This window comes from Sycon ciliatum, chromosome 13 (genome assembly GCF_964019385.1).
Source record: "Sycon ciliatum chromosome 13, ocSycCili1.1, whole genome shotgun sequence".
In the NCBI taxonomy this organism is placed as follows: Eukaryota; Metazoa; Porifera; class Calcarea; order Leucosolenida; family Sycettidae; genus Sycon; species Sycon ciliatum.
This window is the reverse complement of record NC_088655.1, coordinates 15,022,108-15,165,262: the sequence shown is the minus strand read 5'-3', so window position 1 is coordinate 15,165,262 and position 143,155 is coordinate 15,022,108. Positions and strand designations below refer to the sequence as shown.

General features: G+C 47.8%; 6 protein-coding genes and 4 non-coding genes across 18 annotated transcripts; 6 read left to right on the top strand and 4 right to left on the bottom strand.

The window, feature by feature from the left end:
* Positions 1–5,182: 5,182 nt before the first annotated feature.
* LOC135829981 (uncharacterized) lies at positions 5,183–14,299 on the top strand. Of its 3 annotated transcripts, none has more exons than XM_065342371.1 (8): positions 5,183–5,622; positions 8,476–8,787; positions 9,526–9,837; positions 10,174–10,476; positions 10,872–11,636; positions 11,965–12,105; positions 12,731–12,957; positions 13,411–13,550. In XM_065342371.1, exons 1-8 carry the CDS (start codon positions 5,541–5,543, stop codon positions 13,444–13,446), a joined length of 2,178 nt encoding a protein of 725 aa, XP_065198443.1. In that variant the 5' UTR covers positions 5,183–5,540; the 3' UTR covers positions 13,447–13,550. The 3 variants fall into 3 exon arrangements, with proteins under 3 accessions (XP_065198443.1, XP_065198444.1, XP_065198442.1); XM_065342372.1 differs by lacking the exon at positions 13,411–13,550 and adding an exon at positions 13,562–13,700 and having other exon boundaries at positions 5,184–5,622; XM_065342370.1 differs by lacking the exon at positions 13,411–13,550 and adding an exon at positions 13,557–14,299 and having other exon boundaries at positions 5,185–5,622.
* Positions 14,300–40,430: 26,131 nt separating this feature from the next.
* On the top strand, positions 40,431–79,896 carry LOC135829387 (neuron navigator 3-like). Of its 6 annotated transcripts, none has more exons than XM_065341790.1 (24): positions 40,431–41,198; positions 44,115–44,232; positions 63,145–63,197; positions 63,608–63,680; positions 63,991–66,761; positions 67,010–67,078; positions 67,432–67,515; positions 67,836–68,084; positions 68,787–68,972; positions 69,256–69,342; positions 69,614–69,853; positions 70,088–70,271; positions 70,668–70,732; positions 71,188–71,291; positions 71,546–71,612; positions 71,845–71,891; positions 72,263–72,376; positions 72,731–72,852; positions 73,876–74,041; positions 74,650–74,759; positions 76,543–76,661; positions 77,638–77,932; positions 78,370–78,407; positions 78,896–79,896. In XM_065341790.1, the coding sequence occupies exons 1-24, from the start codon at positions 40,953–40,955 to the stop codon at positions 78,950–78,952; spliced, it is 5,664 nt and encodes a 1,887-aa protein (XP_065197862.1). In that variant the 5' UTR covers positions 40,431–40,952; the 3' UTR covers positions 78,953–79,896. The 6 variants fall into 6 exon arrangements, with proteins under 6 accessions (XP_065197862.1, XP_065197861.1, XP_065197864.1 ...); XM_065341789.1 differs by having other exon boundaries at positions 40,436–41,198; positions 67,007–67,078; XM_065341792.1 differs by lacking the exons at positions 40,431–41,198; positions 44,115–44,232 and adding an exon at positions 48,337–49,170 and having other exon boundaries at positions 67,007–67,078.
* On the bottom strand, positions 68,310–68,380 carry Trnag-gcc (transfer RNA glycine (anticodon GCC)). The gene has a single exon. It is a non-coding gene; the product is annotated as a tRNA-Gly (tRNA).
* On the bottom strand, positions 72,101–72,170 carry Trnag-gcc (transfer RNA glycine (anticodon GCC)). The gene has a single exon. It is a non-coding gene; the product is annotated as a tRNA-Gly (tRNA).
* On the bottom strand, positions 73,468–73,538 carry Trnag-gcc (transfer RNA glycine (anticodon GCC)). The gene has a single exon. It is a non-coding gene; the product is annotated as a tRNA-Gly (tRNA).
* Positions 77,298–77,368, bottom strand: Trnag-gcc (transfer RNA glycine (anticodon GCC)). Its single transcript has one exon. It is a non-coding gene; the product is annotated as a tRNA-Gly (tRNA).
* A 4,237-nt stretch (positions 79,897–84,133) lies between the features above and the next one.
* LOC135830139 (GTPase HRas) lies at positions 84,134–96,351 on the top strand. Of its 2 annotated transcripts, XM_065342533.1 has the most exons (10): positions 84,134–84,557; positions 84,976–85,024; positions 85,809–85,837; positions 86,113–86,162; positions 91,571–91,605; positions 92,014–92,116; positions 92,697–92,745; positions 93,180–93,298; positions 93,583–93,624; positions 95,546–96,351. In XM_065342533.1, the coding sequence occupies exons 1-10, from the start codon at positions 84,527–84,529 to the stop codon at positions 95,603–95,605; spliced, it is 567 nt and encodes a 188-aa protein (XP_065198605.1). In that variant the 5' UTR covers positions 84,134–84,526; the 3' UTR covers positions 95,606–96,351. The 2 variants fall into 2 exon arrangements, with proteins under 2 accessions (XP_065198605.1, XP_065198606.1); XM_065342534.1 differs by lacking the exons at positions 84,134–84,557; positions 84,976–85,024 and adding an exon at positions 85,079–85,085.
* A 6,885-nt stretch (positions 96,352–103,236) lies between these two features.
* On the top strand, positions 103,237–110,740 carry LOC135829461 (uncharacterized). Its single transcript, XM_065341862.1, has 5 exons — positions 103,237–103,794; positions 106,590–106,697; positions 107,742–107,811; positions 108,324–108,390; positions 109,438–110,740. Exons 1-5 carry the CDS (start codon positions 103,736–103,738, stop codon positions 110,040–110,042), a joined length of 909 nt encoding a protein of 302 aa, XP_065197934.1. The 5' UTR covers positions 103,237–103,735; the 3' UTR covers positions 110,043–110,740.
* Positions 110,741–112,302: 1,562 nt separating this feature from the next.
* LOC135830107 (SH2 domain-containing protein 3C-like) lies at positions 112,303–120,866 on the top strand. Its single transcript, XM_065342497.1, has 5 exons — positions 112,303–113,043; positions 115,099–115,212; positions 115,706–115,775; positions 117,348–117,588; positions 120,193–120,866. The coding sequence occupies exons 1-5, from the start codon at positions 113,003–113,005 to the stop codon at positions 120,816–120,818; spliced, it is 1,092 nt and encodes a 363-aa protein (XP_065198569.1). The 5' UTR covers positions 112,303–113,002; the 3' UTR covers positions 120,819–120,866.
* A 5,382-nt stretch (positions 120,867–126,248) lies between these two features.
* LOC135830106 (SH2 domain-containing protein 3C-like) lies at positions 126,249–136,051 on the top strand. Its single transcript, XM_065342496.1, has 5 exons — positions 126,249–126,825; positions 129,361–129,474; positions 130,262–130,331; positions 131,591–131,831; positions 134,729–136,051. The coding sequence occupies exons 1-5, from the start codon at positions 126,785–126,787 to the stop codon at positions 135,355–135,357; spliced, it is 1,095 nt and encodes a 364-aa protein (XP_065198568.1). The 5' UTR covers positions 126,249–126,784; the 3' UTR covers positions 135,358–136,051.
* Positions 136,052–143,155: the final 7,104 nt, after the last annotated feature.

The window sequence follows — 143,155 nt, the reverse complement described above, 5'->3', positions numbered from 1 at the left end:
TAGACAATTGACGTTTCTTTTCGTTCGTCTAAACCTTGACCATGATTCCCCTATACATCTAGTGTGTGTGGGGGGGGGGGGGGGAGGGTTCAGATCTGCAGGTCTCAATCAGTCCAAGAGCACATTACAGTGTACTAAGTATAGCCACAAAGGCACACACTGTTCGCTAGCCACGTCGCTGTGTTGCTATGCCGCTAGGTGTGTCCTTGCTGACCGGTAGTGGAGTGAGGACCTGTCCACTGTCCCCGCCAAGGCCTTTAAGGAGACGTTGCCACAAGCCATCCAACGTGGTAAACCTGACACAGTCACTGAGTGTATTATGCATTCACTACACTAGCTATACGAGTCCTCATGATCAGTCCTATACACATTGTACAGAGGGGGGGGGGGGGGGGGGGGGGGGCTCCGATTCTGATGTCCCCTGAGTGCGTCCGCCAGTCAAAGGCAAACGCCATTACATGAGTGTATCATCGGTGCTAAAGACACCGAAGGTCGGATCCCTGCATGGCTTGTCATCTGCCAACGTCTGTCCGTCCTTTTCCATGGAAGATCAGTGTCGGAGGGAGTCATCGGGAGAGACAGCATCGTTCATGTATTCGGCAGGAGAGAGATGCAGGCGGTGCTAGGTGCCGAGAAGGGTACTTGTGCATTTGGTGGAGGTCGTATGCCGGGGCATGAATAATTAATTTATTGTAGATGTAATTAAACACAGTACAACATCACAGTGGATCAAGCGTCTCATTATGACATTGTGGCAACGGCTCTGAGGTTCATGCTAAAAACAAATAGACCAATCGCTGTGTGCCCCTACATCACTGGAGCGCTTTCTGCACACTGGCTCCATCCTATGATCTATAGTAGACATACAATCATGTACTGGAGGGTTACATTGTACATGTACTTCGAAGAATATGATAATTGCATCGTTGCATCATTGCATCATCTTGATATTGCATCATTGCGTTCTCGGAATCCGACGTACACATCTGTACCAGTGGCAGTGGTCCTGTATGAACTTAAGTTGTGATGTCTCTCCGTCTCACTCAACATGATTTCATAAAGATATCTATACAAGAAATGTCATCCAATTGCAAGTCTCTCCCTCACCTTTCTATCGTGAGTAGTTCTAGCAATGAAGCCGAGACGGTCTGTTGGCTGAGCTTCGTCTGCCCCACTGGCCCAGACAACTTGTGTGACTCCTACCATTAATGTTCCCGCTTTTCCTGCTTCCTTTCATTTCATTGTCCTTGTTCCCGTTTGCTCTTGCCTGTATAACTTGAAGAGAAGGCAGGGAAATTGACTCGTGAAATGGTTCAGTATGGTGCTGAAGAACCTGAGGTTTGGGCTCTTACTAAGTGTTAGAGCTTCTTTTTTTGTCTCCGAGGAAATTTTTAATTCATAGCCAGGGTTGGGTTTGACGGAAAAACAAATCATCATGTCACTTCTGACCAGCGGGAAAGAAAGTGCACAGGAACAACACGCTATTGGCAAATTTAAAAGCTTTAAAAACAGTGAATGCTGCTGTCAGAATGGCTTCCGTCGCTTTAGTCCATGATTGTAGTGACGCGAGAAGGCCTCTTCCACGGGCAACGCGCAGCCCAATCATTACCATGTATCAGTACAGTGAATAGTTAAACCCAACACGAATGAAAAACAAGAAATAGAATAACAGCAGTGACGTGTGATGTTTATCACGATGGTCATCGCTCCAACAGTTATCACGTCATCAGCGCTAGCTGTGCTGGGTATACTGCGCCGCATGTCGGGCTAGCAAAGCCTAGGTTTAGCGCCAGACTGTGATTACTAGTATCTCGGTTGTGCAATACCGTTCAGCATCATCAGCTTTCGCACTTGTACGAATGATGGACTCTACATGATCTCACGCAATGGAATGGAATGCGACAGGTAGATCTACCCCCAACACTGCAACAGCACTATCCTTGCACACCATTCGTCTTAGACAGGGGTATCTTCACCAGTGCTAGCCGTGGCCGTATGCCATTAGGCATTACTGTTGGTATTGGTATTCTGATCTAATCACCATCACCTTGGTAGGACTTCGCTATATTTTCAAACAGCTCTCTGTCTGTCGCCCAGGACAATCCTGCGTTTGTAGACCTGGACACGCACATTGCACTGTGCCTCGCTGCCCTCAGTGGATTCAGGTCTTCAGAGTCAGTCTCAGCACTATCGAGTATCGACTGTGGCTGATACTGTAGGGCATCTCAAGTGACCCATGGAGTGAGCGCGGCTCGATAAAGCCCGTAAGAATCTTATCCCCAGCCACCAATTCCAAATTCGGCTACGTCCCGATCGGAAGTGTATTTGTCTCTGGCGGACTCTCTGTGAATATTAGTCAACCGTGCAAAAGCCCAGGGTTTGTAAACAATAGTGCCGTTGATAAAAAAAACGATGCAATCGAAGAAGAGGCGCTTACAAAGTTACATTCTTCGTTCTGCTCAAGTGCATGGTTGTGTTCGTGAGAATGCTCCCGCTAAGGACGGATACCACAGCTAACCTGTTATGTGAGCAGGAAAACGATATTGTGGCTAGATAAACTAAACCTTCCTGTCCAGGAACAGTCCACCTTTGCCACTAACTACCCTAGATCGTGCATGGGAAACGTGTCGGTCATCGGGTTGCTGCTATTCGCGACTCCCAGGCTGAAACTATGCAGTAAAACTCGACGTGTTTGCTTCTGCCAGATCCCGTGCCTTGGACTTTAACGTCATGATCCTCATGAAACACTTTCTCACCTGCGTTATTGCAAACTGCCTCTCCCATCCATCCTCTCCACAGTCTGTCCACCTCTCTATTTGAGAGAGGGTCGTCGTACATGTACATTATGTTGTGAGGGATTAGCATCCGCACGAACCTTAGTTATGTCATTGAATTTATCATGACTTGTAGTTGCGCAACTCTGAGTTTGCGAGTTCAGAAACGCCCGTGCATCATACAGCAGTACGCCTCCCTTCTTTTTTTGGAATTTTATTATGATTACCCAGAGGCTCTACTCTAGGCCTGTCCAGGGTATCTCCTATTCACATGAATAATTATCACGTACATGTACTCATCGTATCATCATGTATTCGGAAAGAGTGCAAGAGTACAAAAAGGAAAACAAAGAAAAGAAGCAAACTAACTACAGTAGGGCATAGAGCAGTAGGCGTTGGCGGATTCTGCTCGAAAACGTGGCGGATTCTGCTCGAAAAGCAGTAAAATTGGCAGAACCATACAAACCTTATGGCGGGCAATTCCTCGAATTCTGCTCCATTTCTTTATCCACATACTAAACATGCATGAAACTTACCAGAAAAAGTACTGAATTCTGGCAATTTTTCTGCCGGCAGAATCCGCTGGACCCTATAGAGCAGTATTTGCAGCAAGGACCTGGCCTACAGGCACTTTGGCGTTGAATGATAATATTATACAATAGTATGGTGTTGCCCAATGAAATCCGACCGCGTGGCTCAGGTTGGCACCCTGCACCAGTTCACATTGCAGTGTTCGCAGTGTAGGGCTGCACAGCACCCGGTCACGTGGTGTGACATAGGCTAGCTTGATCGGATTTCATGGAGCAGCACTGTAGAAATCATGTTTGTTTGTTTTCGAAGCAGAAAAACAATTGAGTGTACGTTCAGACTGAATGGCTTTAGCAATGCAGAAGTGTATTGTTCAGTGCAATCATAGTCAGTACTGAGGAATACTCTCTCTCGCTGTGGGTCGAATATAGACAGCTTGTTTATGAGTGTGTGTAGCTTCTTCTATTGCCAATCACAATTCAACGCGGCTACGACCAATATGGTTATGGGTGATACATACATACATACATACATACATACATACATACATGTACATACATACTGTACATACTGAGGTATACAAATTTATATGGGATGCTGTAGGTATCCGGCCGCAGAAAGCGAAGTCTATGTTTAGCTAAGTATGACGCTATAACCTCCTGTTTCTGTACCCTATCTCATTACGCCAGCAATAGCCTTTAGTATAAACAAGCACTTACGGGCAAGGACACACCGCACCGTCGACCCGAGGGTAGCCATCGCTAGTCACACACTACACAGGCCACATCCTGCATAATATGCTAAAAGAGACTACACGCCATCGTGCGGCCGACAGTGGTGATTCCGCTATCCGTGCGTGCATGCGTGCGTGCATACTGAGATCACAGGTCGAGTGTAGATACTAGATAGTCTAAAGCACAGCTATGTACGTCCATAGCACGCATGGTGCTTTGCGGTAGATACAGAAAGCCATCTAGCGACCCGATGCCTCGGAACTGATTGTAATTACATCTACGTAACTAACTAATATTAATGACTGTACTGAGTCTATGCGGCCACGATAAGTGGCCGAGCTTGAGAGGATGTACCGACCAAAGGTCTCGCTCGGTCTTGGTTGGGGAATGCGATGATGTATTGGGGGCTCGCTTATGGATCCTGTGCTGTGGCAGATCTCCATCTTCGCTGTGCTAAGCACAGGCATATTGTTAGTATGTTGGATAGCTATTTGCCTGGAGCAAGCGCCTGCAGTCTATCGAAACTATGCGTGTGGACGGTGGATGTCGGCGGTGGTAATCGCGACAACTCGAGAACTAGCATACCCTTAACTGATCGTGAATTTTTAATGACTGCGTGAGCGTGTCGATCGCCGGCCGCTGGTCTTTAGAAGAGCGGAGCCAATTCCTCCACTGATCTCACACACACTGGCGTGTTTTCCGACCTTGGTCAGTCACAAAACACAAGCAAGCATTGAATTTCCTACGCACAATTATACGTTCGAACAGCATAGCGACTGTCGGGACTATGCTCAGCAGCGCCTCCCCCATTGGCTGACTTGTAGGGAGATAAAGTTATCGGCGAACTGTCAGCAACGTAAAGAATGAGAGACGTGTTTTCCACTGATACGAGCAGCAGCTCACTAGTAGAGCAGGTTAAATTTGACCACCAGCTTCTTTATCGTGGCCCTCAGCACACTTTCGCACCCGCGCGCATTGGTTTGTTTTGCAGCCCGCCTGGCAGCCAGCGAGAGGATCAGCCATCCTTTACCGTACTCCACCAGCCAAACAGCCAGCACCAATATGCTGATCCGATGGCGCAGGGAAATGGAGATAAGAATCGCGAGGACGTTCCAGAAACAGATAAAGAGCAGCAACAAAAGCTGAGAGGCAACACACAGCAGCTCAGAACAGCAAAGAGTCTCCAAAGAGGAAGTCCACTGAGAAGAGAGCTTCTTCTTTTCTGTGCTTTAGCAGATAACCTGTAGTGAGAAAGGCTGTGCCTGAGATCGAGATCGACGCGAGCCAAGCTCACACCTGCAGCCCACAGCTAGCTGGAGAGTAAATGAGACGAGTCCTGTGATAAGAAGCTTCACGCCCCGTTCGTCTCTCAGTTAGCAATTGCTGAGGTCGAGGTCAGAAGAGCAAGCGTCGCAGGAAGAATTCGAGTTTGTTAGGACAGTAGGCAAAGCCCTCTGTCCACTCAAGTCTCAAGAGCAGCGAAGCAGCATTCGCATCGAGCGTCATGCTGCACAAGATGTTGAGCGCCACATTGGTGCTATTGGCCGTTTTGGCAACGGTGTCCATCACTCCAGCCACAGCGCAAAGTAAGTGATCCCATATACGGTTGAAGCTGTTGTGCCTATAACGTTACTGCTAAGTAGTCTATTATGATGATGATGATGATGTGCTTGAATCCATTGTGGCAGTAATTAGTAAACTGTAAGTACGTTTCTATGTCACATGACAAGAAGAGAATTGCCGAGGGGGAATGATGAGGTCATGCTCTGTCCTTTGAAAGTTCCATTGGTTTCGAACTGCTTACCGAGATGTGATACACTGTGCAGATGGTCAAAATAGAAGATCAATTTCCGGCGAGTCTCCCACTTAGCCTCCCTGTTGACAGCTCGCAAAAATGCTCTCCTAAACCACTTGCGAACCAGGTGTACTCTTCAGCCTTTCAAGGGATGGTAGAGTGCCGCAATGTTCTCTCTGCTGTGGAAGGGAAAACCCCCGATAGTTCCACAGGTACAATGTACATAGTGTAGTGGGGGCATGCAGCGGTGGGCCACTTCCGTTTTTATTATGCCTGAGAGCGTAGCCCATCAACACCTTTCTCCTGCAAGCATTTGACTGACATTGAGACTGGACTGTTGTCAATTCGGAAGAATGACAAGAGAAAAGCGTTCAGTTGAGGGACCCGGAACCACAGACCTTTCATTGGCGTTTCACCGCACCCGAATTTGGCACTGTCGGCAGAGACAAGCCCACGCCGATTATTGTGTATTCTATAGCTCTGCGAATTGCAGCTCATGTTTCTATATCTGGCACTCGGTACTTTACTGGCTTGCGATTCGGCCAAAAGGGTAGAGCTATTTGGGACCAGTAATCGGCAATTGATGCACACCGTCCTGCGAGCCGTGCCATATCTATGTTGACCTGTGCGCCTGCCCTTTTGAAGAATCCCCCCTCCGCATACACAAGCAGCGAGTACACACACAGATACACAAGCACACACACACACACGCACAGATACACCAGAAGTTGTTTGCGTCCCCTGCGTACACAAGCAGAGAGCCGAAATACCCCTCACCGCGTATACTGCAATACCACAGGTGTGAACAGACGCAAAGCAGTTTATGCTTACCACCGTGCATTCCAATCTACTCAGAAATAGGTTCTCCTGTGTAATCAGAAATAGGAAAAGTTTGCTAAGAAAACGGTAGTTTGTCGCTTGCTGCTGAGCAGAAATGCCATGTACAACTCGATATGCGATCGCCAATGGGGGGGGGGGGGGGGGGGGAAGCCGACTCTACTTCTCCGGGTATTGTAATGTAGCTACATGTACATGTACACGTCGCTACACTGCCAACTAACTTGTTCTGGCTAGTACTAGCTAGTAGTAGTGTAGTGAGTGATACACTAACAAGTAACAGCAAAGTGCTGCTGTACTAGTACTGGCAATACACAGCAGCGTGTGTCTGCCTCCTCCCTATCTCAGTATCTGTCCTTGGATTATACCTCCTAACTAACTTGTAACACCAGAGCAAAGGTCTTATCCACTGGGTGTGGGCGCACCGCCGATGACCTTTTGCCTTAGCAGCTTCCGCGCCGCCGACGTCTGTCATCGGTTATTCAGTCGCACAGTTGTTCAAGCCATGCAATCAGTCAATAATTACATGATGAAACTGATATGGAGGATGTTCAGTGACGTGCATGGTCATTAGGTCAATGTATGTGTAGTTATTTGAATCTGGTAGCTTACCAGTAACTTGCAACTGTAGTAAAGCCTCTTGGATGGGCAAAATAATTTCTAGTTGCTTACATGGAGGCGGAACCCAGTGATGTGCGCATTATATATTGCCACAATGCGAGCAACTCGATCCCTGAATACACAGGGTTATACTGAACTACGCGAGACCATGCACTAGAGAGTGATGTCGAATCTAGCATGGGGCAGACTGAGATCTGAATGAGCTTGTGTGATATATTCACCATCACGGTGTCGCATTAGACACCATACTGATTGAGAGAGCCCACATGTCTTGGGGACTTGTTTGTGCAAAACACTGTTTCTCCAGTAGATATTCCCCAAACTGCGGGAGCATAGAAATACATCTTGAGCAATTATTGAAATTCGATTTGCGCACCAGTTAGGCACGATTGCCCGGAGAGCACTCAAATCACGAATTTGAGAATCTGTTCACGCATAGCCTGATCAAGACTCCACCGGCTAGCTACAAGTATGTACTGAGTGCGCTAGTGAGCTTGTGACACCGGGAACAGGCGCGATGTCTGTGCATGTCCCGCAGCGGAAACCACGATGTCTGGTGTTGCTTGTCGCTTTGACGGGGCCGGGGCTATATATAATATAGCGCAATCAGCTTGCCAGACCGGTTGGGAAGCGGGTGCAGCAGAGGGGCCTGACAAGTGACATTCAGTGTTATCTTATGCCTCGTCCCCAGTCCCCACCATTATAGAACCAATCATGCCGATGCTTGTTACTTGTTACTGTTAGATAATATTGGACAACAGCGAGGGACTGCTGGTGGTGTATTCAATGCACATACATCTAGACTATAGCATTACCGCCTTTTAGGCATGCATGAGAGAATGGGCATCACTTGTTTACCATGTTTACACCCCAAACACAGCTCATCTAAGAGTTAGTAGCTATCCTCGAACCCAGGCCAGGTAAAAAGAACGAGCACTGGTATCGTGCTCGTCTGGTACTCGTACTTGCACGGAACTTCGAAATAATTGTGAAACTGAAATGTCTCCGAGTCATGTGTGTGGATGCGTGCTGCCCAGGCTGCAGTGAAGAGCCAGGCTAGCTAGCGGCTGGGTGTACTGCACTGCCACTGTACTGGGATCATGGGAGGGTTCCACGAGTAGCAGAAAAAACCCGACTAAACATCTCTCGTGTTTGCTGCACATGTTTGTTTGTGTTCTGGCTGCAGCTCGTCCCAGGTCTCTGATGTGGGACTGCTTCAAGGACTCTGGTTTCCTATCGTCCGTCCTCCAGTATGAAGACATCGCCACGTCGCTGCTCATGCAGCGCAACAAGACTGCTCGCCAGGCACCGCCCTGCATCCAGGCCTGCTCGGCCAAGGGCTTCGAGTTCGCCGGAATCCGCAACAACACCCAGTGCTGGTGCGGTATGAACGTCACTGCCGACACCAGGCAGGCCGTCAAGTGCCTGTACTGCCCCGGGGACAGTCGCTACAGATGCGGAAGCACCAACCAGATCGCCGTCTACCAGACTCCACGAGGTAAGTGCAGATCAACGGCCGGGAACACAAGTCGTGCACGCACGCACGCTTCTTTTCGTAACGCCAGCCACGAAACGACACAATGAAGGAAGAGAAATTGGGACGGAAATCCTCAATGTGATGGGATCTCAGCTCATCATCTTGCATTATTATTGAAGGGTTGAGGGGCAGTGTTGTGCTAAGTTCTGACGATGAACATACACGTAGAATTACATGACCGTTGTACACTGACTCTGTATTGGAAGTCCTGCGTGTACGTGTGACTATCCTTCTTCATACATTTTGACCTGCATCACGAGAGTGCAAGCCAGGAAGTCACTCAGCTAGTAGTATTTCACCTCGAGCCACACAAACTGTGCCCCTCTGCTAGACCAAGCTGATATCAGCTGAACAGTCACCTTGGTGGGGGGTGATGTGAACCCCCACACTGTACATTAGTGTTTTCACACACATGTGCTTGACTATGAGGCCACACACATCAATGCTGTACATACTTGTCAAGCAGCCCAGCGCTATACAGACATGTGGTTGTCAAGTAACTAACCCAATGCCTGGCATGTACACGTATTCTCGAGCAGCAGGGGTTTACGTTTTCAAGCACGTCTGAACGCTAACGTATCACGCAGCCGCGCTTAGCATTGGCTAGGCGCACGCGTCCGGATTAACGTCATCCAGTACGCGCCGTACTCTCATTGACTTGGATGTATTGTTTGTGTGATGTTGTTGCTGTACATACAGTGCCACCTCCCCCCTTCAAATACGTGCGTTGTCTGCTATACAAGACCAAGGCGGAGCGCAGCATGATGAAGGGCGTGATGAGAGAGTATAGCTACATGAGCTACCGCGCCACCAACTACCGACAGATGACCAGCTGCGTGCAGGCGTGCTCGGCGCGCGGCTACCGGTACGCGGGAATCACCTACAAGTTCTGGTGCCACTGCGGCAACACGCTGCGCAAGAACCGCAACGGCGCCTGCCCCAAGTGCCAGGGAGACCGTCGCCAGTACTGCGGTTCCGAGTCCACCATGTCCATCTACGAAATCAGGAACGGTAAGAACCACTTTTGTTTGTTTTGTTTGTTGTTGTTGATCTATTGTAGTTCGTTGCCTCAACAGTGCAATGTACAGCTTCAAAGAGGGTCGAACAGAAAACAGAATGACTGAGGGTCATCAGACAGGCAGTGAGAATATATTGGTCGCTACTCACTATGCCGGGTAGTATACACACTATGAGTATGTCTTGCACTTTGCATTCATCAAGCCCGTGGGCCATGCATATACATGTGGGGCAGAATTCTGTTGTTGCTATGGCCATAGTCTCACCCAAACGGCTCTTTGTGTTGTCCTTCTCTCTCTCTCTGTCACGACGTGTGTTCGACCTGTCCAGTGTTCCCGCGTGCCAGCGTGTGCGGCGGCAACAACAAGTCTGTGGCCGTCAACGGATCCATCTCGCTGCACTGTGACTCGCCCGGCAGCAACATCGAGTTCTCCTGGGAGAAGGTCGACCGCTTTGGACGCACCGTGCCACTCGATCGCTTCCGCATGCACCTATCGCCGTCCGGCAGGACCCTGGTCATCCAGAACGCTTCGTACTCGGATGCCGGCAAGTTCCAGTGCAGGGCTCGCAACGATCACATCGTGGATGCCCGCCAGAGATCCAGCATTGCCATCGCCAACCTTCAAGTGATCAGTGAGTGCACCGCCGCCGCTTAAGCATGCTGCATTCAGACAAGCTAGAGAGAGTGCATGCACATGACATCATTCCACTATGCAATGACATCATGCTGCTCACCTGTCACATGACCACGGGTCAAGTAATACATGATCACATGACATACAATCCAGGGTCACATGGTGCACGGTCACATGATCGACGGCGGGGCGTGTGACCACTGTGCACAGAACCTTGGGCTAGACGTATTCACGCCGCCTTAGAATATACCATGAGAGGAAATTTCAATGTGATGTTGCTGCTGCTGCTAGTGCGGCTACTGTTGTTGTCGGTGTAGCTGTTGCTAATGCGGCTACTGTTGTTCTTGTTGTTGTTGTTGTTGTGTTCCCTTACTGCACCACCACGCTGTACAGAACCAGTGATGATTTCCATGCGCCAAGACCGCGCGGCCATCGACAACCAGCAGGCCAAGCTGACGTGCGAGGTGATTGGCGCCGGCCCGCTGTCGCCCTTCTCCGTCCAGTGGCTGTTCAACGGGCGACCGCTGGGGCCATTCTCGTCGCAGCTGCCCGCCTCTCACCAGATCCACGTCAACCCTGCCGTGCACAACAACAACCAGCAGTTCAACAACCAGCAGTTCACCAACCAGCGGGGTGTGCCGCAGCCAGGCAGCAGAGTCAACACCAAGAGCAGGACCAACACCAACCTCAGGAACATACAGGCGAGAAACCGGGCCATCCTCAACAGCAGGAAAACGCAGCAGGCAAAACTCCTCCAGGCCAGGAAAGCGCAGCAAGCAAAACTCCGCAATGCGCAGCAGGCAAGGCTCCGTAATACGCAGCAGGCAAGACTCCGTAATGCGCAGCAGGCAAGACTCCGCAATGCGCAGCAGGCAAGATACAACACTAACAACAGGAACGTACAGCAGCCCGCCTACCAGAACAACATGAATGTCCAGCAGCCGTACGGAAACACGCAGAACAACAGGAATATGCAGCAGCCGTACGGAAACACGCAGAACAGGAATATGCAGCAGCCGTACGGAAACATGCAAAACAACAGGAATATGCGTCCCAACACTGGCAGGACCGGATACACAAACGCTCGCAACAACGCCATGATGCCGAGGGGAGCGCAGATGCTGGGTCAGACCAACGACTATACATTCATGCAACAAGGTACGTACCCGATCTGTGTTCCTGTGTTCTCGACGAGAACACCCTTTGCCTTTCTCCCTCTGCCCTTTGCAAAACAACACTGCTTTGCCCCCGTGCTCCCACCCTGTAGTATTCTCGCCAGGAGAAGCACCATTGTTGTCACCACCTCCACTGTTTGTTCTTCTTGAATGCAATAACAGTACCCTGTGTGAAGTGAACATGAGTACTAGCATGAACACTAGCATGAACACTAGCATGAACACTGGTGACTGCTGATTCTGAGCATATCAAGAGTGTGTGAAAGTTAGACGACGTTTTGCACATGCCCTTGCTCTTCTCGTGTTGGCAGGCAACGCTCACGTGCTGGTCCTGCGCCGCATCCAGTTCCGTCACTTTGGCAACTACACGTGCCGCGTCTTCAACCCGGCGGCAACCACCGACGACCTGCGCGTCCTGCAACATGAGTTCAGTCTGCGTCGCCGCGGACAACGTAAGTCATTTTTCATTTACTTCAATAACACCGCCCCACCTGGAAACTGGGAAAACGGGAGAGCATGAAAAGGACAATAGGGGGACGATGGGAAGGTGGGTGCTAGAGAGTAGCCGTGATGCCGAGTCTGGAGGCACTCCAATTGACCATTGGTCTCAGCATCAGCATGCCGCGAGACGTGATGCGCAAAGAACTCAGTCGTGGTCTGGGGCCTTCTGGCGGCGTTATGTGACCGCCATCTGAAACTGCCAGGAATTCTGTGATTGTAGTGGAAGGCGTGGAAACAATGGAGCACAATGTATGTGTTAGGCCATTCAACAACTGGACCAGATCTTGAACAGGGAGACATGCACAGTTGAGCACAAAGCCAATAGGGAGTACAGCAGTGAGGCAGCCCACGCCAAAGTAGTGAGATTGAGCACCGCTCTATAGAGCTGAATGCTATGATTATAATAATGAATCAGTGGACGGACCTTCACCTTGAATGATCACTGCCACCATGTACGGCAAATCTCCTGCACTGGCCTCGGAGCCAAGAATATCACTCGCGGCGCCATGGTCCAAACTAATCGTTTCTGCACGTGTGTATGTGTGTGTGTGTGGTGTTTTTCTTCCCTGCTCTCAGCCCTTCACTCGATCCCAACGCAGTTCCCGTACACGTCCTACTCACGGGGTCAGACCTGTCAGCTCAAGAACGGTCCAGGCATCTTCAAGGACGGTGCCCTCGTCGTGGCCGTCCTCATGTCGGTGATCAACGCCTTCCTGCTGCTCGTGCTCGTCTTCGTGGGATACCGCTGGATGAAGTCCAACAGCGACAGTGGCGACAAGCAGCCGAAAAACTTGAACACTCAGGTACGCACGTCAAATTCAGTTCTGAGCTCACCTTGTGAGATTGATATGTGGACACCAATACTTAGTTTGATAGGCCAAGAGAGGAGAATGAGCCGAAGTCCCAAAGCACATACTCGAAGTACGCACACACTTTTGGGAGATTTCTGAGAGTTTTCAGGCTAGAAGGCTCGATTTCAATAGAAGTGCCTGCTGTCTTTATCTTGAATCGTTGAGTTGAGTTATTGCATTTCGGTATCCAAAAGTCTCGTTCTCCACGGCATAAAATGCTGCCCTTCACAGCCGAGAAAGTACTGTTGAATCTATAATTATTTCTCAGCAATCATCTCAGGTAGTGTTTAGCTATACACCCTGGGTGTTCTGTGCTTTCTCTCACGACCACACCAATACTGCTGCTCATGCTGCTGCTGCCTATGATGATGATGATGATGTCGCCCCGGCGATGTACATGATCAGGCGCCGGCTTATCGTTACAGAGACATTGCTGGCTAGGTGCACTACCCACACACAGCACACAGCATCGCACAGCACACCGTACAACATCACATCACTGTAGGAATTGGCAACGATCTCGCTAAGACGTGTTCTTGGTTTTCTGTTAGGATAGTGATTGGACGATGCCTGGTAGTCCCAAGGGCGGCGGTAAATCATCCAAGTCGTATCGACTCTACTTCGGCGGGGCCAACCCAGGCGCAGAGCAGACACCACCAAATGAAGATTCGCTAGACCCGGCAGCGCGCACTGGAAGTGATGCACCAAGTACTGGATTTTAGTCGCCTACCCTTGTCTCCATATCTCACAACTCTTCCTCTCATTTGTCCTCTTCTTGCTGCTGCTGCGCTGTCTATCTGTGAACACTTTACACGTATGCCCTGTGCAATGATCATGCATTCTGATAACTGATGAGTATTATTGTTATGTCCTCGCCATATTCCTGGCCACATTCATTATGATGTTTGTGCATAGAACTCACGCTATTTCTGAGATTGTCACTATTTTCAAGGCTAAAAAACAAAGTATACAACAAGGAATGATTTTGGTCCGAAGTGCGAGACCTTACCTTATCCTGCTGTGCGATCTAGCCTCTGCCAGCCTGTAACAGAGATAGGTGATTTACACTCTGGACTTTAACATTTCCCTACGCTCTATTCCGTAATATATCAGCGAATGCCGTACTAGTATTCCGTTATTAATCTCTATGAATATTTCTACACTATGGCCTGCACCTGGAGATAGAAGGTCAGGTTACATAATTTTAAAATATGCCTTTATCATGTTGATCTGCAGTGCTGAGTTTTATGACGAGCAGGTTGCTAGAAAGATGACAGTCTTTACATCGATACAAGCTGGTGTTTTGGGATTCTGAGTGATCAGTGCTGTGTACGCGAGCGCATCTGTACATGTAGGTGGGTGTTTGTGAGAGAGAGAGAGAGAGAGAGAGAGAGAGAGAGAGAGAGAGAGAGAGAGAGAGAGAGAGAGAGAGAGAGAGAGAGAGAGAGAGAGAGAGAGAGACAGACAGACAGACAGACAGACAGAGCAAGAGAGACAGACAGACAGACAGAGCAAGAGAGACAGACAGACAGACAGACAGACAGAGCAAGAGAGACAGACAGACAGACAGACAGACAGACAGAGCAAGAGAGACAGACAGACAGACAGACAGACAGAGCAAGAGAGACAGACAGACAGACAGACAGACAGACAAACAGACAGACAGAGCAAGAGAGATAGACAGACAGAGCAAGAGAGACAGACAGACAGACAGACAGAGCAAGAGAGACAGACAGACAGACAGAGCAAGAGAGAGAGACAGAGAGACAGACAGACAGAGCAAGAGTTACAGACAGACAGACAGACAGAGCAAGAGAGAGAGACAGAGGGACAGACAGATAGATAGAGAGACAGACAGGCAGACAGACATACAGACAGACAGAGGGAAAGAGAGGGACACACACAGATAAAGAGACAGACAGATGGATAGAAACAGACAGACGGACACAGAGAGAGACGAGAGAAGAAAGAGAGAGAGAGAAGAGAGAGTGTGTGTGTGTGTGAGAGAGAGAGAGAGAGAGAGAGAGAGAGAGAGAGAGAGAGAGAGAGAGAGAGAGAGAGAGAGAGAGAGAGAGAGAGAGAGAGAGAGAGAGAGAGAGAGAGAGAGAGAGAGAGAGAGACAGACAGACAGAGACAGAGAGAGAGAGAGAGAGAGAGAGAGAGAGAGAGAGAGAGAGAGAGAGAGAGAGAGAGAGAGAGAGAGAGAGAGAGAGAGAGAGAGAGAGAGAGAGAGAGAGAGAGAGAGAGAGAGAGACAGACAGAGACAGACAGGCAGAGACAGAGACGGAAAGAGAGACAGAAAGAAAGAGCCGGAGGGAGGGAGAGAGAGGGGAAGAGTGAGACATGCACACCGAGGGGGAGAGAGGGGAAGAGTGAGACATGCACACCAAGGGAGAGAGAGGGGGGGGGCGGGTGTTGTGCAAGAGAAATTTAATAGGAAAAATTAGAATCCGGTCTCAATGCTTACTTGCTCAGCAAAGTCATGTCAACCAGGCAGTGGTTTACGAATTGCTCACTGATTGTAACAAGCTGTGTGTGGTGAAATACCAGGCTTAAACTTGTTGGATCAATTCATCAACTTGTATTTCAGGTGGTTTGTTGAATACTTATGTGTAAACTGCAGCTTAAATTACGTTAAATTGCGTTGTACGAGTTTATCCCAAATTCGGCGAAGAATAATAGTTATTGTCATACTTGGAAACAATGCTGTGCAGTTCGCAGCCATTTCTCTTTAGACTTTCATCCACTGTAAACAGTAAATTGGTTTCAATGTTTAGTCGTCAATGCTTCACAATATTTCAGGCCGCCAGCAGCAGGGAGCGCAGCCGACAAAGAGGTCAGGTTGATCTAAGACATTCTTCGGTCAATTCCTGAAAAGTCCCTTAGCTACAACCCTGAGGAAAGACAATTGGGGAGAAAACGAATGCATGCATGCCATGCATGCCACATGTGCCTGACAGTGCTGCATGTATATCAGATTCTACTCCTTGAAGTGAAGTGTCTTGTGCCTGTAGGCATGGCCAACCAGTGAAGGGTTCTTGGACAGTACGCCAAAAACCCATTTCGGAGAGCGACATTTCAGTGCCCTCGACTGGTTGAAAACCGTGTCGACACTTCGACGGCACTTTGGGGGAGGGGATTTGCTATTTCCTGTCTACACGGTAGCTGATGCCGACATGAATCCTTGACATAAAGTGTTATACATAATACCAAGAGTAGATAAACAAGAGTGTGCAACTCCGGATGGATTGGCCCACGGCGGAATTTTTTGTTGACGTAATCTTTTCGACGACGCACGCGCTGCGAGCCTTTTGGAGAGTTTTCCCTCGTGCACTTGGCTGGGCTTTACACTACAAGGTCGGTGCCCAGCACGTGCTCTCACACTGCTCTGCGGCAAAGCCGCGTTTCTCTGAAAAAAGGTGACGTAAACAAAAAATTCCGCCGTGGGCGCGGGGTATCTGCAGATTGTGCAGGAGAGATCCGGAGTTGCACACTCTTGTTTATCTACTCTTGATAATACATCTACAGTAATTGCCGATTAGTGATAGTTGGGGGCTCGAACTCTGAAGTTGTGGACTGGTGGTAATATTGTCGTTTTGAAAGAGCGGCCCAAATTCAGACCTGCATGCATTACTGATTTCCCAGCATCCCCATACCCGCAGAACTGCTGAAATAAGAGAAAACGACGTAGTCCATCCACATGCCATGTCATGGACGAGGACCACCTGAGCCCGCCTCTCTGCCGTTTTCGTGCACCGGTGTGGGTGCCACGCGTGCCACCTAGTACTACCACCAGGTTTGCTGGTGCGGGCGGAACATTGTGGACTGCATTTCAGGCTCCGCGCACCGTTCACTTGTCGACTGTGTTCAGTGCCGAGAAAATCAAGTGGTGGAACCGCACATGAGTTGACCACCTCGACCTGGCTAGCGACGAAAATGTCACTCGTCTCTTTGACCGTTCACCCAGTACTGCAGTCTTGTCGTAGGCATGAAATCGGAGTAGTAGCCTGGTGCAGATTGGGTGAATTCTATCTTCCAAGCTGTCTCGGCGGCTTAATGGGAGCGATGAGGCATGCTCGCGAACTAATGAGAAGAAAGCAGAATCCTGTTCAGCTGAGTCCGAGCCAAGTACATTGTGCATGTACAGTCATGTACATGTTTTTTGAAGCTACAGGTAAGCCTACGGTAACGAGCCATGCTTCGCTGAGCCATTATTGAAGAGAATCTGATGATGAACCCATGTTATGTTGAGTAGGAGGAGAAAATGATTAGTATGGCCAAGAGTACACTCCCCCTCATGGTATGGGTAAAAAAAATTAAGAACCCAAATAGGCGATTCGGACTGTAACCAAAATCACGTCTGAACTTGAATTTCCATGGTGACGCAGTCGTGCGTTTCAAATGATTATGCACAATAGGGCTTGAAAGTGCTACGTCACAGCATAGCAACAATTTCAAAAATTCAAAAACTGGATCCACCTGGATCCAGTTTTTGTATGGATCCAAGCACATTTCAAGCGGTCTTACCCACAGCATGGTGATGTAGCCAGTGAAACTGACTGATTTGGCTACTGGGGGTGGGGTTACAACTGGTGGCGAAATAAAAGTCACACCTGCATGCGACATGAGTGGGTTGTTATGCACCCACATACTTAGGCAATAGCAAAGTCACACCTTAGTGGATCCAAAAATAGAAATCTGATGTCAACTTACTACTCCCTGGCCGTTTTGACGTCATCACTTTCAAGCCCTATTGCTGATCAAACACGTCTGAGTCGTAGAAACGTTACGTGGTCACAGTTGGCCGTAGCCTACTACAGTAAAACCTGGTTTAATTAAGCGACCACCCCACGGTGCAAGCAAAAGCGGTCGTTAAAGCCAGGTAGTCTTTAGAACCAGGTCCAACAGTGTCTGTGTAGAACTGTCGGTGCATGGAAAAACGGTCGTTAAGAGCAGGTGGTCGCTAAACCCAGAGGTCGCTTACACCAGGTTTTACTGTATGTAACTTGTTACTCTTGGTATGGCCACGTCAATGCTGACCGCAATACTGGACGCAGAGCACTTGCTGGGCTGGCCAAACTCAAAGCCTTCTTAGTTCAATGAGGTCGGCACCGTGTCGGTGAGGAGCGGTGCAGTCTAGAACAGTGCTCCTGTGTCCTCCGCCCTGTTACACCCGGCATGGTGCCTAGATCTTCTGACCGTTCAGACATGACTTGTACTAACGTAACTAGTACTCCGTTGAACAGGTAGCACTCTGCTCCAGCACCTACCATGATTCAGGATGATGCAGGAGTCTGCACAGATTCCTTGTGTTGTGACCTGCCCAAGCCTGTGCCCGAAGCGACTTTCTTGTAAGCTGAAGCTTGACAACGAAACAAAACCCAAGCCACCCTGCCTAACATCGTGATTGCACTGATAAAGCAGCACACAGAGCAGCGAATTTGCGAAGGACTTCAACAATGACGATCATGTCGTCGTGATGACATAACATTGCCATTGTGTCATTTTGCAGTGTATGACTCAAGCGCCCAGTCAGCTGCCTAAAAAATAACAATAGAATATTGTAACATGGAAAAATGTGGGCACAAGTTACGCGATCGAGTCCACCAACTAAACCAGATTTTGAACAGTCAGACGTGCACAATCTAGCACAAAACTGACTAGGAGTGCTGAGACATCGTATCCCACGGCATGAAAGACAGCTTGTGCCCACATTTTTCCATGTTACAATGTTTTGTTGAACCACGCATTTTCGCCCTTGCAATGAAGTCTTACTCTTTTTTTAGTCTTAGTTGCCTGTAGTGTAGACCTACAATGCATGACTTGTAATACTAGTATGGGGCATGCTCCGGCGATCATGTATTACATTGTACATGGATGTGATGTCAGGGCCTAGCCTGGCTTGGGACACCAAACCAGGGAATTGTGAAAACCCGACACCCTGAGCTGCCGCAAACAATAATGACTGTAACCGTACATTTATCATAATCGCCGGAGCATGCGCCATGCAGGCTACTACTACTAGTAGAATCTACTCCATTGCAAAGGCGAAATCCATGATTCAAGTCGCACATCGCGATATCGGCTCACGGACACGGGAACTGTAGTCAGTGTAGAGCACAATGGCCACTGCAGCCGTTCCGCGGCGTGGAGCAAAGTGCTGCGTATTCTGTTATATCGAAAATCCAAGGGAAGGCAGATATCTGAATTGTCTTCACGTTATTTGCGTGAGCTGCGTGCGGGAGCACATCACACCTGAAGGCAGTATCGAGTGTGCAGTTTGCAAGGTAGAAACACCACCAAGGTACCCGTCTGTGGATCTCAGTAAACAGTTGATACCTAGCCAGCGTGTTGGTAACGTGCAAGGCGCGCGGAGCAGCGAATCTACTCCTGGAAATGCTGCTGTTGCGGAATTCTGCGACTTCTGCGAGGATGGTGGCGTGAAACGGGTCGCTTCACATTTGTGCAGTGACTGCGATGGAGCCCGCCTCTGTGACGAGCACGTTGAGGAGCACAGCACCATTCGAGTATTCCGTCAGCATGACGTGAAGCCATTGTCCACCCTGGCCATCGCCCAAGACAGTGCAGGAATTGGCCAGACCAGAGAAAGACCATGTCCATTGCATGGAAGGCATGGATTGTCCAGTGGATGCAAGACTTGTCACAAGCCAGTTTGTGAACAATGTCTTGTGAAAGGACACCAACAGCACAGCATTGTTCCCTTGGCAGAAATGGCCAGTGAGCAAAGAGCAGCTCTGCAGAAAGAGGTGGAAACCAGTGCAGCTGACTCTACAGCCAGCGCCTCATTTTCAGGAAGGTATTCACCACTATGGGTGTCAGCTGAGCCAAGTCTTGGCATAGCTGGCACCCTGGAATGCATGATGACTGGACTGTCTGAGGAGATTTCAACTGTGAATGATGAGGCTACAACTGCATCTCAGCAGATTACAGACGCATTTGAAAACATACGGAAACTGGTGAAAAAAAGGGAGACAGACCTACTGGATGAAGTGGATAAGCTAAGATGGAAACAGCAGCGGCCACTGGAAGAGAAGGTGCAACGCCTCACCCAGATGGAAGAGATGCAGAGCATGGCTACAGATCTTGCAACGTATCTATGCCAGTCTGAATGCTGCGGTGGTGATGTCATACAGCTGGGAGCACTGGTGCAGAGCAAACTAGAGTCATTCAAATCTGACCTGGAGAAGGAGAAGCAGTCCACAGAACTACGGCCGACACTCAAGGCCGTCACCATGAAAACAGTAATGGAAGAGGTCAACACCAGTGTCCAGTCAGCTGTACGGGTTATTGAAGACCCTGGCATGTATTTAGATCAAATATCCAACAAATATCCACTTCAATTCACCCAGGACAAGTTTTTTGATGTCACACTGACCATCCCGTGTAGCAGAGACTCTGCTGTAATCAGCCGTAGTATCCAACAACAGTTTAGTGCCTCGCTGATATCGGCATCTGGTTCACAATGTCCTGTTCCCCTGGCTATGGACAACAGAACATCTTCTTCTGACATTGTACTGTGCGCTACAGTGTTGCCAGAGCAAGCAGGAGATCACACCCTACAGGTGAAAGTGGCAAATCTGTGCCGATCCATTCCTGTCCAGGTGTGTTTACACATTTGAGGTTGGACCGTCAGCGCGGTGCTCAAGCGAAACGACTGTGCCCGAAACTATCGACGCCATAGCCGGATTCAATGGATCCGTACAGGGAAGTTATGCCAATGCACATGTGTATGGCACTCTAGCTCTACAGTCCATTCATCGGAAACTGGCCCGCTGGCTTTTGAAAGTCGGATTTGGGCCGAATTGAGGATCAAAAACCCACTTTAAATCTCAAAAATCTGGGTTTTGGATCTGCTTCTCCATACATTTTGCCATGGCATACCTGTCCTAATTTTGTAAAACCTGGCTGAATTTCTATTTCCCTGTTCTTGGACTTTTCTGGCCTCAAATGTGGCAAGGAGTAATTGCATGGGTCACACAATGCAGGATGTACTGTTGTTTTCACGATATCTACAACTATGTGAGAGAGACACCAAAAAGTTAGGGTGCCAGTTTCCAATGAATGGACTGTAGGGCGTTCACAAGTGGTACACACGCTTGGCATGTGATTGTGATAGTACACGGACATCAACTGGACTCTAGCATGATGCTCATCATCTGGGCGTAGCTACATGTACATGCGTGCTACCTGAGAGTGGCATTCCCAATGATGGTGGCCTGTGCCACGCTGAGTATGGCGCTGGTTGGAAAAGTACCGGGAATCACGCGGCTTTCGGCAGGCACGGTGTCGCGAACCATGGACATACCCTTTACATAAACCACTCGAAGCAGACCATATTTTCCTTAGTGCCCAATTTTCTTGTGAATCAAGACTGAAGAATATTTACAAGGGGAGAGCGATAATATAGGTGAGTCGGAGTGTATGCCTGTAGCAGTAGTGTGCCGTGAAAGTGTCTTGCGTACAGCGTCAGCAGAAATATACAAGCGATAAATATACAAACGCATCGAAATAAGCTCCCAAGGAGTAGCGAAGAATCAAAGAGAAGCAAGAAGAGCACCAAGTTGTGGAACTAAAACAGCTCCACGTGCATGTAGCTGAAAAGGTGACACATAAAGATACGCACAGTGCAACGAGTCCAACTGTGAGCATGAAAATGGATAGTGAAGGCCATCAAAGATGCCGATAGTCGTACACACAGTCCGTGTTGGATGTCGGTGCGTGTGCAAGCCAAGGTGCATGGGTTCAAACTGAATCAAAGGGTGCCCGGAACGGAAACATTAGAAATGCAACGAATTGCAAGGTGAGAAAAGGGTGCCCAGAATTGAACCTTAGAAATGCAACGAAGTGTTACGAAGTGCAAAGTGAAGAAGAGGTGTCGACAAGGGATGCGAGTGATTGAACGTACAAATCATGCACTGAACAAGGATACATGTATACGTAGCTGTGAATTCTTGGTTATATACATGCATTGTGCTCGTGACTACGAATAAATCCGATCGCATTCGCGACACTCCCGCCCGCTGAAAGTGACTACCATAGTTATGAAATAGCATACGCGTGAGTGAACAAATACAAACCGTGAATGAAGTGTCGACAGGGAAATTTGAGTGTAAGCAGTTATTTGTAATCAGACTGAATTCGTAATTATCATGGTTTGCATTTCATCGAGCCTTCGTTTGATTTAAAACTCAATAGGTCCAACGTAATCTATGCCTGTGAACTCATACAGTAGCAACTCCATTATTCTTTCCTTGGGCAAAAGCCGGAGGGGGTTTCGGAAGTTGAAACGGGCCACCATCGTGCTGTTTACATGACAAACAGTGTTGTGGTTGTGTAAATTGCATCCATTTCGATTCCGCTCGTTGGTATTCGTCACGTGAGATGGTATTACCAACCGATTTTTTTTTGATTTTATCAATAAATTTCTGTACGTACGCTGTGACTCTGACTAGTTTCCCGAAAGACGTGAATTGTTCCGGGTCCATGCCTGCTGGTGATCCGTCAGGACCCTCCCCCTGCACGAGAATAGCAGTGACAGGAGTATCCTCCATTGGATCGTGGCTTGTCGTTGGCAACGTAGTGAGTACATGTACTGCATCATCCGTAATTCCATGATACTCCGTACTTCCTGATGGTAAATACCCGAACGTTGATTTTACCATGTACATGCCATTCTGCAGTGCAATACTGCTGTCCATTATGAATCTGTGATAGTAGTCTACACCAATCAGTATGTCCACGTCACACTTCTCTGGTTCCTGTACAGGTGGTTCCGCAAGAGGCATGTCATGCAACTTCATATCATTTGGAAGCGGGAATCGTTGAATTGGGTGACACAGGATTGATGTGACATTTGCGCAGACCTCCGTGCAAGATTTGTCTGGTTGTTCAATTCGTAGATTGACTCTTGGCATGGTTTCGATTTTCCGTTTTTCGTTACCAAAGCTTGACACTGAGATTGTGTCCTCGCCAATCTTGTTACATTGCAGTTTGTGGCATAGGGATTCAGTGATAAAGGATCTAGTTGCTCCGGTGTCGAATAAAATCCGAGCATGGCATTCCTTGGTCCCACTTTCATTTGATACTTCTGTAGCTGCAGTTTGTAAAACCGTTTTCTTGTGATCTGAGATTGCCACTCCCATTGTTGTTTGAATTGGGGATGACACATTCCCTGTGCCAAATTTCTCTGGACAGATACTGCAATGGTGCGTTGTGCGTTTGCAGTAGTAGCATGGTTTAGTGCGCTCACATGCCCTTGCACTGTGTCCAGATTTCAGGCAAATGAAGCACCGTCCATTCAATTGATCTTTTCTGGTTTCTGCATCTGTGTACCTGGTACACTCATCAGCGAAATGCGATTGTCCGCAGTAGATGCATTTACGTTCCATTTTTATCGTGTTTGCTGCCATTGAGTGAGCTACGTGTGTCGTTGGGTTGTATGTTCGATCCCTTTGTCGTTCGTTTCCGCCGGTAGTTGCAGCTTCCGCTGCTTCCATTGCATCTACGTAGTGGTTCATTGCCTCACGTAGACTTCGCACTGTCCATTTCGTGGTAGTGCCTTTCTTTAACTCTAATTGGGACATAACCGATTTCGGTAATTTGGAGGTAATCAGTGGAATGAATAGTGCCTGTGACATGTCCTCATGTAGCGCACCTAGACTTCTGATGTTTGCCTCGACGTCATTCAAGAATTTCCGCAATGATTCAGGTCGGCTAGACGGTTTCTCCAAATCGACTAATGCCAAGTACCGAGCATTGATTACAACATGGTCTTTCCCAAACCGATCCATTAGCAAATCCCATGCAACCTTGTAATTTGAATTTGACAGGGCCAAACCAGAGATACATTCCAGCGCTTTTCCTTTCACGTGTGTTTTCAGGTAAGATAGCTTCTCCACATCAGACAAAGATTTATTTGCGTGAACAGTGGCAGTAAACATATCTTGAAATTCCTTAAATTTCATTACATCACCATCAAAAGTGAACAATTCCAGTTTAGGCAATTTGACCGTGTTACCAGTTTTATTGCTAGCATTACTCTGAGAATTCGTCAAATTTGTCATGATGCTCTGATTGCTTTGATTCATTGATACCATTTCCGACAGCAGTCTGTCGAGTTTGTCGTCATCCATTATAGTTGCTGTAGTTCCTGCCGCCATTGCCGTGGCTGCAGGTTGCGGATCCTTTTTTTGACATTCCATTTGTAAGAATTTTAGTGACACCAAATTAATGTTAGTTACACGTATAAATTCATCCATTTGTTCGATCCATTCCGTTTGATTTTCCTTGAATTCCTGGTCGTCAGACCCTTTTATTTCGTACCCGTTAATTAAATCAGTATACTTTTCCAGCGAAATTTCGAGCGCCTCGAGATGCGAGTCCAATTGGAAATTGTGTTGACATAGCTCTCTGACTGCTGCTGGGTCCGATTCAATGTCCGTTGAGATTGCCGAGAGGAAACTACCCGTTGTCGTTTCCATATCTTTGATCGTCTTGTGGTGACGAGCAGCCTTTTGGCGCTTGCCCCTCACCGCCGCTTGGTTTTCCATGGTTCGTCGGTCGTTCAAATTCCTATACTAGGAGAGTCGCCGCTCGACTCTCCCGGGTTTCGGCACCAAAATGTCGCGAACCATGGACATACCCTTTACATAAACCACTCGAAGCAGACCATATTTTCCTTAGTGCCCAATTTTCTTGTGAATCAAGACTGAAGAATATTTACAAGGGGAGAGCGATAATATAGGTGAGTCGGAGTGTATGCCTGTAGCAGTAGTGTGCCGTGAAAGTGTCTTGCGTACAGCGTCAGCAGAAATATACAAGCGATAAATATACAAACGCATCGAAATAAGCTCCCAAGGAGTAGCGAAGAATCAAAGAGAAGCAAGAAGAGCACCAAGTTGTGGAACTAAAACAGCTCCACGTGCATGTAGCTGAAAAGGTGACACATAAAGATACGCACAGTGCAACGAGTCCAACTGTGAGCATGAAAATGGATAGTGAAGGCCATCAAAGATGCCGATAGTCGTACACACAGTCCGTGTTGGATGTCGGTGCGTGTGCAAGCCAAGGTGCATGGGTTCAAACTGAATCAAAGGGTGCCCGGAACGGAAACATTAGAAATGCAACGAATTGCAAGGTGAGAAAAGGGTGCCCAGAATTGAACCTTAGAAATGCAACGAAGTGTTACGAAGTGCAAAGTGAAGAAGAGGTGTCGACAAGGGATGCGAGTGATTGAACGTACAAATCATGCACTGAACAAGGATACATGTATACGTAGCTGTGAATTCTTGGTTATATACATGCATTGTGCTCGTGACTACGAATAAATCCGATCGCATTCGCGACACACGGTGGTCATCCTGGAAGTTCAGAAGGTACAGCAGCATGGCAGAACAGTGACGATATCCTGCTCACGTTAAACGACGATGCCGGAGTCCTTGAGTTTCATGGCCAGCGCACTGCAGGAGAACGCAGGATGATCACTAGAATGGATGTATGGGGCCACAAAGGGCTCTATTTCTTCGTGACCATGGACACTCGGAGATTTCGGCAAATAGAATTAATCCGTAGGTGTTTGCAACACCCACCTCCCACCACTTTTTTATTATATATTTTTTATTTTTTTATGAAAGTGCACATGCCTACATAGAATGGAAGAGGACAACAACAACAACATCAAGACATAGGGGATTACAAAGGGCGTGTAGGTGCTATTGAGCTGTGCCGGTGAGGTGAGGTGTGCTCTCCCGACCAATGGTCTTGGGATCAAGGCCCACATCACGCACCATGGGGGAAAGGGAGAGAAGAAAGACTGTGTGTGAAGAGTGAGAACCTGAGAGTCAGACAATGATGGAGAGAGAGAGAGAGAGAGAGAGAGAGAGAGAGAGAGAGAGAGAGAGAGAAAGAAAGAGAGAGAGAGAGAGAGAGAGAGAGAGAGAGAGAGAGAGAGAGAGAGAGAGAGAGAGAGAGAGAGAGAGAGAGAGAGAGAGAGAGAGAGAGAGAGAGAGAGAGAGAGAGAGAGAGGAAGAGATGGGGGGGGGGGGGTGAGTGAGGGTGAGTGAGTAAGTGCCAGATTAGTGCAGGAAACGTTGGCAATGGACCAACAGCTGCGTTGCTTTCAGGGGGGGGGGGCAATACGGAGAAGTTAGATCGGAGCTGCTGCCAGGCAGAGTAGTGTGCAGGCACTGGATCAGCGAGAAAGGGGCCACGAAAGCAGCAAAAAGGAAAGAAGAGAAGAAAGAAACATTAACGCAAAACATTCTGCACTGAGGTGCTTCAAGAGCTCTAGGGAGCAAGGTACAGTTCAGTGGGGTTAAGACAAGGTGATCGTTGTGGGACTGGAGAATGGACATCGTCAAATTTAGCCATGGAATGCTGTCGCCCACAACCAATCCTGGCGCATCAGGTGCTGACAAATGCGAGACTTGAAGGCCTGCATTCCCTTCGATGCAGGAGGTTCGGGATGACTTGCTCAGGAATGTCGTTCCATGCCGCAATGAGGGTGTAGGGGAATGACCTCAGTAGGTAGTTCGGTGCTGTCCGAGCAAGTGGCCATTGCAACTGGAAAGGGTGGCGAGAAGCTAGTTGTCGGCGGGTTCTAGGAGTAGGTGCAGGCACCGACGGTGGCGGGAGGAGGGCTGTCAGCTGGGGTGGACCCTTAATGTAGTGCAACTTGTACACATACGCATGCCCTGAGACTGCCCTCCTGAGCTGCAGGCTCTGAAGGATCGTGCCAGGTCCGATGATTCGCATTGCCTTCTCCTGCACCCTGTCATAGCGTGCTAGGTGGGATTGGGCTGCACACATGGTGGCTAGGGGAGCGTACTTCAGGATGGGCCGAATGAACCCCTTATACACGGCAAGGCGGCCCTCATGACCCAGAAGCCAAGCAGCACGGCGCAAGAATCCCAGGCGCTGGCTGGCCTTGACAGCGACAGCATGGACATGGCGCTGGAACCCAAGCTTAGAGTCGAATGTGACTCCAAGCAGCTTTAGGTGGTCCGAGTCTGGAATAATCTCGCCGGCAAAGGTGGTTGGTGGAAAGTCAGATCGCTTACGAGCATTGCATAAAACCAGGCGCTGGCTCTTGGTGGGCTCGAACTGGATCCGCCATTGCTGGCCCCATGCGGCAAGATTGCTGAGGGTTGTCTGTAAGGATGCTGCCTTCTCCTGGAGGTTGTCGTTTGGTGTGATCAGACTGTACACGGTAGTGTCATCGGCGAAAGAGCTGAGCTTTACTCCATGCGAGAGGCATTGGTCGATATCGGCAGCAAACAATATGAAGAGTGTGGGGCCCAGGACGCTGCCTTGGGGCACTCCGGCAGTGATGGGGTACTTCTTGGAAGCGTGGCCTCCAGTTACCACCTTTAGGCAGCGGTTACTCAGGTAGTCGCGTAGCCAAGAGAGAAGAGGTCCGCCGATGCCTACTCGCTCTGCTTTGTTGAAGAGGCCGACGTGTGAGACGCGGTCAAACGCACCGGCAATATGCTGCTACTGGGACACAGCCCCCCCCCCCCCTCAGCTACAAGCTGCACCCATTCGCTCTGGAGTGCTGTGAGGAGGTCAGCTGTGCCACGGCCACGTCTAAAACCAAACTGGCTGTCAGGCAGCAGGTCGTTGCGCTCCAGGAAATTGGTGACTTGTTGGTTTATAATACACTCCATGACCTTGGATAAAACGGAGAGCAAGGACACAGGCCGGTAGTTGGATGGCCTAGATCGAGGTGGCTTCTTGTATACCGGGACAACGTGAGCGAGCTTCCATTGGGACGGTACAACACCGGCACGAAAGCTAACACGGAACAGTTTCGTGATGGGAGCAGCAAGTTCCTTAGAGCACTCTTTCAATACCCGAGATGGAATGCTGTCAGGTCCAGATGCCTTGGATGCGACTAGCCTTGCAAGATGCCGCCGGACTGAAGCTTCTCGGAAATGAACGTGCTCTAATGGCTCGTGGGTCGGAGTGGTCACCGCAGGAAGGTCATTGATAGTCAGTTCTCGGTCACCCAAGCTGCATTTCGAGGAGAACGGCTTTGCCAGGCACTCAGCCTTCTCTGCTGAGGTGTGGAACTCCTTGCCATGGCTATCGACTAGCAAAGGAACATCAGCGGAGTTGCGTGTAGCGCAGTGGCTTTCTTCATGTTTGTCCACCACTGTTTATCACTAAGTGACTGGCAGCTGAGTGTGTGGCGCAGTCGATTGACGCTAGACATATGGGCGCTCTGCTGTGTATGAACAGCTCGGCTGACAGAAGCAATGAAGGAGGTCTTGAGGTCATCCCGGTGCGGGTTCTGCCTCCACTTCTTCCACTGCTTCTCCTTTGCCTCCACTATTGATCCTTTATAGTAATCTGTGTTGCAATTTGTTAATCAGTACAACGATGCTTCCTGATGAACGTTGTGCGAAAGCTAGTTCGATGCATGTTTATATATTTTTCATCGTTCCTATTATTATTGTTTTTCACATTACATTTCCATCACAGTTATTTCTGTGTCCATCACCACTTTACATTTCAATAAAACCTTCGTAACATATCGCTTCAGCTGATTCTGTTCATTGCCATCTTTTAAAAAATTGTTGTCACCTCGCCGCCTGTTCATAATGATAATAATAATTGTTTGAAGAAGGGCTGAGGCTTCCTGCAGCTTCATCTGCGAAAAGAATTCGGGTGGACACACCCATTCCCATAGCGCTGCATATCACAAAAATAACGGAACTGGTTCGGATGTGATATGCAGCGCTATGGGAATGGGTGTGTCCATCCGAATTCTTTTCGAATAATAATTGTGGAAAGGAAAAGGACATATGGATACGAGTTAAGAGTAACTCTCCATCACTGTAACTGGATACTATAACATACAGTCAGAAAGTGCAATACCTAGGCACAAAACTGACAGAGTACTGAGACATTCGACGTCCTGACACCTAGCTTCAACACATCTCCGTAGCGCTAACCGACAGCCTTCCAGCTTGGAAGGTTCAAGGTTATGGAAATACCAAAGAGGGGAAAGCAAGCGCAACGAAAACGAGCAAAAGCAAGTTGGAAGGCTGTCGGTTAGCGCTACGGAGATGTGTTGAAGCTAGGTGTCAGGACGTCGAATGTCTCAGTACTCTGTCAGTTTTGTGCCTAGGTATTGCGCTTTCTGTCTGTTTGTTATAGTATCCAGTTACAGTGATGGAGAGTTACTCTTAACTCGTATCCATATATCCTTTTCCTTTCGACATTTATTTATGGCTCAACATCCGAGTTTCAACAGGCAGGCATAGTGGGATGGTCTAAGACCATGATTGAGAAACAGAGGGTACCAGGTTCAAGTCCTGCTTGGAAGCGGAAGGAATTTTTCCAGCCGTGCTGCGACCCACAGTTAATTGGGAACTCGTGGCCTGGCACGAGGGTAACATGGATGCAGCTAATGGGATTTCGGTCTTTGACCACTTGGTGGTGGGTCTAATCTACTCACCTCCCACCGTTTAGGCGCTGCATCTGCGCCTTTGATCCTAGAGGGTGGTGGCGTTCCCACGGCGGATGCGGAAAACTCGGCTTTCAGCCGAGTCTCACGCGAACCGTGAAATTTATTTTTATTTTTTTTGTTTTATCCGAGTTTCAAATAATAATAATAATAATAATAATGCGCATCTCTGTGCGTTTTGCCGGCGTTTGCATCATGATGGTTTACGGTTATCTTGTAAAAGATCTGCTCTTTCAAGCGTCAGTTCTCTCAAATTCTGCTCTCTCGTCTGTGATGCGGTTTTCTGCCGAATTTTCTGCCAGCATTAGAGAGGTTTTGCATTCCGAATTTCGGAATGATTTTCGACTGTGCTTTTCCGAAAAAAGCGCGTTCCGAAAAACGGTATTTTCAGTGTTTTGCATTCCGAAAATCTGATTCGACTTCGTTTCTAAGGGTTGCCATGCAAAACAAAATGGAGAGAGTCGAAGGGGTTGAGCAGGATCAAATCCATGTGCGCAGGTCAAACTGAATTTGGGTGCGGTTCGAAGACGAGGACCGTCACGGGACTGATGGTGGACCAAGTGTTCCAACAGCTGAAGACGAGGTTGTCGAACTACTGTCTTGTACTGTCAGTAGGCTCCATGTCAAAGGAAGATAGAGTGTGATGGTTAAAGATTAGTCAACATGGCGAGATCAGCGAGAGCAGCAAAAACCAGCAAAAATCAAAACTACATACGTGGAAAAATTTTCAAATAATCGAGAGCAGCAGAAAGCAAAAATACAAACATGAAAAATACACTTTTTGTATTCAAATATGCACTCCCAAACATGAAAGAGCCGAAAATCCATTTTCGGAAAACCATGCACTTTCGCCACCACACTTCCGAAAGTTCGACTACTTTTTCGACTGCTGCAGCCACATTCCGAAAATAATTCCGAAATTCGGAATGCAAAACCTCTCTTAGCATTATCCGCCAGTCCCTGCTACGCAACGCCAAGCGCACATGAGTGCCATCGATTGGATTTCATTGAGCAGCACTGTACGTACACTGTACATGTATACATGTACATGTACATGTACATGTATACATGTACATGTACATGTACATGTATACATGTACATGAATTTCTTGGAGTTTCCCAATGTATTGTACTTGAATAAAATTCTATTTTACCTTTCATGGTATCTCAAATTTTTTCACGTCTACATGACTTTCTTTTGCCCGTAAAAGAGGCCGTTACCCTAAAAAAATGTACATGAACAGTACATTGTATACATGTACATGTAGTATACAATGTAATAAAAAAAATAATAATAATAAATTTCACGGTTCGCGTGAGACTCGGCTGGAAGCCGAGTTTTCCGCATCCGCCGTGGGAACGCCACCACCCTCTAGGATCAAAGGCGCAGATGCAGCGCCTAAACGGTGGGAGGTGAGTAGATCAGACCCACCACCAAGTGGTCAAAGACCGAAATCCCATTAGCTGCATCCATGTTACCCTCGTGCCAGGCCACGAGTTCCCAATTAACTGTGGGTCGCAGCACGGCTGGAAAAATTCCTTCCGCTTCCAAGCAGGACTTGAACCTGGTACCCTCTGTTTCTCAATCAAGGTCTTAGACCATCCCACTATGCCTGCCTGTCCATGTACATTTTTTTTAATGTACATGTACATTACATTGTATACATGTACATGTACATGTATACAATGTAATGTTCATGTACATTTTTTTTAATGTACACAATGTAATGTTCACTAATGTAATGTTATAATAGCAATAAAAGAACAAACTCTGCAGTCATCGCCACACTACAACGAAGTCATGAAAGTTTACCAGAATTAATTTTCTTGTCACATTCATCAGTGGAAAGTCGTGACTGAAGAGTAACCATGCTGAACAATGATTAAATATACATTCAATGATGTGTTACGAGAACAAAATACAGTGCCAAAATAGAAAGAGACAATAGCAGTGAAGTGAGAGCTAAGTGCAACGGTGGGTGAAAAACTAATAATTATAACGCTAAAACTGTGTAGTGAGACAAAGTCCCACTGCATATGCTTACTGGCTCGGCACGGGCACTGCGACCAAAACGCGGCAGGCCACTGAAGAACCCTCGGCCACAGCCATCGTTAGCACAATTTCCGTCATCGGCAATAGTGCCTCCATTACCCGTATCGAGAGCCTTGGAGTCGGGTAATGGGCAGATTGTCACCACAACACAATGCACCATAACAACACAAGATAACACACCACAACAACATTCAGCTCAAGACCAAAGTGGACGCTGTGATGAGGTAATGCCCTCATCGCCGTCTTTGCCGTTGCCTCCCCCAGAACCGCCACCTACATCTATCATCGGCGGTGCTGGGGCTGAGTCTGTGGTGTCGGTGGCACGTGCATATATGGATGAGGCAAGCACTGATTGTGAACAACGAGAAAGAAGGCTGAAGGGAACGGAATTCAACAAAGAAAGTAACACAATCAACTTTCAAAGACCTAGACGATCAACGGCTAATTATTCAATGAATTATTACAGTATTGGAGATCAAGCACCGGCGAGGACACTGGGAACACAAGATTTAACAACAACAACAACAACAACAACAACAACAACAACAACAACAACAACAACAACAACAACAACAACAACAACAACAACAACAACAACAACAACAACAACAACAACAACAACAACAACAACAACAACAACAACAACAACAACAACAACAACAACAACAACAACAACAACAACAACAACAACAACAACAACAACAACAACAACAACAACAACAACAACAACAACAACAACAACAACAACAACAACAACAACAACAACAACAACAACAACAACAACAACAACAACAACAACAACAACAACAACAACAACAACAACAACAACAACAACAACAACAACAACAACAACAACAACAACAACAACAACAACAACAACAACAACAACAACAACAACAACAACAACAACAACAACAACAACAACAACAACAACAACAACAACAACAACAACAACAACAACAACAACAACAACAACAACAACAACAACAACAACAACAACAACAACAACAACAACAACAACAACAACAACAACAACAACAACAACAACAACAACAACAACAACAACAACAACAACAACAACAACAACAACAACAACAACAACAACAACAACAACAACAACAACAACAACAACAACAACAACAACAACAACAACAACAACAACAACAACAACAACAACAACAACAACAACAACAACAACAACAACAACAACAACAACAACAACAACAACAACAACAACAACAACAACAACAACAACAACAATGGTAACAAGTTGCCATCAAGATCAAAGGAGGAGTCAACGAACAGAGGTTAAACAACGTCAAACGAGCCTGGGACCGATCAGTGTTGATGAGGAGAATGACACGGAGGACGACACTGAGGACGAGTTGGGAGATGAAACGGAGGACGAGGTTGCGGTTGTTGGAGACGAGGAATCAGATGGTGATTGTGATCGTAAGAAGTCTGCCGTTTTTCTTCACTTGTTGTCTCACCCTAAGTGTCTGCAGGTGTATGATGATTTTAGTTTTTCTGTTCTTTGTCGTGCACGGTATGCTAGTCAGTTGAAAGTACTTGAGGCTGTTTGTATTCGTTTGCATAAGCCTGATCTTTGTAAGCAGAAGAAACATGTAGTTGCGTTAAAATTGTTTTCGTAGGTGCACAGCATGATTGTTTGTCTCACTACACAGTTTTAGCGTTATAATTATTAGTTTTTCACCCACCGTTGCACTTAGCTCTCACTTCACTGCTATTGTCTCACCTTCCCTCTTTCTATTTTGGCACTGTATTTTGTTCTCGTAACACATCATTGAATGTATATTTAATCATTGTTCAGCATGGTTACTCTTCAGTCACGACTTTCCACTGATGAATGTGACAAAAAAATTAATTCTGGTAAACTTTCATGACTTCGTTGTAGTGTGGCGATGACTGCAGAGTTTGTTCTTTTTATTGCTATTATAAAATTGTTGTCTCCACGTCGATTATTTAATGTAATGTTCATGTACATTTTTTAAAATGTACATGTACATGTACATTACATTGCGTACATGTACATGTATACAATGTAATGTTCATGTGCATTGTGTACTGTATGTGTGATCTCTGGGCTTGGGAAGGACGACTGAAGAATGAATTCTCCAAAATGTAGAGCGACGTTGCCCAACAGGAATGCGATGGTCGTCTGGCAAAGAGGTGTGAGCGGTCAAAGGCCCAGGCCCTGGACCATGCATGGGATTGGGTTACCTATCTGCTCACAGAGACACTGAGTCTGTACACACAATGCACACAACCAGAAAAATGGAGACTGGAGGTGAAAAAATGGAAAACAAAATGGAGCAGGGAGTGCCTGTCACAAGGTTTGTATGGTTCTGCCAATTTCACTGCTTTTCCAGCAGAATCTGCCAATGTTTCGAGCATTTAGGAGAGTGACTGAGATTCACATGGTTGTGGGTTCAAATCCCATCTTGTGAATTTCTGCTTTCCTCAAAAATTTCTTTTTCTAAGTTGGAGAGAACATTTCTAAGTCCAATAAATTCTAAGGAGTCAAAATTAATATAAGTAGTCAAATATATTGTGTATTTGACTATTAAAGCAGTCAAATACGCGATATATTTGACCGCTTAGATATCAGGGAAATTAGTGGGGTCAAATACTAAGAAGGTGATAATGTATTATATAACCTAATACTAGTTTTGAACTAGTATTAGGCCTTGACAGATTATGCTAATATTTTCGTGAAATTATGCTTTTCGCATTGCTGAAAAAATTGCAGAATTATGCTATTTTTATGCTAAAAGTTATCATAATATGCCGCATTATGCTCACATATGCTGCTAATATACATGTATATGATGGTTCTGTGCAAAATAACAGGTGATTTTTTTGTAGAGGGCGTTGCCGTTGTACTGTAGTAGCAAAAGTTCAACGGGGTCAACGCACCGTCCGACCTACATGTACATGTAGCTACGACCGTCACCCTGGTCACTGATTGTAGTGGACTGGACATGTTATCAAGGGAGTCGTAAACCTATGCCTTCCTGGTGCATCTACTTGTACTTGTACTTGTAGAACATATACAACTGTATGGAATTTGATGCGAACAGGTGGATTATTCCAATTTTATGCGATTCGTATGCAATTTGCCTCGAAATATGCGATTATTCGATTTTGGTAAGAATTATGCGAAAAATTATGCTAGCATAATCTTTCAAGGCCTAACTAGTATTAGGTAAACATTGTTATAGTTCACGCAATTGTTAGATTGACAGCATGAAACAAGGTGGAGGACACTGTGTTCGGAAACAGTGACCTTACTACAACCTTCCGCGGTTGGCAGAGCCCTGGTCCCTTCGGACCATTTGAACCACATGGGTGCTGAACCCGGTTCTGACCCTCATTATGCCAGGGAGTTGTAAACTTCTCCTTACACGACTGTACATTGTACATGCACTGATGCAGGCAGACACAAGTCACAGAGTCACTTTATACCAGGCGTGGGCCATCCCCTGTACATAGGTGCCACCATTTTTCTTTGTTTCAATAAACTTGTAGTACTTCGTGTAGTCACAGAGCACCACGCATCGTCCAGGTGTAACTACACGTACTGTATAACCTGTCTAAGGCGACCGTTCAAGGCACCTCCAAAATGCGGTCGCTGTGTCCGGGTGGTCTCCTTATCCAGAGTCATTTGACTGGAAATACATGTAGCATCCTTTGGTCCTATCAGAGGTGGTCCTCCAAGACAGGGAGTCACGTTTTCAGAGTGGTCGCCTTGGTAGGTTCTACTGTAACGGTTTCATGCCCATAGGCATAGGCATTCATCAGACAACTGATGAACGGCCAAGATCCGATTTATTTATTACATGCAGAAATGTCACAGAGGCAGCGATGTACATGTAGGCTGTGTGTGTGTGTGCGTATGTGTGTGTGTATGCGTGCGTGTGTGTGGTACATGGTGTGTGTGTGTGTGTGTGCGTGCGCGCGCGTGCGTGTGTGTGTGTGTGTGGTACATGGTGTGTGTGTGTGTGTGTCTGAGGTCTGAGGTGTGTGTGTGTGTGTGTGTGTGTGTGTGTGTTCAGATGTAATAGCGAAGAGCACATAACATAACCACTGATCATAATAATAATTAACTCCGGTGACCAGATCTGCTCTAACAATGTCTGGCATGAGGGCACTTGCAAGTCATTCACTGATTTCGCTGCAGCACAGCACGGCGCACTTCACGTTTCAATAGCATTACACGGTGCACAGACTCAAAATTATATCCTGTAACATACTAATTACTAACCCACCTAGAGTGACCTGTGGTGGTGATTGTGGGTGCACATACATTGCAAGCTAAATGCGCTTGACAATTGTTACTGCACCCACCGAACCGGTGCAAATACAATAATTGAATGGAGGGAATTAATGCCCTCGACGCGTAGGCCTATCACAGTGCCTCAAGGCTGTGATCAGGGTAGCGCATGTACATGTACCGGTACTAATGTGCTAATGCTATTGTTTCATATTTGTTTGTGTGCGTGTGTACGCGCGGGCTGAGCCCCAAAGATCAAGTGCATTCAGGGTGTAAACGCATTGATTACGGGCAACGTACAGGCTACAGTGTAAGAGAAAGTCCTTGGCATTGCTCATGCGTATCTCCAGAATACAATGGGGCGACACTGCAACGGTGTTGCTTCACTGAAAAGTGTGCTTGTATAAAGTACAATCACGATTCTCCATACACACTATGCGGAGTCGTAACACATGCACACTGACGTATACATAGACACCAATCAACACCATCCAGGAATGTATGTAAGTTGGCGGCAGAGACTGAGGGAGTGCCTGTTTCGGACGGATCGCAGATTCTACCAGAACACGTAAACAACAGTGGGCCTATCCACACTATGTAAAAAATGGCAAGGCTTTCTGTAAGGTTAAAACGAGTGATTTATCTCAGGCACCGTTGCTCGCAGCGCTTCGCGGATTGTTTCTCCCGACAGGTGAGAGTTTTCTCTTCGCCCTGGATATTTCGATCACTGGATTTGAGCGAGATTGGACTGAGTTACGATCTTTTGATGTTTTGCATTTGAGATGCGTCGTTTACGACGCATTCAATGTATGGGGCGGCTCTTAGGGTTAACGTCTTGGTAGCATTCTCTCTCCCTCTCCCAGTCCACTCTCTCTCTCTCTCTCTCTCTCTCTCTCTCTCTCTCTCTCTCTCTCTCTCTCTCTCTCTCTCTCTCTCTCTCTCTCTCTCTCTCTCTCCTCTTCGCCCTCTCTCTCTTCTCTCTCTCTCTCTCTCTCTCTCTCTCTTTTCTCTCTTTTTTTCTCTCTCTCTCTCTCTCTCTCTCTCTCTCTCTCTTCTCTCTCTCTCTCTCTCTCTCTCTCTCTCTCTCTCTCTCTCTCTCTCTCTCTCTCCTCTCTCTCTCTCTCTCTCTCTCTCTCTCTCTCTCTCTCTCTCTCTCTCTCTCTCTCTCTCTCTCTCTCTCTCTCTCTCTCTCTCTCTCTCTCTCTCTCTCTCTCTCTCTCTCTCTCTCTCTCTCTCTCTCTCTCTCTCTCTCTCTCTCTCTCTCTCTCTCTCTCTTCTCTCTCTCTCTCTCTCTCTCTCTCTCTCTCTCTCTCTCTCTCTCTCTCTTCTCTCTCTCTTCTCTCTCTCTCTCTCTCTCTCTCTCTCTCTCTCTCTCTCTCTCTCTCTCTCTCTCTCTCTCTCTCTCTCTCTCTCTCTCTCTCTCTCTCTCTCTCTCTCTCTCTCTCTCTCTCTCTCTCTCTCTCTCTCTCTCTCTCTCTTCTCTCTCTCTCTCTCTCTCTCTCTCTCTCTCTCTCTCTCTCTCTCTCTCTCTCTCTCTCTCTCTCTCTCTCTTCTCTCTCTCTCTCTCTCTCTCTCTCTCTCTCTCTCTCTCTCTCTCTCTCTCTCTCTCTCTCTCTCTCTCTCTCTCTCTCTCTCTCTCTCTCTCTCTCTCTCTCTCTCTCTCTCTCTCTCTCTCTCTCTCTCTCTCTCTCTCTCTCTCTCTCTCTCTCTCTCTCTCTCTCTCTCTCTCTCTCTCTCTCTCTCTCTCTCTCTCTCTCTCTCTCTCTCTCTCTCTCTCTCTCTCTCTCTCTCTCTCTCTCCTCTCTCTCTCTCTCTCTCTCTCTCTCTCTCTCTCTCTCTCTCTCTCTCTCTCTCTCTCTCTCTCTCTCTCTCTCTCTCTCTCTCTCTCTCTCTCTCTCTCTCTCTCTCTCTCTCTCTCTCTTCTCTCTCTCTCTCTCTCTCTCTCTCTCTCTCTCTCTCTCTCTCTCTCCTTCACTTTTTCATTCTACCTGCAGGCTATCTGATTCTCTCATTCGTAGAACCATCCAGCGTATTGTCCAAACAAAGTAGCCTGGTGCTGAAAGCAGCAAAGCTGGCAGAATCATGCATTAAAACGCGAACATTTAGTTTAGCTGGGCGCATACTCTCTCTCTTGTATCCATGTATTCGTACTAAACTTGGCACTGCACCGATCAAGTGGCATATTCTGCACGTTGTTCTACTGTGATCATGGTGATGGTGCGCCAGAGGCTAGTGGTAGTTGTGCTAGTAGTTCAGGGAATAGTCTCGGTATCACACCACCAATAGCCACGGGCTTGTTCCCTAGACTTTCACACACCCGGCCAACAGCAGCGCAGTTACAACACCACCCCAGTTTAGTTCCGCCTGACACGTTTCCAGTTTGCACCCACCCAGAACGCTCCCGTCTGTACACCGACCATAGCGATTCAGTATCATACTATAGCCTAAGTATAGGCTATAGCCTACTGCCTCTGTGTATAGGCTATCTAGTAGTAGCTTACTTTTAAGCCACGGGGAGTTTCCCCTGTGGCGTGTGAAGTTGCGACAGTGTCCCACTGTTTACCGCTGTCACTGTATGACACATTTCGATCAGTAATCTGGTGTCAGGCAAAAGTTATGCGTAATATAATTATGCCTATAAAAAGTTGCTTGCACCATGAACTGCGGAGTCTACAGACTAGAGAGCAAGAGGACGATGTACAGTGCAGGCAACTGAAATCCGACCTCCTGAGCGGTGGGTTCACATTCTTTGCGATGTGAGCGCACCGCGCTCAGGGGGCGGATTTCAGTTGCCAGCACTGTACAATGTACATTGTACATGAATAACTGCGCTGGTGTCGCCACAGCCGAAGTCACAAGTGGTGCGTGCCCACGTCTCCATTGTATGGCATAAGCTCACGATTTATAGCCCAGTGTTACAATAACATGTATGTGTGAAAAGAATTTTTCACTCAATATCAATGGTAGACGAGTATGCATGCATGACTATTGTACATGTACATGTACATCGCTGCACTATGCAGCACATATGAAACAAACCAGGCGCAGGGTGTATCCCTGATTTATTGGTGTTTGGTTCACAGCTATCCACAACCTATCTAGCGCATACATGTATGATCAGTCACCACCACTACACAAAGCAAAATTAATAAATATTATTGTATTCAAAACTCTGCACTCACATCACCATCAACAACACCATCACCACAGAGTGCAGAGTTTTGAATACAATTTGCAGCGTCAACGACCTTTGTGTAGTGATGGTGGCTGATCATATTAATATGAATTGGCTGCAGTGGAGCCTCCGTGTTCTAAGATCCTATCTAGCGCATACTGGCGAAATATGGGTGACTCACTAATATGAATTTATTATTACTTCAGTATCATTGGAAAGGTTCTTCCCATACCGGGAGCTCGCGCTTTTCCGGCGACTGACTTGACACTTGCTCCTTGTGTGGGGAGCACCTTTTCAATGAAATCATCACTGAAACCGCATTCTCGTATTATCATTAATTTTAAAAGTAAGTAACGCTGAGTACCTACATGTATAATGTCAGTGATCCGTAAATGACGGTGCACAAGAATTCCCGATTACCCAACTCCGAATGCCTGGCAGCAGTCCTGGTTGTAGCAGACAACGGTCACATGAGCCATTCTACTAGTGAGGCTCTCGATCACCACGCAGACACGCACGGACATTGGTAGGTATGCCAGCAATACATTACGAAGAGTCGGAGACATGAACAACAGTAGATCTACAACGGGGCGCAGCCCATATCAAGTTGCTTGGATTACGACTGACTTTCAAGACCCACACGGCCACAGATGGAAGTATTTGCACAACCTCAGATCATCTATTATTAAAGTCCGGACTGAGATCCTACACACAACCGTGTCAGGACAGAACCAAGTTCGGAAGCAGTCTCTTGCTTGGGAATTTCAACACACGTCTCAGTACTTCTTCAGTGTTACTGGTAACACTGATAACACGTGGAAACATGATCACGTGATGCGTTGTCAACACCAGATGACTACGATTATTTCAGTTTTTAGTAACCCGCAGAGCTGAGTTTCTCAATTAGTTCCATCCAGGGTTGGACAGCGCAAGCAAAGCAAAGAACTGGCCCAGTTGCAACATTGCTGGCTGCTGAGGTGGCGAACCAAACAGGTAGTTAGTTACTGTTCTGCAAGCACTTTTGCTGTGGCCGTTGTGACCAGCGTGCGGCCCCCCACGGCTGCATAATAAAGTAAGACAAGTGTGTGAGTGCCTCCACTTTATAGAGCGCGCACCGGATCTAGGACTAGGAGCTCGCGGAGTTTCACCGCATGGCCGTGCGCAGGCAAGCTGCAGATGTACTCACTGACCATCGATTCGTTGGCCGATGGTAGCCTATGTTAGCCCTTGGTGCAAGTGTTACAGCCAGGCAGTGAAGTCGACGGTAGACCTGCAACTCGCCATACCCGCCGTAGTATAGGGCAGCGAACTAACTACTGTCACTTGAGGCACACACCAGCACCGACTATTGTATGTCTGCAGGACGGAGAGCGAGAGGATTAGATCAGGGTTCACTGACGACCCCAGTCTGCAGCCCATCCGGTTCGCACCTCGTGGATCTTCAGCCTACTGCGCATGCTGCCTAGCTTGTGTAGGCACAGAGTCAGGTCAGGGTGTATGCGGTAGACGTGCTAGCTATCTGCTATGCAATGCACACAGCGTGACGGTGTGTGTGTGTGTCTCTGCTGAGTGGTCTGTTATCTAGCGGGAGCTCAAGTACAGTGCACAGCTTTCCGGTGGTCGGTGAACGGTCGGTAGCCGGATTGCTTGTGGACTTCAAGCCAGGGGATACGCAAGCTTGCCCAGAAGTCTATCAACAGCATCAACTCAACATTACAACTCAGTTGCAGTGGCTTGGCGGCAGTAGCAGCAGCAGTAACGACAGTCAAAGCAGCTGGCAAATCTCATCAGCTTCAAGCAGCCTTTTGGAGCTGGTGTACAACTGTTTTCCTGGTTGGTGTGACGCCACCCACCCCTTCGCCCCATACTAGTCTAGGGCCATAGTCAACCGAGGATCTGTGTGACTTCCGCAACGTGTGCACACTCCGAATACAGGATGGCAGGAATACCGCGACCTATTGGCCAGTCGAAATCAGGAATACGGAGCTCCAGAGAGAACGTCGTTTTAGCAGCAAGGTCGCGAGGTTCGCCCTCGCTTAGTAGCGATAAGGAGAAAGGTGGAAACAGTCCTCTGACATTGCGACGGCTGCAGCCACCCAAGGCAGCATCGACATCGTCTCTATCCACTGCAGGAATCTCATCGTCATCATCATCGTCCGTGACAGTGGAGAGACGAGCAAAGGTATGTACAATGGCAAGGTGTCACACGCAAGTGCAGTAGTAGTAGACCAAAATGAGGTGAGAACAGGGATGTGTCAGTTTCCATGTTGTAGGATCTGTGACTACCGGTAGTGAGGTATGCTACGAACCTTCACTACTGTATGGACAAGCAATGCCGATAGTCCTACTCCTAGATCCTGTTCGACGGTGTTACTGTCTATTATAAACGTGGGGAGATGTACGAATACATACTTGTATTCTGTAAACATCACGTGCTACTTGTGGGAGTATTGCGCAGGATAATTTGGGGGTACGTGCGTGCATTTTGTGCAGAAACTTACCGGAATGTGCAAATGTAATGGAAAGAAATTGGCGACTGGAATATTCTTCGGTAGTTTCAATGGTATGTGAGGAGAGAGCGCATGTTACTCCTCCCCATCATTACTTCAATATTCAGTACAGTGGTGCAGTGCTACAACGAGAGAAGTAGCAAGGGTTCAGGCACTGTACGTAGACCTACGGCACATGGCAATAGCCTCGGGGCGACGCGGCAACAACTGCCAATGACTGTTACTAGTACTGACCAAACCCGGCGTGCTGATGCTGTTTTCGAATTTTCGCACACTCTGAGCTATGCTGTCGCCATGGTACCTGGAATTAGCACCGGTGAACCCAGTGTACTGGCCGGTCGGCAGCGTGGGTACTGGTACTAGTAAGCAGGGAGTAGTGTTTCACTACTCCCTGCTGGCAACATACAACTGGCTATAGGTAGACCTTCCCTACCATGAACAGTGGACCTTCAGTATAATGTACATGTAGTACGTGCAAGGGGCAATGGAAATCTGTACTTTATATCCGAGGTGCTATGTATGTACAATGTATATTCGAGGTCGTTGTTGTTGTTGTCGTTGTTGTTGTTGTTGTTGTTGTTGTTGTTGTGTGGTCATTGTTGTTTTTGTTGTTGTGTGATTTAAAGTAGCAGCAGAAACAGGGTGTAGCGCCTTCTTTGAAACATGTGAGCGACTTGCGAGAGCACAATGGTGCCACGATGGGGAAAGGAGGAAGGAAAATGACCAGAAGAAACCTGCGTCATAGCAGAAATTGCAGAAAGAAAAAGGTCAACTGATCATGTCAGCACAGCATACTGTAGGGTCCTCAAATGTAGTATTGCTATGCTTGCTGTCCGGGTCACTTTGGTCATTCATGATTAGACTTGATAACTTTGTTTTACTCACTCCCTTCCCATGCTCCAAGATCATGAGGTCTACAAACCTTTAGAGCGTCACGGAATGTATTGTTGCACAGAGAAAAGAGAGCTATGGGCAAAGGTCACGTGATCAAGTTCAGGGAAGAGTACTGGGTACTGTTTTCAGAATGCCAATACAATCATGTTGTTCATGGTGGCATTAACACACACACGCACACACACACCTCACACACACACACACACACACACACACACACACACACACACACCATTTGACCATTTGACCATTTGGCGCCCATCGCCGGAGGAGATGATAGCGATGCTACAGCAGAAGCCATTGCAACTTATGCTGAGATGACACACACACGCGCACACATGCACACACACACACACACACACACACACACACACACACACACACACACACACACACACACACACACACACTCTCTCTCTCTCTCACACACACACACACACACACACACACACACACATACACACACAGGGAGTCGTAATCGCTCTGGTCTGTTGCTAAAAGAGTGCGAGGGTGTAACTGAAATACTGACGACTTCTGACCCAACCTTTCGTATCATCACAGGTCTATGTTGTGCCCGAGCACCATCTCACTCCATTCAGCCAGGTTAGCTCTGTGCAATGACCAGGAACGTGAAACAGAAACAAATCGAATCGCTGTTGGACAATTTGTCACTGTCGCCATACAAACGTTCACCAGACATCCAATCCACATGGAATAATTGATTGCAGGATTTGATTGGAATTTCATTATGAGGGGAAGTATGCAACAATTGGGAGGTAAATGAATGGATACGGGCAATTAGTGTTACTGACACACAGTTGATCCGTCCCCATGCCCTGATATTGTACTCGGCTGTCATGGATACACAGTCAAAAAGCAGAAGTTTGAAGGTGCTCGGCAGGGGGCTGGGCGTGGTGTAGATTATAAGCTGCATGTACAGTTGATCATGGTTGCGTGTCGCCAGGTGTTCATGGCCTGCATGTAGTAGTTGTTCACAGGAGCAATGTCGTGTATGTCCCACACTGCATGGTGTTATCGAGAAATGCTATGTCAATGCCTCTGCTATCAGCTACTAAGCTTAACCTGCTGTGCTGATCTTTGCAGTGTGTCTCTGCTTGCTACGCGCTCAGCACACTTATTAACTGGGACTTTGTCTTTTTCTATGACTCGCGACCACATCACTGCATGTGTACCTGCTATCAAGAAAATGTTGAGTTCGTGATCAAACCTGCATGCTGCTTATGTCGGATGCAGCGCCGAATATACAATCTAAGTAAACAAGCAATTCATGTACCACGAACATGTACCATTCAGTTAAACACCGACAACAAGTGGACTTTTGATAATTCAAGTTAGTTTTAAAGTTATCTGCGATGTGTATACGTGCGTGTACATGTATGTAGCATCAGGTTACAATTTCTAGTTCTGGTCAGGTGTGGTTCATGAGAATTCCATTCTGCAGTATGAAGAGGAAGTAATACGTTGTACTTCAAATTGCATGTACATGTACATGTAGTGTGTCATGCCAGTGCACAAAAACTCATAAAGACTTCTCTGGATCTCATTCGCACATGTAGTGATGGTGTCATGTTGTCATGGTGCACAAAAAAACTCATAAAGACTTCTCTGCATCTCATTCGTACGTGTATGTGATATCGTTGTTTTTCTCCAAAAAACTCAACTCTGCTTTCCAGGCATGCTGTGATTGGCTGAACGCAGCCCTGCAACGGGTGAACAGCGAACATCACGTGACAAATCTAGTCATGGATTTCCAGGACGGTGTTCTCCTGTCCAAGGTGGTGAGAGATATCGGTAAGTAATAGTTCATAGGCGTAGAGAATGTTTTTATGGCAGATGTGTTTGTGTACGTGTGTGTGTTTTCACAGTGTGTCTGTGTACATGATGTGTGTGTGTGTGTTCATGTGTGTGTGTGCATGTGTGCGCGTGCATGTGTGTTTGTGTGTATGTGTGTGCGTGCACGCATGTGTTCCGCACACTAGTACCTACGTCAGACCTTGACCAAACATTTCAGAACTTCGAAATTCAAAATTGGGGTCATCATTACTGTGATGTTGGAAGCTGTACTTTGATTCATCACTATGATACAATATTTGCCTCCATGTCACCTCATTAGAAGTTATACAGTAAAACCTGGTTTAAGTGACCACCCCACGGTGCAAGCAAAAACGGTCGTTAAAGCCAGGTGGTCGTTAGAACCAGGTCCCACAGTGTCTGTGTAGAACTGTCGTCCATGGAAAAAACGGCAGGTGGTCGCTAAACACAGAGGTCGCTCACACCAGGTTTTACTGTACAAATAAATCGCCGTTCAGAATTATACAAAGATTGGAGAGCGGTGAGATACATGTAAGCCCTGCTCCCTGGGCGCTCGCATCAACAATAAAGATGACCACAAAACTGATGTAGCCATGTTGCCTGGAGTTATCGTCATGTTCATTTTCACGATTGTATCAAAGCCAATGGGTGCAAATATGGGCATTGTTATTTCCACCGCAGCAGGATTGTGTTGTCTTGCTCCGATTCATCATACTGTGTTTGGAGGCACTAGCGCGGAGTGTTAGGACAACATTGGTTGCTTATCCTTGTGGCGATATGCAGGTGTTAGCGTTGTGCATGGGCACTGTGAATCAAGTGTGATACCGTCTCAATCTCTTCCCCTATCTTACCTATGACATCCCCCATATCCTCACGGAAAGAGGTAACAGGTGCTTGAGATCACTTGAAAACTTCACTTATCCCTCCAGGCGAGCACAGCCACTCAGCAGAGTCGTGTCACTTCTTCGAATCGACCACATGTACAAAAGTCATGTACTCAAGTAGTTATAGCACATGTGGCACATTGTGCAAACAAGCACTGAGATGATACTAACTTTATACATCTCTTTAAAAAGCGTCACCGGGCGGCGGCGGGCAGCAAAGCTCACTGAGTGTTGGATCGAAGAGCTCCTGGATAGTGAGTGCGACGTGAGAACGTGCAGTAGTACTGTAGGCCCGTGGGGTAGACAGTTGAAAACAAACATGCCCTGGTATAATGGCGAAGAACATGTGGGTAGCCACCTTTTGCCCCTACATGCATCTGGCAACAACAGCAGCCAATATAACTACTTGTACATGTACCTGCAAATCCACGCCAGTATACATGTATGACAGCAAAGATTCATGGGTTTACATACGTGGTCGCCCCCGTCACAATTGGTTCACCAACACCAAAGACTGGACCAATGAATGGCACGATTCTCTTTCTCTCGTTGCTGCTGATCGTGCTGCTGATCGTGCTGCTGATCTTGCTGATGTCGGATGAAAATGCTGGACATTGTCGTCCACAGTCTTTTACTGATGTTGGGGTGTTGCATTACACAACGTTGGCTCCTGCCAACTGCGACTTCAGGCCCAGTAGTGTTTCTGTATGCCAGGAATCTGCACGCACTTTCAACTCTACGACGACAATGGCATAGCCACCACTCATCACTGTCATACAATGTAGTAGAGTAAAACCTGTCAAGGCGACCACTCGGATAAGGCGACCACCTGTCCCAGGGGACCACTACAACCAGGACCAAGGGATGCTACAGTGAAACCTGTCTAAGACGACCGCTCAAGGGACCTTCAAAATATGGTCTCCGTTACCAGGTGGTCTCCTTATCCAGGGTCAATTGACTGGAAATAGCATCCCTTGGTCCTGGTTGTAGTGGTCCCCTGGGACAGGTGGTCGCCTTATCCGAATGGTCGCCTTGACAGGTTTTTACTGTATTTCCAGTCAAACGACCCTGGATAAGGAGACCACCTGGTAACGGAGACCACATTTTGAAGGTCCCTTGAGGGGTCGTCTTAGACAGGTTCCACTGTATTCATAATTGTTCAGTTCATATTGCATCGTGACGGTGGCAATTTGCCGAAATGTGGATAATGATACAGTGAACGGAGTTGTGAATTTGCAATGCCCAGGGAAAGAGCATGTGTGCTCACTGTATCTCTTTGAGTTATGAAGCTGCGGGATGCCTCACCCCTGCTTGCAGTCATAGTAGGTCATAGGATTAGCAATGCTAGGAGCGCATGGGGTGTGCATATGGCTCGTATTACGTGTGTGTGGGGGGGGGGGGGGGGGCGACTGGTCTCGCATTGTGATAGTCGGTCAGACTCACTATTTGAAAAGAAATACAAGTCGTATGCATGTAGTAGATCTAGCTGGTCTGCACAATATGCCGACTAGCTACCGACTAGCTAGCGACTAGCTAATTCTGTGAGAGTGAAAGAAGTGATGTAGGAGAGACACTCCATGAACAGTGTCACTGTGACTGTGTGGTCCTTGCACGTTCCACCATGTAGTTTAGTCGACACTCTACTCTAGTTGCGCCTGAGGACTAAGGTGTCAGGGTGGAAGACCTAGGGGCCCCGGGCACTAATGTTACACTACCACCCGACGCCCTTCCAGTCTACTGAGTAGACCTACTCGCTACGTATTTCTACACTGTACTGCACCAAGTGATCGGCTGCCCGCGTGACTATCAAGTGATGCGATGAGAGTCAATCCCGACGCCGTCGTGCCCGCACAGATCATCCTTACGAAAACGTCGCCCTGTTCAGAAGGGTCGTCCGTATAAGTTCCGGTATAACCTTCGTCCAAGGGCGATACAAATATTTACAACTACATGTGCCAGTGACCATCATGCTGGTGGTGTCGTAGAGCGCTAGCTCTGTTTAATAGTCTATCAGACCTGAGCTGAGGTGAAGTGACGGGGACATCAGTGAAAGGAAAAATGGTCCTCATACCACTCACTGTGTGGTGGCACTGGTATGCATGCTAGGTATCCAATGATACGAGTGGAGAGGCTTACCAGTACACATGTACGTGTACAATCATGTGCAAAGTGTTGGCATATCACGTGACTCTGGATATCGTGTACTGTCTAGCTAACAGTGATTCGAATCCACTTCTTCTCGGGACAGCCCATATGCTATAAAGAGAAATGGTTAAAGTAGAAATCAATTACTTCGAAGTAGATCATTTGTAGTCGCAAATGTGACAAATGATTGTTGGCTTGTTAGTATTTGTAGGAGTTATTTCTGTTGCTCGGCGTTGCAATGTGTTGTGATTCGTCCTCAGGGATTACAACAGTGCAGGAACTTAATAACGTTATGACTCTAGACACTACTCCAGAACAATGCCAGAGTTCTCAGGAAGCATTCCTTGCAGTTGTAGTACATGTACTATGTGGAATTGGTCTTCACGATCACTGCATACATGCAGTTTGCTCATGTCCCATCCACGTTCTATAGCGTACACGGTATGATCATTGTCTGATGTCCAGTTCACTGGTCTCCAGCAGTGAGTTCAAGATTGTACTGTCAGAAGGTATACCTCACGGTCACGCAAGTAATAGTTCCTAGCACCTGTACATCTCACGGGTAAAGACGTACATTACACACTACAGCACACTGCACGTTACACTTAAACTCTTTGCACAAGAAGTCAGTCGCCAGCGCGGGCACATACACACCCCCGAAGCCCACGGCTATGCGTGTCCCGTACCATGTACGCGGGTGAACGATGACAGGTAATTAACGTCTCATCCACTGACATTAGCATCCTGTAAGGCATGCTTCTGTGGTATAGCCGGATCACGTGACCATTGTTCTCTGCCAATATCGATCCTTAATTCCGAAGACAAACACACACATCCGCACAATAGTGGTTTGGCTCCACTCTCTCCTACCGTCCACCACACCTTTTCTCCAGAGCAGGTTGCAGCACCCGTGCCGAAGAAACTGTCATATGCACCAAGCAACGGAAGGTAGAGAGGCACAATGCTAGCCTATTGCATAGTCATTGACAACGGACAACGGCGAACACTCCACGGCACAACTCAAATGTCAGAAACGCCCTTCCACCAGCATCGATCACCCTGGCCTGGGTAGTCTTAATAACCTTCACATGACTTTGTATGAACTCTGCACTATCACAAAGCATTGCAAACGTTGTTCAGTCCCCTGACCTTGCAGCGTGCAATGCAGTACAGGCGACACGACGTACGGGCAGAAGCTAAGTAGCAAGGAAGGAAAAGCGCTGTCGCCTCGGTTCATCGTTGTGCGCTGGCGTCGCCCACTACTAGACCTGGCTGCAGAAGTAGTCGACGAGAATCGACGGCCCCCATGTATTCCGTAGGAAGTGCTCCTGGTCCCAGCAACACCAACGTGTAGTCGCGAGTCGTCGAACATCGTTTGATGATGCCTCGCGTACGTGATAGCCAGCTGGATGCCTATTGTGTAGTGGCCTAATGCGGTACAAAGTCGCCACAAGCCATTGGAACCTGTGTGTTTGTTTGTGTGTAACTACGATGGAGTGATATACCCCACTCGTTGTGTATGCGGCGCATTAACCCACCATACGAGGCTCGGAGCTAGCTGAGCCAATACAGGAAAGGCACTGAGCAGTTTGTGTGTACTCTACTTTCGCTGAGCAGCTCTGGCATGAAACGAACTTAGATCTTACAACAACTGCCCAAGTCCACCGCCGTACCATCAAAAGCAAACAGTCTGAGTGCGGAGGCGACACAACGACGGCGACCCGTTATGGTGCAGCAGGAGGTGGAATAGAATGGACGCTTATTGCAGTGTACCTTGCCTGTGACCGCGCGTGTGAGAGCAGATTGCTGGACGGAAGGAAGGCCACCGTGGACACTGCATGCAGCAAACAGGCGATGGACTCCTGGATGACAGTTGTCTGCGAAAGAGGTTTGTGATTCTCTTCTCAGGGGGCTGTATGTGAAACTGAAGTACTTTAGCCTGCTATATTTGCTCTAAAATACCTATGCATAAGCGCACTTTAACCAACTCTTACGTTGAGATGAACAATAGGATTAAAGGGGTGCTTCAACTTCAAGTGCGTTCATCAACCAAGAAGAGGCTATTCGCTGATAGTTAAAACAACCCTATCTCTGTCCAACGAATAGTGGTAACTTGGGCCCCAAAGTCAAGTGCAGCTCTGACAAATCACTCCTCAGATTCCAATCAAGTGACACAATTAGGTTAATTTAAGGGTAATATGAAGATGAATGCGTCCCAGGAGGAGACCAACTCCCCGAATAAGATTCGTCTACGGTTTGACAAGCCGACGTCATGGCCCATTGTCCGCAACTACGAAGTTTGTGTACGTCACAGCGTGTCGCACGGTGTCTTGATACCTCCCTCAAGTGTGCTGCTCCAAATCCTTTTGAGACTTGCAATGGGACAGCGGCAGTGAAGAGTTCCCAGCGTGGTGTGCAGCGTACTGAAGTCTGAAGTCTGCAGTCAGCATTGACCGAACGTAACACTGCGTCAGTGAGTGTATGTGTGTGTGTGTGTGCGCGTGTGTGTGCGTGTGTATGTGTGTGTGTGTGTGTGCTAGCTCTAGACAACACACACCATTTGAGGCGAGACAGTGTCTCACCGTCAGTGACAAGATGCTAGTGTATCCGGCAGTATCATAGTCGCAGGGATAATAGAATCGCATTTCAACGTACTGGCCCAAAATACCCCATGTCAAATTTCACCTATTGTCCCGCGCCTAGCGCTAGTGCCGTAGTGGTTTTGTGCACACCCTTCCAATCTTCAGTTACCATGTTCATCAGTGTTGGTAGTGCAGTCGCCTATCCGTGGGCAGCGTACAGGAGGTATGCGTCACTTGCACGGGGTACGAGGTACGAGACGAATCTTATGTCGAACAAACCACACAATCAGCGATCGGTGTCAAGGTTTCGATTGGACTCTTCATGGGGCGTGCAAGCTACACGCATTCCATTGCGCAGAGCCAATCTTTACAATCAGATTCACAATTATTTACAGTTGCGCGTCTGACTTCGGATCCGCTGCATATTTTCAGCGATGGAGGAGTGACTGCAAAGGAACGTTGCAGACAACAACGTGACACTCTCCTGGAGCCAGTTTCTAGGTCTCCGTTCAGTGGTAGAACAACAGTGGGAAATCCCCACGATCTCGGGTGTCTGTGATACAGCCATGGACTCGGAGATGTAGAGAAAATATTAGAGACAAGCTGGCAATGTATACATTAGTGGCAAGAGTACAATCATAACCCCCTCGGGGGAAGGGGGGGGGGGGCTATGTACTCTTGCTAGTACTAGTACCGGTAGTAGGTATACATGTAGATGTAGCACAGATTCTCCATACGTTCACCATGCTGAGGTAGACGACGAGGGTACCCGCGGTTTACCCCTCATCGATCTCTCTATTCTGCTCGTTGAGCGAGGGCAGTGAAGTGTTCACTTACCTATGTTCCTTAGTGCATTCAGAGAAGGCTGACGTATCGAAGGATAAGTATTTGTAAATTATTTGTTCACAGCTTTGTCCTCGCCATGTTTAGCTCTGTGTCTCACCAGTAGAAGAACTAGCCGCTTTGAAGCAAAGAAAGAACACTTCCCAAATCAGACTCGCATCCCCTGCGGACGAACACAACGCTCGACGTGACTTGAATTGACAATGTCATGTTCACTCGCTGACAACTAGAACCGGATCATTTCCTGGTGCAGTTTCCTGAACATTGCCAGATCCTGCAAGCCACCACATGGGGTTATGCATACCCACAGGGAACTGGTGTATCTTCGTCCACAGCTACAGGCAGACGTTCATAGGTAAATCCAGTGGCGAAGAAAGACAGGTGTTGCGTTTCCCCAAACGGGGTCAATAGAACAATAAGATCTGAACGATCCAGAGAGCATTTTCCCGTTCTTCTTTGTGTAGTTTGCGGTCAAGTGGCGACCTGGATGATCAACCGACTTCATTACATGCTCATACGGCAGTACCTCATACGATACCTCATACAATTTGCAGGGTCATCTAGCTCCTGAAGGCTTTCACTTAAAACGTCTTTGCTCCTCGGGGCAGCAGTGGTCGTGTACTGCTTTGCCACGTGTGTGTGTGTGTGTGTACATGTACATGTATGTGCGTGTGTGTGTGTGTGTGTGTGCTATTCCGGTCTAATTGGATTTCCTGAGCAGAGAAACGACCTACATGTACATGTACATGTACATGTATGACTGAGGCGGTGCAGAAAGACATTCGGGGCACATGTACATGTGCACGATGCATGTTGGATAAGAGCTGATCAGGGGCTGGCCTACGGTGCAGGTGGGCTAGGTACAGAGAACACGGAGTATAGAGTGTACAAGTAGATGATAAACTACCTTTCCTGTCTGGTGGGACGCCACCACTAGTCCCCTTGATATGGCTTTAGAATATATTTCCCCAGTGGATGGAGGAGGGTAGATCCGATCCATCAACCAGATTCAAGAGGGACCGAAGTGTCATGACGTATACAATGTACATGTCGAATGCCATCCAGTACCAAGGCAATACGTATTAGTAACCTGGCATCTTTTGCTCCCCGAAGACAAAGACTTAGTTCCAAGTTAGACATGTCATAGGCGAGTGATATGTGACGTCCATCTGTGAAAGGGATCAGTAACCGCATTACATAACGTTTTAATCCAAGCAACCTATCGGGCATGGCAAGCACGGAACCTAGTTGTAGTTGAGCCAGAAATAGACATGCAGGGTACAATTACATGTACATGTACATGTAATTCATCTCCCAAATCCAGACTCCAGTGCATATGGCGAGTGATGCCCCCATGCTGCGCAGCTCACTGATTAATCAGTGATTTATAACCCTTTGCTTTCTAATCGCTTGCGTGCACCAGTGCAGAGCTTGTAAAGTAAGTTAGTTGTAGCCAGTGCAAGGCGAAGATGTACGCACTCGTCCTCACTCAGTAAGATGCTGGATGGCACGTTGTTACATTTGACGTGTCAGGTCATTGATGACATGTCACATGGACAGCCAAGACAGATTTTGAGTTAATGGTGACAACTGCCAATCAAATGTGTCACATCTGTCCATTTATCGTTGGGGAATTGCAGCAACTTGATTATAATCTGCAATCAGCAATGTGCAAGTTTGCCTTGCTTACCATCTGGAATGTCAACTCATTGATTGAAGATCCCAAAGAGAGAGTCTGTGTAATGCATTGCCTCCATCATAACCAAGTGGCAAAGTTCAGAGAAGACGCACAAGGCGAGGGGAATTCGTGTTGGATGTTCTTGTCTTGTGCGAATCAGGACTGGCGCAGGGCGAGGCAGGACTTGCGCATAGTTGACTCTTAGGCTGGTGCATGCACCGCCTTTGATGTCTAACACACTGTATTATACACGTGGGCCTAGCCATGATATGGGTGCAACAGTTTCTGTAAGATTGCAAGAGAAAGGGACACGGCGTGATCTGGACTTGTCATTTCCAGGTGCAGTGAGACCAGCCACCAGGTCGCCTACTGAACCCCACATACTATTATAATTATTAGTATTGTACATATCTACGTGGGAGTATCTAGAATTTATGGCAGTATAATATGGGGTTGTGCACTTTCCATAAGGCTTAGTATCCAGTATTCTGTAAGCGCATTGGAAAATGCACCAGTAAATTCTTTAAAAAATAGGGGGTACCTAGACCAGTCACAATGACGAGGCTGTGGTACTTCCCACATGTGGACCTTTGCTGATGTGGACGACCAAGCTCTTTCCTTGTCAAAATGCATGCACATGCCCTGCATGCTCACTGTCGAGTGTAGCGGCCGCATCGGTGGACAATGATCCCTTTGTGCCAAGAACACCAATGGTTGCATTCTGAGCTCAGGTCTCCTTGCAGTATTGGTATGCAGATGAAGATAGGAGAGCAACGAGTGGATATACATGTACATGTAGTATAGAAATAGTACTTGATCAAAGAACTTCTCTTGAGACTGGGGCTGGTGCTACAGTACTAATGCTTCCCTCAGGGGACGAATGTGACAACGGAAGTTAAGGAAATGTCTCTCCGCGATTATTTCCGGAATTGAAAATGCGGCGGGCACAGGTTCTATGACAGTATAATTATGTCATCGAGCGATCAGGGCGTAACATATCCTAATAGAGAGTACAATCATGTACATCTACACGTATACATGTACATTCTCAAGGTTTTCTCGTCTTGGCATATACATGTACATGTACAACAAGGACATGTATCTGTAGGGTCTTACTGGTCGCCACGGGTCAATTATGCACGAGTCCTGCCTCTCACAAGAAGATTTAGCACGGGTTTCCTGGTATTGTCTGCCTCTCTTTCCTCTGTAAGTCCCACGATAAACAACTGGTCCATTCCACTCCAATCTACTTTTAATACACAGTTTGTAATGATCATTGAGCAGCGCTTCAGCTACATTGTATGCTCACACACTGACAAATATAGCATGGTGACTTGGTGAGTGAACGAGGCGTGCTGAGAGCTAGATATCTGGTGTTGAATTGTAGCACAAGCGAAGCGGTGCACGCAACATACAACTGTAGCATATGAAGTGGGAACTGAATCAGATCTTCATCGTGAACACACCTTTTTCTCCTGCTCTAACTTCACTCTAGCTACCATGTACCTCTCTCATCTTGCCTTGTTGGGAAGTTAGCGACAATGGGTGCTGGAGAATATCAACCATGTTTCTCGCTGTCTAACAATGCCAGACCAGAAACGAGTTCGTTGACGAGAATTCCTCAGTCTAATCTGGTCCATGGTACGCATGCAAGCAGGCTCAGAACTAGAAGATGATGTGTGAATACTCAGTTTTCAAGCTGGTGTACACGATTCAGATGTCAACGACCCCTTGTCTATTGGCACTAGTTCAGTAGTTGAGTTTTTGCTTGTTCCGATCACATCATTATACCATTTGGGGGATTAGTCTACCTACTGGAATACTAGTACACTCCCAACACAGTGAAACTAGGCGGCTAGTAGGTACAGGTGCGTGCGCGTAATTCTACACCTGTATGATTCTAAGTTTGTTAGTTACAGTACACTGACGTTTACGGTTTAGATTTTTTGGGCTAAGTTTGGGGCGATGTTCAGCAATGTTTGAACCTGTCACTGTCAAGTACACGGACTATAATACTTCCTTTGAGATGTCACCTTGGCCACTCCAACATGCACGAAATGTACTTGAAACGGTGTGTTGTGTGGACAAGTTCACCTTTTTGGCTTTTGTTAAGGCGTAATGAGGCGCGGTGCCACACAACCCTCCAGAGTCCAGACCCGACCTGTATCATACGTGCCTGGCGGAGTGTCGTCAGCAATCTCTTGATATTTTTCCAGTCCTCCAGTGCACGTAGTGACTTTGTTGGTGAAAGAGAGACGCCTGCCATTCAATGATTCATTCCGGCCTGGTTCCACAGCATATACCTCTCAGCACTTGCCATCTGCCGCAGAGGCAACTTACCGATTTAGGTGAGTCTAGCAGTAGTTCTGCACGTTCAAGACGAGTTCCTATGTGTTCCAGAGCAATTCGCACTTGCAGATACCGGTGGCTATTGTCAGGGTCCTTGCTCAGCCGTGCTGAATCTGAGGAGCTTCACGATTGATCATCGTCCTGGAGCCTGGAGGGAACGAACATATTATTGGTCACTAACTTCATCATTGTTGAGCTGTGTACGACTGAAGAGTTCTGCCTGGATTTGATTCATACGCTCAACGACGAGTTACGTAGCAGCTCATTGCCATTGGAAAGGATGAATTATGCTGTAAATGTATGAATGCAATCAGGTTCTCTGCAATGCCCTATTTGTACCGAATCACTTCAACTGAAACTAACTTTAAAGCAAATTAGTGTTTCAATAAGAGAGATCCAGAGACTGTACGGATACGTGCCGCTACTAGTAGTGTTGGAGCCGAACGGAGTGCAGCGTATTCAGTACAGGCGTACTCAACCGTGCTACAGAGCGATGTGCAGTGGAGCTCAACTGGGCTACATCATAGCACAGTCATGTACATGTACGAATTTCGTATACTGACTTATTCTTTCTCTCTTTCTCCGTCTTCTGTGGGATCGACCTTCGGTAATTTCGTTCCTGAACCTCCCAGGCAGGCGAAGGAGATAGCTTCCGCCGTGTTCCGTGATTATGATTATGATCACTGTCGGTGTTGCCTAGCTGTCAGACTGTCACCACTCATGAGTCATGGTTACTAGTACTAGTATTCAGGCTTCTACTGTTCTAGTATTAGTTGAGATCATGCGCGGCGTTGGCGAAGTCGCGGACTCGCTGCACTCACGCTCCATACATGTACATACGCCCTATAAATATTACGGACTCGCTGGCTCACCCCATGAAATCATTTGAATCCGAATACCGGAATAGATCGTCCCTGACCTAACCTTGGTTTGCCGGAATGATCTCGATTTATATATCCCATGCATGCGGCAATGAGATGAATAGGACTGTAGTCAACTTCGCTTATAAGTTATAACGACACTCGGCGGGGCATCAAAAAGGTGTCCTTTCGCGAAGTGTCGTTATACCCGAAGTCGCATATGTATTACAATTGGATGGGACTTTGCTCTGGGCATGGAAATTCTGTCGCTATTCGCGAACTGTCGTTATATCCGCAGTCGTTATATCCGCAGTCGTTATTAGCCAAGTTGACTATAGTAGTGTCCGGAGAATCGTATCGGTATGGAGCAATGGCCATTATGCATACCGGGTATTTTGTTTATGGCCATGCATGGACCATGCCGGTTATGTCCATAGGTGTCACGCGTGGGTGTGTGTCTACATTGTGTTGGTACGTCAAGCTGCAAGGTAACAGGTTGGATGCGTAATTGAGGCCAGTACACGGTACAGATATTACACTTTGTGGTACCGGTAGCTGATGTAACTCAATCTGCGGACAGAACGTCTTCGTCCTTTGTGAACTCATCAGCGCAGCACAGAGGAAATGAGGCCGAACCTGATAGCAATGAAGTAGTATGATTGTATTTTAAACAGTGACTGTTTTTAGTGAGCGTCGACAAGTCATGACTCATGAGGATGCTGTACAGCATTACTAGTATCATTATCATGTACCGGTACATGTATTGGCTAAACTATACATGTACTGTAGTCGACAAAAACAGACCAACACGTCAGTATCGAGTACTGTGGAGCCAAATCAAGTGTGTGTTGATGTCACTTCGCAACGTAGAACGCGGACACGTCCAAGCACTCTACCAAATAATTTATCATTAAACTGTGCTTCGCCATTGCATTGTCAGCCACTCCTCGTGTTGTTCTTAAACACGTGGAGTACAGCGACACATCATATCCATCACGGCATCAGGGCGGGGTTTATCGCAGTCGATCATGTCCGAAACGTGGAAACGTGGAGTCATCTTACAGGTCGCGCCCACATCTCCTCTCTTGCCAGAACAACGAAATCACGAGCACTACAGGTACATGTGCTCAGGAATTGACACTTCAGCCCTCATGTGCTTGGCTAGTATTTCCCCGACTTTCTGCTGTCGGTCCTCAGCTACACTACAGATACCAACACCCGACTCCCGAGATCATGGAGATAGCACTACAATAGACCTTGCCTTTCATATTCATGATCATAACGTCATAACACAGTGCTTCAGACACTATCAGCATATCTCCATTGGCAACGGGAGCTAGCAACGCGAAGTGAGCAATGACAAACACCCAAAGAATAAAACGTCGCAGACAGAATCATCCAGCGGTTGTGGACATGATGCAGATGGCCAGGAAGATATTATCGTTCACACTCAACACGAACAGGAAAGAAAAGAGCTGTCCGACTATCTGAAAAGCGACATCCATTGACTCAGAGTGTGTGTGTTTAAAACTGTTATCTCTGCCCGCTCATACCTGCATTGGCCTGCAGCCATGGGCAGAGACGGGGGAAATTACAGCAGCACAGCCTGCCAGCGACAGTTTTGATTCACTGGAGACAGGTCGAGGAGCAGAGGCGACGAGAGTGACACATGCTAGAAAGGGATTGTCCATGGCGATGGGTCCATGCCAAGTGCGGCGAGTCCTGTATGTGATTGTGAATGTGAGTGACACTGAGCGTCGAGCCAACAACAGTACTAACTACACTCTACAGTACTTACATACTACACTCGACTACAGTCAGTAATCCGTCCTCCGTGATCCTTGACTCACGCGTCTGCCGACACCACGTGGTCCTATCATCACGTGACGAAAACTCACTCTGCTAGCTCCTACTCCTAGTACTAGACCTAGATCCTGCAGTTCAGACTTGACTTTCCCGTGACACCAGGCAGACAGATCAAAGAAGTGAGAAAGGCTGAGGACTGGGTCACTGGGAATACGGAATAGCGGGCGAAGTCAGAGGTCGTGCCGACCGCGCGAGGAGGCCCTCTTATCTCAATCGGGACTCATTCATTGCTCATTGGGACTGGACAGTGTATTGCAGGACTTGAGTCTTGACACAGCAAACACTGAACATGAAAGCGTACAAGTACAAAACAAGCACATGCCGCCACCAGAGTTTAACTTTACTGATCTTTAGGTCGGAAAGGAGGAATCGCAGAGTGCGCTGCATAGCAGGATGTTTGCATTGGGTTGAGTTTGTCCGCACTGTTTGAGATCAACCATTGTAGTTCAGCACAAGCTAGAGATTGGATAACAAACTCACCGTCGCTCCGGAGAGAGATGTGGAGTTGATTTGGAATACGGACAACATCAACTGGAGCTGATTCATGTGTTGGTCGCCTAGTACCAGCGCACAAGCATTACTCAGGTATGCGTAGCATGTAGTGAGTTTCATGTAGCTTCCTGGCCCTACAGGAGAATGGAATTATTTGAAGGAGGAAAAGACTGGCCTTATACACTGTACGCAGGACCGTGTACTGACGTTGCTCGTGGAGGGGGAAGAAGACAATCGAGCTCTAGCTTTGGTTGCTAATGGGCATGTGCTGTGTCGGGAGTTGCAGGCACATGATTAGAGCAGGGGTCCTCGTACGTACTGCACGCAGTAGTAACTAGTATCAGCCCAATGTAGCATAGACCGTCACTGCTCAGTTTCTGGTGACTTCATACGGAAAACCGGCGGTCCAGCGGAAGGAACGGTGCGCGGGTGATCAACGACGTGCTAAAAGTGTTGGAACGAGGAACAACCTGATGCTCTGTAGTCGGTCGTACCTTTTTAAACTGCACGCGTGGGCCTGTATGTGTATGTGTATGTGTGTGTGTGTGTGTGTGTGTGTGTGTGTGTGTGTGTGTGTGTGTGTATGTGTGTGTGTGTGTGTTGGTATGCGTGTGTGTGTGTGTGTGTGTGTGTATGTGTGTGTGTGTGTGTTGGTATGCGTGTGTGTGTGTGTGTGTGTGTCACTGTGTTTGGTGCGTGCATGTGTGCGTGGTTGCGGGTTAATGTGGAGTTATGAATACCCATGGGCTTGCAGTGATGGTATTGACTGCAGAAGAGATGATGGGCAGCATTCAGTGGTACCTTGTACTAGCACTGATGATCTCCGTGCATGGAACATAGGACATGCACATGTATGTGAGTGTGAGTGTCAGCAGACTGACAGACTGAGGAGTGAAGTATGGTTTGAATGATGTGAACTGATACATTATTGCCAGTCGATCGGATCCCTGTTCTGAATGCTTCAACTCGCTGTCTCATCAGACATCATCATAACGTCCAGTACGGCAGTAGCTGACTGCAGACCTGGTGTAGACGAATGCAGTGTACGAGTACTGTTATAGATGGATGAATATGAATGACATTCTACAAGCATCAGCCCTGAACTCAGCCTCTGCAGCATGCTAGCAGGCCTTGTTGCGATAGTTGTACAACTGAATGACTCACGCATCCGACTCAAGAACGTGTAGTTACATCCCTGCTACTATACCTCCAGCAGATCTCGTACTCGTAGATCTACGTCTAACACGTATATCGTGCATGCAGACACCACCAACCGCACATCGGTTTCATGTACATCACTATCACTATTGCACTGACATCAGTGGTCCCAAACGGGGGGGCGGTTGGTCTATTGAGGAGGGACGACTTAACGCCTCATTCAACCCTGTGTACGTTCTCGCGTTTCGTCCCATTGCTCGGTGTCTATAGGGCCATTGAGTTTACTTGTGATGCTCTCCTTAGTGGGAAACCGATCTCGCTAGATGTACATAGTCATTGCAGTCAGCTGACTAGACCGCATGTCTGTACGTGGATAATGTGTAACAGACAAGTGCGACAGTGACCTGTACTGTGTACGTGGTTGCCACCTCGTCTGCACGGTGTGACGGGTCGTTTCTTCCATGTGTAACGTGTAAAGCCTTCACGTCTGAGGGTGCAGGTACTTGGGTGAATTGTGTGCGGGAAAGGTGCTGGAGAGGCGGGCATTTGACGACTCAGTGAAAGCAAGAATGAAGTGAGCTAGCTGCCTGCAGTCGGAGAAGAACGCTGCCCGAAAGGACAGTACGTCGTGTTCGTTAGTAAGTAAGTTAGCTACCCACTTCTCCGGGCTAGCTACGCGTAGAGCTACAAGCATTATACAGTCATTGAAGCAGTGAAGGTCACAGCTACTGCTACTACTGGTGCTCTGCAGTGCCGCTGACCCACTGTTACTGCTGCTGTCGTGCTGAGCTCGACGCGCGTTTCCATTCTGCTCAAGAGGGCACTTGCAATCCGCGTGTAGTTTTCGTACCTCGTGATCCATTCGTTGGCGCCAAAGCATAACTGTTGGGGCAGGCGATTAGCACAGCACGGCAGAAAGTGAAAGCTAGTAGTTGCGCTTTTAGTTGATATTATCTATCATTGGAAAGGAGTCTATTAAAGCTCAGTGGAGCAGGTAGTGTTTGCGCGAATCAATCGCGTTGACTTGATACCACAAACCTCTGGATTCTAGTCTGGCGGCTTCGGATCGGAAAGAAGTGGACCAACGCTGTTTGCTCCTGTAATCTGTGGTTGAGTGGAGTGGTGTCGCAGTTCACGACGCATGAAAGCAGGTAAGCTTTTGTCCTGGCGTGTTGCGTTGCGCTGCACGTTAAAATTTGGCAGATCGATGTCAACTTGCGGTGTGATAATACCACCAGGCACTCAACATTCGCATCATCACTGCACTGCACTGTAACTAATTACTTGCCTTGCGCACAGTACAAACACCACCAAGAGTTCAAAGGTTCGTGAACTTTGACACATAGAGAGATACAGTCTGCATGGATCTCGATCCCTGGCAGTATCAAATCTGTCCGCTTCTCACTCCTCTCAGCTGGTGATAATCCCGGCAAGGGAATGTGGGGAGCGATTTTAGAAGATCGATAATTATTTTCATTGCTACTCTTCTTCAACCCTCAAGAAAACCCCGTAGATCTACGAGTACCGTCTTGTCGTTGCCCGTGGCGTGCAGGGCAGATAGGGCGCGTTGCTAGAGAGGCTTCGGCAGTTCGGGCGCTGGTCGTAGTACTGCTGGTGCTCGGTATGATGTAGGAAGAAATTGTGTCCACTCAGGCGAGGTATCTCTGTTGCTGCGTCGTGAAAATTACATGGACGCTAGCGTGTGTAGGGAGGTCAGCGTGTGGACCCAGGAGGACCCTTCTTGCTGTTGTAAGTGTGCATGTGGTACTGTGTATTGTGTTGGCTGTCGTGTACTGTATGCCACGATGTTTTCCCGTCTCGTATTGACACCTGCGACTAGGGTGCAGGTTGAGAAAGAAAGAAAACTGAATTCAGTGGCAGCCACATCATCGTCATCATCATCATCGTCGTGTCAGTGCAGTGGTGTGGTGCATTAGAAGTGCATCTAGAGCAACAGCTGTTGTTCGCCCTTGGTCCTCGTCTTATCTCTTCGCGCTGCCGTCTCGCCGGCTGCATTGTCCCATCAACAGTTCTGCTCCGCGACATTCTGACGTTATTTGTAGAAGGGCAGGCTAGCAGCTGCCGCACGCTACTGCTAGCGAATGGGCTCAATGGATAGTTTCACTTCTCCGTGTACAGAAGCGGTGTCAATGTTCGGTGCTCTTTCGCTGGTACTGCTACAGCCGCTGACGCATTACACGCAGAACTCGTGCAAAGGACAAAACTGAAAACGCCATTGAGAGAGTGAGAGAAAGTGCACCCAACCACCATCGTTGATTGCCCGTATGGGCATATGCATAGGTTGTAAGAATGGGAAGTGACTCTATGGCCCGGTCCAATAAGTAATAGTTCATTACTTCACTTACAACGTGTCTGTTGTCAGTGTTGAGCGTTTGTGGTTCGTTTACAGAGCGAGTGAGAACGGATCACTTAGCGCGCTCAGCTTGTAAACAAATCTCCAGGACCGAAATACTGTGGTTCCGAGTTCTGTTTCGTTCTCCGATCCTTTGATGGTTGGTGTTCATAAGAATCATAACGGTGAGAGGGCAGGCCCGAATAGCCTCGTCTACGAATTGACCCGCGGGCAGCAGCGTTACTAGTTGCGCTGCAAGCGATTTTCAAGATCATAGAAGATTTGGAGCTGCGTGTCACTCCACCAGCCCACCATAGTACGTGCTCAGACCTTCTCACTCCCTAGGCAAGCAGCAGTGGGATAGCAAGGGAAGAGTGTGCGAAGAAGGCAGGTCTATTCCGAGACCTACCTGCCAGAAGCTACTCCGTTGTAAGATGGATCTAAGTGACGTAACTCAGAGTAAGACGCCTAAAGGTGAGACTGCGTGACCCCAGATCATGATACCAACTCAAAACGTATTCAAATGTTCATGACATTGTATTGCAATTGGCAGTGTACTAGCCACGGCCGTAGGAACATCCCCAGACTAACGCCAAATGGTTGAAGCTACTCCTCATGAAACGACAACAGAGACGTGTTCCAAGAGTCCCTACAAACCTTTCAAGAGTTCCAGCTCCATCTACCTGATCTACAGGCTCCAACTCCTCAACTACGAGATCTGGTTTTGTAGAGTTTGTGTCTCTTGCTCATCCGACGCCGGCACAGTCCGCAATGACCGAACTGATCCTGTGTCTGAAAGGTAACTGGTTGTCGCTCGACCTCACATCCTGGAAATGGATCGCGACTAGAAAAGGGCATGTGCACAGATAAACCCTGTGCATATGTGCAGACCACAAAACCAGCATGCAGGCGTGCACGTGCTTTCATAGGCTATTAGTATTATTGGTTCTCCCGCTGTGCATGATTGTGTACGTGTGCATGTAGCGAGTGCCACAAAGCTCCAAAAAAACTTCCGAGGGTCTTCATTATCGCGAGGAAAAGCTTGTGAGAGAAACAAGTCTTGTTCAAGCGCTGCTGGGCACACTTAGTGCACGCTTGGGGACTGAAATCTGTCAGGCCTTGGTGTTGCGGCGGGGACCAGAGCTGAACGAGCAGCGGAAGGTCTTTGTCTTGCCGACGACTGTGCGCGTTGGTAGCGGAAGAGATCACAGTAGCGCGGAGATCAGTGACAGGCGTTTCGAAACTGCTCAGAAAACGATCGCAGCGGTTGAAATCCTCTAAATTGTCGTTTGTCTTCGGCAATGGTCTGGCTGATAAGGTAAATTGGAGAATCCTTCATAGCCCCCAGACTTCCTATTGGCAGTTGTGTCCTGTGTCGTGATGCTAAGAACAGATCAGCCGCTCCATCTGTGTCTCTGACAGCCTGTCTCAGTGTGTGAGTGCTGGCACTTGAAAACTAGATAGATGCACGCTGCCTGAAGTGCATCCATTGACAATTACCACTGTGACCAAGTGTATGTTTTGTGCGCCACGTGTACTACGTGTGTGGTTGTCAGTTGTCACTGTGCGTGTTTGTGTGTTTGTGTATAATTATATGTGTGTGTGTGTGTGTGTGTGTGTGTGCGCGTTTGTGTGTTTGTATGTGTGTGTGTATGTTCGTATGCTTTTTGTTCTCTAACAGCTGGTGTGGATGTCACTAGTATCAGACACAGTCCAAGCTCTGAAGCTGACAAGGTATGTAAAGGAGGGAGTAGGTGGCAGAGAAAGCTACCGAAATTGCTTTTAAAATGTGCTATCTTGTAGAAAAATGAGCTGGATATGTTTTGCTGCCTTACGGCAATGATCGGGTGATCAGGAATTGCAATGCCACAATAGATATTGCTATTTTCAGCCTTTCTTCTGAAAAGGAAATAGTGACACTCTGCGCTGGAACACAAGTGATTTGTACACTGTGCTCAAGAATACGTAATATGTACTACACGATTAGCATTGCTTGCACGCAGTATCTCCGCCCCTGCTCGATCCAACTACACGGAAGTGATTTGTTGCATGCACCATGTCAATGTCCGTATCTGACGAGTGCCTCATTTGTATTGCATGTTGATGAACGTATTGGTATGCATGTGTTGTTTTTGGTTTTGCAGTTACAGAACATTGAGAAGTGCCTTCAGGCGGTGAAGGAATCGGGCATTGCCGTGCCCGACACCACAGCCAAAGGTGCGGAACATGTCGCCATCAGAATGAGCTTTCTACGGAAACTCAGCATTGTCTCGCAGTGTTGTAGTCATGTATGCAGGAAATCCACTCAATCAACAAACAGTAGTATTTCGTCCTTAGTCGACTCACTGACCCTAACTGAGTCTGACCCGAAACCGTGAAACTTTTTCCGAGATAGTGTTTGTTGCTGTAACTAAGATTCATTAGCCGTGAGGTATTCTGGAATCGTAAATCCCTGCTCGTGTTTGTGCAATGCATACACGACCATCATGATGTACTTATGTGCTTTTTTGTTCTTTGTCCTTTGCAGAAATTATCCAAGGCAAAGCTGAAAAGCTCATCGAGGTGTTCACCGCTATGTCGAAAGTGTCTACGGAGCACCAGCGTCGCGTTATAGCCAGCCCAGCGGCGTCCGCTCTGCCTACGCCGTCCAAGATGCCCTCGAGCCCAGTCACCGGTCTCAAACAACGCATACCGGTGGCAGCGTCGACAACGCAGGCACGATCGCCGCAGCTCGGCTCCAAGCTGCCCGCCGGGAAATCACCACTCCCGGCACCGGCTGCCGTGCAAAGCCCGACAACCGCAGAAACGAGTGCATCAAAGCTGCCGCAGCCGGGCTTGCCACAGCCAAAGCAGACCAAGCTGACGATTCCGTCACGAAAGGTGCGCTCGTTCTCGCAGGTCAATAATCACCATCATGTTCAAGCACAGCAGCAACAGCAGCAACACCAGCCCCAGCAGCAGCAGCAGCAGCATCGTCAAGCTGGTACTGAAGCAGACGTGTCCGCCAGCACGGACAGCAGCCCGGAGAAAGCCGAAACAACACGCCGACCACCCGTGGCCGTTCCAGCGAGGACGAGTAGCAACGCCGTATTCTCACCAGCCAACATTTCCACGGCCAGCACAGCAGCAGCCGCCGCTTCACAAGCAGATACACAAGAGGTCGGCTCAAAACTGAAACCCACTGGTGCCAGCTCGTCACAGCTTCGCAAGCCGAGTTCCGCAATCGGAAAGCCGGCGCAGAGCAATCCCACACAGGTACAACAGCAGCTGCAGCAACCGGCTGCTATACCGACGCTGAAGAAGATGTCGCCCAGGCCGTCTCCAAAATCCTCGCCTCAGCACCAGATGGTGATCCGGTCGTACTCGGAGGAGCCAATCAGTCCTGGCCGTCAACGCAAAGCAAACGGTGATGCAACAACGGCACAGCAGGATGCCGCCACTGGAGCATCAGATCGTGCAGCAGCCGGTAGTGTTGCAACGTCAAAACCACCTCCCCCTGCCAGTGGCCTGAAAAAGCCAGGGTCACGCACGAGTGCCGCTGGTGAAAAGGTGCATCGCACACAGTCCTGCAGCACAGCCGGTCTCACCTCGCCATCCAGCAACGACGAGCGCCCCCTGACGAGAGCAGAACTCGGCGAGAACTCCCCAAAGCTTGTCCGACCTGGGCCTAGAAGCACTGTACCCATCTTGGCCTGCACCAATAACAGTGCTTTGAGAAAACCAACTGTTGTTCATACGTCGGATTCGGACAGCAGCCCCAGTCACAAGCGGACGTTCAACATACGCGCCCTGCCACCTCCAGCAAGCAAGAAGTCTAGCCCACCGCCGCACACAGATGCCGGTGCCAAGCACTCAACCACGGCGGACTCTCCTGATCTGATCGCCTCGGAGCGACCTCATGACGCCGCTGACGGGAAATCCAACTCATCATCCGACTCCGAAGGCAAGCCATCGAGCAGCAAACGAGACACGGCCATGGCGGCTACCCTCTTGGATAGAGTGAGCCACATCGATGCATCCAGTGCAACACCGAGCAACAGCAACATCCGTCAACATGCTACCGTTGAAGATGTTTCCCAGTCAGCCAGCATGTCGTTCAGTTCTGCGCATGTACCGGACACTGCACCTACCTCTCATGACGATCTAACCGCCAATGCTCAGCAACACCACCAGCAACAGCAACAGCCCTTCTCACCGATGAACATCGCACTGCTCAGTCTGAGCAACAACAGCTCCCCGCGACACAGTCCGCAATCCTCGAGTCTGAGCGACTCAGCTCCCGCTTGCAGTCCACCGCTTCACGACAGTGTCCTGTCCTCCTCATCAGCAGCATCATCGCAGGAGAACAACTTGAACAGCATGAAAACCGTCATGCAATCGGCCAGTCCGCTCGCTGCGGTACCCGAGGTATCGGGCCTGGGCTCGCGAGACAACCCTGTGCGAACATCGTGGAGACGATCATCCAATGCGCCGCGCGGTGGCTCCAAACCCAGTATCGCGGCCGCGACGGGCTTTCGTCAGCCCCTGCCCATGACCAACACCCAACCTAGTAATGCAACGAGCCAACCACAGCCAACGCCACAGCAGCAGCAACCTCCACCAGTGTGTGCCTCTCCAAATCAAGATCCATACACAGCAGCAGCAGCAGCAGCAACAGACGGAGTACAAGCAACAGCACAGTCATCGCAAGATTGGGACCCGTCACCTCTCCAGCGAGGCAGGTCGTTCTCAGCTCGCTCCGAAGCACGCCGCTCCCACTTCCCACGCCGTTTGAGCAGCGACAACATCCTAGACTCCACCACACCCGATCATTCTTCCCGTCGTCACGGTAGCACCAGCCAGGGCGGCAGCTCTTCGGACGAGTCGCCCATGGCAACCGTAACCAACAGCAGCCGTGCCGCCGTGTCGTTCAGACCTCGCGCCCGGACCGTGCCCGCGCAACACTTCCAGGATTTGAAACCCACCACCGGCAATCACCGTGACAGCGGCGTCTCCATGACCGGTCTCTATAGCAACGGTGGCACGTCCGGCTTGTCCGATAGTCCTCTGAACACGAGCGATGGCCAAGCAAAGCAAGGCGATGCCAAGCAGAGGCACCCGTCGGATACGTCCAGCTCGACATCAACAAGTCCAGCTATGGATAGGTACACTCTGGCTCAGGCAAACTCTGCAGCTGCCGCCGCCGCCGGAGCTGCTGCTTCAAATATGGAGAACAGGCTGCCTGTGGCCAGCCCAGTTGGCATGGTGATGTCTCCGCATCGCTCGCTGCACGGCAGCAAGAAGTCGCTGTCTGAGCAGGTGAGTAACACTAGTACATAGGCCCTACTGTTGTCTGCTGTCTGCACTTAAATACGGAATACTGGCCATGCGTATCATGATGCATGTACAGTGGGATCAGGATAGCAATGTAGATTCAATGTCAGTACTAACTTCTAGTATTGCTAATTTTCTTGACATTTTGCTATTTGTCACTACTGACTATTGCTAATTTCTTGACAACGCTTTGCATTCGTGCTGCGCTTGTGACTTGTGTGCGTGCTCAGAAGATGCTCGAAGCTCGCCTCTCGGAACTGGAGGACCGCAACTCGCAGCTACAGAACGAGGTTGTCAATACGGTACGTACCGCCTAGCACCAGCTCTTCTTGTCCTGCCCACACTGGAATCCATCGACACACACACACACACTCTCTCTCTCTCTCTCTCTCTCTCTCTCTCTCTCTGTGTCCTACCCACAATGGTACCAACTTGACACGAACAAGCTTGAGACGGAAATTCAACAGAACGCAAAAGTAAATTCAGCAATGCAATCAAAACTATTCCCGTGTGAGCTCTCAGGTGTGACGTCAAACCAGCATAACCAATGCTTGTGGTCTGGGCTAGCTGCGGATAATTTGAAATCGATCACGCTAGGTGTTTTCATTTTTACTGTGGGAATGAGAAGTAATTCTGTCTTTCTGTTCGTCCGCAGACACGAGCCATGAGCCAGCTACAAGATATCATTCAGAAGAAGGACAGTGAGGTAACGACAGTCTTGCAGGCATTCAAAACCAAGGTAAGAGCACGGTATGTATGTGTGTGTAGGGCCAATCTCACAGAAGTACCTTTCATCATGTCTGCCGATTGGTGTCTAACGGTAGGCGTGTGCACATCATGTGAGATGTGGCAAGTTGGAATTGAGCCTTGTGCACGATATCTCTGATGTCCCTAGGCTAACTGACTGAGTCCTGGATTATTGTGCTAGATGAGTTTGAAGAGTGTTTAGTGCCTATAGTGTTGCATTCACACATAGCCGTGTCAAGCTCTCAGCAGGGCTTGTGATTCCGTCTCACACTTCTGCCAAACTTACTTCCTACTTTGACCATATCCTGACAGGAAGAAGAGTTGGATCATATCTACACCTTGCTGCGCACCGTCGCTCCGAACGACTGGACTCAGGCTCAGGCCAGCGGTGCTCAAACTACGGACGACGTCCCAGTACGACGCGTCAGCTCCCCGCTCGTTGCCCAAAGCTCAGCTGCCGCTGCTGCTAACTACAAGTCGGTGACGTGGGATGAATCCAGCATGACAGTTGCCATGGCACTGGAAAAGTCAAAGGACAAAAAGAAGAAGAAGTCATGGAAGGTACGTAATGTGTGGAAGGAAGATCATAGTGTCAACTACCGTCCTGGCTGGAGAAATCCAACCTGAGGAATATAATAGCGGCGATGGGGGCTACGCGGCCCTACCCCGCTACACACACCACTCTGTGCACTTGAGAGCTGTGCTGCCTTATTCATGAGGTTGGATTTCTCTGTCCAGAACTGTACTTGCACTGATACTGTATGTACAAAAAAAGTAATAAAAAAATGCATTGGCCGGGAATCGAACCCGGGCCCCCCGCGTGGCAGGCGAGGATTCTACCACTGAACCACCAATGCTTGCATGTGAGTACTGACCAGCTGCATCAATCATCTCCATGCATCCATCACGGGAGACGCTACATGTATGTTCACGCACATGGTACAAATGGAGTGCTGCTCTGATTGGAATCCGATCATGCGAGTCCACGTTGCGCCCTGCACTGCAGCAGTTCACACCCCAGTGCTGGCAGGTCTAGGGCTGCACAGCGCGTATGGCACATACTTAACTCTCGTGATCAGACTGCATTGAGCAGCAGCACTGTAGCTTAGCATGTTGTTGGTGTGGATTTTATTTTTGAATCGCTGACCGAAACAGACAAATTTATCCAATGACAAATAGGGCGAATACGGCGGGGCACAGTTCCATAAGCATCAACTGATGTCTAATTCATCCCATTTCTGACTGTATGTATGCTTTGTGCAGCCGTTCAAGCTGGAATCATTCCGCAAAGGCAAGAAGAGAACCAGCTCTGGCAGCAACATCGGCGGAGACGAGAGTGAGAATAACGATGATGTCGCTGATGAGTCGCCGGCGCACGAACCCGCTCCTCTGTCAGCTGCAGCACAGGAGGAGTTGCAGCGCGTCAGGAATGAACTTCAGCTTGCCAAGGTACAGTGGCTTGTCTCTAGTCCGTATCCACGTAGATCCTGGACTGGCAGAACCTAATACTTGACGGTGACAGTATCCATGTTCTACTGCGGGTGCTGTGTGCCCGAGATCTCCCATATGATTATACCGTCATGTTATGATGTATTGCTTCTGATATTGGTTTTAAAAAAAACATTCACGACAAAATCTAACAATTATTTCAGGATATTATTCATTGGTTTGGCGGGATATTATGTTCTGATATTGTTTGTTTTATTGTTTGTACCATTGCGCACATGTGTAGGCTGAGCTGAGCAGAATGCAGATCAGCAGCTTGATCAGCAAGCCGGACGTCGGCAATCGCGCCGGGGACTTTCCCACGCCTAGTGCGGTACGTTGACCATCTGTTCGTGTGTGCATGCAACTTATGCTACATGCTTGTCTCCCACAATCCACATCTATTCAGAGTGCTAACACTACAGTATCACTCAGTTCAGCAAGTGTACTCTGCTGCCCCGTCAGTCACAACACAGCTTTCCAACAGACGTGCACCCTCTTACTGTTAGCTTATTCCTATTCAGATAAAATATCTGTGGCGTGCAATTGCGGTCCGAGTATCTAAGACTATAATACCCGTTTGTTTTGCTGCCTGCTAACTACAGGACAGCATGACATCCTCACAGCTGGCATCCTCATCAGGCCGTAACTCGCTGGAGATGTCCTACCTGGATACGGCCTCCTCGCCCACCAAGACCAGCAGTGACATGTGTATGAGTAGCGCCGCGCTGCCCTGTGACTTCTACGTCACCGTGGATACGCACAGGACCTATGCAGGCAGGCTGTCGGTTACCATGGCGTCAACATGGCCGCAGATGGACAAGATGGTCGCCAAGGCGTTGGTGGTAAGCATATCTGTGTGTGTGTCCTCCAGCCACTGGGATGAACTACTTGTCTGATTGGGCCGACGTGTGCTCTGAATACATCTTTGCATTCAGATATCTGTAGGCGTAATGTTGAAGTGCAATTGGTCTCCTTATATGCTCTACTGAAACCATTGCCATTCTCTCTCTCTCTCTCTCTCTCTCTCTCTCTCTCTCTCTCTCTCTCTCTCTCTCTTCCTCCTACTCCGCTTGCAGAACCATGCCAAGGCAATAGACCCTGTGCAGGCGCTGGGCTTGACCAGGAAAAGCATGAGGCAGTACCGCATAGCTGGCATCGTGAGGAAACCCACCATGCGTGCGTCGGAGAGCGAGGACGACCTGCTACCCGACGACTTGCTGAGCAGCGAGAGAAGAGCTGATGTGGAGGTCACGCTGAAAGGTATGTACGACCAATGTGCATAGTAGTGGAACGCTACCGAATCAACACCCGATGCGTAGCACCACAAAATCCACCAATATTTCTCCTGGCATAAATACCGGCATGGCCAATAGCATCCTCGTGTTGCCTGATGGTTGTGTGACTATGAAACTCAGAGTAGCCACAAACTAGCCTTGCTTGCCCTTGCTTGCCCTTGCTTGCCCTTGTTGTTCTATGTGGTAGTGGATACTTTAAACTGGTGTGCCTGTACCTGCACGTGTAGACATCCATGATTCCATCAACATGTGTCACAGCGAATGGCTGGATATTGACCATTCTGTTGCCGTTCTCTGCGGTCATTGTGTGCGTGTGTGTGTACGTGTGTGTGTGTCTGTGTGTGTATCTGTGCTCTTGCAGGTGCAGCAGATCATGATTGTGACGAGCTCGCCTATAGTACTGTCATCCCGAAGGCACTACTCAAGGTACAGTTTCTACTGGAACCACTAGTGCTACTACAATCATGTCCAGGAGTTTGGGCCGGTGAAATCCAGCTCCCGGTTATGGATACTGCAATAGCATACCAGTACTTGTTCTGTATCATTGTGGCGTATGCATGTGTCTTCAACTAGATACTTCGTACATCTTCAATGTTACTATAGTGCTGGCAACTGAAATCCGACCCCCTAGCGGCGCGTTCAACATTCTAGCGGTCTCTGTTTTCCTAGTTTTACTATCCTGTGTTGGGTCTTTACGATGTGAGCGCACCGCTCAGGGGTCAGATTTCAGTTGCCAGCACTGTATTTCCTCGAGGAAAGCGATCCCGTGGTACTTTGCCTTTCCTTTGCAACTTCCCAATCTGACTTGTGAAACATTCCACCGATAGTGTAATGTGTTGTTTGTGTGATTCTACCCTGCCTCTACACATGCCTACACACAGAGTTATCTTAGTCTGGTTGAGGATCAACCTGTGATCATCACGGGGCCAACGTCGTGTGGCAAGTCATTCCTGGGACGACACCTGCTCAAGCACATCCTAGCAAGGTATGGCTCAGCACACTGTACATCACATCAATACACTCTTCACAAACTATGCGCTGGTGGGAGGCTATCATTAAAATTAATGTCAGTTGTGTGGCTGGACACATTGATGGTTGGGACCTGGACTGGAATGGCGTATCTCACACTCATTCCTGGAATGCACATTTGTGTGGGGGAGTAGAGCTACTTCAAATACATGTTCACAATATTCAGCTCGTCATACCGGTTTGCCTTCGGTTTGTGTGTGTATTTGGCAGGCATGGTGCTGATGTAAGCCAAGCAATTCTGACGACGTGTCCGCCTAGGAATATCACCACACCGCCGGTAAGCCAGCGAAACACCATTGCTTGTTATACCGCAATGACTGTACTTGTCTTAGGGCACCGTCAATAGCTACACCATTGTGATGGACTGTACGAGCATGCCTTGATAACCCTGTCAAATTGGCGAACGTATTTAACACTGGCACAGTCAGCTTATTATAGTTTGGACCGTTGTATTTGGCAGTTGAATTGTTCTATTCAAAGGGGAATGTTGTGTTTCTTTTCTTTTGCAGCAACTGGAGCAGCATGTGAAGAAGGTGGTGGAGCACTTTTGCAAAAAGTAAGGAGAGAAGCTACTAGGGATTCTGGTGGTGACAGTCAATTTTTTCTCCGGATTTTTCCACTTGCATCATTCCCTCGAACCAAAGAAGCTACGGTACACTGTATTTGGATAATGTACCCTGTCAATATGTTAGCTGTTGAAGAATGAGTGCTTGTTCCAGAAGGCGTTTCTGTTGGAGCCACATTCAGGAGTTGGGCAAAAAAAGATGCATTGGCCGGGAATCGAACCCAGGCCCCCGCGTGGCAGGCGAGGATTCTACCACTGAACCACCAATGCTCGGATGTGGTTGACCATTCGTCGTCGACATCTTCCTGTGCGATGAATGTCTCTAAGGTTGTCTTCCTTCCCCGGTGTGTTACAAACTGCAGGTTCAGTGAGGAGCAGTCGGCATCTCCCATCGGACTGTTCATTGAGGACCTGGACAACACGTCGTGCCTTGATCGGCATGCTCTGGCATCGCTACGTAGAGATGGCAAGCGAAGGTACACGCTAGTTAACATTGGATGCTTATTGGCAGCTTGTCTCAGACATGATTTTACCCACGTTGTGTGTCCTCAATTTTAGAGACTCCAAGCAAGCCAAATGTGACATAGCAAATTGCTTGGTTTTTGAACTAGAAATCACTGAATTTGTCATGTAAACTTAAATGATTCAAGGTTTAGTATGATGTCCCCTCGAATTTGATGGCACTATACTGAGTGGATTGTTCCTGGCATTAATCCCCCGTTTTGGCTGGGTTTATGATGAGAAACCCAGGTTAACAACATAATTCGCGCCGTATTTGATGGTGTTTGTATGCATTCTGGCTGATTGTGTTATCCCTGCACTGCTCACAGGGTGTATGTCATCATCACAGCCAGCAGATGGCCTGTATGTAGCAATGTCAACACCGCTGCTACACGAGTGCGCACTCTCAGCAGCTCCGGAGAACACATGGATGCTAGCCAGAATGATGACAGTGAGTTTTGGGAGCGTGTTGATGGTTAATGTGATCCCTGGCCATTTGTTACAGCCTGCAGTGACATGTCAAAGAAGAGTATTATTATTATTATTATTTGAGGGATTCCCCAAAGGCCGAAGCCTAAATCAAGGGGGTCTCCGAGAATAAATATATGTGTACAATGCGTGTACAATAAGGTGCAATTCTTAAAAGAAAGAAAATATTACGATAAAAAAAGATTAATGTGAAGAGGTTAAATAAGAAGTCTGAGTAGAAGCAAGCAAAAAGGGTACTGGTAAAGAAGGGGGGTAATCAGGAAGTGAGAAAACCTCGAGGATGGAATCTATACTTGTGGAAATGGGACTTAACGTGCCGGCTAAATACACCACGGGTTTCAGATATCCTAATCTCGGTAGGCAGGGAGTTCCACGTGGTGATCATGGAATGTAGTAGAGTGGATCGGAAAGTATGCGAGCACCCTGAATAATACTCTTGTCCTTCCTACTCACCCTCCTGCCCCTGCCCTTGCCCTTGCCCCAGCCCCAGTCCTTGTAATCCCTGGCACTGTCCCCCTGTCATGTGATTGCCAAAGGATGCAAAAAGTAGAATGGTCACAAGAGTGCTAAAAAAAGATGCATTGGCCGGGAATCGAACCCGGGCCCCCCGCGTGGCAGGCGAGGATTCTACCACTGAACCACCAATGCTCAGATGAAAAAGGTGGCTGACTTTGAAGCTAATGGCCAGAGCGCTGAAGGCTTGCTATTCCCCATGACCACAATACAGTCATCCTTAATCCAGAACTTTATCATTGAAGCCAGCATAAATTTCAGTAGCCAAAATGTCCACTTCGTGCACATTGCAGCAGTAGATCAGATTTATTAATCCAGCACCCTCCCTAATCCAGCAGAATATCCATAGCACGAAATGGTGCCGGATTATAGAGGGATCACAGTATTCAGTACTGGACAGGGTGTGCAGTGGTTGAAGGTCGTCGAGCCGCTGCGTGTGTGTGTACATTTCATTTCCGTGTGTTCTGTATAGACACAAGCAACACAGCCAGCAGCCCATCATCATCCTCAACACCAGACTCACATGCATCTCTGACCAGCAGTCAGTGTGCCTCCATCCGACTCGTTACACACCATGAGCCAGTGAAGGGCTTGCTGGCGCGCTATCTGAACAAGCGGCGGATCTCCTTGCAGGCATGGTAAGTACGACAAGTCAGTCACAGGCGAAGGTGCCTGAATGCACAGGCAATACACAGGCAAAGGTGCCTGAATGCACAGGCAAAGTTAATAGGCAAAGGTGCCTGAATGCACAGGCAAAGTTAATAGGCAAAGGTGCCTTCATGTCCACTGAATCGCTTTTCGTCGTTGCCACTTTTAGATATTTCCTGTGTAGGTGAGTTGGACTGGAGTTGGAAGAGGCCGCCGATATCCTGTGACCACTTCTTTTATAGTTGTTTGTGCAGAGGACTGTGAATACTGAGTAATGTGTGTGAAATTCAGGTGCCTTATCTGCTTATGGCAAAGTGTGACGTTGCGTTTGTATTCGTGTGTGTGTGTGTGTGTATGTGTGCGTGCGCGTGTGTACGTGCATGTGTGTGTGTGTGCATGTGTGTGTGTGCATGTGTGTGTGTGCATGTGTGTGCATGTGTGTGCATGTGTGTGTGTGTGCATGTGTGTGTGTGTGTGTGCATGTGTGTGTGTGCATGTGTGTGTGTGTGTGTGCATGTGTGTGTGTGCATGTGTGTGTGTGCATGTGTGTGTGTGCATGTGGTTGTGCCACTGTGTGTATGTATGTACCTTTGTACAGCACCAGTGGTGGAGATCGTCACACGACCAGTGTCTACGAGTGGCTGCCCAGCGCCTGGGAGCACATCAACACGTTCCTGCACTCCATCGTCTCACCGCACGCCGTGCTGGGTGAGTTCCCGTGCCAATCTGTTCTAGCACTGGATACTGATGTCCACAGATTTCCAGTAAACAAGGGCAGAGCATGCACATCTGTAGTGTGATAACCAGGGAACTGCATAAACCCTTATACGACTCCCTGATGGTGACCATGGACCCATTGCGCGAAATCGCGCATCTATGAGCGACATCCACGTAAACTGCTGGGACCATGGTTGTGTACTCGAATCTCATTCTGAGCACCCTTTTTTCTTCCTTTTTTCAGCCGTTTTTTTGCAAAAAGTCCTCGAGCTCGATTTTTTTTGATCGATCGTTCTTCAAGGAAAGACGAGTGGACAATCGATCAACAGGGCCGAGGACGAATGCGTCTGGTTGGAGTTCTTGCGTGGCACAGGATGACCAGACACACATATAGATACATTGCGACGATCTAATCTGCACAGTGTTTCCTAATACCGCTCGCACGACGGTAAGTACAATTCATGTGATTTCAAATTGTTTGTGATCTACAACGTCGCGAGCAGGACGGAAATACAGCAACAGCACGACAACCGTTATACCAGGCAGTAACCAACAGTCACCTCCGTCACATTCTCCAGATCAGAAGGCAAGTGAGGCAGTGAACATGAAGAAATAAAGTATGAAAGAATGAAAAGTGAATAATTCAAAAATCTCAGAAACGTTGAACGTAAAAAACACTGAGAACAAGAAAAGTGACTTACTTCGATGGCAAAAGACAAAGCGAATGTTCCTCGTATGGACCTGGCTCTTGCGGAATCAGCCACACTGTGGAACCATGTGTTTGATTCCACAAGGGATGGCTACCTGCTCCTCACCAACCAGCCTCCACGACGGTGGTAAAGTCGCCAAAAATACGAAAGTTGAACATTTTGTGCATGCATGCAATAGAAAATTTGTGCTGAGTATGTCGAGTGGCCATTCGCACAGGACAAAGCCGTTGCGCAAGCTGTGACCCTGAAATTTCGTCCATTGGTAGCGAGGGTAACCCTGAGCTGGAAAGTGTAAGGGATGGCATGCTACACTCCCCGCATACGCTTGACAGCACGATTTGAGGCGTGGAGTAGTAATATACCAGTATCTTACTACCCCCTGATACCTGATGCATGGACGTCGTCATCTTCATCCCGCAGATCGAAAATGTACAGGTGTCGCGTGATTTCGCGCAATGACCGGCAAACCTCATAGTCGCCATTTTGCCTATCTTGACTATGTAGTAGATCTACGTCTGACGGCCGTTTGGCTGGTGTGCTGACCGGACTATGCTGTCTATACACGAGCTACGCGCCTGAGTATACGTTTTTAACTATCACCCAGGGAGTCGTAAAATACCGGTATTTTACGACTCCCTGCTATCACCTGATGCTCACACAAACTGTACAATACGCATTATAATTATTTTGTGAGAAAGTGGCGCCCCCTGATACTCACCGTACTGTACTGGCAGGAAATTCAGTCGGTCGATAATTCCGAAGAAAGGGAGGTCATCCGGTTGAAAATTTAATCCATTGGCCATAGGAGAGTATCGAAAAGCTGGAGAGATCAACATTAGTCTGACATTTAATTTAGTCCAAAAGCTCCTTGGACGAAAAAGACGAAATTATCCAGAGTCACAAACTCGTGGAGAAATGTTGTTGAAGATCCTGAAGTTTGTGCTACTACCGAGGGTCATAGCTTCTTTTTTGTTTGTCTCCGAGGAAACTTTTTATCCAGAATCGAGAAGAATTATTCTGATTATACAGTACGTGGTGTTGCGTTCTCGGTGTTGTTTGTGCAGGGCCCTGTCAGTATCTGACGTGTCCGAGTGACAGCCAGGAGGCGGCACGCTGGTTCAGCAGCCTGTGGAACTTCCACGTTCTGCCGTACGTCATCGAGGCAGCCACCTGGCCTCTCGCTGTAAGTTTCATACGCCAATACGTATCTCATTGTGTGTGGTACATGCAGTTATGAGCCTCTCCGATACGTAAAGCACATTCTTCATCTTTAGTTTTAAAAAGTCTGACTGCGGGATTCACAGAAGCTTTTTTGCGATGCGACACGCGATGCGACAGGCGCGAAACCGGGAAAACCCCAAATCGCAGCCATGTTGCACCCCACGCAACTGCCGCAACTGGGCCATCGCAAGCCATCGCAGAAGTTGAGCTTGGGTCAACTTTTGCGATGCGATGCGACAAGCGATTTGGCGTACGATTTTGACCTTTTTTACAGCAAAGTTGTACAAAGGTTCAAGAGTTGCCTATGAATCTGTACAAGTTGTATCAAACCGCGCAAATATCATGGTGACGTAGCCAAATCAGCAAGATGTTGTCGCATCACTGACTTCTTCTGTGAATGGTATTTCGCGAGTTCGCATCGCACGCGTCCGTCGCAGATCGCGTCGCATCGCAAAAAAGCTTCTGTGAGTCCCGCTTAAGTTGTATGTTTAGTCGAGAAGGCAGACGTGCCTGTGTATCTGGCAAAGTAAACATAGAATCAAACAAACAACCATCAACACTCGACAAGTCTGTCCAAGTCTCTTTCCACGAAAAAAGATGCATTGGCCGGGAATCGAACCCGGGCCCCCCGCGTGGCAGGCGAGGATTCTACCACTGAACCACCAATGCTTGGATGTCGAAATATGCACGGCATTGGCATTGGAAGGAATGTGTCGCGCAGATATGTCTGGAGTGTCATACAAGTATGTGTGGAGCGTCATTCAAATGTGTATTGAACAATAGATTCTTGCGAACAACGGTTTCATTCTCTGAGTGCATGGGCAGTATGATTGGCATAGTTATTTCCCCAGCTAATCACTGTTGTTCCTGTTATGTTTTCCCGGACACACGCATGCATGCATGCACACCAACACACACGTGTGCCTGTGATGCTACAGCCTCCGCTCGTACAGCAGGACTGGTACAGCCCGGTGACCTGGCTGACGGAGTCGTCGCCGTGGAATAACATTCAGTATCGCAACTCCGGCATCTACCTTACTAACCGCAGCACCAGCAGCACCACCAGCGACCTGTTTGCCATGGACCCAGCGACGGCGGTGCGGGCATTGGACCTGGAGACGCTGCGACAGGAGGACATGCTCTGGCACACGCCTAGAGCGGTCGCCATTGGCAACCAGCCACCGCTGTCAGCTATGAACCTGCCGCATGAACTCTTGCCAATGGAAAAGAAAAGTGAGTGATGGCAAGGTATTCCATATTTGGCTGTTGATGATGAGTGTTATCAAACAGCAGCTGTATGCACGCACGCGTGTGCTCGCGCGCACACACACACGCACACACACACACACACACACACACACATACACACACACACACACACACACACACACACACACACATATACACAAGCACATAACTTATGCAGTTGCATGATGACGTATTTTTTTCTCTCCTAACTTCGGAATTTGGTTTTGTTGTTTCGCAGTCTGGAATGTCCTCTCACCCATCATGTCTGTGTATGTATGTATGTACGTGCATACGCATGTGTGTATGTGTGTGTGTGTGCGTGTGCGTGTGTGTGCGTGTGCGTGTGTGTGTGTGTGTGTGTGTGTGTGTGTGTGTGTGTGTGCGTGCATACGCGTATGTATTTGGTTGACTTGTTTATGCAGATGGTTTGATCCCCGGAACAACTCAAGAAGATCGCCTTGTAAGTAAAACTTGAAATACTCCCCACTTGGCCGTACCGCAAGGCAAGCGCGATGCACCATTAGCGAACTGACATGAGTTTCATTTAGAATGGCATGCAAGTGGCACAGGCCATCACCATTACATGGTGCCTTTTGAGATAATGGAGCAAGCTAGTATTATGCTTAGTGATGGATGAGGCGGCGACAACTTCCTTTTTTGCCCACACTCCCCCCTCCCCCCCCCCCCTCCCCCGAAGTGTAGGACACCCCTTCACACCAAGCTCCAAGGTCAAAGAAGAGTTTTGGCCTTTATTCAGTAGAGTATGGCATGCTACATTGGAGCAATGATGACAGAGACCTTAAATGGGTGGTGATGGGGGTGGGGCGCTTTTTTCATCTTCTGCTACTCCTTTAGGGAAGTAATGCCGGCATGATTATTGTGAAGGCCCAATGAGATATGTCTATATATGGATCGTTGCGCCTTTCTTCACTCCATCCCGATGCACAGATGCGGTTGCTGGAACGAGTCGTGATGACCTCAACCCCACCTCCGAATTCCAGGTAGCAGCTGACCGAGCCATGGCCCAAGTTGAGCTGGTCATGTGAGTGTGGCTATTCCGGCCTAGCTCCTGTGCAAGGAGAACGGAGCAATTCACCTATGACACTGCAGTCTTATCTAAGACCTTGCCCTCCCTGTGTAAGCATTATGCAGGTGCTGATATAGCTGCTTGATTTGAGATTCTTTTTAACAGCGTTTCTGCTGCAATTCGTCATTTTCCAAAACAATACTTGAAACAACCTGCAGTTCACACTACTTCTCTGCATGCACACTGCATTGAATGATGAGTGTTCTTCTCCCCGCTTTTGTCACAGTTTCACCAATACTGGACGCACACGCGCATGCACGCGTACACACACACACACACACTCACACACAGACACACACAGACACACACACACACACACACACACACACACACACACACACACACACACACACACACACACACACACACACACACACACACATACCGACTCATGTCCATAAATGTCTATTGACTGTTCAGCCCAAGAATTCCTTTCTGCTGATCTGACACTGAAAAAGCACAAAAGTCTCCGGACTGCACATTCATAGACAACGCTTTGTTAGCATGGCTTAGCCATACATGTCACAACCCGAATCCTTGAGCAACTGCCGGTAAGCTGCCCTGCAGTTGAGATATCCATATTTGACCCACAGCACATTTTTTTCCTTATATTTTTACTAATGATAGAGAGATGGAGATTGTGGTTGTCCATGCTGTGCATGGTACTCATACATTCTCAGTAACCGTAGCAGCCACAGTGCCTGATAAATAAATACTACCCCAGTAGAATAACAATAATCATGGATAAATTTTTTTAAAGATCATTTTGATGTGTAATCTACCGATACAGTTCTCTCTAAGCTTGTGCATGTGATAAATAACTACTTGCTAATGTTGGTATCAATATAATTATTATAACTTCTGTGCCTGCTTCATGTAATGTGTACTTCGAGTGCATGTACAAGTACTTGCAACAGCTACTTACTGATGTTACAAAAAATATTATTAACAAATACCGCGGCATAGATTGCTTCCAATTGTCATTCGGTGATCTAGTTTCAACCAGCTGTAAATGCAAACAGATGAAGTCACTTCAGTGCAACATCAATTGCAGTGCAACGTGAACACTGCTGCGATACGAAGGGTACTTACCCCCCCCCCCCCCCCCCCCCCCCCGCCTGGTTGCAACGGCCGATCCATTGCCGATCACTTCACTTTCAATAGAAGCATCATGCTGTCATTTTTATGATGATGTACTCCGAGTGTATGCATGGAGTCAATAGTCGCATGCATCCAACACAATCTCAAGTAATACTATAGTTCTCAACTCATGCCAGGGAGTGATACCCCCCCCCCCCCGGGCCTCTTTGGCGAAAACTAGAAGAAAAATGAGCTTTCCTGCAGTTTACAAATCTAATGTATCAAATGCGCACTCATCATCGGATACATGCGCTATGCTGTCCCCGGGGAAAATTGCGATTCCGCGGCCGCGTTTTTTTCCGCGTTTTTTGCGATTTTTTAAAAGACCGCGTTTTCCGCGATTTTCCCGCGTTTTTTGAACTTTTTGTTGTACTACACGTACACACAGTGCACTTTTCGGTCAGCAGCTAGCAACGTCTCATCGTGGCGGCTTTTTACTCAAATAATGGGTGCTTTATACACCAGAGACTTGTAACTGATTGATTTCACTACATACTCACTGAAAATTGCCGCATTCACCGCATATTTACCGCAAATTCACCGCAAATTATGCCATATTATGCCGCGTTTTTTCCCGCGTTTTTTGCGATTTTTTTCCGCAATTTTCCCCGGGGACAGGCTATGCCACATGTAATGGCATGTTGCGCGCAATCTGAGAATTTCCAGATTGCGCAGACCAGGCACGGAGAAACCGTGTGCCTGAGCCCCTCCCCCCCCCCCCCCCACACACACACGCAGGGGAAAGGAAGTGAAACATTGACAACAAACTGAACAGGTGAGGGTGAGAAATAGGCCTCGTTAGCGATTATTAATTAATATTTTATGTGTAACTCATACGGTCAGTCAGCGCTGCTGTTTGTGGCGGGCGGTGGTGAGTTGGCCTCGCAAGACACAGGGCGATCCCCTTTCTATGGTGTTTTATGCCCTTGCCACACTGCCTTTGGTTCAGCTCCTTCAGGCAGATTGCCCATCCATTTGCCAGACGTGGTATGCGATCCAGTGGTGGAGGAAGGCCGCCATACACGCACCTGTGGTGGGACAATCTACAAGAATACGGTCAAAAATATGGCTATTACACCAATTCGAAGAAGACTCTGCCTCTGGTAAAGCCTGGCATGGTTGATGAGGCGTTTCGCATTTCAAGCCCCATAATAGCGGTATACGAATGGTCACTGGTGCTGTGAAATACTTGGGTTCGCAAATAATTGGTGAGATTGATGCAATGTGCGGGAAACAGTTGAAAAATGGATTGTTGAGCCGGTTGCGACGCCTCACTGTCTTTGCGGACACCGAACCTGTGAAATACTTGGGTTCGCAATTATTGGTGAGATTGATGCAATTGCAAGCAATGTGCGGGAAACAGTTGAAAAATGGATTGTTGAGTTGCGACGCCTCACTGTCTTTGCGGACACCGAACCTTCAGCTATCACTCACGGCTTTCGTGGTCGATGGACCTACATGTTGCGCACGGTCCCATTCCCCGCCGATTGCTTGACTTCTCTTGGCCATTATCAAAACAAAATGAATTATTGCCGGCACTCGCATGGAGAGAAACCTTTACTGATGAGGAGCTAGCATTACTGCGCCTGCCCACCCGCCTTGGCGGGCTTGCTATCCCGCATTTCCAGCGGATGGCGGCTTTTGAATTAACCTCGTCTCGGTCCATAACTGATTGCCAGGTGGCTGAGATTGTTTAAAACCAACATGATGCATCGTGGTTACCTAGATCTCCAATTGCCATAATCCAGTCTGCGTTGCGAGCAAAGTCTGCTGTTGGTCGGGAGCGACGCCTGGAGGAAGAGAATAGGTACAATGAGATTCACCACTTCTCAAAGAAGGAAGTGTCAACGGTTACGTGGCTGAATGCGTTGCCGCTAGATGAACATGGCTATCATCTGTCGAGGGGTGACTTTTGAGATGCGCTAGCCCTACGTTATGAGTGGCCTTTGAAGGATGTGCCAGCCACGTGTGTTAGTGGAAAAACCTTCTCGGTAACTCATGCCATGTGCTGTCCAACGGGAGGCTTTCCCACAATCCTCCATAACGAGGTGAGGGATTTGGTAGCCGACCTGCTTACAGAGGCGTGCAAGAGTGTACTGGTTGAGCCTCCGCTTGCTCCGGTCACTAGTGAAGTGTTCCGCGAGCAGCCAGCACGAATGTTGCGGATGATGCAAGAGCTAACATAAAGGTGTGTGTGTGTGTGTGTGAGATTTCTGGACCAGCGCCCAGGACGCATTCAGTGTGGATGTTTTAGTTTTTCATCCGGACGCTGCGTCATATGCAAAGAATCCAGTTGATGCCCTTCTCCTCGAACGGAGAAAGAAGTTGGAATATGCGGCGTATCATACATCATGTCGATCGTGGGACCTTCACTCCCTTCATCTTCTCCACGACCGGATGTACGTCGCCAGAAACCAACCGATTTCTCAAGCGTTTGTGCGGTATGCTGGCTAGCAACGACGACAAGAAGTATAGAGAAATGATGTGCTATATCCGGACTCGGCTAGCACTCGCTTTAGGTAAGAGCCGCCCTAATGTGCATCCGCGGCTCCCGCTCGGCGTACCACCGTCCAGTCAATGCACTCCGAGAGTTGGCTGTTGTGGAGGGGCATATGCGAGGTGTTGTTTGTCTGCGTTCTTATATTATTTTTAACTGCATTTTAATCTGTATTGGGTGCTGCTATAGTTTTGGAGTGGAACTACATATTAGCCGGCATACATAGTGTTACTAATTTATTATTTTAAATCACACATTCTTTTGGGTTACATATTTTTCCTTTTCCTGGTTTTCTGGGTTTGCATTTGTATTGCATTTTCATCCATTCAGTGTTTCTTTCGCCCGCCGGTAAAAGAGGCTGGATAATTTAGTGCCTAGGGGAGAGTGAGAACGTTCTTTCTGAATGCATATCATGATAAGTAACACTGTACATTGTATTAAAGTCACAGATTTTGATACGACACTGTTCACTTGACAACAGAATACTCAGCCTTTAATTTTATATTAGTCTACATTTTGTAATCATAGTCAGAATTTTTAGTCGTGAGTCAGTCAAGTGAGAATTCAAGTCGGCAGGAAAAGCATGAGCTCCCACTTATACAGTGTAGGCCAATTACACGTATAGGAGCTCCCACTTGTAGCCGTGTAGGGAGCAACACACAATTCCTCAGAATTTTTAGGTACTTTTAAAGTACATGGTATGAGAGCAAAAGGCCAGCAGGTAATTACGTGAACATAACTTTAGGTACAGAGGAGCAGTTCCCTATTGGATTACGATTTGTTTAGGTATGAAACAGACGCACCCGGAGAGTGCTGAAAATATAAGTACACCGAAATTAATTTTGTGAAATTTCAGTAGCTTCTTCTTGACTGGCATTTTCAAAACAGACAGTGACGGGAAATGGAATAAAAACGGTGCCACAACCAAAATTTGGTAAAAAAGCATCTTCTGCGCATAGCATTAATTTTGATACTGTTCAGAGCATGCAGGGAGTAGTCCCTGGTTCATAGTTTGTGTTACGTTTTGGACTCTTGTGCCAAAACTGGCAAAAGTGTTGGTGTTTTGCTGTGGCAGTGTGGGGAGCAGGGAGTAGTACACTGCACTGGTACATGGTGCAGTGGTATGGTGGGAGCATCCCCCTCGTACAGGTACGAGCTGCTTCTACGGTGTGTGCACGCGCTTTGCAGCATGTAGATCTACGTACCGTAGACCTAGTACCTACGGAGGGCGATAATATCGTACAATGACATGTCATATCCAGATGTGGTAGTTCTGCGACGAGTACCGAACTGTGCACTTTTCTCGTATGCAGGGCAAGGACAGGTGATTCCCCCTCGTGCACCCGCGCAGCGCCTCCCCCCGGGATCCCACACGCTGCACAGCGCGGACGTGCGGATGCTTCTCGCAACTCTCGCTCCTCATGCTCAGCTTGCTCACATGCACCATGTGCACAGGTACTAGGTGTGTATATGCGAAGATCAAGACGAAAAATGCGCGCACATCCAGCTGTGAGAGGCTACTGCCTACTGGTTTTTTGGTTTGGAAAGGCATTGGAGAGGTGTTTTGCCTTTGGCTTCTTTGTTTCCACACATGCTTAGGACGACTAGGTGTCTAATTTCATGAAGTAATAGTTGTCGCCAGCTGTGAGTTAGTTTGTGTTGAAGCACAAACAGAATAGGCCCCTGCTGTGGACGAAAGGTTATTCCGGCTTCTGGAAGGATATTCCCTGTCATCGACGCTCGTTTTTTATTTACCAAGCTTCGGCCTGTCTGCTAATCACGCTCCAAACCGAAAGCTCCCCGAGTCCTTTTATTTATTTTTAATTCTTGTGTATCTTGGAGTTGCTGAACAGTCATGACGGAATACAAGCTCGTCGTTGTCGGAGGTACGTGATTCTACCCACAAAAATAATTTCCATCATCCCATTTCCCCCCGTTGTGGACTGCAGTGTTTGATTTTCTGCTGTGCCGGCCCTACAGTCCATTTCAAAACAATAGACGCGTACCTAGGCAAAAACCGTTATGCCAGCATCTATACCACATAAAATCTGTGATCACTTTGTGCATAATTTTTTCCAAATTGGGCGTCTGTTATCCAATCCTTTAGAAACTATATGAGAGTAATTGTGGAGCGATCCTGAGCAATATTCCGAAAACTATTCTCAAAAAGTTCCAGCCAAATTTGAAATATTTCAAAAACCCTACGCGTCTATAGTTTTGAAATGCACTGTAGGCCTAGTCCGTTCGGCTGAGCAGTTTTCCGATCATTCTATTGAGGCTATCTTACTTTGTTGCCCTGTGCAGCTGGTGGTGTTGGCAAAAGCGCTCTAACTATCCAGCTCATTCAAAACCAGTAAGTAATTTACAATTTGTGAAGGTTTTGGCAACTTTTGCTCTGTGTTCATTCAAAACCAGTAGAGTAAGACTTGGTAGTACCCCCCGGGTCTAGGCTACCTTTTCTTCGGAAAGGCATGTAGTGTCCTCACAGATGTACTGCTATCGGAGTGTACTATTCCGACGAGGACTGTTACAGATTAAAATCTGATTTCCCACCTAGCTTTTCAATCACGTGGGCATTCTCTTATTATAGCTTTGCAGGACTGCAGCATTGGTTTGTGTGGTAACTGGCCACTGGCACTATAGACAGTATTGTATAGCTGTATAACGAGTACATAAACCAGAGTGTACTACTTGATGTCGTCAGGTCCGAACATGATGACGTATGCCCATTTTATTCTTACCATGAGTACACATACGAGAGACATCAACAGCACTCCACGCCAACAACAATCGCTATACTCAACATTATTGTGAAGTGTCCATGTACAATTTTGTACTCTCCCCACTGCTGTAACAACTACGGACTGTTTCACCCTTATTTTGGAGTATTTGTGTGAACCTAGCACAGCCTCTAAAAACCAATGTCATGATGACTGGGACATTCAAACGCAGTTGGTTTACGATTTGAAGCGTGTGGGTTGTAGGGGACACGCGTAAGCGTGAAGTCACTCGCCTGCTGGCGTAGCTAGCTGGCTATTCGATTAGAGGTGTGATTGGTTGTGCACGCTCATGTATGATAGCAATATTGACTTGTTAACTTGTGTGTTCGTGTTTGCGCGCGTACGTGTGTGTTACAGCTTCGTTGACGAGTATGATCCCACCATTGGTAAGTGTTGGTCATTTTAAATTCCTGCTCTTTTCATTGTTGTACTTGATGGAGAGAGAGAGTGAAAGGAAAGAAAAACAGCTCCTGTGAATGTTTCATTGAATGAAACATTTACAGGAGCTTTTCAACGAAAACCAATGACATCGGTTCTGGTTTCTTGAGGGAGAATGGAAATTGTTAGTGAAATACTCGTATCCTGTTGCCTGCTTGAAATAAGGAATTTCAATGCGTACTTATTGTCTGTGTGTGTGTGCATTTGTTTCTAATTCTTGCAGAGGATTCCTACCGAAAACAAGTGGTCATCGATGGAGAGACATGCCTTCTGGTAAGCACGGCTTGTTCGCTTGTATGTGTCCTACCGTAGTCCTGTAAAGGGACAGTAGACACATGCCGAGCATCACGTGCGGAGTCTTCAAGCCATTTTTCGTTTAGCGTAACCCTGCAGCATATTCATGCCAGAGCCTGTTCTTACTGTAACCCTTTGCTTCACAGACAGCAGTAGTAAAAATAGGTAGCTGAATCACGCAACAAGAGCAATACTTTTTAAACGGTGTCAAGTTTTGCTCCTGTTGGGTCGTTCGCCTACCTTCTACTGTTGCCTGTGATGGATTATTCTCTAGCTGTACCTTTCCTGGTGTGTCATCGTCTGGAGAATCAAGCCCTTGCAGAACGTATTAAACTTTGCTTGACATCATAAAAATGTGCTCGGTTCGATTCACTGATGCCTGTATCTTCTCCATACGTGTATCCAGTGTGCATTTTCACCTTGATCTTTGGGCGGTGGTGGCATGCCTACGGATGCGGAAGATTCAGTCTGATTCAGTCTCACATGACCAGGGAATTTTAGTATTCTATTTTATTTTAATAATTATTATCCGAAAAAAAATATTGAAATATTTTTTGGATAAAAGGAGGAAGGACAATACGTTACGAGTTGTGACTAACTATCCACCAAAGTAACCAGATCATGTGCAGTCAGTGAGTGAGACAACATGGTACAAAACTGACAGGGAGTGCTGAGGCATTCTTTTTTTTAATTAATTTTCAACCATGTGCCAATTTGTCATTATATGGCACGCTGTTGGGAGGGCGGCAAAGTTCCTTTTATGGGATGTGAGCCCAGTGGGGAGTGCTTGCGTGTCTTATCCTGTGCATGGTCTGTAGCTATCTGGGGGCGTCTGCCGTGCCCTCGTGTACGGGTTCAAATGGGTGGCGGATGAGAACCCTTATTTGGGAGATGGTTCAGATTACGGATGCGCAGTTCAGATGCTTTGCCAAACATCTGGTGACGATTTGCCCATATCTTCATTTGCTGGCAAAAAAATCCTATATATGGGATTGGAGAATGTGTGACTTTTATGCTGTTGTTATTGGTCATCATGACCAATAATAACAGCATAATGACTTTCATAGAAAATTATGTTCGAGACATGGATGATTTGAAACTCGGGTATTGAGCCAATAATAAAAGTAGAAAGGAAAAGGACATATGGAAACGAGTTAAGAGGCTGTCGGTTAGCGCTACGGAGATGTGTTGAAGCTAGGTGTCAGGACGTCGAATGTCTCAGTACTCTGTCAGTTTTGTGCCTAGTTGTTGCACTTTCTGACTGTATATAGTATCTAGTTACAGTGGTGGAGAGTTACTCTTAACTCGTTTCCATATGTCCTTTTCCTTTCTACATGGATGATTACTTTTTTTACTTCATGGGACGATAGTTTTCTCGTGAATGCCAATTTTCGGCAAGAATTGGAATTTTGAGCTCAGCTGCTGTCATGGAAAGGACTGAAGCAGTGAATGTTATAATATAATTATAATCTTTATTTCAGGATTACCCATGTGCAGGCGAACATTGCTTGCCCGGCACGGGGTGGTTTCATGATGGCACATGTCGTTATGTCGTCATGAAGCTACCAGTTTTCAGGCTAAAACCAGGTCTAAAAATTTCAAATCCTGTACACGTATATAGGATTTGAAGAACTGGGGCCGGGCTTTAGAAATATTGTGCAGGGAGATGAGCCTGGGATGTTAATATTTGAAATAATCAACCAATTCAACTCTCGTGACCTACTCAGACCTAGCAAGGAAGAATTGGTCACTTACTGTTTGCTAGTTTCGTGCCATGCCCAATTTGAGTGGAAAATATGACCACAGTGGCAAAATCCTATATATAGGATTTACTTGTAGCAAGTACTTTACAAGTACCAAATTAGGGGCGCGTTTGGTTGGTACTATCTACAGTGCATTTCAAAACTATAGACGCGTAGGGTTTTTGAAATATTTCAAATTTGGCTGGAACTTTTTGAGAATAGTTTTCGGAATATTGCTCAGGGTCGCTCCACAATTACTCTCATATAGTTTCTAAAGGATTGGATAACAGACGCCCAATTTGGAAAATTTTATGCACAAAGTGATCACAGATTTTATGTGGTATAGATGCTGGCATAACGGTTTTTGCCTAGGTACGCGTCTATAGTTTTGAAATGGACTGTAGAACAGGATTGAACGGCTGGTGCACATGGAGCCGCCTCCTGCTAACCAAACGGTACTCCGGAAACAGAGTACACTTATGTGAAAAAATGCGCGAAACTTGGTTGCATTCGTCAAAACGCGTCCATGTCACCATGGTCACTGTGTACGGTACAACGAGTGAATGGCAAGTGCCACCCAAAAGCATGTGTACGTGATCATTTTGCATCAAAACCGATGTTCCTGCCAGGTTACACTGGGAAAAACTGCTCTGGCTGCTCCAGCCTCGAGGCCGGAGCAAGCAGAACATGTTCTGGCTGACCCAGAACAAGTGCAGTCCCAACCAAACGTGCTGTTCTAGTGAATCCTGTTCTAGGTTGTACCAACCAAACGCACGCTACAGTGCGTTTCAAAAATATAGACCCGTGATTTCAAAAAACCGTTACGCCAGCATCTATACCACATAAAATCTGTGATCACTTTGTGCATACAGATTTCGAAATTTGGCGTTCGTTTTCTGATCGCTTAAAATCTAAAGGAGAAAAGTTGGGGGAAGGACCTGAGCAATATTCCGAAGAAGAAAAAATTTGAAAAGCACCGGCCAAATTAATTATTTCAAAAATACCATGCGTCTATATTTTTGAAATGGACTATAAGACATCACACGACAAACCAATGGGCGGTGTGGACATAGACAGGACCACGACGAGGGAACACATGACGATTGGGCGGCGGGCCAGTCCAGTTGCGGTAAGGCGCGTGACGTGGCATGGTTGGCAAGGTAAGTCGGTGGGGTGGCAGAACGTCGAAGTAGCGGTGTCGAGTAGGTCGTGGCTGCGGGCGTGGTCGTTGTAGGCGGTTGGGTGGTATGTGTCGTCGCGGTAGTTCAAAGTTTCGTCGTGATAAACGTTGGCGGATTGCCGTTACGAGTTCCTCCGCATCTCCATCGTCAACAATTATCACAGATTCAACATTCTACATTTATCAGCACTGCACTGGGTGAATATGTCTCGAGACGAATTTAGCGGATCAACAACGCTTCGCTGGAGATAAATTCTCCTCTGGAGGACCTTAAGGGTACCTGGGAGGGTATAGAAGACGGGATCGCTCACGACGTTGCGAGAACATAGAAAACAACCTCCTCTTCGATTGAAAATTGGCCAAAAATTATGTGAAATGTATGTGCGCAGATGCATTTCCACTGGCAAGCTAATCCCTCATTACGTCATCAGCGCTTGCTCGGCGAAATTCAAAAGTCGTCTTCCTGCTCGACTCGATCGCTTCTGGAAACTCGTTCTTGTTCGAGGGGTCTTCTCTTTCACCTACCTTCGTCTTGGCATCGAAAACTCGGCGTCGAAAATGAAGCCGGAGTGGCCCTTTAACAGCATCCACAAGCACTATCAGAAAGCCTCCAGCTCCAGCATCCACATTGCAAGATAGTACAACGATAAAAAGGTATTTTATTTTCCATTCTCGAATACTTCAATAGCAAGCATAATCACTGTGGTTGCAGGAACCTTTACAAAGAAAAAAAGAAGAAGAAAGGGACGCAGAAGGAGAGAGAGAGAGAGCGAGAGAGAAAGAGAGACGAGAGAGAGAATGAAACCGACAAAGAGCAGGAGAGACGGAGAGAAAATAAGGCTAATACATACGCGCACTCGTCAAGAAACCCTCCGCGGAAGTAGACGGACAGAAAGGACAGTAAAAACCGAGGACACATCCAAATTAGAGGAGTGAGCCCGCAGAAGCAAGATAATTATGGCCAGCCTCAGCAGAAACACACACACACACACACAACGCACGGGCCTCACAAAAGTGTATACTAAAAATGCACCACAGATCATTCCAACGTTCCTGTACTACTTATAGTGTGTACATTGCCTCGGCGGCGACCCCCATGGGGATGGGTTCCAAGGATCGAGCCCCGCGCAGTTCGGGTGAGGCGGCGGTGATTGAGGAGGAGGAGAAGAAGGCGGCGAGCAGGGCGTCAACGGAATCCGCATGGCAGCGGCCATTTGGTCTTCGGGAGATAAGGACATGCTCGCTAGATGGATGATGGATGAGGAATAAAACACTTCTTTCGTCGTCGTTTCGTTCGTCTTTATCTCAGTCTCTTCGTCTCCCCAATAAATGTTGTTCGACCTAACCTGTTCCCGTTGTCCGTTGTAATGTCTGGAGAATATGTCGTCGTCCTTTTCGTACTCAACACGAGATCCGCATGGCAGCGGCCAGTTGTTCTTCGGGAGATCGGTTGGAAGACATGCTGCTCGCTAGATGGATAAGGAATGAAACACAACACCTTTCCTTCCCTGAGAGCATCTCTCTTGTCTTCCTTGTAACAAAGCTAGCTCTATGTAGACTCACTTTCAGCAACTCATCCAATGTCTCCTATCCATCAATTTCTCTCATCTTGTTTGTCATTGTGGTTCAGACAGGAAGAACACAGAATCTATCACTTGATCACTTCAGCCTCAGACGCCGTTGAACTCTGTTTCTTTAGTAGTAATAGGTTTTTCATTTGACCCGACGAGACCACTCGACGCTTGCAGACGACAGCATGGACATTTCACCAGCCACACTCCACGATAGTGTTACTCCTGACATGACTTGCCAGGAGTAACAATACTTGCCATCGTGCAGTGTGGCTGCTGAAATGTCCGTGCTGTCATCTGCAAGCGTCAAGTTGTCTCGTCGGGTCAAATGAAAAACCTATTACCAAGAGTACATAACCAAGAGTGTGCAACTCGACGCTCCCCCAGCCCACGGCGGAATTTTTTTATGACATCAGTCTTTGGCGGCTGTTTGGCTCGCTGATGCCATCATGCGTAGCCAGACATCAAAGTACAAAGAATTTGTACATCACAGCTACGGTAGTCGAAGCAGAACAATGGACGATAGATCGATGTGTCCTGAACCTGGTGAACTCTCACCGTATTTACAAAAAATGTGCGGGAAAGCATACGCACTTGATCATACTTCAGCCAAAGAATGACGCAATAAAAAAATTCCGCCGTGGGTGAACCCATCGCAGCTCGAGATAGGAGTTGCACACTCTTGGTTATGTACTTTTGCTATTACTACTATGAATTGACGCACCGAATGAAGATGGCAACAACGAATTCTGTTTCTTTGGTCCCACTTCACTTTCTAGACTTGACATTTCTTCCTCTTCTTTTCGGTCACAAAATCTCTTGGTGGGAAACCTTGGCATTGATTCTATGCTTTTTCTGGTCCATGTCTTGTGTGTGTGTGTTGGATGCTCACAGGACATTCTTGACACCGCCGGCCAGGAAGAATACAGGTATGTGCTGTGAGATGGTGTACTGCTGTTTGTGTTGCGCTCTTCATCAATCATGGGTGCACGACTCTGCAAGGTATTGACTGTGCAATGCCTTCCGACGCCCCTGACAGCCGACATGCAGAGTTGTAGATTGTTTCATCACTCATCAGCACTATTTACTAGCATGCACCTAAGCCTGGCATAACTGTATGATCACTGCAGCAAGAAACCTCCTATCTTGAGAAACCAGCGGCCAACACGGCATGCATACTGTGCTGCATGTGTGTGTGTACATTCACGTATGGCTTATCCACACGCCTCTCAGCAAATAATTCCGATGAGTTTTGAAAGCTTCGTTACTCCATGGACTTGCACTCTGTGCGCTTGTGTATTGACAGCTACTGTATGTTCTGTTCACTATTTCTACAGTGCTATGCGTGATCAGTACATGCGAACTGGAGAAGGCTTCCTTCTCGTCTTCGCTGTCAATAGTCAACGCTCTTTCGAGGATATAAACAGCTATCGCGAGCAGGTAGGTTTGGGCGATTGCGCCTGGATATTTGCTCCTGTGGCTACTGTTTTCATGACGGCCATATACAGTTGTACTTAACGAAATCCAACCCGACGTGTAACGCTAGCACCCTGGACTAGTTCCCATTGCATCATGCACTGCTGCGTTGAGCGAGTAAAGTCAAGTCTGGACTTTGCTGACGTATCCTGGCTGTATACCCACCCTACTTCCCCACACATAATTATAAGCGAGCGAAAATTTGCTGCAAAAAAGATCTTTGGCTTTGTAAACATGTTCGGGTAGAAGCCCATGCGCTTATATGCGCAATAGAGGTTTGTCTGTGTCCTAAACAATGGTGTCACCACACTGCTTAGCAGTATATTTTGCTCCTGCCTTTTCACCAATAGTGTTCACATATAAGCACATGCGCTTATAATTGAGGGGTGCGCTTACATGTATATCCGGACATGAGCAGTTGCGCTTATATGTGCGTAAGTACGGTATGGGTTGTAGTGCGTTGCCACAACAACTACTGTTTAGTCGCCATTTGAACTGACGAATCCTTGCCCGCTTTGCTCTCCCTGCTGCCTGCCTGTCATAGATTTTGCGGGTGAAAGATGCTAGTGAGACTGATGGTGTTCCCATGATCTGTAAGTATTGTCATGGCCGCTGGGGGTTCTGCATTGTGTGCAGGCAGACCACGATGATAACCACGTGTATACTGTGGTGCGTTCCTTGAGCAATACGGACACGCGAGTGGGACCGGCCCGAGCTGGTCTCACTTCACAGGTTTTCTCCTGACTCCTGTAGATTGAAGTGTGCAATGCTGTCGATGTACCTCCGGCAGCGACTGTCGAATGGTGTCCCGCATTACCAGAGGTCTGTTTTCCTCAGGTCTACATTCGAGTGTTCTTCAAGACACTTTGGCTGGTCATAATTGCTGTACACTCATGTCTCGGTTATTCAGACCCCGAAGTTACGGACACTTCGGCCTAAACCAGGCAAGTCGGCAGGGTATAACTCCCTCTCTCTCTCTTTCTTTCTCTCTTTCTCTCTCTCTTTCTTTCTTTTTCTGCTGTTGCAGTGGTCGGCAATAAATGCGATTTGCCCAAGAGAGAGGTGGACACAAAGACGTCAGTCGGAGTCGCTAAGAACTACATGATTCCATTCATTGAGACATCTGCCAAGACAAGACAGGGAGTTGTAAGTTTTAGTGTGTGCTTCATTACTCTGGCTTTCCTGATGTAACTTTGCATTTGGTGTGTGTTTTAACCGTTTTATTTTTTAAACTACAGTCAACTGCGTATAACGACACTCGGCGGGGCATCAGAAAAGTGTCCTTATACCCGAAGTCTCATGATATGTATTAGATGGGACTTTGCTCTGGGCGTGGAAATTCTGTTGTTATATCTGCAGTCGTTTTTAGCGAAGTTGACTGTACGTGAAGTATTGTTGACGCAGTTGGTTGTGTTTATGGTTGTTTGCAGGACGATGCTTTCTACAATCTAGTTCGCGAGATCAGAAAATATGTAAGTCTGTGTGTAGGTCGGCTGTATGGATTGTATGTGGTGGGGACTTTGGACTGACCAACCAAAAGATGAACAGGCTGCAAGTTGCTTCCTACCCTCCTGGTTACACAGGCTGGGTTTTGTGGCTGTAGTCGTTTTTGTTTTGTTTTTTTGTTTTGTTTTTTTATACGTTCCATATTATGATCAGTCACCACCATGATATGAGCCCGAGCGCGCTAAAACATGACCACAGCTTTTTTTGAAAAAGTCGAGAAAATCACGATTTGAATTCCGCGGCAAAAAATACGAAGTGCAGTGCAACGCGAGTTGCTGTTGTTGTTCTCCTCGGTCGACTGTACTGTTCCGGATGCAATTTTCTGTTGCAAGTAAGTTTATTTGTTAGAGTTTGTATTCCACGTTGCGCTGAGTCGCCTAAAACTGATCGTCCTCAATGTATCGACAGAAGAGCGTAGTAGTAGTAATGTACTGCGGAGCGGAAGAAGACGACATCATCGCACTCCATGCGCAGGATAAAATATTTTGGGGATTCGAGTCGGAAACAGAAGGAAGACGATGATGGATACAGCGACGAGTCATTTGAGGGCGACACTTTCATCGAGCGTAAAAAGAATTGATGCTGGTAGTCCCACGATCTGCTGTGACGAGGAATTCTACTCTGATGACAACCTGGCAAGCGATTGGCATCGACACTGACTTGGGAGGTGAGTCGGCCGATGATTTGGCCAGAATGGACATCGCTGCACATATCCGGGACAATGCCAGTATTGGTTGCAAGTGCAAAAACAATCACTGGACTCTGCTGCTCCCTCAACTTGCTCAAGTCGATAATTTAAGTACCCTTATGCGGAACATCGCTAGCATGAGCAGTATGCAGCGAAAGCAGTACTCTCTGGCGAGCGGAGAAAACCGTGTGCAGATGGGCTTTAGTGTGGGGAATATGAGTGCGACGTCTAGTATGTTGACGAACAATGTGTGCAGCAGTGTATACTGTATATCTGAAAGTACAGGTGGAGTGTGATGGAGAGGACATGGAGTGCCAACTTCTTCGGCCATCTCACAGATGTTGACCGTGTTTTCGCTGGCGGTTCTCCAGTGGTGCTCCAAACAGGAGGTATTTCGGACACCCAGCTCAGCTGCCTATAGACAATTTGGATGTGGCTGAGTACCTGTCAGCTCATGCTATAAGACCCTGGACAGAGGAACTGACCCGGAAAGGATGAACCAAGGGGCATATCAATTGTGTGCAAAAATGACAATCCCATTGCTGTACATAGAATTTCACCATTTCAACAGTGCTGCATATAATACCATTGTTGCAACACTTAGACATTTCGGATCAATCCAAAACTTTCAGACAGTGAACATTAGGTGTGTTGGATCATTTTTTAACAAAAAACTGAAAATCGAATTTCTGATCTGTGGTCATATTTTGGCGTGCTCTGGCTCATATGAATTGGCTGCAGTGGAGCCTCCGTGTTTAAAAACAACGTTATACGTTCCAGCCCCAAGAAAAATCCGGGCAAATGTTGTGCAACCATGATTGTGTAGTCTCTGATAATTTGCCTCCACAGCCATGTTCCCATGAAACTCGGAAATTGGAACGTTTTTTTTACCAAGTCTCGTGTGTGTCTGTAGTAAGCACAGCCACACTTTGTTCTCTTCTTACAGCTCTAGCCTCAGCGATCTGCTTGCACTCTTGAAAGTTTAATCAATTCGGCATGTCGGGGTGTTTCGGGTGGAGAGTTGGCCGTTTCATTTCCCTCCGCGGCTGATCACACTTTTTCCAGCTGCCCGGCCGGATCATAACCTGTGTTTCTTTCCCGCCCTATCCTAACGTGTACCGTCGGCTTTATTGTTTGCTTGCGGCTGTGTGTAGTCATATTCTGTTCTCTCATCTCACTTGTCCTGTGTGGCTGTGTAGAAAATCAAGATGGGTGATAAGCCGGCCAGGAAGAAGAAGAAGGGGTGTCTGCTTTTGTGATCAGCTCTGCTGTTGTTGCTGCTGCTGCACAAGGTGCTCGTGTCGTCTCCGCCCGCCCCTCATGTTACTGCTCTTCTCGGCTGACAGTTGCCCTGCAATGGGCGGCACATCTGGGCTGGGCCGCGTCGCGCCGCCTGCACTGCTGGGCCTTGCTACTCGGCATTTCCACCGTGCTGTTCCAAAGTGGACAATCATCTCTCGGTGATGGTGGTACCATGACCGTGATTCGTCAAGGACTTCTTCGCGACGCTGCCTCTTTGCGGCGGCTAGCGGAGGCTTGGTGACGCGCTTTCTTGATCTGTGGCCGTTCTCATGTTTTGTGATTCATTGGATGATCACACATGTTTGTGTACGCTGGCCCCGGGCCCCTGCTACATGCTGGCTGCTGCTGCGGCGCCGTTTTGCACTTGGAACACATCCACCATGTGGCACCGCTAGAGAGTTGCCTCCGCTACAACAAACACACTGTCCCTGCTTTTGTGAAAGCAGTTGACGCACACCCACTCTAAGTCACATCGTCTATGTGTGCGTAAGCTGCACAGCTGCACTTTTCCTTCCATAAATGTATCCACATATAATCCACAGTGCTCCAAAGTTTCAGAGTACTCAGAGTTGTCAAACAAAATTATTTCAAATACAGTGAAATTGTTCGTGGACATTATAGCGTAACTAATTTTTTTACTTGTAGTTCCCTGGTCCTTTTCTTTGCTACTTCTTTGAAGTATAAATTAATCCTTTGCTCTCTAGCCGCCTGCGAGTCGAACAGTGAAATTGTTAGTTCATATTTATAATGTGTGTATGTGGGAGGGGGTTGAACATATCTTTACTTATAAAGAAGAGGCACCTGTGACGTGTGTGTGTCACGCTCAGGCCATACTGCGGAGCAGCGCTGCCCTGAGCACGCGAAGCGTACGAACAGTGTAGCACTGTGTACCTAGCGGCCGCAGAAGCACTGAGCACGCGAAGCGTGCGAATCGTGTGCTAGCGGAAGCAGCCACAGAAGCACTGAGCACGCGAAGGGTGCGAATCGTGTAGCCACCACCACGTGCTGAGCACGCGAAGCGTGCGAACAGTGTAGGTAGCAGACACGATCAGTACGAGTAGCAGTAGCAGCCGCGCGCAGAAGCACTGAGCACGCGAAGCGTGCGAATCATGTAGCCACCTAGCCTAGGCCATAGGTAAGTTAGCACTAGCAGCCGCACAAGCGCTGCGGACCACGTGAACCATTCTCTGCAAATAGAAACATCTGCAACAAAAGGATACAAAAGATCTGCACTCTGCATCTGATCTGCAGTGAAGAGCGCATCGCACTTTTGTTCGTAAGTTTATTAATTTTTTGAGCCGCTTCATCCGCCACCAGGTGATGGACAACCCTGACCAGCCTCCCGAAGGCGTAACAGACGTCCCTCCTTCTCCTTCCAACGATGAAGAACCTCCCTCACCAGGACTTCAGCGGTCTGGCCACCACCACGTGCTGAGCACGTGTGCTGTTCATGTACTTGCTTCACCCGCATGCCACATTCGGCCAGGCAACGCTGGCCGGGGGTGCTGCTAGTTTTTTTATATAAGGGACCTGCAACTGTAATACCACAGTACAGTAGCCGGCAAATATGTAGAAAACAGAAATGCTTGCTCCCATCATTGTACATGGACGGGCGCAGCAGGCTGAAGCTATCAGCCAGAACAGGATTTACAATCACTTAGAGATGCTTGAGCTATTCCAGTATTCTCCGTGAGCTGTCCCATTCCACCATGTTTCATGCCACCATTATTTCTGGTAGTATCCATGTGCATAGTTCCAAGACCATCTCGGATTCTTCAGCAATTTGTGCCACGGCAAAAGACAATGCTTGACTCGGTCACTGGGGCTGTCAAACTTCCCATCACAAATGAACTTCAATTTCTCATCTGTTTCAAGTATATGTACTGCCATGACTTGACCATGTTTCATCCACAGCTGGGCGAAGATTGTGGCGTTGAATTCCATAGCGCACCTTCTTGCTGCCATGCAGGAGTATGTTGAGAGAAGTGAACATATTTTTACTAAAAAACAACAGCCACTGAAGAGGATAGCAATAGCCTTGGGTGAATTTCCTGCAGGTACACGTTGTTGGTACGTCTACTGGTCGGTCTCCATATCGTCAAGTTCAGAAATCACCTGTACTACACATCTTGTAGAAGGGATCCTGATCGAATAATTTTCTGGTCATAAAATTCACTAAACTGAGGGCGAGACAAATAGTCAGTACTCCCCGATTCCGTCAAGCTGCTTTGAAGTCTGGATGCACATGTGATGCTAACAAGCTCCCCGCTGTTACTTCCAGCAGCTTCACTTTCCCTGCGACAGCGGCTATCAACCTCTCTCTCCATCGTCGACAATTATCACAGATTCAACATTCTAAATTTTATCAGCACTGCACTGGGTGAATATGTCTCGAGACGAATTTAGCGGATCAACAACGCTTCGCTGGAGATAAATTCTCCTCTGGAGGACCTTGAGGGTACCTGGAAGGGTATAGAAGACGGGATCGCTCACGACGTTGCGAGAACATAGAAAACAACCTCCTCTTCGATTGAAAATTGGCCAAAAAGTATGTGAAATGTATGTACGCAGATGCATTTCCACTGGCAAGCTAATCCCTCATTACGTCATCAGCGCTCGCTCGGCGAAATTCAAAAGTCGTCTTCCTGCTCGACTCGATCGCTTCTGGAGACTCGTTCTTGTTCGAGGGGTCTTCTCTTTCACCTACCTTCGTCTTGCATGGCATCGAAAACTCGGCGTCGAAAATGAAGCCGGAGTGCCCCTTTAAAGGGGAAGTTAAGGCAAAAATTAAAATTTCACCAGTTGTAGTCTTCGGGGTGCTGAGTCGAATGGTCTTGACTCTTGGTCCGAGAAAGCTGAGACGCTCCCTTCCTACTTGAATCCCAATCGAACTCGCGCACTTCCACCGAAACTGGGTGACTGCGCCCTACTAGATGGGGATTTGTATGCAAAATGTCACTAAAAGCGCCATTTCGTTCTTATAAAAGCACGGATGACCGCGATTGGCCCATATGTTGTAGTCTTTTGGACGCTGAGTCGACTGGTTTTGGTCCGAAAAGGCTGCGATGCAGCGTTCGCCCCTAATTCCCAATCGAACATGGTTGAACAAGCGGTCACGTGCTCCTGCGTACACCAGTCACCTGGTCACCGTGCCTGCAGGGTACAACTTACAGCCTGTTTTGACCTTTTTTGGGTGCAGTCCTGTCACTCGAGTTGAACCTTGGTGTGAAAGTTGTCGCCTGCTGGCGTGGTGACCAGGTGATTTTGGCAGTGCGGCACCCAGGAGCACGTGACCACTTCTTCAACCATGTTCGATTGGGAATAAAGGAGGAACGCTGCATCGCAGCCTTTTCGGACCAAAACCAGTCGATTCAGCGTCCAAAAGACTACAACATATGGGCCAATCGCGGTCATCCGTGCTTTTATAAGAACGAAATGCCGCTTTTAGTGACATTTTGCTTACAAATCCCCATCTCGTAGGGCGCAGTCACCCAGTTTCGGTGGAAGTGCGCGAGTTCGATTGGGATTCAAGTAGGAATGGAGCGTCTCAGCTTTCTCGGACCAAGACCATTCGACTCAGCACCCCGAAGACTACAACTGGTGAAATTTTAATTTTTGCCTTAACTTCCCCTTTAATGAATAATGTTGACTTGTACTATGTGCATGAACCACTGTATTACAGCGTGGGGTGACAAATGAGTGAAATGACCATGATATGGGTAAAGTCAAGAGTCCATAACTCTTGGTATGGACTCTTGGTAAAGTGCGTACACTAACCCCATAAAATAAAATAAAGAATTTTGAGTAGCATCATGCAAGAGTCCATAAACAGTTTATGTACTCTTGATAATAATTATTATGTCAAATGAGTAAGAAATATGCAACTTTCGGCATTCTTTGTTGCCGTGATGCGTAGCTCGTGCTCTTCTTCGTTGCGCTTTCCTTCCCTCTTGGACCTTTCCGAACCTGAGCCTTCCAAGTTGGAAGGTTGTTGGTTTGCGCCTTGGAGAAGTGTTGGAGCTAGGTGTCAGGTCGCCGAATGTCTCAGTACTCCTTTGTCAGTTTTGTGCCATTTTGTCGCACTCGTTGACTGCATAAGATCTGGTTACGTTGGTGGACAGTTAGTCATAACTCGTAACATTAATTTTTGTCCTCCTTTTTCACCAAAATATGCAGTTACTTTTCAATCGCCATTTTTCTACGCGAAGTGGTGAAGAGAAGCGATGGATTGATTTTGGCTGTGGTCGCTAGCCTAGTCGGATCCAGGGAGCCCTACACAATACACATACACAGGGCTCCCTGGTCGGATCCAGATCCAGTAGATTCCTCAGCCTGAGAATCAACCGATCACTTTTGCTCATACTGACGTAACCATCACCTGATCTTGACTCCAGAAAAACTTACATGTATAATGACCAAAAGACAAAGTCACTCAACTGTTCGTAGGCTCGACTACTCCTTGCCACCCTCCCCGCCTCAAACGCGTTCAATTGCTTGAATCGTGCTGTATATCTGCAGAACATCAAACATCTTTGTCCAGCCATGTCACCAGTTGTCATCAACACTTACAGGCAACCCGCACAGCTCTTTGTCGGTGGAGAAGTCATCCTCTCTTCCGAAGGTACCACGCAGGGGGACCCAATTGCTATGCCTCTCTATGCTCTCGGTGTTCTTCCTTTGCTGCAGTCAGTCTCTACTGCAAATACTGTGCAAGCCTGGTTTGCTGATGACTCAGGAGCAGGTGGCAAGCTGATGCCTTTGCGTGCATGGTGGCATGGCCTAACAGAGCAAGGTCCTGCCTACGGCTATCATCTCAACCCGTCCGAGTCGGTTCTCCTGGTTAAACCGGAGCATTATGATCGAGCAGTGGAGATGTTCGCCGACACTGGAGTTGACATCCGCGTCGATGGTTGCCGGTACCTGGGTTCGGCTATTGGTACGCCTGCATTCCTGGATAGCTTTGTTGAGCAGAAGGCAACAAGATGGCTCAACCTCGTGGAGAAGTTGTCCTCGTATGCGGAAACGCAACCACAAGCTGCATACGCTGCACTCACCCAAGGCCTGCAGAATAAGTGGTCTTTCCTCTGCCGCACCACACCAACAGCTGCAGCTGCTCTGACACCTGTGGAGAAGCTGCTAATGGAGAGGCTCATCCCCGCTCTTACCAGCCATATTGTCAACTCGGAGCAAAGGTCAATTCTTGCGCTTCCATGTCGTCACGGAGGGCTCAGGCTGGGCAATCCCATGGATCTCGCATCCCAGTATGATGCATCGCGAAGGGTGACTGACGGCTCTGCAACCAGTCTCGTTCGTACTGCCAAGGCGGAGGTGAGGATAACAGCACGGAATGCTGTCAAAGCCCAAGCCCTGCTGCTCCGCTCCAGTCTGCCGGAGGCCAAGCAGCGTGTAATCGACCTGGCTGTGGAGAAGGGTTCTTCCAGTTGGCTGACCTGCAGGCCCTTGAAGCGCCATGGATTTGCCCTCTCCAAAGCGGAGTTTCGCGATGGAGTTCACCTGAGGTACAACTGGCAACCACAGCGCATGCCATCAGGGTGCGTTTGTGGAAGCCAGTTTACAGTGGCCCATGCCCTCTCGTGCCCCACCGGCGGTTACCCTACCATCAGGCACAACGAGATCCGCGATGTGATCGCTGGTTTCTTGAAGCGTGTTGCCACCAACGTATCTGTAGAGCCTCATCTGGAGCCCCTGAGTGGGGAGCAGCTTCGCTATCGCACCGCCATCCGCGACGACCAGGCTCGCTTGGACGTAGCAGCAAATGGAGTGTGGGGAGGGCGGTTCGAACGCACCTTCTTCGACGTCCGGGTTTTCAACCCTTTTGCGTCTTTGAACCAGTCCTCCTCCATTTCTGCCACCTACGTTCGCCATGAGAAAGCGAAGAAGAGATCGTATGAAGAGAGGCTGCGGGAGATCGAGCATGCTTCATTTGTCCCGTTGGTCTTCTCGACAACCGGTGGCATGGGCAAGCAATCTGCCTCTCTTTACAAGCGTATTGCATCTCTCATTGCTGAGAAAAGCAGCGAACCGTATTCGGTTGTTATGTCATTCATCCGCTGCCGCCTTAGCTTTGCGTTGCTCAGAGCAAGTGTCATGTGCCTGCGTGGTAGCCGCTCTGTTTTCGCTGTACATGCACCTGTCTCTTCTTCTGCCTTCCTAGTTGCTGCCGAAGCTGGCACTTCCCGTCATTAATTTTATAGTCTTTAGTACTGCTGTTATGTGTTATCACGTTGTCTTTCCTTCCTTTCTCCTTTGTTCATTTCTCGCTTTGATTGTTAAAATTCACACTAGTAAATTTCACTGCTGTTGCTCTTAGTGTTATTTCTCTATTAAACTTAGATTTTCTATAATAGTTCTTTAATATTATTATTTGCCATGGCGACCCCCCGTAAGCCCAAATAGCTGGCAGGGCAGGGTTGGGCCTTTTTCTTTTACTTCACAGGTGTAGCATTTTATCAGTCATTACGTATGATTTTAATGCAGTGGCAGTACCAGGCGTGGGCCATCCCCTGGATTATCAAAATGGGTGCCTTATCTTTTTTCTACTGTTTTTAAAAAGTAAGAAATTAACGAAATGTGATTGCCGAAAATTAAAATTTCACACAAAACCTCACTACTCCTTGCCAAGAAAACAGTCCTACTCTTCTTCGTATGATGCCTACAACAAACATGGACAAAATAGTCTTGTTTTCACTCAAAATCAGTCATACATGATTGTGTATTGCTAAAAAAAAGTGCATGTGTGACCGGGGCCTAAACCTCTCACCATAGCCTACCCCAGCTCGGCCCAGTATCCCAGCAGGGACCATTAAATATTTTCTTCAGTTCAAAACTCTCACCTTCCTGTACTGTGTGTGTCACAGGCCAGGTCACTGTGAACTGGCTGAGAAAAGGTAAAACGACGATGACGACAACGACGATGATGACGATGACGACAACGACGATGACGACGGCAGTGTCGACGACGAAGACGACGACTATCATGACTTCATGACATGAGTCTCAACCAGGGAGTGACTAGTGGTGAAAACCCTGGTCTCGGCAGATCAAGTCACAAGCAAGTGTGTGCCTCTATCATGTCTATGACCATGCCTGAGTCTATAGTCTATGACTATGTATAGTATGGTTTCCATAATCCGAAGGTCGCGAGTTAGCTAGTTCGTGGTTATGCCTGGTCCTGTGCCCGCGGCTGTGGATCAGTCATGAAGACACCACCGTTACTGCGGCGTTAGTGCTTTTGTCTGTTGCGCAGTGCAACTGTTAGTACGTGTGGGGATCTGTCGTGTTTTCCCCCTGTTCTGTTTCCGAGATTGCACTTGCGTCATTTGCCAGACACATGTAGACCTACACTGAGTCGACATGGGCTAAGCCCGAGCCCGAGGCCTTCCGTGCCAGATGGCCTTGTACGGAAAAGGCATTTGTTTGGATCTCACTCTCAGACAAACATGCCGTCTTTGATCAGTTTGGCATCAATGAAATTCATGAGCTATCTAAATACATTAGCTTGTGATGCGAAGTCTATCGTCTTCAATGACTTCATCATGGACAAGGGAAGGGCAGAGCTAGCCGCGCGCGCCTCATTCATTCGGCAAGACCTCTGAATGCACGCGGCACAGCACTTGCCACTTGGTCCTGGACTGCTCACCCCGAGTACATAATTATTTCCTGCATCCGATTTTCTTTTGCTCTTTGCGGCGAAGTGGTCTCATGATTCTGGGGAGGATATTATGTTCGTCGCTTGCACCTACAAGATTATGTAAATACAAGGCATGCAGTACTCGTACTCGCTATTTGTCGTACAAATAGTCATTTGCTGATAGCTAGTCAGTACGGATAACGGTGTGCGACTAGGGATCTTATTAGCGTCTCGGACACCAATCTTGGTTTGTTCATCACGGATCGGATTGCATGCAACGCGACGACTCAGCTTGGGTAGATCGGCGACGGTTTCTCGGCTGAGATCGGTGAGCGTAACTACTTTACTCATAGCTACGTGTGCTGGCTACGGATAGCTTGCTGACGGTGCCTGCACTGCTGCCCACTTACGGTTTCTGCATGGTGGTCGGACGTACATGATTGTAGTGATGGCGAATCATGACACGATAACGGATCAACTCCTCTTCAGATACCGGTGAGTACTGCTCTACAACAGACATGGTTAGCATTTTACCATTTACGCTAAATCCAACGGTGCTCGTTCCCAGCACCTAAAATACCGTCGGTTTGGTATCGTTTCGACGATAGAATGCTCTGTTTACCGGGAGAAACGAAACGGTACAATTCCAACTAGGGTGACGTCACAAGTCGATCGTTGTGGCAGAAACTGAACTGCTAACCATGTCTTGCAAACACACAACAAAACGGTACAGGCCGACGGTCGAAGTTTGGTAGCGTGAACAGTTCGAATGCTAACCGTGCCTGCTGGTTTTACGTTGTAGAACGTTGCCTGTACTGCCCTGCATGCAAGGGACATGCAGGCATGCCGTGTGCGTAACACTGCTCCAGGCTCTTACGCAACAGTGCACGCACGCACACACAGCATGAAACACGACAATGCAGACTCCTGGCAGAACAGGTCGGTTAGGAGAGTGACTGTGAGAAAGCGTTGCGGCACGTGTGAGCCCTTTGTTCGAGCATCCAATAGGGCAGTCACTGGCCGGCGATATCTGGCCGTGGGTGCAGATATTGGAGCTTGCACCACACGCACACAAAGTCACATGCAAGTGTACTCCAGGATTTCAGTGTCTGCTCCAGGATTTCAGTGTCTGCTCCAGGATTTCAAACCAACTGGGTGGATACCCGTGTACCTGGCAACACCCTTGCATCCGGGTCAGAGCCGGGAACGTGTTAAGTGCGGCTACTGCATGTGGACATGTACATCAGGGAGCTGTACATAATAGTACTCCCTGCTGTACATAATAGTACTCCCTGCTGTACATAATAGGACTCCCAGTGGTGTGTATTCCCAACAGGGTCACAGGTGACTCGGTGTTCTTTTTCCTTCCAAACGGGTCCAAGTACCCTCCAACCGGGTCGCTGACCCGGCTCTGGAGCAGACACTGGGATTGCACATAGCACAGCATACCAATGTATACACGGTGACTCAACGGTGCATAGACTGTAATACATGAAAACAAGAACGGTCTAGTCTAGGAGGCTGACCCCCCCCCCCCCCCCCCGCCTAGTTCTTCGGCGACCGGCGGGACTGTACTTCAAGAGAGCTAAGAACCCCAGGGAGATCCTTCTAGTAAAGGAGAAGCATACTACCATAGTCAGTAGCCAAAATCCGCCCGCCCGTGAAAATAGCGCCGCGATTACATTTCAATTACCGGGACATCATGCACAGTCGAAAACACCCAACTGAAGGCTGCAGGGGCGGCAAGAGCCTTGGCACTGCTTTAGGCACGTGGCTCAGGTTTCTCTAAGCACGATTATACCGTTATAGCCACTTGCCGGGGGTACAGTAACTATTGGTATAGGCACTGTCTTTATGCCATTGAATCATTGTGCCTGCAAGGAGAACACATATGCATAGTAGCAGGGTTCTAAGCAGGAAAAATTGTAGGGGGTGGGTGGGGGACAGGCAGTGTGCCCATTTGTTCCATGTCCCACTTATTGACCTTGTCACAAAAAAAGCAACATTCGTATGCACAGAGCATGTGGAACGATCGATTAGCGGCCGCATTTTCGCTGTGTGAACAGAAAAAAACACAAACATCTGAGCAGGGCGGTGCGCTATCAGAGTGGGATTGGGGGGGGGGGGGGTGCTGTAGTGAGCGACTGAGTTACAAGGCAAACTGGTTCAGTCTCTCCGAACTCACAAAATTAGTTAGTTTACAGAAGTAGGTTTTAGAAGTGATTCAGAGGACTAGGTAGCACAGAAGTAAGTCAGCTAGACAGAAAACAAGACTGAAACGGAAGGGAAGACTAAACAACAACAACTGAACTGGGAAACTGAAAGACGGATCCATATAAGAGATTGAAGTCTAGTTACAGCTCCGAGCTAGCGAACTATGAATAATGGCAGCCAAGAACAATGGCAGTTACGCATCACTGGCCGTATAAGTGCTCAATGATTGTGTGGAAGGAAGAATACAGATAATACTTTAGGTAACAAGAGACCTGATGCCGGTGCCAGCAATGAACAGTGCAATACATCATGAGTGGTGTGTGTAGGAGGAAGTCCGTCTACTACAGGTGCCAGCAGGGTAGGGGGCTCTGCACCCCTCTACCCCCCCCCCCCCTTGGCTAGAGATGTGGGCCAAAATTGGAAGTCGACAGACAATGTACATGCATATTCACATGCATAGGATTTGCGTCATCCAACATAGCAATAGAAAATTGCATTCATTTCAGGGGGGGGGTTCCGAGTATGAAATGAACGATGCTCAATTCAGGGATGAAAAACACCATTTGTGACGACCGCTTATGCACTTCGATGTACGGTGAAACCTGTGACTAACGACCGCCCATTGGGGCCAGAGAAAGCGATCTTTAGTGGCAGGTGGTCCTTAGTTAGAGGTTTGCACTGCACAACCATAATGAATGTGAGACCGTCCGTGCCTGGCGAAGTGGTCTGTAGTACCAGGCTGGTCGCTAGTCACGGTGGTCTTTAGTTACAGGTTTTACTGTAGTACCAGGCTGGTCGCTAGTCACGGTGGTCTTTAGTTACAGGTTTTACTGTAGTACCAGGCCGGTCGCTAGTCACGGTGGTCTTTAGTTACAGGTTTTACTGTACGTGAATGCCATTGAATTGTGACGTCACAGACGGGCATGCCAATTGAACCTGCCAGGGCTGGCTAATGCCCCTTCCTTTGTATTGGCTTTTGCCATTGGACGGTGAAATAAAAAAAAATAAAAAAACCTGTGTGTCCAGTAACCATGGAAACAACATATTGATCTCTTGAAATTGCTGTATTACCATAGGTGGTATCATGGTATTATAACTCGAGATGAAGCTGCCCGAAGGCTGACCGTGAACTCGTTCCTGGTCAGGAAATGCAGTAGAAATGGATCCTACGTCATATCGAAACGGTGAGTACAGTGCCAAGGGTGGACGCATGTAGGCGAGCATTTCCTCTATAGCATGAAGCTAGTTTGTGTGGCTTGTGGACTACTCCCTGTTACTTGGTCCGCGTCATCAATATTGTCACTTATTAGCGCACGGCAAAACGGGCTGTTTAATGCAATCGTGGGGTGCTTTCCAGGCTTTCCTTAGCTGCATTCGTTGGTTTTAGACGTTACATTAGGCCATCGTGGATTCATGTTCAGAAGGCGTGTCTTTTGAGATCGAGGAACACTTAGGAAACTTCAGTTCTCAACTCCAAAAACGATCTCTTCACTGCGATTCAAATTTAAATTAAGATTTAGAGGGTCCCTGGTTTGAGTCCTGGTGGTGACAGTCAATTTTTCTTCTTCAGACTTTTCCCGTTTGTGTCTTTCCCTCAAACTAGTCAAGATTTACATTACTCCAAATGTTCGGGCCTGTAGTTGAGGAGTGAAGTTTCCTTAATGTGTAAGTGGCTGCGTTGGAGTTTGCGGACAATTAGAAAAGATCGAGGAAGCCGAAAAATAATCGTTCGTTTGAGAAGCCGAAGCCCGCGCAGAGTGTGCGCACACGTACACTCTGCATGCATGTACATGTACACCAGGCTGTGCCAGAGACTGAGAGGCCCTGTTAAGGAGTCGATCATGCAAACACGGAGAAGTCGACACGAGGTCATACCGGCAGTTATTAAAGTCTTTATCAATAGTTTTTTTTACCTATTCCTTGCAGTGTTCAATCTCTTCGATGCTACCATCACCCATACTGTGTGACTTGTGATATGGATATAAAAAAGTTGTGCTTTTGTTCTTTGACTATGATTTCCTGCATTTTCCGGAGCCTCACGAGATGCCCAAATCCGCTCTATTTCATGTAAATTTTCAAAATTCTCCCGGGGAAGCTCCCCACCGACCTCCTCAAAGGTCGGCCTGATCACTCCAAAACCATTCTCCGGCCCTGGTGAGTGCGATACTTCGAGAATAGTTCGTGCGCGCTGATTTGTAATGGAGTCGTTGGTTTCTCTTGTCCTCCAGAACCTACTACAATGATGTCCTTCACAGTCAAATATTCGAGCGACATGGTTCGTATTACCTGCATGGCCAGGTAAACTTTGTGTGTGTGTGTGCGTGCGTGTGTGTGTATATGTGTGTGTGTGTGTGTGTGTGTGTGCGTGCGTGTGTGTGCGTGCGTGTGTGCGTGTGTGCGTGCGTGTGTGCATGTGCAGGGTTCTAGCGAGGTCAAAATAGTAGGGGCGGGCACGAGATACAGTTACCTCGTAAACCCGTACCCCATTTTTCTGTTTTCCAAAATGTCCTTGCTATGCTAAATACAACGTACAGGGCGAACCCCCGACTTCTCCCCATACAAATGAGTCTCTAGTAGTGACTATCGACTGCATTTGAATGATACCCAGCTGATCCGTACGCATTTTCTTTGCATGTGCGACAACATAGAGAACGTCATCTCCACGTGGAAATCTGGACCCAAAACACGCGAAGTCGTAGACTCTTACCCAGACACCTGCTCTCTACGCGATTTCTCTGTGTTTCGCGTATGGCAGAACGTCACTATTAACTTCTGTTTTATGTTGTCATCATCTCTTCAATACCTTGCAGAATGTTGACTTCACGTCTGTGCAGGGTCTTATCAAGTACAATCACCAAAGACTGGGACATCGGCAAGGTCAGGACTACTGGTCTCTTGCTACTGTCACGCCTGCAATGGAGTCTGCGAGCGCTTAGAAGTGGCCACTGATCGGCTAAGTACATGCCGAGAACACCATCGGTCAAACCGATGGTGTTCTCGGCATGCACTTAGCCGATCAGTGGCCACTTCTAAGCGCTCGCAGACACCACTGCAGCCAGTTGCACATTACTCACTAGGGTACATCAGCACAAACACTCAAAACACAGTCTCTCGGCTGCTGTATACGTCATCAACTGGTCACCAAATATTTGTACATGGCCCATCAACAGGATGGAAACAGAAAAAAACGTATAGTTAGACCCGGATGGAGAGCCAAGTATGAATTTATAAGCCGAAGAAAAGAGGACCAAAGGCTGTTGGAGTGCGCATCCAAGATGTGCTAGAGCTGATTGCCAGTTAGGTGTAGAACGTCAGTACCGTTGGTCAGTGTCATGCAATGTTATCGCATGAGCTGACTGTAAAGTAGCTGGTGGTGTTAGTGGACATTATAGCGTAAAATGTAGCTCTTTGGTCCTCTTTTCTTCTAGAAAAATATATGCAGCAAAGAGACCGTATTTGGAACGTTTGAGTTGAGGTGGGTAGGTTGGGTAGGTGCCCTAATGACCAGTGACCTCCGCAGTAGTATCAGATTTTTTCCCAGATTCAACGTAACATCCAATTGTATGTTACAAGTACAACCCCATCTTCAGATCTCATCGGAGACCTTCAGTACGTTCGCTTCAGTGATACGCCACGCTTGATTGTAGGTCACAACACCACCTTTGTTAGCCTTGCATGGGATTTAGCGTAACACTGTGTAATGGTATCCTGGGAAATAAAACAGGGCCGTTCGATTTCTTGTGACCCAACTGGTTCTTGCTCGTTTGTGTCCATGCGTGGATGTGCGTGGCTGTGTGTGGATGCATGCATGCTGTGGCGTATGTGTGGGTGCTGTGGCGTATGTGTGGATGCTGTGCCGTACATGTATGTGTGGGTGCATGCCGTGTGTGATTGCTTGTGTCCGTGTCCTGCTCTTGAGCACAGCTTGCAATGAGTCACCGCCGAATTACGACACCCTTCAACTAGAGCTTCCGGATGGCAGTTCACCTGCGGCGGCGGCAGCAGCCCTGGGACGACACTCACCGGTGGGCCATTGCATGACGGCAAGCAGAGATGTTGAGTCAGTGGCAGTCAGCGGAGCTCCGAACTGCACACCCACACCACCGTCACAACCATCACCATCACCGTCCCATGCCACGGCACAGCAGAGCGATGGCAAGCGCTGTGCCCCTGCCTGCGGTGTATGCTGCACTCAATGCATGGAATGTACCTATGGCAACCTGTGCTGCTGCGAAGCCTCGAGCGTCTGCGCGCGCTGTTGGCATGACGATATGGTACAGAAGGTCGTTGATTGTTGCTGTATACAGGAAGGCGATGGTAGTAATTGTTGGGACTTGGCATGTAATTGCTGCTTTGAGTACGACTCCGAGTTGGCAACCACATGGCCCATGCACCATCAGGGATATTTCTACAAGGTTATTCATGTCCTGTCATATATCGTCGCCGCCCTGATCCTGCTGTCCGTGTCTCCCGTGCTGGTTCTCGTCTTTCTCTGCGTGCGTGCTGCGAAGGCTGCGAGGGCGAGTTAGACATTCCGTAGAGTGGCCCGTGTAACTTCGAGTGGGCCAGTCCAGGGCTGTACTGCAAGTACGTGCACTTCCGAGTAAGGCTGACGGTATACGGTATGTGATTGTCAGAGCATGATACACAGATCGACAAGACACAAGGCTAGGTTGTGGCAACTCTGAGTCAGTTCATGCGGTAACTGTATGCGATTGTCAGGCGTACAGTCAAACCTCGCTTTTCCGATCCTCTTTTATCCGGATCCCTCGCCATCCGGAAGAAAATCGTTGGTTACTGATTTACAGCACAATGTCATACATACACACATACATATAGGATGTGTGTTTAATTATCCGGTTCCCTAGCTCGCCTGTCCAGATATTTTTTTGTGGAAAATGGGTGTGTGCGATTAAGCGAGGTCTGACTGTATGACATTCTCAATACAATGATGATGACATTGCGCAGCCAGCCATAGACATCGCAGACTCCCGATTGGTATCATCGATCAAAATTATTATTAGCATGATGAACTTGATGGTTACAACTTTGCGTATGGCCTTTTCTCCAGATTGATGCAATCGTTAATTTCTATTGACATTGAGTTGACATGAGTTCCCACACCATCTTACAGAGAACTTTAGCTTACTCGATATCAATTTTCTTATTGTCTGTTAAATCCAACGCAGCTCCTTATACTTGTACTTGTAGAACTCCCTTCTCTTCACTTCCCCAACTCCAGAAACATTCTCTCTGGCGTGAATATCTTTACGTTTCGAAATGTAAAGATATTCACGCCCGGATTTTGGGACGCTTTTACTGTACTCCCTGTGAGATATCCCATACAGTGCTGGCAACTGAAATCCGACCCCCTTGGTGGCGCGGCGCGCCGCCAAGGGGGTAGGATTTCAGTTGCCAGCACTGTAGTTATAACGTACATACCGTCAACTTTGCGTATAACGACATTCAGCGGGGCATCAGAAAGGTGTCCCTATTCGCGAAGTGCCGTTGTACCCGAAGTCTCATTATGTATTACAGTGGGATGGGACTTTGCTCTGAGCATGGAAATTCTGTCGTTATTCGTGAATTGTCGTTATATCCGCAGTCGTTATTAGCGAAGTTGACTGTACATACTTTGTACATACCTACATGTACATGTATATGAGCGTACTGGCCAGAATGAGGCAATATAGGATGTCACTTCTCATGTGTCAATAAACGGTGGTGAGCGGCTGGCTAGGCTTTGGTGTGTGTCTTTGGTGGGTGCTACATCTCCTGTTGCTATAGTGACTAGTGTAGTGTAGTGTAGTGTTGGATTACTATCACTACTACTGTACTAGTACTGTCAATCTAACAATAGTACTAATGTACACTGTATGATTACTTGGGAGTTGGGTTGCATTGCAGACCTACATGACGATTGTACATGTATGTGTGCGTGCGTGTGTGTGTGTGCGTGCGTGCGTGCGCAGGATGAGGGGCTAAAGTAAATAAGCAGTGCCAGCTGTTTTTCTCTGAATCCCTATAAGAAGTTGTTTGGCCGATATCAACTCTCAATCAGCTAGTCTGCTTTTGCATGTATTGCAGTGCTCCAACTATACTTAGGATATTTTCCGGACAACAGTGAGCAGGTGCTGTTTCTTCCTTCTGCCTTAGTTTGCCGCGGGTTAGAGCAACACTCCAACAGTGTGTGCGCAGATATGCATGTACAGTCTGGTATCCTCAATCAGTGGACAAAATATTTTATTAATTGTAATATTCCTATTACTCACGGTGGATCTAAAAATTAATGGCTGTTGCCTTTATCTGCACTGTCTGGGCGTAACTCTAACAGTTCGTACTGTAAAAATAATAATGTGTACCGACCCGGCCGGTATGATCTGCGCATATCACGCGTGTCCGTGTATGCTTCGGCCTTCTGCCAAAGTAACAGTTCTGGCTGACTGAGGATATTTTTGGCTGATTCCGGACAGATGTCAACAACCCCCGCTGCTTCTGCACGGAAATGCGGGAGATGGAGTAGTTTTTCGTGCGGTTTTGCACGTTTCAGTCATGCAGTAGTTTGCGCCTGGCCGCTGCCTTGGTCTGGGCTGCATTATGATATGCATGCAGCCGCTCTACCTGACCAGCTTGCTGCTTGGTTTGGCACGCGGATTAAGATCGCAGAGGATCCCATGCCCAGACATTTTACTTGTACGTGGATCTACGGATATGGTGCCCAACTGTCAGTGTCACTACAAAAGTCGGCGTTCACTCGCCACTCTCACTGTCTCTGAGTCAGTCTCACCCGGTACCCAGGCACTCCTCCTGTCGGCCCGGCCGTGTGGATGTCACTCCCTCAACAATACATGATTGTATCTGTAGTACTTCTACGAGTAGCCCAATGCCTGCATCAGTGCATGGCCTAGGCTAGGATTATGATTGATAGGCCGGCCGGCCGGGCAGCGTTGCAGTAATCCAATAATGTTATTGAATAAATTGATGTGATGTTTCGTGTTCAAGAAATCCTGCAGCTGAAAATGATCCGGTTGCTGCGCTAGGTCCCAACTGGCCACTGATGCAAACGGTGGAAGACCAAGTGGTGGTTTCTTTCCCCAGCCAAAATCCTCTGCTCTATCTGTCTGAAGTAGCAACCAGAGAGCTTGTCCGAAGTATCAAAGAGCTCAAAGTGGTTTGGAAACATACACCGGATAATTTGAGTTGAGATCAATGTTTGTTCTTGTCTGAGGCGCTATCGCGCTCAGCGGCGACGAGCTAGTCTTGCGCAATTGCAGAGCCCCAGACGCTCCGTAATCAGGCGCGCACAGACATGCCCAGGAGCCGACCGTGAGGCGGTGAAGTGCATGTGGCGATTCGGAGTGGCCCAGTGCAGATACTTGAGTTGCGGGGACGTGCACTTGTTGTTGGCTGACTGGCTGGCAAGGGAACGCGCTGCACGTAAACCCGCCGTACCTGGATTGCTAGCTGTCGCACTGCGCGGTATTCAGACATGGCAAATGGCACGACAACCGATCCACTCTCTCTTTACGAGTGAGTACAATGCCAGTGATGTTATCTAGGCATGCTGTGCATTTTCAAATGGTTCATCATGGCATGCATTGTAATTGTCGTCACACATAATAATAATTATGGACTGGGCAAGATTTAAAAATTTGAATTACGTTCAGTGCCAGCTACAGTAAAACCTGTAACTAACGACCACCCTGTGGGGCCAGAGAAAGCGGTCTTTAGTGGCAGGTGGTCCTTAGTTAGAGGTTTGCACCACTCAACCATAATATTATTAATTTATGAACGTGAGACCGTCCGTGCCTGGTGAAGTGGTCTGTAGTACCAGGCCGGTCGCTAGTCACGGTGGCCTTTAGTTGCAGGTTTTACTGTAGTACCAGGCTGGTCTCTAGTCAAGGTGGTCTTTAGTTACAGGTTTTTACTCTACATTACATGCGCTCTCAGGCCAAACGTCACTGATACCAGCAACACGACCTCCAAGTTACAGTTGTTGTAGATATACTCATACCGTCGCTTATCCGGGCGACCCGGGAACGGGCAGTGCCAGTAACTTTGAAATGTCCGTAACTCCGAATCTCATACATTCTGATAGGGAAGGGCCAGAGATCGTGACGTCTCTATGTGCACGAAATTGGCAAACGAGTAGTAATATTTCCATTAAGACTCACCCCCAGGGTGTCCCGTAGACTGAGGTGCCCGTAACTAAGTCTTGGAGATCCGGGTTAGAGAGATACGAGTGTATAGGCAAACAAGAGAGCTAGTTCAGGACCCTTCGCTGTGCTTGTTCATCATCGTGATCTGTTCGCTGAACTCGCTCATGGGGTCACGCGATGACGGACCACACGTATACACACACAAACATACAAAATAAAGCGCTGTGGACCCTGGCTAGCGCCAGGCGCTTCTATGAGTAAGATCTCTGATCTTCTGCATAGCTACAGGAATACGTTTTCCTCATAATATACGGCTGTGTGGATCATGTAAGAATACTGGATGGTATTGGCAGTGAGACAAGTAATATGATAGACTCCCGGGGCATTCACACCTTACACTCACTTGTCATCGCACCGTGGTGTTATTGATGTATATGGCATACTTCCGTATAATTATGGTGCAACTCCTGCACCCCGTATGCACGCGCCTAGAGCTCCTGCTTCCATATGCGCTCGTACACGCTTCCCTTTTGTGTTCGTCACATAGCCGGGTGTTACACTGCGGCTGTTAGGCATCTCCATGGTATTTACAGTTTTGAACACACATTACCGTAGGCATGCTTGCCGACATTTTCGAGGCTCGTTGGGCATTGACTCCGGTCGCCGCGTTGTGGTTGGATGTCCGCCTGGTAGTGTTCTTGCCGTTGAGAGTCATCGGCGTTGCTCTACCACTCTCTACCCTCTTCCTCTAACTCCCTCGGCTGCTGCTTGAATGGTGCAACATACTTGATAGTATAGGAGGAGAAGCAGCACCTTTCGGCCTATTTACCATTGAATTCGGTATAACCAAGAGTACATTACCCCCTCCCCCCAGAGTGTGCCCCTCCAGCTATGGGGTCTGCGACGGCAGAACTTCACATCACGTGACAAACATGTACGCATTATTTGCACCCTGTGCATGATAGATACAGGGTTGTACGCAACCCTGCTTTGGGTTCAACTCTCCTTGTGGTCACTTTGCACTGTTTGCCAGCATAACCTTTGAACCATGTCACGTGATGTGAAGTTCTGCCGTCGCAGCACTGTATAGGTTGTGCAGGCAGTTGCACACTCTTGGGGGTTATGTACTCTTGGTTTACTTCCACATGCTCTCTCTCTCTTTCTTTCTCTCTCTCTTTGTCTCTCTCTTTGTCTCTCTCTTTGTCTCTCTCTTTGTCTCTCTCTTTGTCTCTCTCTCTCTCTCTCTCTCTCTCTCTCTCTCTCTCTCTCTCTCTCTCTCTCTCTCTCTCTCTCTCTCTCTCTCTCTCTCTCTCTCTCTCTCTCTCTCTCTCTCTCTCTCTCTCTCTCTCTCTCTCTCTCTCTCTCTCTCTCATATTGTCAAATAAATTGTTCCTATTTTCCTATGTTCCTATTTTCCCATTCTCAGATGGTACCATGGTAACATTAGTCGTGATCTAGCTGAGCAGCGGCTACGATTTAACGGCACATTTCTGGTCAGGAAGCGCAGCACACAGGACGGATCCTATGTCATATCTATACGGTGAGGGAACTGATGGTTAATTGTTTAGGCTTATGCCATACGAAGCTCGTACTCCCTCCGTGTGGCTTTCAGGCTATCTCCCCCCCCCCCCCCCCCCTAGTATATCGCGGGTGCTAAGACAAACTAGCTTTCTGGTTTCCTGGCAGCAGCAGAGCGCTAAGAAACACTGATGTCAATGCCATAGAGACCTAATTTTTCAGTAGACGACATATTTGGAGACGTATTGCTCGCAGGTTTTGGTGTCAAGTACTATGATCGGCACGGTATAGCATGATTTCGCAAACCCTTCCAGAGCGCATACTTCCATATGGTACCCTTTCAAACCATACCCGTGAATACATGCTGGCTCCAAGGGTTACAGTTACTGGGGTCTAATATTTAGCTACTATCCTGAGGTGCACAGATAGCTGGTGTTCGTTGAAAAGCTGGTGGGGCGCTCTTACGGTACGGTATGGGGCATGTATCACGTTGTGTGTCTTTCTCTGTCCTGCAGTACGCTGCAAAATGATCTTCTACACAGTCTCATTGTTGAGCGGAACGGGAATTTCTTTTTACAGGGACAGGTGAGGCTACCGGTATGTGTAGTTACTCGGCAAACGAATGCCTGCACATGCATGCACAAACACACACACACACACGGACACACACACGCACACATGCACACACACACACACACACACACACACACACACACACACACACACACACACACACACACACACACACACACACACACATACACACACACACACTTGTACTTGTACTTGCTCACTGCCATGATTGGTCACAGAGCCTCCCTGGGAGAGGGGAGAGAGATTCAAAGGGCATCTTGGAAAGATGACACAATTGTCTATTGAACCGCTGCCCACACCCTCTGAAATCCTCAAACTCTGGGTGGACACACACACACACACACACACACACACACACACATACACACACACACACACACACATACACACACACACACACACACACACACACACACATACACACACACACACACATACACACACACACACACACACACACATACACACACACACACCTTTGGACCGTTGGAGAGCCCATCGCTAAAGGCAATGATAGCTGTTTGGCGAGATAATGATTTTTATGTCGAGATAAGTCGTCTGACGATGGGAGTCACGGACGCAGACACAGATGAACACTCTTGGTTGGGGCTGGCTTTGTGGCTTCCGAAAACTAAACTCACGTTAGTCCCTCCGGTCTTGAGCAAAGTGCGCCTCCGAGATTCCAGTCCCACGCAGGTCCCAAGCTGCCACATCCTCCAATGATCTGCCTTGACTCGCATGAGCTGTGGGGCTTCCTGTCAGGGAGTGCTATCTTCACTACTCACTTGCTTGCTGAGGCAATGCCAGGCTTGCACATCATAAACACTGCACTACATGCTGTGGGGTTTTGCCAATGGCGAACTCAATATTATCATGTTCCAGTAGAGCTTCTCACTGTTTGGATTTGCCGTATTTTCCAGAGTATATAAGCTGCTTTGGACAAGCAATCATGGAGAGAACTCTCAGCCTGAGCTGGTTTTGCTCACGGCTGCAATGCACGGGGTAATGAACCCAGGACAGAAGCGGACCAGGCATCATGGCTTCGCGCATCTATCGTTATGCTGCTTCATTACGCGACCTGTTTTATTATTATTATTATAAGCTGCACTTGTAACACTCGTACTCCACCCACAAAAGGCCGTTTCGGTTTATACGACGATTGCCAAATTAACCGTGAAGTACAGCGTCGATGTCTGTATTTCGTGACAGCAAATCTGTGTGCGGCTTACACCCCAGGGCGGTTTATACTCAATACATTAGATACTTTGGTACCTCCTGGAGCACGCTTCTTGGGTTCATAGTACCACTGTGAGACCAGATATTTTAACGTCAATTGAAGTTAACGATCTCCAGATTTTTGTGGGTTAGCGAGGTGAAATTCTAACGAATTCTGTCTCAAAACCGGCAAATAACTGTACACATACATATAGTTTTGTACATAACGACTTCAAATGTTAACGAATTGTTTAAATTCGTTAAATCGTTAGAATTAAATGTCCGTTAACATTACTGGTCTTACAGTAGCATGTCTATGACTTTATGCTGTACCGTACCGCAATGCAGGGCGTGGATTTCCTCTCACTGGCCGAACTGATTAGGTACAATGAGCAGCGGCTTGGCAATTCACAGTCGCCGCCAAACTTCATCGTTCATACTCCGTCACCGGGCATCCCGAGACGCGTTGTGCATCGCTCGACGGTGGCGGCCATTTCCCTGCCAGCGTCGCCAATGACAACCCCGTTACCCGGTGTACAGGCATCTCCGGCTCAGGCACGGCCGCCAACAACGGTCGTGAACGATATCAGTGAGTTGTTCAGTCACAATCCCACTGGTGTATTTTTACAAAAAAAAACACACACACATTTGACGACACAAAGCAGCAAGGCAGCGATGAGACATATGGAATGGCAGCAGTGGGGGAGAGGCAGGGGCAGCTTGACCGGCCGTGGGGTCTCGGCTTCATTGCAACCCAAGCGCTCCACGAAAACAAAAGATTACAGAAAATGTGCAATGTGACAGTAGTGTTGGGCGGTAAAGAACGACCCGGCTGGGATTTCACCAAGCACAGCATACCAATGTATACTCAGTGACTCAACTGCCCATGGACTAGTACGTGAAAATAACAACGGTCTAGGCTAGGAGGCTGACCCGCCAGTTTTTCGGCGACCGACAGTACTGTAGTGGTCTGAGGATCAGATGGTTTGTTTATTTATTTTTGTTTGTTCGTCTCAATCTCACAGGACATGCAATCAACACAGATCACAGATACACTCATACCTTGTTTATCCGGGTGGTGCGGGACCTGGCACTGCCCGTAAATTTGAAATGTCCGTAACTCCGAATCAAACACATTTTGATGGGGAAAAAGCCATAGATATGGCATGTGGCGTCACTATTTCCACAAAAGTGACAAAAAAACAACAACAAAAAAGATTCACGGTTGCGTGAAACTCGGTTAGACTGAGTTTTCAGCATCCATAGCAGCGGCGCCATCCTGCAAAGATCTAAGGTGCATATGCAGCTCCTAAAACGATGGGGGGGGGGGGGGGGGAGTAGATCAGCCCACCAGCAAAGTGGTCAAAGACCGAAAATCCCATTCACTGCATCCAAGTGACAGACGTAGTAATATTTCCACTGAAATTTGCTCAAAGGGTGCCCGGTAGACCGAAGTGCCCGTAACATGCACAGATCAGATGAAGTAAACATGATTTCTTTACTTGCAGCACTCAATTCAAAGTGTCTGCAAAGCACCGGAAGTGAGTCCTGTTAACCTTAGTAGGGGTTTGGAATTCTGTGAAATACGTACACCTTTGGGGGTGATTGTTATCCATGGCTATACCAGGTTCTGGAGCGTGGTAAGGTAACTTTCCATCTTAAAAGGCGGTGCGCGGTCAGCCATCTGATACACAGTTTACTTATTGGCAGGGATGGCTCCGCTGAAAATGTTCGAAATTTAGATTCCAAATCAGTGCTTTGGACTGATTTATGGGGTGCCTGGGGCCAAAAAGTGGTACGGTCAATACCGTAGTGACCGTACCGTGTCCGATGCCCCTGAGGTTGATAGAGCGGTGTATGTGCCCCTCTATCCCAGCGGTGTAAAGCTCATGGAGCTACGTGCACAGTCAGTCCCTATATTGAAGATCTTTCAAAATCGGAGCCGTCTGCTGTTGTACTCCTGGCTTACAGATTTGTACTCCTAGCTTACAGATTTGTACTCCTAGCTTACAGATTCTGTACTCCTAGTTCATATATGGCCCGATACTGCATCTGAATAACGACACTGCATAGCAAGTCCATGGTCGCTGTGCAAGTCAAAACATGGCTTTTGTAGCACGGTTTAGCCGAGCTGGTACACATGGAACAGTAGTTGTTCAAATCAGCTGTCTCCGTGCACGGTGGTGGCAAACTGTTCTTCTTTCTGGTTTCGGGTAGTTCATTGTTTGATCACACCGCCTGTTTATCAGCTTTCAGTTTGTAATCCATCCCACCTCCCCATCTCAAACCACACAAGAACTCAGAAATTGTAGGTGCTCGATCTTTTCGGTATGAGGGCAAAAGGCCAGGTTAGGTGAACAGAAATTTTCGGTACAGAGAAGCAGTTCCCTATTGGATTATGTGTGTTAGTGTTTGTTTGGTGTATTGAAATTGTAGGTATGAAACAGATGCACCGAAAGTGCCGGAAATAAAAGTACACCGCAAATTTGTGAAATTTCAGTACTTGTACGCAATATTATTAATAATAGTGCTGGTTACTTCTGTTTCCAGCAACTCCGGCCTCTCGTTATCAGTTGCAGGCAGGGGCAGGGGCGTCGGAAGGTAATTTGGAGTGGCACGGTCCGCCATCTGAGGCACAATTTACTTGTTGCGTGCGGGTCGCTCCGCTGATTTTTTTTCCAAATCTGGAGCTCGAATCGGTGCTTTTTTTTGTTTTACGGTTACCGGGGCAAAGAATGGTACGGTCATTACCGTAGTGACCGTAGTGTATCCGGCGCCGCTGAGTTCCCTTGGACATGAACACTCACCTACGCTTCCTGATGACTCTAGTTTTTGCAGTGACCACTAACCCATCCCGTTCTTTAGCCTATCACTCCCCTGGCCCTGACTCTCCGTACCTCAACAACTGGATCCTATGTGTTGAAGTTTTAAATTTGTTTGTGTGTGTGTGTGTGTGTGTGTGTGTGTGCGTGCTCGTGCTCGTGTGTGTGTGCGTGCTTGTGTGTATTTTTAATGCGAGCTGGCTGGGATGTGTGTGTGTCTGTGTGTGTGTGTGTGTGTGTGTGTGAGAGTGTGTGTGCGTGTGTGGTTGTACATTTGTGTGTGCGTGCATATGTGAGCGTCCGTGCACTCGTCTGCTCAAATGCCTGTCCATGCATCCATGCATCATTTCCCATCTCTTTGATCTGAACAGTAAGCGAAGAGCCGCCACCGAGCTACAACGAGGCATTGTCCATGGAGATGCCGGACTGTCGGCCATCAACGCCGCCACCGCCTGTAACAACAGCACCAACAGCAGCAACCGGACGGCATCTTCCAGCGGCGTACAATCCATCAGATAATCGGCACGCTCCCGGTCTAGGGGGTGTGGCACCACCGCCTCCGCTTCAACACGGGGATAGTCGGCTGACGGCCGCCTCCGCGGCATCCCACTCACCGTTGACACACCAGCAGCAGCGGAGCGGCAGCAAGCGCTGTGCCTCTGCCTGCGGTGAATGCTGTGCTGAGTGCCTGGACTGCACGTACACGCACGTGTGCTGCTGTGAATCCTCGAGCGCCTGCGCTCGCTGTTGGCATAGCAACAACGTGCAGGACGCGGTGGACTGCTGCTGTATACAGGTGGATCGGTACAGCTGCTGGGACGCGTGCTGCTACGGCTGCTTTCGTTACGACGCCGAACTGGGTACCACGTTCCCCATGGACCAGGGTGTCTTCTACCGTACTATTCACATTTTGGCCGGTGCTGTTGCAGCCGTGATGCTGTTTGCCACCTCTCCACTCTTACTGATATTCTTCCTGTGTAACATGTCTCGGGTGTAAGCACTCGTCATTTTTGAGTAAAAAGCCGCCACGATGAGACGTTCCTGACCGAACAGTGCACTGTGTGTACGTGTAGTGCAACAAAAAAGTTCAAAAAACGCGGGAAAATCGCGGAAAATGCGGTCTTTTAAAAAATCGAAAAAAACGCGGAAAAAAACGCGGCCGCGGAATTGCAATTTTCCCCGGGGACAGGTAAGGTAATTATGTAGTGTAGTGTAGTGTAGTGTAGTGTAGTGTAGTGTAGTGTAGTGTAGTGTAGTGTAGTGTAGTGTTGGATTACTATGATCACTACTACTAGTGTACTACTTGTACTGTCAATCTAACAATACACTGTACTACTACACTGTATGATTACTAATGGCAGTTGGGTTGCATTGCAGACCTACATGTACATGTACATGTGTGCGTGCGTGTGTGTGCGTGGGATGAGGGGCTAAGAAGTGCCAGCTGTTTTTCTCTGAATCCCTATAAGAAGTATTAGTTGTTTGGCCGAGATCAACTCTCAATCATCTACCGTATTATCTCTAATATAAGCACAGTCTCCAATAATAGCACGTCTCCAATAATAGAACACTTTGGGGCTGCATTCAAAAAATAAAGTGCTCAGTCTCCATTATAAGCACACTGTGTAAATTCATTATCTGTACCGGCGAAAAAAACCCTGAAATGTGCGTGTCATACATGAATTTGGCATGGCAACATGCCTCTGAAATGAGGTTGAAATAATAATGGAACAGTCTCCATTAATAGCACGGGGCGGAGCCGGAGGTACATTGAAAAAATAAAGGACCGTGCTTATATTAGAGATAATACGGTAGTCTGCTTTTACATGTATTGCAGTGCTCCAACTCCGGATATTTTCCGGACAACAGTGAGCAGTGCTGTTTCTTCCTTCTGCCTTAGTTTGGTTAGAGCAACACTCCAACAGTGTGTGCGCAGATATGCATGTACAGTCTGGTATCCTCAATCAGTGGACAAAATATTTGATTAATTGTAATATTTAAATAATCGACGCGGAGACAACAATTTTATAATAGCTATAAAGAGAACAAATTCTGCTGTCATCGCCACACTACAACAAAGTCATGAAGTAAAAAATTGGTTGTGAGCAACACTGGCTCACACTCAAATAACTGCTTTTCACCAGAAAAATACTATATTTCAACGTTTCGGTCATGAAATAACCATCATCAGGAATGAAGTGGGCACACCGGTTAGGATGGGTTAATATATGAGGAGCGCTGCGAACTGATAACAAATCACACCTGCATGCACTATGACGAGAGAGAGAACAAAAGGACAAAACATCACCAAAAAAAACCAGGTATAGAAATAACGAGGTAGAATGCACAAGACGCAACGTGGTTTATCGTCTGACCTGCAAGTGCTCGGAGAAGTATGTTGGAGAGACTGGCCGTAGTGTAGCAACGCGAACAAAAGAACACAATGATAACTCACGCAACAAGACGTCTGGAAAAGCCCTGGGCGAGCACTACCGACTTCACCATGGCGGCGAGGTACTGCCGCTTGGCGAGTCGGCATTCACAGAGGTTCGCGTCCTTGCCACCGAGTCGGATCGGGCCAGGAGGAGAATACGCGAAGCAATACAAATTCGCGACACGAGTCCCAGCATAAACAATAACGCAGGATGGGACCTCCTGTGAATTCTCTGGTGAAGTACCGCCTTGTACATATTTCTGGCCCTGATACTCGCTCTTCCTGGATAGTGGTGGTTTTTGCACCCCTTGCACTAGTGCACTGTTACTACTACTGTTGTTGCTAGCGCCTGCAATTACATGTCTGCACGCACCTAGTGCACATGTACATTCTGTTTGTTGCTTGTACCTGTGCCATATTTAGAGTTGTCGCGTATTGCGTTATTTCTATACCTGGTTTTTTTTGGTGATGTTTTGTCCTTTTGTTCTCTCTCTCGTCATAGTGCATGCAGGTGTGATTTGTTATCAGTTCGCAGCGCTCCTCATATATTAACCCATCCTAACCGGTGTGCCCACTTCATTCCTGATGATGGTTATTTCATGACCGAAACGTTGAAATATAGTATTTTTCTGGTGAAAAGCAGTTATTTGAGTGTGAGCCAGTGTTGCTCACAACCAAATTTTTTACTTATGAAGCTGCGTGATGCGTCCTACAAGATTTTAAAAGTCATGAAGGTTTACCAAAATCGATTTTCTTGTCACAAAAGCCGTGACTGAAGAATAGCCATGCCAAATCAATAATTTATCTACATTCAATAATGTGTTACGAGAACAAAACAAAGTGCTAAAAATAGAATGAGGGAAGGTGAGACAATAGAAGTAAAGTGAGAGCTAAGTGCAACAGGGGTGAGGAACTAATTGCAACGCTAGAACTATGTAGTGAGACAAGCAATCATGCTGTGCACCTACGAAAACAATCTTAACGCAACTACATGTTTCTTCTGCTTACAAAGATCAGGCTTATGCAAACGAATACAAACAGCCTCAAGTACTTTCAACTGACTAGCGTACCGTGCACGACAAAGAACAGAAAAACTAAAATCATCATACACCTGCAGACACTTAGGGTGAGACAACAGATGAAGAAAAACGGCAGACTTCTTACGATCACAATCACCATCCGATTCCTCGTCTCCACCAACCGCAACCTCGTCCCCCGTCTCATCTTCCAACTTATCCTCAGTGTCGTCCTCCGTGTCATTCTCCTCATCACCACCGATCGGTCCCAGGCTCGCTTCACGTTGCTGAACCTCTGTTCGTTGACTCCTCCCTTGATCTTGACGGTAACCTGTTACCATTGCTGTTGTTGTCATTGCCGTTGTTCCTGTTGTTGCTAAATCTTCTGTTCCCAGTGCCTTCACCGGTGCTCGACATCCAGTACTGTAATAATTCATTGAATAATTAGCCGTTGATCGTCTAGGTCTTTGAATGTTGATCGTATTGTTTTCTCTGTTGAATTCCGTTTCCCTCAGCCTTCTTTCTTCTTTTTCATGTTCAGTGCTCACTTCATCCATATTTGCCCGTTCCAGCGACACCACAGACTCAGCCCCAGCACTGCCGATGGCAGATGCAGGTGGCGGTTCTGGGGGAGGCAACGGCAACGATGGCGATGGGGGCATCACCATGATCACCTCGCCGCAGCGTCTACTTTGGTCTTGAGCTGGATGTTGTTGTGGTGTACTTTCTTGTGTTGTTATGGTGCATTGTGTTATAACGTTAGTGACAATGTGCACATTATCCATCTCCACGGCTCTCGATACGGGTAATGGAGGCACTATTCCCTCATTCTATTTTTAGCACTTTGTTTTGTTCTCGTAACACATTATTGAATGTAGATAAATTATTGATTTGGCATGGTTATTCTTCAGTCACGGCTTTCCACTGATGATTGTGACAAGAAAATCGATTTTGGTAAACCTTCATGACTTTGTTAAAGTGTGGCGATGACAGCAGAATTTGTTCTCTTTATAGCTATTATAAAATTGTAATATTCCTATGACTCACGGTGGATCTGTTGCCTTTATCTGGGCGTAACTCTAACAGTTCGTACTGTAAACATAATAATGTGTACCGACCCGGCCGGTATGATCTGCGCATATCACGCGTGTCCGTGTATGCTTCGGCCTTCTGCCAAAGTAACAGTTCTGGCTGACTGAGGATATTTTTGGCTGATTCCGGACAGATGTCAACAACCCCCGCTGCTTCTGCACGGAAATGCGGAGATAGATGGAGTACAGTCAACTTCGCTAATAACGACTTCGGATATAACGACAATTCGCGAATAACGACCGAATTTCCATGCCCAGAGCAAAGTCCCATCTAACTGTATACATTTAACTTCGGATATAACGACTATCTGAATAACGACAATTCGCGTATAGCGACATGCTTTTAGTGCCCCGAGGTCATATTCACTGCTTGAATAACGACTTTCTGGGCTTTTGACAGCTATTTCAAGTACCTGTCAGTCAAGTACATGTACCTGTCATGCAGAAGTACCAGAACCTATGGTGATGGGTATTATTATTATAAAGGCACACATGCAAGAAAATGCAGCCAAGGGGGGCTTTTTCTTCCTTTTTTATGTTGGCTTCAAAATTGTTGGATTTACCAGCACACCTATATGTATACAATGTACATGTAGTTGTACATGATTGTACAGAAATCATCATACATGTACATGTCTCTGGCCCTGTAGATGGCTCAAAAAGGCATATTTTTCAATTGATTTCCCTTGCATATTGAATTTTTAGTTCCTTTCAACTGCAATATGAAAATAAAGTACACATTGACATAGAGCAAGAAAAGAGCTTGATTTTGATATGCATGTCATACTATACAAAATATGGGTTCACATACATTCAAATGGGACTTCGGTTATAAGGACACTTCGTGAATAAGGACACTTTTCTGTTGCCCCGCCGAATGTCGTTATTGGCGAAGTTGACTGTAGTTTTTCGTGCGGTTTTGCACGTTTCAATCATGCAGTAGTTTGAGCCTGGCCGTTGCCTTGGTCTGGGCTGCATATGCATGCAGCCGCTGTACCCAGGTACCTGACCAGCTTGGTTTGGCCCGCGGATCGCAGAGGATCCCAGACATTTTACTTGTACGTGGATCCACGGATAATATTATGGTGCATGCCCAACTGTCAGTGTCACTACAAAAGTCGGCGTTCACTCGCCACTCTCACTGTCTCTGAGTCAGTCTCACCCGGCCAGGCACTCCTCCTGTCGGCCCGGCCGTGCGGATGTCACTCCGTCAACAATACATGATTATATCTGTACTTCTACGAGTAGCCCAATGCCTGCATCAGCGCATGGCCTAGGATTATGATTGATAGGGCCGGGCAGCGTTGCAGTAATCCAATATTCCCGTATGTCACATGACTGTCGCCTTGGAGTCGACCAATGACAGATCAAATTACGCGGGCTGGAAAGCGCGATCCTGCCTGATGAATGGTGATGGAACTAGTTCCACTGCCCGTCGTCAAGTGACGACGGGCAGTGGACGGAATCCACTGCCCGTCGTCACTTGACGACGGGCAGTGGACAGAATCCACTGCCCGTCGTCACTTGACGACGGGCAGTGGACAGAATCCACTCGTGAGTCTACCATTTCAATGACAAGCTTCTGTGGTCTGAAAGTACATGCAAAAGTCGTGTACTGAGTCTGTAGTCCGTGTCCGGTTGTCGAAGTCACTCTCACTCAGCTCACACTGACACAGCCTCATACAGCCATACAGGACTCGAGTCAAGTCACAGAATGGTTCATGTAAACTCAAACGTCAAAGATTGTGAGTGATCTCCTTGGCTTGGGTGCATACGGGAAACACGTTCCAGTCACTCATACTCGGTCAGCACCGCTGCTCATCCAGCCCTTGCCGCTATCGCGGCGCGGGCAGGATTCCGCGGTACTGCCCTCATACTCGTGCAGGAACCTGTACATGTTATTGAATTAATTGATGTGATGCTTCGTGTTCAAGAAATCCTGAAGCTGAAAATGATCCGGTTGCTGCGGTAGGTCCCAACTGGCCACTGATGCAAACGGTGGAAGACCGAGCGGTGGTTTCTTTCCCCAGCCAAAATCCTCTGCTCTATCTCTCTGGAGTAGCAACCAGTGAGCTTGTCCGAAGTATCAAAGAGCTCAAAGTGGTTCGGAAACATACACTGGATAATTATTATTTGAGTTGAGATCAATGTTTGTTCTTGTCTGAGGTGCTATCGCGCTCAGCGCGGCGACGAGCTAGTCTTGCAGAGCCCCAGGCGATCAGTAATCAGGCGCGCACAGACATGCCCAGGAGCCGACCGACCGTGAGGCGGTGAAGTGCGCGTGGCGATTCGGAGTGGCACAGTGCAGGTACTTGAGTTGCGAGGACGTGCACTTGTTGGCTGACTGCCTGGCAAGGGAACGCGCAGCACGTAAATCCGCCGTACCTGGATTGCTAGCTGTCGCACTGCACGGTATTCAGACATGGCAAATGGCACGACAACCGATCCACTTTCTCGTTACGAGTGAGTACAAAGCCAGTGATATTATCTAGGCATGCTGTGCATTTTCAAATGGATCATCATGGCATGCATTGTAATTGTCGTCACACATAATAATTATTATGGACTGGCCAAAATTTAAAAATTTGAATTACGTTCAGTGCCAGCTACAGTAAAACCTGTAACTAACGACCACCCCTTGGGGCCAGAGAATGCGGTCTTTAGTGGCAGGTGGTCCTTAGTTAGAGGTTTGCACCACTCAACCATTATATTATTAATTTATGAACGTGAGACCGTCCGTGCCTGGTGAAGTGGTCTGTAGTACCAGGCCGGTCGCTAGTCACGGTGGTCTTTAGTTACAGGTTTTACTGTAGTACCAGGCTGGTCGCTAGTCACGGTGGTCTTTAGTTACAGGTTTTACTGTAGTACCAGGCCGGTCGCTAGTCACGGTGGTCTTTAGTTACAGGTTTTACTGTAGTACCAGGCTGGTCGCTAGTCACGGTGGTCTTTAGTTACAGGTTTTACTGTAGTACCAGGCCGGTCGCTAGTCACGGTGGTCTTTAGTTACAGGTTTTACTGTAGTACCAGGCTGGTTGCTAGTCACGGTGGTCTTTAGTTACAGGTTTTACTGTAGTACCAGGCCGGTCGCTAGTCACGGTGGTCTTTAGTTACAGGTTTTACTGTAGTACCAGGCCGGTCGCTAGTCACGGTGGTCTTTAGTTACAGGTTTTACTGTAGTACCAGGCTGGTCGCTAGTCACGGTGGTCTTTAGTTACAGGTTTTACTGTAGTACCAGGCCGGTCGCTAGTCACGGTGGTCTTTAGTTACAGGTTTTACTGTAGTACCAGGCTGGTCGCTAGTCACGGTGGTCTTTAGTTACAGGTTTTACTGTAGTACCAGGCTGGTCGCTAGTCACGGTGGTCTTTAGATACAGGTCTTACTCTACATTACATGCGCTCTCAGGCCAAACGTCACTGATACCAGCAACACGACCTCCAAGTTACAGTTGTTGTAGATATACTCATACCGTCGCTTATCCGGGCGACCCGGGACCGGGCACTGCCAGTAACTTTGAAATGTCCGTAACTCCGAATCTCATACATTCTGATAGGGAAGGGCCAGAGATCGTGACGTCTCTATGTGCACGAAATTGGCAAACGAGTAGTAATATTTCCATTAAGACTCACCCCCAGGGTGTCCCGTAGACTGAGGTGCCCGTAACTAAGTCTTGGAGATCCGGGTAAGAGAGATATGAGTGTATAGGCAAACAAGAGAGCTAGTTCAGGACCCTTCGCTGTGCTTGTTCATCATCGTGATCTGTTTGCTGAACTCGCTCATGGGGTCACGCGATGACGGACCACACGTTTACACACACAAACATACAAAATAAAGCGCTGTGGACCCTGGCTAGCGCCAGGCGCTTCTATGAGTAAGATCTCTGATCTTCTGCATAGCTACGGGAATACGTTTTCCTCATAATATACGGCTGTGTGGATCATGTAAGAATACTGGATGATGGTAGCAGTGAGACAAGTAATATGATAGACTCCCGGGATCCCGGGGCATTCACACCTTACACTCACTTGTCACCGCACCGTGGTGTTATTGATGTATATGGCATACTTCCGTATATGGTGCAACTCCTGCACCCCGTATGCACGCGCCTAGAGCTCCTGCTTCCATATGCGCTCGTACATGCTTCCCTTTTGTGTTCGTCACATAGCCGGGTGTTACACTGCGGCTGTTAGGCATCTCCATGGTATTTACAGTTTTGAACACACATTACCGTAGGCATGCTTGCCGACATTTTCGAGGCTCGTTGGGCATTGACTCCGGTTGCCGCGTTGTGGTTGGATGTCCGCCTGGTAGTGTTCTTGCCGTTGAGAGTCATCGCCGTTGCTCTACCACTCTCTACCCTCTTCCTCTAACTCCCTCGGCTGCTGCTTGAATGGTGCAACATACTTGATAGTATAGGAGGAGAAGCGGCACCTTTCGGCCTATTTACCATTGAATTCGGTATAACCAAGAGTACATTACCCCCCCCCCCCCCCCCCCCAGAGGGTGCCACGCCAGCTATGGGGTCTGCGACGGCAGAACTTCACATCACGTGACAAACCTGTACGCATTATTTGCGCCCTGTGCATGATAGATACAGGGTTGTACGCAACCCTGCTTTGGGTTCAACTCTCCTTGTGGTCACTTTGCACTGTTTGCCAGCGTAACCTTTTGAACCATGTCACGTGATGTGAAGTTCTGCCGTCGCAGCACTGTATAGAGGTTGTGCAGGCAGTTGCACACTCTTGGGGGTTATGTACCCTTGGTTTAACTCCACATGCTCTCTCTCTCTCTTTCTTTCTCTCTTCCTCTCTCTCTCTTTCTCTCTCTCTTTGTCTCTCTCTCTTTGTCTCTCTCTTTGTCTCTCTCTTTGTCTGTGTGTGTGTGTGTGTGTGTGTGTGTGTCTCTCTCTCTCTCTCTCTCTCTCTCTCTCTCTCTCTCTCTCTCTCTCTCTCTCTCTCTCTCATATTGTCAAATAAAATTTTCCTATTTTCCCTTTCTCAGATGGTACCATGGTAACATTAGTCGTGATCTAGCCGAGCAGCGGCTGCGATTTAACGGCACATTTCTGGTCAGGAAGCGCAGCACACAGGACGGATCCTATGTCATATCTATACGGTGAGAGAACTAATGGTTAATTGTTTAGGCTTATGCCTTACGAAGCGCGTACTCCCTCCGTGTGGCTTTCAGGCTATCCCCCCCCCCCATAGTATATCGCGGGTGCTAAGACAAACTAGCTTTCTGGTTTCCTGGCAGCAGCAGAGCGCTAAGAAACACTGATGTCAATGCCATAGAGACCTAATTTTTCAGCAGACGACAGATTTGGAGACGTATTGCTCGCAGGTTTTGGTGTCCAGTACTATGGTCGTCACGGTATAGCATGATTTCGGAAACCTTCCATATACTGTAAAGTCGCGGATAAAAGCCGGGCTTACGAGCACATAAGCCGCTTTCTGCATCAGGCTTTAATGCAAACCATGCTTATATGCACCACACTTGCATAGAAGCCAGGCTTCTACGCGCGACACGCGTAGATCTACCACTGACTACCGGTATGGTGGCAGTTTAACTATGCACTGTACATAGCACATGCACTCTTGACCTACCCGATCCGCGCTTGCATAGAAGCCAGGCTTCTACGCGCGACAGGCTTATATGCATTTGACCCGTTTGATTTTCAGGCTTCTATCCGCGATGTGCTTGTACGCAGACCCGGCTTTTATCCGCGACTTTACGGTATGGGACCCTTTCAAACCGTACCCGTGGGTTACAGTCACTGCGGTCTAGTATTTACCTACTATCCTGAGGTGCACAGATAGCAGGTGTTTGTTGAAAAGCTGGTGGGGCGCTCTTACGGCACTTTATGGGGCATGTATCACTTTGTGTGTCCTTCTCTGTCCTGCAGTACGCTGCAAAATGATCTTCTACACAGTCTCATTGTTGAGCGGAACGGGAATTTCTTTTTACAGGGACAGGTGAGGATACCGGTATGTATAGTTACTCGGCAAACGAATGTCTGCACACGCATGCACAAACACACATACACACACGCACACACACACACACATACACACACACACACACTTGTACTTGTACTTGCTCACTGCCATGATTGGTCACAGAGCCTCCCTGGGAGAGGGGAGAGAGATTCAAAGGGCATCTTGGAAAGATGACACAATTGTCTATTGAACCGCTGCCCACACCCTCTGAAATCCTCAAACTCTGGGTGGACACACACACACACACATACACACACACACACATACACACACACACACACACACACACATACACACACACACACCTTTGGACCGTTGGAGAGCCCATCGCTAAAGGCAATGATAGCTGTTTGGCGAGATAATGATTTTTATGTTGAGATAAGTCGTCTGACGATGGGAGTCACGGACGCAGACACAGATGAACACTCTTGGTTGGGACTGGCTTTGTGGCTTCCGACAGCTAAACTCACATTAGTTCCTCCTGTCTTGAGCAAAGTGCGCCTCCGAGATGCCAGTCGCACGCAGGTCCCAAGCTGCCACATCCTCCAATGATCTGCCTTGACTCGCATGAGCTGTGGGGCTTCCTGTCAGGGAGTGCTATCTTCACTACTCAGTTGCTTGCTGAGGCAATGCCAGGCTTGCACATCATAAACACTGCACTACATGCTGTGGGGTTTTGCCAATGGCGAACTCAATATTATCACGTTCCAGTAGAGATCCTCACTGTTTGGATTTGCCGTATTCTCCAGAGTATAATAATTATTATAAGCTGCACTTGTAACACTCGTACGTTCACCCACAAAAGGCTGGTTAGGTTTATACAACGATTGTCAAATGAACCGTGACGTACAGCGTAGATGTCTGTATTTCGTGACAGTAAATCTATGTTCGGCTTACACCCCAGTGCAGCTTATACTCAAAACAGCAGGTACTCTTGGTATCTCCTGGAGCACGCTCCTTGGGTCCATAGTACTACTGTGAGACCAGATATTCTAACGTCAGTTAAAGTTAACAATCTCCGGATTTTTGTGGGTTAGCGAGGTGAAATGCTAACGAATTCTGTCTCAAAACCGGCAAATGACTGTACATATACATATAGTTTTGCACATAACGACTTCAAATGTTAACGAACTGTTTAAATTCGTTAAATCGTTAAAATTAAATAATGTCCGTTAACATTACTGGTCTTACAGTAAGATGTTTGTCACTTTATGCTGTACCGTACCGCACTGCAGGGCGTGGACTTCCTCTCACTGGCCGAACTGATTAGGTACAATGAGCAGCGGCTTGGCAACTCACAGTCGCCGCCAAACTTCATCGTTCATACTCCGTCACCGGGCATCCCGAGACGCGTTGTGCATCGCTCGACGGTGGCGGCCATTTCCCTGCCAGCGTCGCCAATGACAACCCCGTTGCCCGGTGTACAGGCATCTCCGGCTCAGGCACGGCCGCCAACAACGGTCGTGAACGATATCAGTGAGTTGTTCAGTCACAATCCCACTGGTGTATTTTTACAAAAAAAACACACACACACATTTGACGACACAAAGCAGCAAGGCAGCGATGAGACATATGGAATGGCAGCAGTGGGGGAGAGGCAGGGGCAGCTTGACCGGCCATGGGGTCTCGGCTTCATTGCAACCCAAGCGCTCCACGAAAACAAAAGATTAGAGAAAATGTGCAATGTGACAGTAGTGTTGGGCGGTAAAGAACGACCCGGCTGGGATTTCACCAAGCACAACATACCAATGTATACTCAGTGACTCAACTGCCCATGGACTAGTACGTGAAAATAACAACGGTCTAGGCTAGGAGGCTGACCCGCCAGTTTTTCGGCGACCGACAGTACTGTAGTGGTCTGATGATCAGATGGTTTGTTTATTTATTTTTGTTTGTTCGTCTCAATCTCGCAGGACATGCAATCAACACAGATACACTCATACCTCGTTTATCCAGGGCGGTCCGGGACCTGGCACTGCCTGTAAATTTGAAATGTCCGTAACTCCGAATCAAACACATTTTGATGGGGAAAAAGCCATAGATATGGCATGTGGCGTCACTATTTCCACAAAAGTGACAAAAAAACAACAAAAAAAAGATTCACGGTTGCGTGAAACTCGGTTAGACTGAGTTTTCAGCATCCATAGCAGCGGCACCATCCTGCAAAGATCTAAGGTGCATATGCAGCTCCTAAAACGGTGGGGGGGGGGGGGGAGTAGATCAGCCCACCAGCAAAGTGGTCAAAGACCGAAAATCCCATTCACTGCATCCAAGTGACAGAAGTAGTAATATTTCCACTGAAATTTGCTCAAAGGGTGCCCGGTAGACCGAAGGGCCCGTAACATGCACAGATCAGATGAAGTAAACATGATTTCTTTACTTGCAGCACTCAATTCAAAGTGTCTGCAAAGCACCGGAAGTGAGTCCTGTTAACCTTAGTAGGGGTTTGGAATTCTGTGGAGTACTTCGAAGTACGTACACCTTTGGGGGTGATTGTTATCCATGGCTTTACCAGGTTCTGGAGCGTGGTAAGGTAACTTTTCATCTTAAAAGGCGGTGCGCTGTCAGCCATCTGATACACAGTTTACTTATTGGCAGGGATGGCTCCGCTGAAAATGTTCGAAATTTAGATTCCAAATCAGTGCTTTGGACTGATTTATGGGGTGCCTGGGGACCAAATGTGGTACGGTCAATACCGTAGTGACCGTACCGTGTCCGATGCCCGTGAGGTTGATAGAGCGGTGTATGTGCCCCTCTATCCCAGCGGTGTAAAGCTCATGGAGCTACGTGCACAGTCAGTCCCTATAATTATTGAAGATCTTTCAAAATCGGAGCCGTCTGCTGTTGTACTCCTGGCTTACAGATTTGTACTCCTAGCTTACAGATTTGTACTCCTAGCTTACAGATCCTGTACTCCTAGTTCATATATGGCCCGATACTGCATCTGAATAACGACACTGCATAGCAAGTCCATGGTCGCATGGAACAGTAGTTGTTCAAATCAGCTGTCTCCGTGCACGGTGGTGGCAAACTGTTCTTCTTTCTGGTTTCGGGTAGTTCATTGTTTGATCACACCGACTGTTTATCAGTTTTCAGTTTGTAATCCATCCCATCTCCCCATCTCAAACCACTCAAGAACTCAGAAATTTTAGGTGCTCGATATTTTCGGTATTAGGGCAAAAGGCCAGATTAGTAGGGGAACAGAAAATTTAGGTACAGAGTAGCAATTCCCTATTGGATTATGTGTGTTAGTGTTTGTTCGGTGTATTGAAATTGTAGGTATGAAACAGACGCACCGAAAGTGCCGGAAATAAAAGTACACCGCAAATTTGTGAAATTTCAGTACTTGTACGCAATATTGGTAAATAATAGCGCTGGTTACTTCTGTTTCCAGCAACTCAGGACTGTCGTTATCAGTTCCAGGTTATCAGTTGCAGGTTATCAGTTGCAGGTTATCAGTTGCAGGTTATCAGTTGCAGGTTATCAGTTGCAGGTTATCAGTTGCAGGTTATCAGTTGCAGGTTATCAGTTGCAGGTTATCAGTTGCAGGTTATCAGTTGCAGGTTATCAGTTCCAGGTTATCAGTTCCAGGTTATCAGTTCCAGGTTATCAGTTCCAGGCAGGGGCGTCGGAAGGTAATTTGGAGTGGCACGGTCCGCCATCGAAGGCACAATTTACTTGTTGCGTGCGGGTGGCTCCGCTGAATTTTTTTCCGAAATCTGGAGCTCAAATCGGTGCATTTTTTTGTTTTACGGTGTACCTGGGACAAAGAGTGCCTGTGGTACGGTCAATGCCGTAGTGACCCAGGGTATATTCTAGGACGAATTTCCAACCGGTTACGGTCCAATGAAGAGTTGGGGGGTCCCCCCTGGACATTTTTTTCAAAATACAACCCAAATATGGCACTCGACAGCAATTTAACAGATTTCTTGGTGCTGGAGTGTAGCAAAGATATAAGCAGCTCCATTCACCCACAGAAAAGTACGGGCGGTTGGAACTGATTTGTAACTTTTCAACCAGTCGCCAACAATTGCAAACGGGTGAAAACCGGTTGGGCGGTTCTAGAAAATTCCCTGTGACCGTAGTGTATCCGGTGCCGCTGAGTTCCCTTGGACATGAACACTCACCTACGCTTCCTGGTGACTCTAGTTTTTGCAGTGACCACTAACCCATCCCTTTCTTTAGCCTATCACTCCCCTGGCCCTGACTCTCCGGATCCCAACAACTTGAAGCTATGTGTTGAAGTTAATTTGTTTGTGTGTGTGCGTGCGTGCTCGTGTGTGCGGTTGTACATTTGTGTGTGCGTGCACTTGTCTGTTCAAATGCCTGTCCATGCACGCATGCACCATTTACCATCTCTTTGTTGTGAACAGTAAGCGAAGAGCCACCACCGAGCTACAACGAGGCATTGTCCATGGAGATGCCGGACTGTCGGCCATCAATGCCGCCACCGCCTGTAACAACAGCACCAACAGCAGCAACCGGACGACATCTTCCAGCGGCGTACAATCCATCAGATAATCGGCACGCTCCCGGGCTAGGGGGTGTGGCACCACCGCCTCCGCTTCAACACGGGGATAGTCGGCTGACGGCCGCCTCCGCAGCATCCCACTCACCGTTGACACACCAGCAGCGGAGTGGCAGCAAGCGCTGTGCCTCTGCCTGCGGTGCATGTTGTGCCGAGTGCCTGGACTGCACGTACGCGCACGTGTGCTGCTGCGAGTCGTCGAGCGCCTGCGCCCGCTGTTGGCATAGCAACAACGTGCAGGACGCGGTAGACTGCTGCTGTATACAGGTGGATCGGTACAGCTGCTGGGACGCGTGCTGCTACGGCTGCTTTCGTTACGACGCCGAACTGGGTACCACGTTCCCCATGGACCAGGGTGTCTTCTACCGTACTATTCACATTTTGGCCGGTGCTGTTGCAGCCGTGATGCTGTTTGCCACCTCTCCACTCTTACTGATATTCTTCCTGTGTATCCGTGTGTTTAACCCACGCTGACTGCACGTCTCACGATCCCACCGTTGTTGATATTACTTCATTTGCAGGACCACACACGTGGAATTTCCAATGTCATTTTATTGTACGCACTTCTGAACAGAGTCTACTCTCATGGACACTTCTTTTCTTTTTCTTTTGACTAAGAACACAACCCTACTGAAAGAAAATTGGAGACCAACACGAAACAAGACACAGGGGATGCAGGGACGACGTACCGATGTACAGGGAGAAACTCGACAGGCCAGAGGTCTCGGCGTTAGCTGCGAACTTTGTTCCGTTTGCGAGCCCACATTCGATCTTATCTCCCCTGTGTACCTTTCTGCGGTACTCCGAGCCGGATGATTATCATGTGCCTTGAATATTTGAGCACACCTTCATTTGCTGCATGTTATCATTATTTTTATTGAGCATGTTTTTAAATCATCACATTTTAGTGACAGTATTTCCACTTTTTCCTCAGTGATTTAATGGCGTAATGACAAAAAGAAGAGATTTTTAGCCTCCCTCTACATGTAGCTCTGCTCTAGCTCTGACTGTGACTCAATGTTTCATGGCGCGGCAATCATCAGGCAACAATGATATACATCATTGTTCATGTAGTATTGACTGCATGCTTGCATGCCAATGAACTGCATCAATGATTAACTTTCAAAGTTTCAATATTTCACCCACTCACTGAGCTGATTCACCGTAGCCTGAGAGAAGGCTAATTTTCCGTATGCTTCGAAATGCGGTGTGCATGTTGACTTGTGTAAGCGCACGTTTTCATAACTAACTACTTGTGACTTCTCGTCTAGTTTCTCGAAATAGGGGATCAGGAGCTCGTACCAAGACAGTGTAGTGTGAGGATTTTCGGTGACGCCTTAAGGGGGCACATCACCCAAAAATTTCATATGGCATTCAATTGACCGTAACTTTGGTGTTTCTCAGTGGATTTGAGTGAAATTTTGACCACACACTCCTGCCACTATGCTGGCCCTCAGGACATGATTTACAAGTTCTTGCGTCTCACTGACAGGCTTTCCAGGCCGGAAAAACTCAAATTTCCGGCATAGTGCTACGGTGTGCGAGCCACCCAGGAGCCAAACAAATGCATTTACATTTTTTTCACATTTTCGTGCCCATTCTGTCCGTGCGCGGGACCCAAACCTAAAACAAGTCCAGAAGCAGCCATGGGTGGTGGGGTAGGGCCCCTCAACGTGGCCCTGGAATCTGTCACAACGGAACGAGTGGGCGTTCTTTCACGGACTCCCACAGACCCAAGGCAATTTTTGAATTTTTTTAGGTTTGGCACGTGCTACGAGGTCGTACCTTTGATACAACATCCAGTGCTGGGACCTCCACAGCAAGCCATTTCCACAGCGCTGCAAACCAAATCCAGGATGCCCTCAGAAACCGGCAAAGACTGCCACTCACGTTTCACTACTGCCTAGTACTGAATCCTACCTGACTTCTTGACACGACTCAAACTTGCCAAAGTCACTAAATCAACGTCAACTACAATAATCAAGCCACATATCTGCAACGTCACGAGGGTGCTGGCAAAAGTCCTGCTGCACGGCGGCGGGCTTCGCCCGCCGCCGTGCAGCCCAATACGTGGTTTTTTAACGTGATTTTTTGGACTTTTTTGGACTTGGGGCAAAATTCTGCACACTTTCGCGTGTTTCCATAATACGACAAGTTGCGCACGGTCTGCTCACATTCAAATACAGTGCTGCCAACAAATGACAGCATGCAACAAAAAAATCTTTCCTTGCAAGGGCACATTTTCGGCCATAACTCTTGAACGGCTGGTCAGATAGGGACACAGTTTTCAGAGAATTTGCAGCTATTCATGCTCTTTCAACTGACGTAGCACTCAATATGAATTTACAAATTCGATTTTTCAGCGAATTTTTGGGTGATGTGCCCCCTTAAGGGGGCACATCACCCAAAAATTTCATATGGCATTCAATTGACCGTAACTTTGGTGTTTCTCAGTGGATTTGAGTGAAATTTTGACCACACACTCCTGCCACTATGCTGGCCCTCAGGACATGATTTACAAGTTCTTGCGTCTCACTGACAGGCTTTCCAGGCCGGAAAAACTCAAATTTCCGGCATAGTGCTACGGTGTGCGAGCCACCCAGGAGCCAAACAAATGCATTTACATTTTTTTCACATTTTCGTGCCCATTCTGTCCGTGCGCGGGACCCAAACCTAAAACAAGTCCAGAAGCAGCCATGGGTGGTGGGGTAGGGCCCCTCAACGTGGCCCTGGAATCTGTCACAACGGAACGAGTGGGCGTTCTTTCACGGACTCCCACAGACCCAAGGCAATTTTTGAATTTTTTTAGGTTTGGCACGTGCTACGAGGTCGTACCTTTGATACAACATCCAGTGCTGGGACCTCCACAGCAAGCCATTTCCACAGCGCTGCAAACCAAATCCAGGATGCCCTCAGAAACCGGCAAAGACTGCCACTCACGTTTCACTACTGCCTAGTACTGAATCCTACCTGACTTCTTGACACGACTCAAACTTGCCAAAGTCACTAAATCAACGTCAACTACAATAATCAAGCCACATATCTGCAACGTCACGAGGGTGCTGGCAAAAGTCCTGCTGCACGGCGGCGGGCTTCGCCCGCCGCCGTGCAGCCCAATACGTGGTTTTTTAACGTGATTTTTTGGACTTTTTTGGACTTGGGGCAAAATTCTGCACACTTTCGCGTGTTTCCATAATACGACAAGTTGCGCACGGTCTGCTCACATTCAAATACAGTGCTGCCAACAAATGACAGCATGCAACAAAAAAATCTTTCCTTGCAAGGGCACATTTTCGGCCATAACTCTTGAACGGCTGGTCAGATTGGGACACAGTTTTCAGAGAATTTGCAGCTATTCATGCTCTTTCAACTGACGTAGCACTCAATATGAATTTACAAATTCGATTTTTCAGCGAATTTTTGGGTGATGTGCCCCCTTAAGGGGGCACATCACCCAAAAATTTCATATGGCATTCAATTGACCGTAACTTTGGTGTTTCTCAGTGGATTTGAGTGAAATTTTGACCACACACTCCTGCCACTATGCTGGCCCTCAGGACATGATTTACAAGTTCTTGCGTCTCACTGACAGGCTTTCCAGGCCGGAAAAACTCAAATTTCCGGCATAGTGCTACGGTGTGCGAGCCACCCAGGAGCCAAACAAATGCATTTACATTTTTTTCACATTTTCGTGCCCATTCTGTCCGTGCGCGGGACCCAAACCTAAAACAAGTCCAGAAGCAGCCATGGGTGGTGGGGTAGGGCCCCTCAACGTGGCCCTGGAATCTGTCACAACGGAACGAGTGGGCGTTCTTTCACGGACTCCCACAGACCCAAGGCAATTTTTGAATTTTTTTAGGTTTGGCACGTGCTACGAGGTCGTACCTTTGATACAACATCCAGTGCTGGGACCTCCACAGCAAGCCATTTCCACAGCGCTGCAAACCAAATCCAGGATGCCCTCAGAAACCGGCAAAGACTGCCACTCACGTTTCACTACTGCCTAGTACTGAATCCTACCTGACTTCTTGACACGACTCAAACTTGCCAAAGTCACTAAATCAACGTCAACTACAATAATCAAGCCACATATCTGCAACGTCACGAGGGTGCTGGCAAAAGTCCTGCTGCACGGCGGCGGGCTTCGCCCGCCGCCGTGCAGCCCAATACGTGGTTTTTTAACGTGATTTTTTGGACTTTTTTGGACTTGGGGCAAAATTCTGCACACTTTCGCGTGTTTCCATAATACGACAAGTTGCGCACGGTCTGCTCACATTCAAATACAGTGCTGCCAACAAATGACAGCATGCAACAAAAAAATCTTTCCTTGCAAGGGCACATTTTCGGCCATAACTCTTGAACGGCTGGTCAGATAGGGACACAGTTTTCAGAGAATTTGCAGCTATTCATGCTCTTTCAACTGACGTAGCACTCAATATGAATTTACAAATTCGATTTTTCAGCGAATTTTTGGGTGATGTGCCCCCTTAAGGGGGCACATCACCCAAAAATTTCATATGGCATTCAATTGACCGTAACTTTGGTGTTTCTCAGTGGATTTGAGTGAAATTTTGACCACACACTCCTGCCACTATGCTGGCCCTCAGGACATGATTTACAAGTTCTTGCGTCTCACTGACAGGCTTTCCAGGCCGGAAAAACTCAAATTTCCGGCATAGTGCTACGGTGTGCGAGCCACCCAGGAGCCAAACAAATGCATTTACATTTTTTTCACATTTTCGTGCCCATTCTGTCCGTGCGCGGGACCCAAACCTAAAACAAGTCCAGAAGCAGCCATGGGTGGTGGGGTAGGGCCCCTCAACGTGGCCCTGGAATCTGTCACAACGGAACGAGTGGGCGTTCTTTCACGGACTCCCACAGACCCAAGGCAATTTTTGAATTTTTTTAGGTTTGGCACGTGCTACGAGGTCGTACCTTTGATACAACATCCAGTGCTGGGACCTCCACAGCAAGCCATTTCCACAGCGCTGCAAACCAAATCCAGGATGCCCTCAGAAACCGGCAAAGACTGCCACTCACGTTTCACTACTGCCTAGTACTGAATCCTACCTGACTTCTTGACACGACTCAAACTTGCCAAAGTCACTAAATCAACGTCAACTACAATAATCAAGCCACATATCTGCAACGTCACGAGGGTGCTGGCAAAAGTCCTGCTGCACGGCGGCGGGCTTCGCCCGCCGCCGTGCAGCCCAATACGTGGTTTTTTAACGTGATTTTTTGGACTTTTTTGGACTTGGGGCAAAATTCTGCACACTTTCGCGTGTTTCCATAATACGACAAGTTGCGCACGGTCTGCTCACATTCAAATACAGTGCTGCCAACAAATGACAGCATGCAACAAAAAAATCTTTCCTTGCAAGGGCACATTTTCGGCCATAACTCTTGAACGGCTGGTCAGATAGGGACACAGTTTTCAGAGAATTTGCAGCTATTCATGCTCTTTCAACTGACGTAGCACTCAATATGAATTTACAAATTCGATTTTTCAGCGAATTTTTGGGTGATGTGCCCCCTTAAGGGGGCACATCACCCAAAAATTTCATATGGCATTCAATTGACCGTAACTTTGGTGTTTCTCAGTGGATTTGAGTGAAATTTTGACCACACACTCCTGCCACTATGCTGGCCCTCAGGACATGATTTACAAGTTCTTGCGTCTCACTGACAGGCTTTCCAGGCCGGAAAAACTCAAATTTCCGGCATAGTGCTACGGTGTGCGAGCCACCCAGGAGCCAAACAAATGCATTTACATTTTTTTCACATTTTCGTGCCCATTCTGTCCGTGCGCGGGACCCAAACCTAAAACAAGTCCAGAAGCAGCCATGGGTGGTGGGGTAGGGCCCCTCAACGTGGCCCTGGAATCTGTCACAACGGAACGAGTGGGCGTTCTTTCACGGACTCCCACAGACCCAAGGCAATTTTTGAATTTTTTTAGGTTTGGCACGTGCTACGAGGTCGTACCTTTGATACAACATCCAGTGCTGGGACCTCCACAGCAAGCCATTTCCACAGCGCTGCAAACCAAATCCAGGATGCCCTCAGAAACCGGCAAAGACTGCCACTCACGTTTCACTACTGCCTAGTACTGAATCCTACCTGACTTCTTGACACGACTCAAACTTGCCAAAGTCACTAAATCAACGTCAACTACAATAATCAAGCCACATATCTGCAACGTCACGAGGGTGCTGGCAAAAGTCCTGCTGCACGGCGGCGGGCTTCGCCCGCCGCCGTGCAGCCCAATACGTGGTTTTTTAACGTGATTTTTTGGACTTTTTTGGACTTGGGGCAAAATTCTGCACACTTTCGCGTGTTTCCATAATACGACAAGTTGCGCACGGTCTGCTCACATTCAAATACAGTGCTGCCAACAAATGACAGCATGCAACAAAAAAATCTTTCCTTGCAAGGGCACATTTTCGGCCATAACTCTTGAACGGCTGGTCAGATAGGGACACAGTTTTCAGAGAATTTGCAGCTATTCATGCTCTTTCAACTGACGTAGCACTCAATATGAATTTACAAATTCGATTTTTCAGCGAATTTTTGGGTGATGTGCCCCCTTAAGGGGGCACATCACCCAAAAATTTCATATGGCATTCAATTGACCGTAACTTTGGTGTTTCTCAGTGGATTTGAGTGAAATTTTGACCACACACTCCTGCCACTATGCTGGCCCTCAGGACATGATTTACAAGTTCTTGCGTCTCACTGACAGGCTTTCCAGGCCGGAAAAACTCAAATTTCCGGCATAGTGCTACGGTGTGCGAGCCACCCAGGAGCCAAACAAATGCATTTACATTTTTTTCACATTTTCGTGCCCATTCTGTCCGTGCGCGGGACCCAAACCTAAAACAAGTCCAGAAGCAGCCATGGGTGGTGGGGTAGGGCCCCTCAACGTGGCCCTGGAATCTGTCACAACGGAACGAGTGGGCGTTCTTTCACGGACTCCCACAGACCCAAGGCAATTTTTGATTTTTTTTAGGTTTGGCACGTGCTACGAGGTCGTACCTTTGATACAACATCCAGTGCTGGGACCTCCACAGCAAGCCATTTCCACAGCGCTGCAAACCAAATCCAGGATGCCCTCAGAAACCGGCAAAGACTGCCACTCACGTTTCACTACTGCCTAGTACTGAATCCTACCTGACTTCTTGACACGACTCAAACTTGCCAAAGTCACTAAATCAACGTCAACTACAATAATCAAGCCACATATCTGCAACGTCACGAGGGTGCTGGCAAAAGTCCTGCTGCACGGCGGCGGGCTTCGCCCGCCGCCGTGCAGCCCAATACGTGGTTTTTTAACGTGATTTTTTGGACTTTTTTGGACTTGGGGCAAAATTCTGCACACTTTCGCGTGTTTCCATAATACGACAAGTTGCGCACGGTCTGCTCACATTCAAATACAGTGCTGCCAACAAATGACAGCATGCAACAAAAAAATCTTTCCTTGCAAGGGCACATTTTCGGCCATAACTCTTGAACGGCTGGTCAGATAGGGACACAGTTTTCAGAGAATTTGCAGCTATTCATGCTCTTTCAACTGACGTAGCACTCAATATGAATTTACAAATTCGATTTTTCAGCGAATTTTTGGGTGATGTGCCCCCTTAAGGGGGCACATCACCCAAAAATTTCATATGGCATTCAATTGACCGTAACTTTGGTGTTTCTCAGTGGATTTGAGTGAAATTTTGACCACACACTCCTGCCACTATGCTGGCCCTCAGGACATGATTTACAAGTTCTTGCGTCTCACTGACAGGCTTTCCAGGCCGGAAAAACTCAAATTTCCGGCATAGTGCTACGGTGTGCGAGCCACCCAGGAGCCAAACAAATGCATTTACATTTTTTTCACATTTTCGTGCCCATTCTGTCCGTGCGCGGGACCCAAACCTAAAACAAGTCCAGAAGCAGCCATGGGTGGTGGGGTAGGGCCCCTCAACGTGGCCCTGGAATCTGTCACAACGGAACGAGTGGGCGTTCTTTCACGGACTCCCACAGACCCAAGGCAATTTTTGAATTTTTTTAGGTTTGGCACGTGCTACGAGGTCGTACCTTTGATACAACATCCAGTGCTGGGACCTCCACAGCAAGCCATTTCCACAGCGCTGCAAACCAAATCCAGGATGCCCTCAGAAACCGGCAAAGACTGCCACTCACGTTTCACTACTGCCTAGTACTGAATCCTACCTGACTTCTTGACACGACTCAAACTTGCCAAAGTCACTAAATCAACGTCAAC

Bases quoted from the DNA above. Each gene is read 5' to 3' on its own strand.
- LOC135829981 (XM_065342370.1), top strand. From the start codon at position 5,541: ATGCTGCACAAGATGTTGAGCGCCACATTGGTGCTATTGGCCGTTTTG. The intron at 11,637-11,964 runs GTACGTACCCGA...TCGTGTTGGCAG, and splicing joins CTATACATTCATGCAACAAG to GCAACGCTCACGTGCTGGTC. The intron at 12,106-12,730 runs GTAAGTCATTTT...CCCTGCTCTCAG, and splicing joins TCTGCGTCGCCGCGGACAAC to CCCTTCACTCGATCCCAACG.
- LOC135829387 (XM_065341789.1), top strand. From the start codon at position 40,953: ATGGCAGGAATACCGCGACCTATTGGCCAGTCGAAATCAGGAATACGG. The intron at 71,892-72,262 runs GTAAGGAGAGAA...TACAAACTGCAG, and splicing joins GTGGAGCACTTTTGCAAAAA to GTTCAGTGAGGAGCAGTCGG. The intron at 74,042-74,649 runs GTAAGTACGACA...ACCTTTGTACAG, and splicing joins CGGATCTCCTTGCAGGCATG to CACCAGTGGTGGAGATCGTC.
- LOC135830139 (XM_065342533.1), top strand. From the start codon at position 84,527: ATGACGGAATACAAGCTCGTCGTTGTCGGAG. The intron at 85,838-86,112 runs GTAAGTGTTGGT...TAATTCTTGCAG, and splicing joins CGAGTATGATCCCACCATTG to AGGATTCCTACCGAAAACAA. The intron at 93,625-95,545 runs GTAAGTCTGTGT...GTGGCTGTGTAG, and splicing joins TTCGCGAGATCAGAAAATAT to AAAATCAAGATGGGTGATAA.
- LOC135829461 (XM_065341862.1), top strand. From the start codon at position 103,736: ATGATTGTAGTGATGGCGAATCATGACACGATAACGGATCAACTCCTC. The intron at 103,795-106,589 runs GTGAGTACTGCT...GTATTACCATAG, and splicing joins CAACTCCTCTTCAGATACCG to GTGGTATCATGGTATTATAA. The intron at 108,391-109,437 runs GTCAGGACTACT...TCTTGAGCACAG, and splicing joins AAGACTGGGACATCGGCAAG to CTTGCAATGAGTCACCGCCG.
- LOC135830107 (XM_065342497.1), top strand. From the start codon at position 113,003: ATGGCAAATGGCACGACAACCGATCCACTCTCTCTTTACGA. The intron at 113,044-115,098 runs GTGAGTACAATG...TCCCATTCTCAG, and splicing joins GATCCACTCTCTCTTTACGA to ATGGTACCATGGTAACATTA. The intron at 115,776-117,347 runs GTGAGGCTACCG...ACCGCAATGCAG, and splicing joins ATTTCTTTTTACAGGGACAG to GGCGTGGATTTCCTCTCACT.
- LOC135830106 (XM_065342496.1), top strand. From the start codon at position 126,785: ATGGCAAATGGCACGACAACCGATCCACTTTCTCGTTACGA. The intron at 126,826-129,360 runs GTGAGTACAAAG...TCCCTTTCTCAG, and splicing joins GATCCACTTTCTCGTTACGA to ATGGTACCATGGTAACATTA. The intron at 130,332-131,590 runs GTGAGGATACCG...ACCGCACTGCAG, and splicing joins ATTTCTTTTTACAGGGACAG to GGCGTGGACTTCCTCTCACT.